The sequence below is a fragment of the Triturus cristatus genome, chromosome 7 (genome assembly GCF_964204655.1).
Source record: "Triturus cristatus chromosome 7, aTriCri1.1, whole genome shotgun sequence".
NCBI lineage: Eukaryota > Metazoa > Chordata > Amphibia > Caudata > Salamandridae > Triturus > Triturus cristatus.
In genome coordinates, this window is record NC_140590.1 from 1622575839 (window position 1) to 1622720017 (window position 144179).

Consider the following 144179-nt stretch of genomic DNA (forward strand, 5'->3'; position numbering starts at 1 on the left):
GCGTCGAAAATCACGCAATCGAAAACAATACCGTCGAGTTTTAGATAGTTTGCGCGTCGAAAAGGTTTGGAGAATATGGTGCCGAACCGGAGCGCAGAAGTTACATCCGAACCCGATGGCAGTAAAAAAAACAATCTGAGGATGGAGCCGATGCCCATGCGCACTATCGTCCAAGGGAGGAGTCACCAATCTCGTGACTACAAAAGACTCCTCCAAGACGAGAACAAAGTGCAAGCATCCAAGCCCAACACCAGATGGCGATCTATGCACAGTGTACAATCTGCAGCTTATAAGCCTCGAACATATGTCTTTTAAATAAGACTCAAGGGTCAATATGAAAGCTTAATGGTCTTGGCACTGGGCGCGTGGATGAAGTTGTTAAATGGCATGTTGGTCATCCAGACTCCAATCTGTTAAATTTTTCTGCCACTGATGAGGATCAACTCAGTTTTTGTGATGTTCTGTATTAGACTGTGACTACCCACTACTAAATTGTACCTCGGAAATATCTTGGTCCATAGAAGAACACATTGAGCTTTGCTTCTTATCCTATGCATATTGGTCATGAGAAATATTTTGCCTTGCCAGGAGTCCTCCAATGAGCTCCTATTTAAGGGTTAAATCAACTATGTGCACATGTGAAAAACTGCTTGGGAGTCTCTGTGAAAACATTTAAGTTAAGGACAGAGTTTGAGATATCCATGTTGGTTAAGAGGGTGTGTAAGAGAACATGGGGGCATATTAGCAAGAACCTCGTTAAAATTATCGCCTGTTTAGCGGCAGGAAAGTGCCACTAAAACTGCGATAATGGGCTTATATGCATTATAGAATTCCAATAGAAGCCCAGGTTAGATGTCCTGCACATCTAACCTGGGCTTCTATTGGAATTCTATAACGCATATTATCAAGCCCATTATCGCCGTTTTAGCGGCAGTTTCCTGCCGCTAAAACAGCGATAATTTTAACAAGGTTCTTGCTAATATGCCCCTTCGTGAGTTATGTGTCAAAAGTTGGCGAGATGGACTTGCATGGGTTTCTTTTTTTTCAGTTGATTGGAGACCGTCATATACATCTGGTAGGGACACAGTATCTCACTCTATCCAGAGTGAAAGCCAGATTGATAGGCCTGCCGTTGGTTATAGCAACCAGTATCACTTTGGAGTTGAAATGCTACTCATTAGACCACTGTGAGGGAAATGGAGCTCTTAAACATGCCAGAAGTTGACAAGGTTATTGAGGTCCATGTTTTCATTTTTTATTTGGGGAAGATTTGCCAAGTTTTCAGAGAAGAAGGGGGTTGTTTTTGAGGGAGTTGTTGATGTCTAGGTAAGGTATGTAGAATTAATTGGGGGAGGAGAAGAGAGAAGAATTGATCACTGTCAAAGGAATTAGCTTAGAGGAAAAGGAGAATGATGGACAGCTGTTTGTTGGTGATGTATTGAAAGGAGTGCCCTGTATGGATGTTACTTGGAAAATTCGAGCGATGAGGGAAACTGTCTCCTATGTAGGTTTCATACCACGCCCGGCTGTAATGATGAAACATTTGTTCCACAGATACTGGGGGGGTACATTTACAAGGAGAGGTCAGAGCGCGGAGCTGTACTAAATTTGGCAGCGCCAAGCTCCGACATTTCCGAAACTCAGGGATGCGCCGTATTTACAACAATACGGCGCACCCCAGTGTTTTTCCCAGGCGCTGACAATAAAATTAGCTGCGTAGCGCAAGGGGGCCTGCGTTTGTTTCGAGAAGTAGCAAATTGTCATTATTTAATGATTGTTTATGTGCAGGAAGGGACACCTTCCTGCACATAAACAGTCATTAATGGCATTTTGCGCTTTCTATGTGTGCTACATAGTGCAGCACACATAGACCAAGCAAAAACGAGGAGAAATAAAGGTATTTCTCCCCATTTTGCCATTCTAACGCCTGCTTTGGCATGGCGTTCGTTTTTTTGCGCTCCCTCAGATTTACAGATCCTTGTAAATCTGGGGCAGCGTCAAAAAGCGATGGTTGTTGAGGTGAAACACCCACAGCAACACCTATTGCATGCTCCTTTCACGCTAAGTGATGCGTGTAAAGGGGCCGTATTTACAAGGTGGCTTAATGCTGCTTTGTAAATATGGAGATGGGCATAGCGCCACCAGAACGTCGCTAAAGTGAAGTTTTGTTGGCGCTATCCTCTTCTAAATATACCCCTGGATCTCTCTCTCTCTCCTGTAGAGCCGTCAAATACCTCTAGGCTAGGTCACTGATTTGAAAAACATTAGCTGGTTTTGTAAATCTTCTTTTTATCTTCACACACACCTTTTCTACACTTAACGAGATATGTTACATTTCCATTGTCAGTGTACTCGGAGAGCTACTTCCTGATTAATGACAAACCTTGGGTGGGCTATTGTTTTGGAAGAAGCATGCTGAATGATCACATGAACGACAATATTTCCTCCCTTGTTTATTTTAACCTTACCTATAGGGAGACAGTAATTAAGCAAATTTGTCTACAGTGAAGGAATGTTAACATTAAGTCCGTTCTATAAATGACATTGAGACTCCAAGATAGTGTTTAATTTCTTTTGAATAAAAAATAGTGGCTAGTGACCATCAGACACTGGTAAAACTCAAGACAACAGGTCTTAAAGAGGCTTGAGTATGCGTCTGGGCTTCTCAAGCTTTGAGTTTGGAGCATTGGGGTTTGATCTGGACCTTTTGATACAAAGAGATGGAGGGGTTGGGTCTGAGAGTGGTGCTGTGCATCAAGGAAGGTGTCTACATCCTTTTGTGTGATGTGGTGGAGCCACAGTGCTTAATTTGTAAAATAATAAGCGCCAGGGCCCTGACCAGGATGCCACTGCAGCTTGCACCACCCATTGCCCCTGACATCACTTCTAATTGTGGTACTAAAACAACTACTAACCATCCCTCTAACCGGCAAGTGCGACGGTTAAGATTATTCCAGGTCTCCCAAGCTAAAGGAATGGCTGGGGAGGCAGGTATTAGTAATTTTGTATGTATATTGTATTTATAAACAATAGTTGTTATGCTTCTTTCTAAATTAGATGAGCAGCGCCACCATGTGGCAGCTTCATAAGTGCAGTGTTGACAATTAAGTGCTGAGACAGAACACCTGAAACCACGGGCTCAAATTAAGCACGGAGTCTGGCTCAACCAAATAACCACAGTTTGTGCTTTGTGTTTCTAGGCACAATTATTACCTAAATCTTTAAAATTGCCTATCTCAAGTTTTACTGATTTGATTATAATTGTTTTGGTCTCAAATAATTTATTAAATGTCACTCTATTCTTCTGAATTGGTGTTGGATTTTTTTGGGTTGTGTTTTCACTTTATTACTGGTTGAATTGCTGCATAAATACTTTTCACATTGCCTCTAAGCTAAGCCTATCTGCTTTGTGTCAAGCTACCAGAGGGTTGAGCACACATTAATTTGGGTTTGCTTGTTTCACTCTGACAAGAATTGTGGTTGCTGCTCGAGTATGGTTTCACCTCTCTGAAGCAGTAACCCAATTTCTTACATTCTTACAGCACTTCTCATCCCACTAACAGAGACACAAAGACAACGATACAATGAAGCACTGATCCTCCTACTCCACACATGCCGCCTACAATATTGCTCCAAAAATTGAAAAATCCACCTTTCTGTCAAATGCTAGTCACTTCCTCAACCCACAAACGATACGCCAACATCATGGATTTGCTCACTCACCACAACCTTGATGAGATTTAGTTCCTCCCTGAGAGCTGACACACTCCAACTGCCTTAATTTATTTGGGGAAAAAGAAAATCGCAGATTTAATCAACATCAGCCACCAACTGTGAAGCTTAAAAACGCACTGGGCTCATCATTTACGCAAACTCACTCGATATCAACACTGTGCCCAAACAAATATCTGAATATCCTTCAGCTATTCACTCCCCTATTTGATAAGCTAATTCTGGCTCTTTTCATCTCAGCTCAAACATAGTCACCCATACTTTCATCCTTGGCATCATCTTTATTTATTCCCCTCCCCGGCTTGTCTACTCTGCATGGATGACAACGCATTAGCGTTCCATGTCGCCCTACAATATCCCTCTCTATGGACATCCCCAACTTCCATTAATCTTTCCTAGGGGCTTCAATAACCTCCTCTCCAAACGTATCCAGACATACAGTCTGCCCTCCACCCAGTGCTTAATATGAGCCAGTGGTTTCTGGTGCTCAGCATTGACACTTAATTGGGTTCCGGTGTTCTGCACCGGCACTTAATTGTTAACACCATACTTATGACAGTCTGCCACATTGTTACGCTGCTCATCTAATTTAGAGAGGATCAGAATAGTTGTTTATGAATAGAATATACATAAAAGAATTACCAACACCTGCCTATCCAGCCATTCCTTTAGCTTTGGAGAACAGGAATAATCTTGACTGTCGCACTTGCAGGTGAGAGAGATTGTTATTATTTATTTTGGTACCGCCATTGGCAGTGATGTCAGGGGCAATGGGTGGGGCAAGCTGCAGTGGCCTCCTGGTCAGTGCCCTGGCACTTACTATTTTACAAATGAAGTATTGGCCAGACCAGGACGAAGTCACAAGTTCAGGCCGACTGCGATGGAGTGTGGGCCATACACAGGGGCCGAGTTAGGCCAGCTGAACATAGGACCTTAAATCTTGGATGAGGAGCATTGTGAGAACCTGTGTTGAGGATGCGTCATGCAGCTGTGGTTACAAAGAAGCTGCGGGCTTCGATACGAGGTCCAGCATCGTCTTCGAGGATGATGTCTGAGGCTTGTGATGCAAAGTTCTGTGGCAGAGATACATCGCGTAGCAGCGGTTCCAATGAAGCCTTCAATGGGGGTTTAAAATTAAAGTCCTGGTTTGTCATCGAAGATGCCATCCACAGAGGCTTGCGATGCAAAGTCCGGCATTGGGGATGCGTCACACAGCAGCAGTTCCATGGAACTGCAATGCAAGGTGTTGTGTTGGGGATGAATCATGCAGCAGCAGTTCCGATGAGGAGCTGCAAGGAGATGCATTACACTGGATTGGTTCTGTCCAAAACATCACAACGGGGCTAGCAGAGCATCTTCAGGCACATTTCTATGGGTCCAGGACTGGGGTCACACCATTTGGGGGCCAGACTCGCAGCAGACAGAGTCCAAGTGCTGGGTTCAAAGTGTTTGGAACCTTTTCTGTCCCTGAGGATCTGATCAGGAGGCCAGTCAACTAGCCCTTAGGGTCACTTTAGCGGTCCTGGGTTCAAGATGAAGGTCCACTCCTTTGCACTCAGTCAGCAGAGTAGCAGTCCTTCTGAGCCTTCCACAGGTCCAGAGATGTATTAAGAGTTGGGTCTGAGGGGCCAATATTTATATTTGGGGCCAGCTTTGAAGTAGAAGATTTTGGAGGTGTCCATCCCCAGAGGTGTTTGGTATTTTCTTCCTTCCTCCCTGCTCTGGTTGTCAGAGGGCACAAAAGACTAGTGTAAACCCCTTTGTGTGAGTGTGCTAAGACAGAGTCTTTGTGATGTATACGTGTGGTAGGTGACAGCTGCTCCCCCTATCAAGTCAGAGATGGCCCATCCTGCCAAAAGTCTAGTCCCCCCTTTGTCTCACTGTCTGGGAGCAATACAAAAAGGCTTACTGCTCGCTACACCTAGTCATGTGATCTGGGATTCAGGCTGCAGGCACCAAATGGGTGGTACATAAAAATACCAACTTTCTAAAAGTAGGATTTTCAGAATTGTGACTTTAAATCTGACTTTACTATTAAAGAGGGTTTTAAATTACAATTCTTTAGACGCCAAACTCAACAGTCCTAACTGCTCTCAATTGAAACTTAGCAAATGTAATAAGTTAATCCAATGGTATCCTATGGAAGAGGTAGCCCTTGCAGTAGTGAACATTTTTTAGGAGTTTTTCACAACCAGGACATGTAAAACTTAAAAGTACATGTGCAACTTTTTAAATATGCAGCACCTTGCCATTTAGGGCATACCCTATGGGTGACTTATACATAGTAACAAGCATTTGCAATGCAATAGGTTTAACATCTACGAGAGTTTAAGCTATCGTCATTTACAATGACAATAGCTCACACTCTTGTAAATGCGAGACCTATTTCACTTTAAAGAAGCGGCCGCCATTGTCCGGGGCTGCTTGAAAGTGAAAGCGCGCATGGCACGCTGAATGTAAGGAAAGCACGTGGTGCCTGCAGTAGGAGAAACTCATTAAAGAAAATAGTGCTTACAGACTAAATAAGACATACCATGTTGCAAGAGAAGTAAAAGGGCCAGTCGCCATGGGCGGTCACAAATGCAGACATGGCGGTACCAAGGAGGGACTAACAAGCCTAATAACGACTCAGAAGCCAGCGTTTAGAAAGGACAATGACACAAGCTAATTAAAAATGTGGACAGGGCTTCGAAACCATACTCCAATACTGCATGCCTAACAGCAGTCCATGCGCTGCCCAGGCTTGACCTAAAAAGGGAGGTTTGGGCCTAGAAAATTATTTATTTTGTCAGGTCGCAATAGCAGTTTAAAACTGCACACACAGGCTGCAATGGCAGGACTGAAACATGTTTGCCAGGCTACTTAAGTGCGTGGCACAATTAGGGTTGCAGGCCCACTAGTAGCATTTAATATGGTATCACTTTACCAGGGACTTAAAGTAAACTAAATGTGCCAGTTGGGTCTCGACCAATGTTAAGTTCTAGGGAGTGAGAACATGCACTTTAGTAGTGGTAAGCAGTGATAATGTGTGCAGAGTCCGAAAGGCTAACAAAAACAAGATCAGCGAAAATGGAAAAGGAGAGGATGTGGCCTAACGGCTACAGCGGTGGACCTTGAGGGTTTGAGTCTTGGCAGCCACACTCAACATCCTGCGATTCTGGCAAATCACTTAATCTCCCCATGCCTAACAAAATTAATGTGTCCGTCTATATTGCAATTGATGCTCATGTAAAGCGCTCTGATACCTTCGAGTCATGTTTGCGCTATACAAAACTCCTCCCCAAAAAAGGGCACAAATTTGGGAGGGGAAGACCACCCTAAGGCTGATAGGCCGAACAAAATAGAAACAGGATTAAGACATTTGGGGGAATATTCGCAAGAACGTGTGATAACCATCGCAAAAGTTACTTAATGCAACCCATACCATCGCAGTCCATCGCGGGAAATTTACGCCTTGTTAACCAGGCATTCACAACACGGCGGTACCATGCTATGGTCACGAGACAACGCATCAAATGGCTGCGTTAAAATCAACGTTACGCCGCAAAAATGCAAAACACTAACGCAAAAAAAGCTGCGATGAGGCCAAGCGCGATACAAAAATCTGCGAAAACCAGCCACAGGCCTACAATTCACACGCGTCAGGCGGGAAAAATCACCATAACAGTAGAAAAAAAAAGACAAACAAATGCCAAACTACAGCGAAGAACCATGGAGGAGGAGAACCAGAACCCCACAAGCCCCCGGAGGACCTGCCTGGGACCTCGGGGTCAGGGAAGGCCAAGGAGAAGAAGAGTAGGAAGAAGCGCTTCAGTCCGCAGGAGAACAGGATCCTGATAACGGAGGTGGTCGAACACCATCAACAACTTTTCGTCACCTCTACTGTGTCATTGGCGACAAAAAATGGACTATGGCAGGCCATCTTGGACAAGGTGAACGCAGTCGGAGTGCTAAAGAGGAGAATGGACGAGGTCAAGAGGCGCTGGAATGACGTCAAGCGAAAAACCACGCTGAAACTCGCCAACAACCGGAAGGCAGCAATGCAGTCTGGAGGTGGCAGTCCTGCGCCACAGGAGGAGCTGAACGACATGGAGGAAATGGCGTCCACAGTCATCAGTGGGGAGACGGTGGCTGAAGTTGGGGGACTGGACACTGCTCAACAGGACCTGACACAACAGCAAGAGGGCGAGTAACGACCAGGGACTAGTAGGACGGGGGAGATGGGCACAATCGCACACAAGCACAATTGAGTAGAGCACAGCTGCGGACAAATCATGCCCCGGACCCCAACTCCCACCAAGAGAACTATGTACCCAAGTATGTAACATTTCAGCACTGTATGAGCACAGAAGTCAGAGGCTCTATGGTCTTTCAAGTGTGGTAGCATGGATGAATGTGGGGTCAGTGATTTCCTCTTACGTCCATGTGGCTCATGTCGTTGGATTTTTGTCACAGGGTGACACATTGTCGATTGTCGTCTTGGTGGAGCCGACGCAACAACAGCGACACACACCTTTGTTACTTCCTTGTCCAGCCCCATACGGAACCACGCTCAGAGTCCCGGGGTCATTGTTCAAACCCTTACGCTGGAGTGGCATACGCCAGGCCAGCTCACTATGCTTACGCTCCGGGGGGGACAACGCCACATGTGCCAGGACTCCCCTGTAGTGAGCTGCTGCTCACAGGTCTAGTTGTCAGCATGCCACAGCCACTCCCTCATGGCTGGTTTACAACCACACCACACCACACCCATCCAGCACACGCGTCACAGCACATGTGACCCTGCCAATAAAAAGGGCCAGGTGCACGTGTACAACGCCATTTCCAACCTCTCTCGGGGTGTATCCGTGTGGTGTGCATGTAGGCATGGAGGCCCAGGGGCCTGCAACATCACATCCCGCAGGCCCGGAGGGGAAATGATGGCGTCCACACCATGATACCCAATCATAGAGGGTCCATGACTGTGGGGGCACAGACTTGGTGGCACCGGATACACTGTGGCCGGCACAGGCACACCTTAAGTGCTGAGCGGGTGTGTAGCCAGCGATGATGCCCCGTCCCGGCGGCCTGGACGGTCCAGGTTTTGTGTGCCCTGCTGAACCGCAGTGTAGGCCTGAGCCAGGGGGCAGCGAGGGCCTACCACCACGTGGCGTCGCCTCCTGGATCACAGAGTTAGTGGCACCTATAAGACTGAGCGGGTGTGCAGCCTGCGATGAGGCCGGGTGCACTGGTATGTCCTCTGCCATGGAGTACTCAAGACCCAGCACCAAACGTGAGACTTGGTGGCCTGCGGAGCATGGCTGCATGATGTGGTGGGTGCCATGTCCGCAGGCCCCGGGCTTGTGGCTTGCAGCAGCACGTGGTGGGCCTGCTTTTCTACACGACGGTGGCAGAAGGTGAGCAGTGAAGCCTGGGTGCGCAGGAGTGGGCAAGCACCGCTGGGCGACGGGAGGGGCTGGGGTGCATCTGCCTGGGTGCGCATGGGCGGTCAGGCGATGATGTCTTGTGCAATTGTATGTACTGTGCCATTCATGTATCTGGCCTCTGTTTCAGATGACAGGTCTGTCTCAGATGTGGGACCTGCTGAGCTGCACTATATACCGGCACGTGGTTGGAGACACACCGATGGCAGAAGGTGGGCAATGTGGCCTGGGTGCGCAGTGTCGGCACTCTCTCTCCCTGTCACTCTCTTCTTTTCTCTAGCTCTCTCTACTCCTATCTGTTCAATGTCCCTCTATGTCCGTCTTTCTCTCTCTCCCCCTCTCGGTCTTTCTTTCGCTCTCTCTCTCCTTCGCTCTCTCTCTGTCCCTTGATGTGCGCAGGACAGACCTTCTCATCATACGGATTGTTCCGAGGGGAGCCGACATGTGTCTTCATTTCTGTTGTGTTCATTTTAATAAATGTTCATTTGTTGCTCCGAAGGTGAATGTGTGATGCTCATTTTGCATGTCACCAGATGTGATTGTGCGACATCATGCTGGTTATTTGGTATATGATTCTGTGTGGTTGATGTGACATATCTTTGTCTGGGGGTGGGTGGGGGGTGCCTGGAGTAGGGCCCCGGGGGGGGGGGGGGTCCTGGGGGTGATGGCATAGGTGTTGTTGCCCTCTTGGGGCTCCGGGATGCATGTTCAGTGGCTCCATGGCATCTGTTGTTCTTCAGGTATGGCTCTGGGCTGGGCTCTCTTTTGTGGTGCCGGTTGTAGTCCGACTTTGCACCAGGTCGGAGCAGGTGTTAGTTTCCTGGTGCTAACGCGCCTTATTGCTTGTTTTGTGATCGTGTCGCAGATCAGGCTGGTCATTGAGAATGTTGTGGTGTGGTGTTGTCGCGGCTTTTTGCTCGGGAACGCCTACTCTGCATCTCATTAGCAATAGTTGCCGGGGTCATCCTTGGCGATTTTTTTTTGCGGCTGCTATCCCCGGAAAACTGGTGATATGGGCTGTTTGCACCTGGTTGTGAATGGGGTGGTAAGTTTATCGCATATTTGGCTGCGTTAAGGTGCCGATAACGCAGCAATAGCTCCTTGAGAATATGGCCCTTGGAGTGCTAGAGTAGATGATGCGAATGTGTGAGTGGGATAGCCGTGGGTGGCAGATACATGCTTGGATGCCAGATAAGCAGTAGATGCAGTTGTGTGCCAAGGCCTGGGAACAGAGGGGCTGCACAAATATTCATAATCTTTGTCAGAAAGCAGGTAATGCACATTTTGTGCATATGAAATACTTTTTGCCAAGGAGCAGTTTCTCAATGGTTGCATTAATGCATATTTTTTTTGTCATGCATTTTACTGTATGCCTATATGGCACAAATGCAAAACTTTGTTATCAAGAGGCAATTTTGTGCCGATCACAAAGATGCAAAACTTGTGTCATGTGCACATTTTTACACAGCCATATCAATGCAAAATTTGTCAATGTGGGGTTTACTGCCAAAAATGGATGTTTTTTTCACATGGGCAGTGTTTTATCTTTCTTTCTATTGCATGTTACTTATTTTCAGACTACATTTTCTGTAGTTAATGTACATAGAAATACGTTTTATTTATCTAGAACATTTAAATACAAGATTTTTTTTTATAAGAGGTTGTATAGTTTCTGATCTTCTATTGTGATGACTTATTGGAGACCCAAACAGTCACATGGTTACTTGAGGGAGGGTGAGTTGAAGCATTATGGGGCATTGACGATCACATAAGGCATGAGTTCTAGTTTGACAGACAGGGTACTCCATCACAAACAAGACCGAGTAGCCAGTCCGCCAAGCCTTCGGCCAGCTTCTCTATTTTGAGATTGGCAGACTGTCTGTTTCCAACAGCAGTGCCCCTGCTTGTTCCACCTTAGGAAAAAAGACTCAGATGGCCTGGCAAAGTGGGGACAGTCTGAGTAAGGGTACCAGACAGCCCGCCCTATTTAGAGTGGATGGTCTGATGTCCTTTTTTTCTGTCCGTAACCGTAAAATAAATCCTGGTGCTTAATAACAAAATTAAAATAATAATGATCCGCACTCTAGGAGCATTCTCCCTGGCCATTAGTTTTTCCTCCCAGAAACAAACACCAGCATTGGGAGTTTGTTTCTGGAGAAGAAACAGACTGTCATGGTGACTCCTGTAAACATATTGATATCACTGCTAGGCTGCTGGTGAACTCAAAATATGGCAGTTTTCTGGCAATCAAAGCGATGGAAATAGTGTACTCTGCCACCCAGACGGAAAGAGTACAGACCACCAAGGGCTAAATCAGTCCCATAGTTCTGAAACTTTAATATGTTCCTATGTCGGTCTCTTAAAGACCTATAGCACAGGCATAACACAGTGATGGATCAATTAATATTTTACAACTCTGGTGAAGGCAGGAGATCGCTGTGTGCAAGGGACCATGTCCTCTACGTGTAAGGGATGTTTCCTCTGACACAAGACGACTCTTCCGCAGGGCTTTTCTTAGGTCTTGAAGCCACTAGTAAACCCATGTCTACCTTGTCTTAATGCACCAAGAGGTCAAGCATGGCTCACCCAGAGCAACCTTAACAGGGTGTTTTACCAAACACGTGGGAAAGAATTTTCAGATCAGGGGTCTGTACGTTTTCACTTGTATTTCTAAGGTTGTTCGAATGTGTTTCATCCCCATAACTGGCCACGTTCTTGTGAACCAGTTTGTTGTCAAGTGTGGAATGATGATATTAAAAACTAGAGAGGGTATAGTCAGTGGAGAGTAGGCATGGTCATTACAGTTATTAAAGTTATCCATGGCAGCTGGAACACTGTGCTCCAAGGACTGCGGTGTTACTGTGGCTTGGGTCTGCCCAACAGCCAGTCTCCCATGGATGAGGACACATCACCTAAAGCCCGCACTTTCTGCTGGAGAAGTTTTCGGCCTAGAACTCTGCATGCCTCTTTAGAAAGTGAAGGAGACTGCCTGGCCCTGCAGTAGGAGAGACTGTCTAGGAGGATAAGCCAGAAAAAGTGGACTGTATGGAAAAGCAAAGCCGGAAGCGGCCTGTGCTTCCAGTTTTTCTCCAAATATGTACAGCTCCTAAAATTGAGAACTGCACCCAAAGTCTCCTCAAATTCCACAATTGGTGTGTCTACCCGGTGGCTGACATAGACTGCCATTTGGTACTAATCAGAGAGAGCTGATGTCTCTAAGAAAGCCGGAACATGCACCCACTGTGCCATCGACCTAGTGGGGGCAGCACCTGCTTTGCTGGAGGGCTCTTCTGCAAACGGGTAGTGGAGGGCCACAACAGCTGAAGAGTTCTTAATCGTTGTGACAAGATCCGGCGATTGACATTCACTCAATAACCCTGTTTAGAAGGGAGGCTGCAGAAGCATGCTGTGCCCAACCATTTCCATAACCACTACAGAACCAACACACAAGCACTTTCGGCTTCCGCCTGCAATCGGAACAGAGAATCTGCAACACGCTAACTCAAGCACCATGACTAGACTGTTTCTGCCCACATCAACAATGTGGGTTAGAACAAGCAAACAGACTGACTGTTCATCTGAAACGTTGTGGAATGTAATCTGCACTTGTGCCTAATCCATGCCACTGCCAAAGAACACTGTGGACTTTACCTATTGAGGTTGTCCAAGCTAAAGAAAGCACTGGAGAGGGGTAGTGCCAACACGGGGAAACCATAATCATGGATTTCAACTTGTATGCGCAATTTGGATTGTGTAGGATTTATTTCTGCTGTGTGATTAAAGCTCCTTTCGGTGATGAAATGACACGCTCTAGGTTGGATAGCACGCGTCTGATTTAGAGTTTGGCGGATGAGTACACTCCATTACAGACATGAAGGATATCCCATCTGCTGTATTAAAAGTGCCATTGGATATAATGAACTTGTAATACGGAGGACGGGACATCGGACACGTTTGTGACAGAGTAACCCATCTGCCGAACTCTAAATGAGGCCCCACGTTGTGTCTGTTGGTTGATTGTTGAATTCTGATCTGTTGCCGATCACGCTACCTCCATGAGAAGCCTGTGACTGATCCCTCTCGCTACACTGAGATCCAAGTGCAGAAAGGGTTCTACTTGTCCTGGTTTACTGAGCCATGGTAGGACAGGCCCCAGGACACTAGTGAGAAACAACCTCAACACCACAGTTGGGGATAAGTGACACCTGTGAGCCCTGTGGCCCCGAAATGGGTTCCAACAATATCCTAGCTGTACAGATTATGGCTAGTTGTGTGTAAAGAAAAATCCAATTATACTACTACTACATTTAAATTCCCTTTTAATATGTTGCTCCTCCAAAGCAAAGAATTTTGAAGACTGTTATTTTAGGTTTCATTGCAGAATAAACTGAGAGAGGGCTGCACAGTATGGACAGAAGGCACGGATTCCACTTATGTCCCTTCGTAAATCTGTCTCTAGTAGGGTTGGGTTCAGGGACTGAAACAAAAGCACAACGCGGCCCAGACCACTGGTCCCCCCTTCGAAGCCAGCAGCTCATGGGAACTCGTGCTCCATTATGATCGAACTGTGAATGTCATTAGGATGTGCACAGACCAAAATGTATCATAAAAGGCTATAAAGATGTTTTCGTTCAAAGAGCCCTAAGCGCCAGGAGATTCAGGGGAGTGCTGAAAGCTGCAAAATCAATGACTGTACAAAGCTCTTAATGCCTCCCTAGAGTATTCAGCACAGAGGCAATTAGACATCTAAGTCATAAGGGACCAGTTTCCAGGTACTTCTCCAAGAGTTTCTAAGGCACTGCCCTAAGTGACTGTTTACACTGGTGCCCTGTTGTCTCATCCAGATATGAGGAGGTAGAGTGGTCTTTACTAATGGAGGAACGTGCCCCGGGGGCGCACAGAGAAGCATTCGCCCAAACCATGGTTATGTCCTGTAGAATTTTGTTGCCCAGAGTAATAGGGTACCTGGGTCGGAACGGAGGTCCCCGTGGGAACATCTGAACTACAGAAAGAGTGGAAGGACAAAACAACAAACGAAGAGGGAATAGATTACTTTATTTGTATCGCGATAGCAGCAACGTAGGACGGTTGCTTCAAGGCACAAGGAGTACAATAGATATAATAATTTGTGCACAGGACCTTAAAGGGGCCTGTGCACGACAGCACAAAACTTCAACAGATAACGGCAAATGTAACGGACAGTGTGAGGGGAAGCGTAGCTACCCCATCCAGGAACAGAATAAACTGTAATGCAAAAAGGCTGCGACAGTTCCGAGGTAGAGAGCCAGTGAAAGGTGCTAGACTTCTGTCCACCGGAGCACCTTGGAGAAGACAAGCGTCCAGCCATAGATGTGAAACAGGTCCACAGAGCTTTGGATAGAAGGAAAAGGTTTGATGACAACAAGATTTGGGTATTGAGTTAAAAAGGTAAAACAACATTCATATCTACACTCACACAGACATCAAAACAACAAGAAAGTGTTAATGCAAAATACAGCAAGTGCATAATGACATAAAAATATAGATATCATGACAGCAAACATAACCCTCCAAGACAAGGGAAAGCAAACCGGAGGGCCTTTACTCTGTGGTGGAATGTGATGGATTTTACCCTGGAGGGACTTTCCTCTGGACAAATGAAAGTCATTCAGCTAGAAGGGTATATGCCTTAAGAGGCACCATGCTAAGAAGAAAGCGTTAACTCTGTGGAGGAGATGGTCTTTTACTGCTGTCATTATTTAAGGCATGCGCTTAGCACGACAAGGAAACCGATGGTCTGCGACCAATGAGATGCTATTAAGCCTTGATCCAGGATCCACAGCTTGGTTTCAGTCCATGGGCCATGCACACAGACTATAGGAAGCTCCTTCTCTAGCAGCTGGCACAGTGCTCTTTCAGAGAGGCTGGGTCCAGCTCTTCTTCAAACACAGCGACTGCATGTGCTATGACTATTGCAGTCCTGTCTCTTGCATTTATTTCCAGTTGGATTCAGCTGTATGCGTTCGGCTGTGGGCAGTGCTTCCAGGCAGTTATCCATAGGTGGTGGAGTGTATTTATTTCATGCGACTTGTACAAGTAGTGGTTTCACGTTCAGAGGGGGAAGAGGGCGACGCGGGTAATTCTTTTTCAGAGTAGACCAGTCAGGCAGGGCAGTCCTCCACTGCCACCCATTTCTCTGAATTTGGAGGACGTTCTTCCAGATAATGTTCTGCAGCAGGTTGAGTCGGGCGTTTGTGCTTCTGAGGTGGACACAATTGATTCACAAAGTCACCCATTAGACTGGGGGTTGTAGAAATAGAAAGAGGCTTTGAGAAATACACTTGGAGTGGTGAAGCAATCATGTCTATGGGGGGCATTTAACTCAGTTGTGTTTTCAAAGCCAGGAGGCACATGCAGTAGCCCCACCCCCGCAGGTAAAACAATTTTTACATTCAGTCCAGCGCGGGAAGGCTCATGTGCAACGGAAACCTCCAGGAAGCGGAAGTTACACCTCTGGGATGGAGTGATCCATTGAGGATTTCAGCAGGCTTGATGACATCCTAAAAAAATAAAAATGAAGAGATTTAAATTGAATTGTGATAAAATGATCAGTAAGCAAATGGTGGACAGGGCACTTTGTGTAAAAGGCATAGGCTAGCCCCTGACCACTATGCAATAAAGTATTCTTGAAGCATTTTGGGACCCCACGAGGAGCCTACACTGGTTATCTTATATTAGAACATTGGAATGTTGGGAGCCCCATTGAACACAATGGAGTGCTCCATGCATCTACAGGCCGGTAAAGGCCCGCAAAGCAACATTCCAATGTTGTTTTCAAAGGCCTCTCGGAGCCCGAGGGAATTTAAACCCCGCGAACTCCGAGAACCCTTCGGTGGCAGAATGTTCTAATAGCCTTATAGCACTTCGTAGCTGGGCTATACCGGCTATTAAATTCCCGCTCCCTTGTTAAAGTCCCTCACGTTCGGCTCTGGCCTTTAACACTGGAGCGGGCCTTTTTTAATAGCCGGTATAGCCCGCTACGGAGGGCTATAAGGCCATATTAGTAAACAGCAAGAAGTGGTGGGAGCTGGCACCACAACTGCAGCCTCAAACCTTCCAAGATGGTGATCTCAATTTTCAGTTCAGTGCCCTACAAACAGCATCTTGAGAAGAAGTGGTTTCCCTCCATCTGCTTTTGAAGTTCCATCTCAATCCCTGTGCATCGACCAGTGTTTATCTCCTCTGCTTCTCCCTCCTCAAACTCCCTGAACCTCCTGTCTGTCCTAACGGAGCCTTCTCCATGTGTTGCTTTCCTCTCCTTCCTTTCAGAATCTGCTACCCTTTCTGCATTTCATAATCCATATGCATCCCACTCCCTTTGGCACCTCTTTTTGTACTGTCCTTGGCATCTGCACTCCCTCCTGCTTGGGCATATCCCTAAACCCAGTATCTCGTCTAAGTTTCTCTACTTTGCTAGCCCCCCCACCTCTGTTCTCCAGCCACCTACTCACTTTTTCACCATGTGCTCATAGATCACGCAGGGAATGATGGTGACTGTGATGACGTCTCCGCCGGTGGTCAGAATATCTCCCACCTGACTGTCCTGCAAAGAAATAATCAGAGGCCATTAGGTCATCAAACATGCAGAAATCTCCTAGCGAAATACAAAGATAAACGTTCATTTTTTGTATTAAATAATGAGATCCTACACTTTAAATATTAAATTAGGATGGGAAGAGCTCACGAATACTAAAAAACACAATTTGTTACACCACCCAGGAGCACAAGAAAACAGCGGAAGCATACACTATACTAAAAACTGAGATATTAGCCATGTCATCGCTTTAAGGGAAGTGCTGTTTGGATTATTACTAAAATGGGGATATTACGCTCCTTTAATATGTGGTACATGGTGTCAAGATTTAGAGTTTGTGTGCCTACAGTAAAAGATTGATGCATAATCTGTACACGACAACATCAAAATGAGTCTGTCAGACATACTCTAGTAGGTAATTCTCTGTGGTGCCTTTTTTGCCTTTTTCAGTACATTCTGGGTACTGTTTACTACCAGTATCCTACTGCCGGGGGTACAGTTGCATTCCAAGTGGATAACAAAGTTCCTTCCTTCGTACTTTTGATACTCTATTGGTGGAAAGTGTGCCCCCCTCAAAGATTATGCCAAGAGCTGGCAGGATCAACCAAAGCCAATGCATTCCTTAAAATGTGAACTTTCCTCCAAATACTGGTAAGTAAATCTTCCAAGGATTTCTTAACATTTCTGGAGTGAAGAAGAGTTAACAGGTGTAGATGAAGATCCCCAAACCTTTCCCCACAGGATAAGACACCTCCTGATGTTAAGTCCCTGTGTATTTTTTGTAGAAATTCATTTGACTTTTTTGCCATTCAAGACACAGGGCCGGATTTAGGGTTTGTTGGACAGAGCGGGGGACATTACCTCCGCCTCCCTGATAGACTACCATCTGCCAGATTTATATAAGACTGCTGGGCCAGCGGTCATCTCTACAATAAAAGGAGCAGACACACCAGTGGTTCCTTTCAAGGTACAAAGATTTTAGTGGACAGCAGACGTCTGTTTAGACAGTCACTCGCCAAACTTTTCCAAGGTTTTTGTTTTTCCGAAATAAACTTGCAAAGCAGGAGTTTGTGATAAAAAACACAAAAGGCTCCCACATCTGGAGAGTTTTCTCCAAGGGTGTAGAGGTCACTATTCTTTTTCTGTCCCTCAGCGCAATACCTGGCAGTGAGGGACAGACAAAAAGACATTATACTGCCCATACTAAATAGGCTGGGCGGTGTAATGCCCGGAATCAGATGGCTCCTACTCCATCAGATGAAGCTTTCTGCATGGAGCCTCCGAACTCTTAGGGTCTGTCAGTCTCTAAATGAGGACGGTGGACTGAGGGTTTGGTGGACAGAAGTACCTGGTCCATCAAACTCTAAATTGTTGTTAAAGCCTCACTTGGACAGTAGTATTCAGCATCAATAAGCTGAGATTTTACTGTTCCAACGCCTCAAGCGGACAAACATTTTTATTCATTATATGGTGCCTCTAAAATGACGCAGCGACTGCAGACCAAAAGTGTTGTGTCATATGGGTCATGGTAGCAGTGAATCAGGCACTCACACCCTAGTGTTTTCATACTTCTCTCCCTATAGTCCTACGCTGGCCTTACAAGACCAACACCCTCACCCGGTTTCGCTAACTTGCTATCTTCCATAATTATCTTTATTTCCCTTGAATGATGCTTCCATGTTGGTGCTCTCAAGGTGGCCGTGTTTATGGACCATCCACTAAATGCTGAATCATCATCACCCCGTGTGCTAAACCTTCAGTGTGAAGACACTCTGGGGCTGCTTGTGGTGGGCGGTGGGTACTTCGTCAAGATGGCGGAGGACATTGCGCTTGCCATCCCGCTGGACCTCTGCCTGCCAAATCTAGAGTTGTACGCCAGTCCCACGTAAAACTTATCATTGAGAGGAACCGCCGCCACAGCAGGAACTGTCCATGTTATAAAAGGTTCACGGTCAATACGCCGAACAAGATGGTCCTCTGTCAAACGTTTATGTTTTTCAAAAAGACTCTCCCAAAGCAGGAGTTTGTTACTGAAAAATATATTCACTGATTACCCCCACACCAATGGTATGTGGGGGGTGGTCATTATTTTTATGCTGTCTCTGACTTTGGACAGCAAATAACTTAATACAAATTTTTACTAGTGTCAAGTTAGTTATATTTTTAAAAATCAAAGTGACATCCGGTTACATTCATATTTTTGCATTCATGTTATTACTTATCTTTTTAGTTAACATATTTTGGATATGTATCTATACATCTCTAATTTTATGGCAAGACAGGAGGCTGTCATTATGCATTAGTACTTTTATTCGCCACCCCTGTAGCACTTTAAAGAACTTAGAACAGAGTCAAACAACAAACTCTAAAATAGAACACCAGAGTCCCATATGATCTTAATGTCCGCCATCTTCTTCCTCTTTTGTTTGCTGCTTCTGGAGCAGATAAGTATTGTTTATTGGGGTTAAGAAAAAATTACTTAAGGTTTGATATTATTGTGAATTCTTAAATGTTTAAAATGTCCAATTTATGGACATTAAGTCTGTTTTAATGTGTTTTATTTATAGAAAATAAATTTATAGAAATCAATTATTAATAATATTTAATTTAAGTATATTTGTATAATGAGGATATGTTGGATCGCTTTATTAGCGTTTTTAGCGCGAGTGAATTTACATAGGTTAGGTAGAAAAATATTTATTTTAAAAGCCTACCGTTGCGGACGCGAGGATGAGAATCCTCAGCTTATGCGGCGCGAGTGAGCGAATGCGGACATCTTATTTTGTAAGTTCCAGGTTTATGTTGGTAGCGCGAGCGTGAAATGCTTTCCGTATGACGCCCATTTTGTTTTTGAGAATTCCGAGCTTGTGCGCATGCGTGGGGGTGTAGCACAGTGCATTTATTGCGTGATTATTAAAAATGAAAGAGAGTTTATTTTAAGCTCTGGCATAAGTAGAGGTTGCGTTGACCATTTAAATATAACTTCATGAAAAGGATATATGAAAACGAAAGAAATCGTTTTAAAAGGAAAACGTGAGAAAGTGAATGACAAGGATTTAGATTGTTAGGTTCTTTTGTGGCGATTGGGATATTTTTTATAGCCGATGGGGGTAGTTGTACAAGATTGACAAGTGACTGGGGAGAGTTGCCTAGCAACGCATAACTGTAAAGTTAACGGAGGAAAAGGATTCAGTCAGCTGCTGTAGTACTACTTTATAAACTTATTTTAAGTGGAAAAATATAAGGAAAATGTCAGGGGAAGATACTACAAGTGATTCTGGGAGTCTTTTGACAGATGAAATTAGGAAGTTGGTGAAGGAAGCGGTAGGAGCAGCCTTAACTGGTGTAAAGAGGCCTCCTTTGAATGATGAGGAATTTTTTTCTATGGATGAGGAAGGTAATGTACAAGATGTAAGAGGAAAATGTAAGGAAAAGAGGAGGCACCTTGAAGGCGGTGCAGGAGGAAGTGGAGTCCTAAGCGGCTCAAAAAGTAAGAATGTTCAGAGCAACTTAAGAGATGAGCAGGATTTTACTGCAGACAAGAGTGACATTGATGATTATGTTTTGGATTTGGATTACAACGATGATGTTAATGATGAATTAGGGAGTGAATCATCAAGTAAAAGAAGTGGTAAAAAGGTTATTGATCCTTTTGGAAAAAAGTTGTTTGATCCAAAGGATGTTAGACATCCAAGGGGGTCAGAATGGTGGTCGATGAAACATGTTTCAGAGTATATACAATATTGGATAAGAAGGCCTTTAGAAAGAAGTGAGAGGAACAATATGAGGGCAGAATGTTCTCGCCCGGCGATTGGTGAAAAAGATGCCTTAACGCCAAATTTAGACCCGGAAATAATAACATATATGTTCAAGATGGGGAGAGATCCTAGAAAGGGTCTGGAAAAGGCCTTGAAACAGTGTGAAGATAAAATATTGGATACTTTAGGTTCTCTCTCTAGGATGTTTGATTTGGTGGAAGAAGCATATCTTAAAGCAGAGCTTTCCAAACTATGTGTCCCGACACAGTACTGTGTCGCCTGCCATGAGTGGGTGTGTCGCGCTAGTCTGCGGGCCGATTAATGCTCTAGTATTGTAATCTGCAAGTACGTCGTAAATCCTAAATGTGTAATTACATAAAAAACCGTATGCTCTAGTGATGTGTCTAAATTACACACTATTTTCCGTGGTGTGGTTTTATTTGCATCTCGCACACAATAGCGTTCAATAAAAGCACTGGTGAATTCATTTTATTATGTTAATAAGCAGGATGGTCTGCGCATGTCCGTGACGCACTACTCTAAGGCAGGAGAGGAGCTTGTGCGTGCGGCCTAGTTCCCTTTGCCGCGCGCGTTTAACATTGAATGCGCAGTAAGTCCACGGAGCTGCCTCTGCATCCCATGCGCTCGGTACGGCGCACTTTTAATAGGTGAGGCAGCCCGGAGACGAGGAGCACTGCCCGGAGTTAAAGTCTGTTCAGAAGTGTTTAAATGACATGCGGGAAGGTAGTTTCACCAACTTCAGACTGCCGAGTGTGTGGTGCCAAAAGCTTGAAGCAACACCCGTGAAACTTTGAGCTAATGCCAACTGGCATCCTTTAAAAATGCCCGTAGTTATGCATACCTGGGCATTCATCACACTGCAGCATTTTCATTTTAAATGCATGTATATGAAGACGAACAGAGGAGAAAATACTGTTTATTTTATTCAGTCCGTGACACACCAGATGGCAACACTGAACCATGACACATGTTATTATACATTTTATATATCACGTTTCATTTAAAGATAGCTTGAAAATTTGCTTTTTAAATAGGGAAAAGTTTACTGAAAATCTCATGTGAAATACTGCACTACGTATGCCCTTTGGTTGCCTACACCAAAAAGAAGAGAACAAGATTTAAGTTTTTAAGTTAAAGGTGTAGATTAGAATTAAAAAAGTATATAGCTTTGCGTTATGGGAGCTATTGTTTATGATGCTGTCTTCAAGGTGCAGATAATCATTTTGAGGTTGCGTTTTAAACTTTCATGAATAGATTGTTAATTTTGAAAAAGTACAAAGGTTAGGTAGGGCCAGTAGAAATATACAAGTATGTGGCTGCAGTGTAGAGCAATGAGGTACGGTCCTACCTTCATTATGTCCTTGTGTCCTAATACGCCTGTACAAAGCCAACCCTTAACTCCCATTCCAGTTACTACTAGAAAAACTTGAAAGTAGATGCGTTTGACAGATTTATAGATTTTTTGGGGGGGTTCTAATCACAAAAGTTCCATAAACATGCATTTTCAGCCTAAAACTCAAGCAATGGTTAGCCTTTTAAACGCCCAAAGCTTGTACATTTTTGGGCACTCTTAAACTCCAATCAAAAACTCTCTCACCCTGGAAATGATCAGAAACTTACATCAGCCAAGAAATGAGGTAATTTGATAGGGGTACACGACAGGCCTTTCTCCTCAGGAGATGAAATATAACTCAGCACCCATACACCGACCTACTTTTACAGATGCTCATTTACTACTCTTTTTTAATTGATTCATATATTTATAATTGTGTACTGTAAAAGGTTGAATGATGGTGTGACTGAGTTCTTGGAGTGACACTGCATACAGGTAAATGCTTTGTTTGTCCGTGCATGAGGGCCAATGTGTAGTGATATGATGGTGGATGTCAGATGTTGTTTATGAACATGTACCATTGCAGGTGTCTGATGCAGGATGATAAGTGTGTTGGTGTATAATGGTGCATGTGTGGCCATTTGATGCTGGGGTAGGGATGTATGTTGGTGGGTGTGGGCACATGAAATTAGCCATGTGTTTGTCCGATAAGTAGTGTGTAGGCATATACCGGTGACTATGCCGATGTGTAATGGTGGTTGGGCAGTCCTATATGATGATGTGTGGATGGTCGTTTTATGGGGGATGTGTTATCTTTTAATGGTGGGCTTGTCAACATATATGGCTGACTGTGAGGACATTTAAGAGATGTTGGAGGTGTTGGCATATAAAGTAGTTAATGTTTTACACTGTGTCAAATGTTACATTACTCTGATGGTGAGAAGACTGGGTGCCAGGCATGACAGTTAAGGATCAATTAGTATGGTGGGGTTGGGCCCATGAGGTAAAGGTAGCACAATTCCTCATTAATGTTACGCCTTGTTAATTTTTATGGCAAAGGCACTGTTAATATATTAGTCAGCCTTAACACCCATTCAACTTTAGTGTTTTTGAGGAATTTACAGGAGTTTTGTTGCGATGTGGTATGTGTGGAAGTATGGTGGTGTGTGGAGTATGAGCGTTGGTTGTGTTGATACATGGTGTTCTTTGTGTGGCTGTATGAAGGGGTGTTGGCGTAACCTTACACCCAGTTTTGCCAGTCACTGTCTTTGTTAGAACAGATTCACAATTGCTTGATTAATTCCTGCTTTCTCAAATTTGCTTGAAAATGCACCATTTGCCCACTATTTTTTCTAAATTTTCTCGGGGTGAGAACCCCCGAACCCCTCTTAGGTAGTTCGGGCTCACTCGCTACGCTCGCGTTACCGTGTCGCAAGATGAAGATTGTCTAAAAGGTGTGTCACCAACATGAAAAGTTTGGAAAGCTCTGTCTTAAAGGAAAGGATTTAGATATTGTTTTATTAAGGAGGTTGGTGCCAAAGGGCGATTTGTTTCCTTGGAAACGCAAATGCGGGTCTAATTGAAGAAAGAAAGAAGGCTGTGCTGTTCAAAGTCAGTCCTAAATTAGGTGTTTTTGCAAAGAAAGATACATGTGAAAATCCAAATGGTTTATTATTTGGAGATGGTGCTGTGAAAGATTTAGGCAAATATGTAAATACGTTTACGTCTCTGGACAGGGTCCAGACAAATATGAGAAAAGTTTTTAGTGGAGGTGCTTCAAATAGTTTTTTCGGCAGGGCTGGAAGGAGAGGGCAACCTTCCGGCCGGAGACTATTATAGGTCCAAATACAGTTATTCAAGAGGAGGAAGAGGATCGCATAGTCAGTACAGCTTCTATCCTCAAAGAGGAAGAGGTTATCATACAAGAGGTTCTAGAGGAAGAGGTTAGTCCTCAAATCAAGGAGCATGTAAGTTTAAATACCAAGATTTGTACTGGTTCTATCCTGGAAAAGGTGGGAGGAAGATTGAAAGATTTTGTAGGAAAATGGAAGGAGATAACGAAGGATCCTTGCAAGGGTTTTGAGAACAGTGACAAGGTTCGAGATAGAATTCATAAATTTACCTGATCAGTCAAAAGAGCCAAGAAAATTGGTTTTCAACGAAAAACAGGAGAAAATAGTATTAGAGGAAATAGAAATTATGTTGAGGAAAGGAGCGATTGTTGACATCTGAGAAGACAAAATAGGTTTTATAAGTACTTTGTTTCTGGTGGAAAAAAGGAGAAAGGTTGGAAGCCAGTAATCAATTTGAGGGATCTTTTAAGGGATTTGTTACAAGATCTACATTGGATGGTGAATCTAGATCTCAAAGATGCGTATTTCTCAATTCCGATGGGCATCAAGAGTCAGAAATACCTCCAGTTCAGATGGAAAGGACGGATTTACCAGTTTGTATGTTTGCTTTTCGGTCTCTCGTCCGCACCATGGTGTTTTACGAAAGTGATGAGAGCAGTGGTTGGTTTTTTGCGAGAAAGAGGGGTGCGGATGATTGTATATTTGGACGATCTTTTGATCATGAATCAGGATGTGACAGAGCTGAGAAATCATTTGAAGATGGTTAAGAACTCTTGCAATCGTTGGGTTTCATAATAAATGTAGAGAAATCAGTGATGATTCCTTCTCAGTCAATAGAATTTCTGGGGTTTTTTTTGCGGATACGGTCAAATGTATGTTATTACTACCGGAGAAAAAGATAAAGAAAACTAACAGGAAGTGAAATCTTTATTGAAAAGAAATTTGGTGAGTTTGAGAGAGATTGCAAGAGTCATAGGACTTTTATCATCGTCAATTCAGGCTGTGTTTCCAGGTCCTTTACATTACAGGGCTTTACAACGTTTGAAGACCTCAGGTTTGGCAAAAGGTCTATGGTATAGAGATCGTGTACAAATGTCAGAGGAGGCGAAGATAGAATTGAATTGGTGGTTGGAAAATTTGACTGCATGGAATGGTCAGGCGATCTTTGGTAGGAGGCCAGATTTTGTAACGGAAACAGATGCAAGCAATCTTGGTTGGGGAGCTACTCGTATGAGTCAAGAAACAGGTGGTGTTTAGAATTCAATGGAAAAGAAGGAACATATAAATTATTTAGAAATGAGGGCAGGTCTATTTGCTTTACAAAGTTTCAGGAGTTTGTTCCGTGGCAACTCTGTTCTTTTGAAGATGGACAATATCACCGTGGTAACTTTATATAAACAAGCTAGGAGGGAGCAGATCAAAGAAGTTGACAGAGGTTACTCAAGAAATTTGGGAATTTTGTATGGAACACAAGATTTCCCTTCAGGCGCAGTATCTTCCAGGTCAGGAAAATTTAGTAGCGGATTGGTATTCAAGGAATTTGATAAGACTTCAGCGATTGGATGTTGAACAGGGACATTTTACAGGAGATTCAGTTACAGTTTGGCCCTCAGGAGATAGATCTGTTTGCCTCCAGACTAACATATCAGCTGAAGGAGTATTTCAGTTGGAGGCCGGATCCAGGGGCGTTTGCTGTGGATGCATTCAAATAGAGTTGGAAAGAGAAGAAGGGATATGCTTTTCTGCCTTTTTCAATGATTCAAAGGGTGTTGTTGGAAGTGAGGAAGCAGGTTGTTCAGATAGTTTTGGTAACTCCTTTTCGGACAACTCAGGTTTGGTTTCCTTCATTTCTGGAAATGGCTGTGGAGGAGCCTTATTTAATTCAAGCTCACTATGGAATGAATGTTAATAGGTCGAGAAGGAGAGGAACATCCTTTGGTTCAGGAGGGTTTGCTCAACCTTCTAGTCTGGAAGATATCAGGGGGTCTGTTAGATTCGCAGATCTTTCGGGAACAGCTTCAGACTTACTCAAAGAATCTTGGGCACCAGGCACAAGGATGAGATATAGAGGAGCGTGGACAGTTTGGTCACGTTGGTGCTTGAAAAGGGATTTGGATCCCTTGTAGGCCAATGAGATGAAGGTAGCAAATTTTTTAGCAGAATTGTTCGAGAAGGGTTTATCTTACAGATCTATTAATTGTTATCGTTTGGCGATTTCAGCTGGACATGTTTTGATTCAAGGTTCATCGATTGGAAGGAGTCCTGTTGTCTGCAGGATTATGAAGGGAATAAGACTGAAGAGGCCTCCAAAAGCGAAATATGATTCGGTCTGGGATGTGAATTTAATTTTCAAACTATTTGAAAAATGGTCGGGAAATAGGTTTTTGGGTTTGAGAGAATTGTCATGGAACATGGCATGTTACTTTGTCTGGTTTCTATTAAAAGAGTTTCAGATGTTAAGGCTTTGGATGTAAGTAGAACGTTTTATCAACCTCAAGGTGTTATGTTTGAAATTTGGAGGAGAACAAAGACTGTCTAGTTCAGTTTTTATATCCTATGTTGGATGAGTATCCAAAGATTTGTATAGTCAGGTGTCTTAAGGAGTATGAGAGTAGAGTAGCAGAGTTTAGAGCAGTTGTTGATTTCTTATGTAAAGCCTTTCAAGGCAGTATCTACTGCTACTATAGCTAGATGGGTTAAAGCGGTTATGAAAGAAACTGGAGTTGATCCAAGTTGTTTTTCAGCACATTCTGTTAGGGGTGCTATGGCTACTAAGGCATTTGTGAGTGGTGGAAATCTGAATGACATATTGAAGGCAGCAGATTGGTCAAATGCAGAAGTTTTTAGGAAATGTTATTTTAGACCAATTGAGCATGTTGCAAATAAAGGTTTGGTAAGCTTTGAACATGCATAATGATAGCCTCCTGGCTTGCCATAAAATGCCGATTCTCATAGATTAATTGCATAGAGAATTGTGATTTTATTAAAGACAAGGGGGCTAGCATTATCCCTCCCTCCCTCCCTATGTTTATGGATAACTTTTGAGTTTTTCTTTACAGGATGAAGTAGTCTTAGGAAATGAGTATTTAAAATTTCTTTTACTATTCTTGTTTCTTTACAGAAAACTGAATTTATTTGTGGAATTTATGTTTTGGTTTGGAGTTTTACAGAGAAGAAGAATGTTATTATAATTTAAAGAAGAAGAAACAAAAGAGGAAGAAGATGGCGGACATTAAGATCATATGGGACTCTGGTGTGCTATTTTAGACTTTGTTGTTTGACTCTGTTGTAAGTCCTTTAAAGTGCTGCAGAGGTGGCGAATACAAGTACTAATGCATAATGCTAGCCTCCTTGTCTTTAATAAAATCACGATTCTCTATGCAATTAAACTATGAGAATCGGCATTCCTGCATGAGATACAATTAAAGTCTGCTTGATACACAGCTGGCGATTCTATGCACCATGAAATGGAATATGAAGTGGATAATCCACTGAGGCATCTCTTGCTCACGAACCATCCCCATCTTTAATTTTATATCCCCCCTTTATATTTAGTTGGCTTTAATGTTACTTATGTTGGAAGTAGTGACGACAGTAGTCTCAGTCAGTGGCGTAACAATAGCCCCTCCAGCCCCTGTTGTGCGAGGGGGGCCCGAGCTCCAGGGGGGCACCTCTGGCACTGTGCATGGGCGGGCATGAGAGCTCCTGACTGGGGCTGGAGCGTGAGGGGCCCCCCTCAAGTTTCATTATGCCACTGGTCGAAGTGGTTCTGTGGTCAATTGAGTAGTGCCTCTAACCGATAACATGCGAGGCGATGCGGAGACACTTGTGACATTCTATCATGCTCTCCGGACATCAAATGAATGTTGGGATACAGGAAGAGAGCCAAGAAAAGAAAGGATGATTCGACAACACGCGAGGCGATACGGAGACACTTGTGACATTCTATCATGCTCTCCAGACATCAAATGTATGTTGGGATACAGGAAGAGAGCCAAGAGAAGAAAGGATGATTTGTACCATTATCTTTGCCTTACTGACGTTTGCTGAAGAGACATTGTATCAAATCTCATTGGATGAAGGCTTGTACTTATTTTGTCTGTACTGCTGTGCTGTCAGACTTTTATCAGTAACAATACATAGATGAAGAGGAATCCTACATACACACAAACACACATGTATGCACGTACGTACACATGTACACACACACGTGAAAACTAACAAATATGCCCACATAGGCAAACACGTGCAGACAAATCCATGCAGATAACCTTGTGAACATAAATGCACATAGTTGCACCCACTTTTGCAGGCGTGCAAATTAAAGGATGCTAGGTTTACCTTGAGCCCGATGACATTCTGTCCATTCACCTCACATAGGTAATGGTTGGTCAGCAGCCCGTTCCTCGCTGCAGAGCTGTCTTTAACGATGGAAGTGATCTTGCCTTTCTTATAGATGAAGCCAACATGTCCCGTGCTGTCCTTGTGCATGGTGATCGTTCGCTGGAAAGGTCTGTGTGGGAGAGGGGGGTGTTAGTTCAATATGAACAACTGGAATCTGAAACATGCAAGGCGTAGTCTGAGGTAAGAGATGCACTGCAACGTTATCTCTGCCCAGTTGTGACTGTGTCTAGTCAAAACTGGGAATGATGGACATCATTCTTGGTAACAGTTACCACATGGCACACCACTGCCAATGTCAAGACCAAAGTTCAGTATTAGCAGTGTAAGATAGCATATAGGATAGGCAGTGTTTGAAAATGATATTTATGATTATATTGTCCACAAGTCATACCCAGGCAGAGAATAAGAGCGGATGAGCCTGGTGGACTAGTGAAGGCAAGGCTCTAGAATAGGCCAAAGTATCTGTTTGTACCAGGGCACAACACTTAAAGTGTGGCCTTATAGTGCTAGCAATGCACGGAGCCAACAGTGCCTGGCACTAAAGTTCACTGTGAAGTGCATAATCAAGTAGGTGTGGTCTCCACACCCAGACAAAACCAGTGCTAAATTTGAGCCAGTGCTTGGTACAGGCACTTAATTGTCAACACCGGCACCTATGACAGCTGCAACATGGTGCGGCTGTTTGTGCAATTAAAAGATGAGCAGAACAGCGGTTTATAAACTCAATAATTATTAAAAACTACTAATACCAGCCGCCCAAGCCATTCTTATGGTTCTGGGGGCTCGAACAGCCTGAAATATCACACTTGTGGCAGTGGACGGTTAGTAGTTTTGTCATTGGCAGCGCTGACAGTGGCAATAGGTGGTAGAAGCTGTGGCTGTCTCCTGACGAGGGCCCTGGAACTTATTTTTTTGACAAAACGACAATTCTAACTGGTGATATGGCCCAGTCACCCATAAAACCTACATGTATGCTGATTCAGTCTTTCAGGTTGATCATCCTGAAGCAGTCGTGCACACACGTGTAATTATTATATTACTGAAGTCTGATTCGGACTCAAGTTCCACGGTGAGGTTTATAAAGCATCCTGCTAATCAGTTTAGAAATCTCATTGAGATTAAAGCTTACCATCAACACCTAATGTAGAAGATGGTTAATGATGAAAAAAGACTGTTGCATTAGAACAGCCCCATTTACCCACAGCACTCCATCTGAACTGCTGTCACCTTGAGTAATGGATATGCCCTGTTGAAGATTTGCACCGTTTGAATGTTAGAATTGGCCATTGGTCATTCTACTGTGTCTCCGGCTCACCTGTCTCGTACAATCATGCTGATCCGGTCCTGCGATGCCTTCTTCAAAGCCTTATGGGCCTTGTCTGAGCTCCAGCCGGCACAGTCCTGCCCATCAATCTGCAGAACCTGGTCTCCAAAGCGCAGGCCAACGAGGGATGCAGGAGAATTGGCTTGGACCAGCTGGACAAAAATTCCCTGTGAAAACATAAGCAGCACAAGACCATGAGACCTCCTCCATAATCAGGGATGAAAATAAATGATGGATATTTACACCTTTTGGTATTATTGCTCTAACAGTTTTGGCTGTCACATGGCATCATCTACTTCCTTACAGTACAGCTGTTCACTGTCTTATGGTAGTAGTACTTCATGCCAAAATATGCAGCCCACAGCTGATTCATCTTGAGTTCATAGGTGTTCTATTTACAGAGGACTGATCTAGCTAGAGAAGTTCTGTACAACATGTTGCGGAAGAATACAAGATTATGTGCAAAAAGGATCCATGGCAGACAGAGGCAGAACATCAACTGAGTGTTGCCCAGGTGGGCAGAAGAAGCTGAGAAGGCTTTATTAATGATCAGTAAAACATAATTCAAAGCAATTTGTCTGTTCTCGCAATTATAGAGCGAAGGTGGGATCCTGGTGTCCGAAGCAAAATGGCTTCGTATTCTATGGAACTGGTGAAGGCATACATCAATGTTTTTCCTTTTTAGCTCTTCTTCATTACTTGTATTTCATTGGCTTGTGGATATTTCCGGTTACGAAGCCAAGCTGAGAGGAGTGCCCCTTGTCACTGCTTTCTGTGTGATACAAAATATCTTAAGGATACTGCCAGCTTCGAGTAGCAAACAGTGTAGATTTATCAAGATGATCTACATACGTATTTGATTTCCTGCAATTCTTTACTGAGAGGTGCAGCTGCAAAGAGGAGACTGTTTAGGTAGTCAGGGTGGGATCAGGGACACTAGTGACTAGGGTACTGTCGGAAGCCAAGTTCGAGAAGACCTGAGCTTGAAAGGCGGTTCTGAGGTCTGCTTTGGGAGATAAGAATTTGCATTCCCATAATACGAGTGGAGTTGATCATCTGTGTCTCAGCTTTCTTGGAAAAGAGGGTTTTAAAGGAGAGGGTGGAGTCAATTCTAAAGCTAAATAATTTTGCGTGTGTATTAATGAGCCACTTTGGATTTTGCGCTTGTTGGCTGTGATTGGCAATGAGCAAGAACTCCATCTAGGGTAGGCTCTTGATGTCCAGGCTTGGATCAAAGATTGGATAATAGAGAGCCATTCTTTGAGCCAGTCAATGTTTTTGATTGTGGTGATTGTGTGTCATCGCCATATTGGGAAATCTTAATTTCGTGGTTGGCAAGAGGAATTCCAAGTGGCTCCATATTCAGACTGAAAACCACAAGAGAGAGGGTGAATCCTATAGAGGTACTGCAGGAAACTGGTAACTGTTTAGATCTTGAGGAGTACAAATGGAATAGCTGGTTAGTAGCGACCAGAGTGATGAGACACAAACCCACGAGAGCAATGCCGTGAAGCCCATGTGTAACGAAAGAGCTTGTTGAAGGCTGCTGAGAATTCAAGGAGGTCGAGGCGGCAGGGTCATCTTGGCTGCAAAGAGAACTGCACTGTCCACAACTTGGATGTTGATTGTCTCTGTGCAGCAACCTGGTCTGAAGCCTGGTTATTGTGTAGAGAGAGGTGAGCAGTGTCTATATGCTCTTGACATTGGATGGCAACAGCTTTTTAGTTCAATTATTTTACTGATGAATAAATAGTGAGCGATGTGTAGATTGTTGAATAGTTTATCTGGGTTCGCTTTCTTCACAAATGGGAGGTTTTGCTATGTCTAGAGAGTGCCTATGAAGATACAAGTCAGACACTGATCATATGAGTAGTGATGGGAGCGGTTTGCCGGTGAGGTGTTTTGGCAGGGTTGATGGCAAGGCCTTGAGAGTAGTAAGGATGGCTGTGAACACTGCACATTATGAAATTGAACTAGTGGAGCATACTGCATGGTGGGGTGACATCAGGATGATTTATTTGCGATACTGCGGGTGGTCTGGATTTATCTATTATATAAATAACTTGTTGATGCCGTTTGCATTTATCTGTTGAGTATTTTGAAATGGTGGATCTGGAAGTGGGAAGAGGCCTTGTTTGAAGGCTCTGAACCGGGCATTATTTATTTTAAAAGTTTTATATAGCGCTAGCTTGACCCGTAGGTATCAGAGCGCTTTACATACATACTGTAAAGAAAAACAGATGGAAATTGCATTACGTAGTAGGCAGGCAGTAAGGAAGCAGAACCAGGGCTAAAAAAAATACAGCATGGAAGATAAGGTGGTTAACACAGTCCGGTCCCCCACTATCCTTGAATGTCAAGAGAGGAGTAAACTCGGATAGTGAAGTCTAGGTTAGTTGACGTTGGTCAGGAAAGTATTTGTTAAGGAGATGGATTTTCAGGTCCCTTTTGAAACAGGAGAAGGAGGGGTTGCATCGGAGGACTCTAGGGAGAGAGTTCCACATCCTGGGAGCGTTGCCAGAGAACGATCGGTATTGTGTGGTTTTCTTTTACAGTTTCGGAGGAATAAGAAGGAGTGAGTTGGAGCTTCTCAGCGTTCTGGATTGACCTGCTCTTACCAGTTTGTTGTTCAGGTAGCTAGGGGCCGGAGAGTGGAGGATTTTGTGCGTGATGCAGGCCAGTTTGTAAATACACCTCCCTTCCATGGGAAGCCAGTTGAGGGAGTTGAGAGCTGGAGTGATGTGTTCAAATCTTTTTACTCCAGATACGAGTCGAGCGGCCATGTTCAACACTGCCCTTAGAGAGGCTAGGTGAGCTTTTGGAGTCCCTGTTAGGGTGGCGTTCTCGTAGTCGATTTTAGAGAGAACTAGGGATTGGACTACTGTCTTGAGGTCATCATGGGGAAGAAAAGGTTTCAATTTCTTGAGGTGTATTAGAGAGAAAAGAGCACTTTTTGCAGAGTTTTTGATGTGGGCCTCCATAGATAAGTTCTTGTCAAGGGTGATGCCTAGAGACTTAATTGAGTCGGATAGGACAGTTTAGGGCGACCAGATTCTTGAGCCACTCTTGGATTGGACGATGGTTGCTTTTTGGAGATAATAGGATTAGTTCTGTTTTATCTGGGTTGAGCTTTAAGTGGTTAGCGTTGAACCAAGTTTGGATCTCGGTTAGAGTGGCATTGAGGTGTTAGATGTCGCTGGGAGACTTGATTTTGAAATAGATTTGGGTGTCATCAGCGTAAAGGAGGTTGAACTCATCAATGTGTTTGTTGAGTTGGTGGAGAACGCATTTCTCCAATGTTTTTGCAAGGAATGGGAGGTTGGAGATAGGTCTGAGGTTGTTGAGCTCATTAGGGTCGGCCCCTGGTTTTTTGCGAATGGGGGTGATTTGTCCAAGTTGAAGGGAATCTGGGACACAGACCGAGGTGAGAGAGGCGTTGATGATTTTTGTTCCAGAAAGGGGAAATGGTATGGTTAAGTTCTTTTATGATTGTGGATGGGATGGGGTCCATAGTGTGGGAGGAAGGTTTTAGGTTAGAAATTATACTGAAAACCTCATTTTCCGACATTAGCTCAAAGTCTGACCAATGTGCATTGTTTTTTTGTTGGAGGCAGACCTGATTGTCCTTGGTAAGAACTCTTTCTGAATGATCAGGGGTGGTTAGAGTGGGGCAGGTTAAGAGGGAAGGAGGGTTAGAGGTTTGGATGAAGGATTGATCAATTTGAGACTTTATTAGTGAAGAAGGTGGCAATTTCTTCACAACGCTCATTGGTGGCTTCGATTTCTTGAGAGGGAGTGCAGTTAGTTTGGCTTTTGACAATGTTGAAGAGTTCTCTCGGTCTGCTTTTTGCCAGATCTAGTTGGCTGCGGAAGAAAGACGCCTTTTCATTGAAAATGTGTTTTTTGTATACTTGCCGAGCAGATCTAAGTTGCGCTAGGTGTAAGGTCGAGGGGTTTAGTCTCCAAGACCTTTCCGTTTGTCTGAGTTGACGCCTTTCCTCATTCAGATCCACGTTAAACCAGAGTTTAGATTTAGTTCACCTCAATTGTTTGAGTTTGAGAGGAGCTACTTGGTCTAGAACCTCTGTCATTTTTTAGTTAAAGTGTGTAGTGAGGTCATCGGCCGTCGATTATGTGGGTTGGAGTTGAAGATAGGCATGAATCCTGGATTCAAGTTCGGATAAAGGGATTGCTTTGATATTTCTGGTCCAGTGTTTAGGTTTGTCATCACGAATAGGTTGGTGGAAGACAAGTGCATCAATCTTGAACAGAATAAGGTGGTGGTCGGACCAGTCAATGGGAGAAATCACTCTCAGAGAGACCAGATCATTGTTGGTAATGATCGCATCCAGTGTTGCACCTTTGATGTGAGTTGGTTTATTGCAGAGTTGTTTGAGGTTATATATTTCAAGTAGGTTGGTTAGGTTCTGGGCAGTGGAGTCTTCTGGGTCGTTCCAGTGGATATTGAGGTCACCCAGGAACATGTCTTTAGTGTTTGTCATGGAGAACCGTGATATTAGGTCTGTTAGTTCTTCGGGGAAAAGGGTACGCTCTCCAGGAGGATGGTAGTTGGTGTGGAATTTGATGGGTGATGTGCCCTTGGCAGTGAGTTCGACACCCAGGTATTCAAACGATAGGTATTCTGCAGGTTTAAGTTTGGTAATCTGTATTCCTGCCTTGTGGATGATGGCTAGTCCTCCCCCTGTTTTGATTAGTCTGATGATGGTGTACCCTGGAGGGGTGAGAATGTCAAGAATGGGGGTGGAGTGGACATTGAGCCAGCATTCAGTGAGGAAAGCGATGTCAATTTCTTCAGCGAGTAGAGTTTCAGCAATGTCTGTGCCGTGTTGTACTGCTGATCTGCAGTTGAGGAGAGAGAGAGGACGGGGAGCCTCGATGATGGGGGGAGTACGGTGGATAGAGGAGTATTGAGCAGGAGGTCTAGGCGAGTGGACATTTTTAGGGATTCTGTTAGTGCCGATAATAACAGGGATGGGGAAAGGGGCTGACTTCTGGCTCAAAGCGAGGTAAGAGTCGTTGATCTCATCAGGTTTCGGTATCGAAAAGGGTTGGCGATCCTGGTTGGGTCGAAGTGCCTCACTCGCTGACGGACTGGAGAGACGAGGGGTGCACTATGGGGCCAAAGGAGCGGTATTGAGTGGGGTGGGAGGAAATCTACCCGGGGAGAGGGAGCACGGCGGCTTGGTCCTGTTGAGAAGATATTGTTGTAAGTATAGGAAATCAGCAGCAAGGGAGTTAATTTTCAGCTCCATTCTGTTCAGTTGCTGTGCTATTGAGCTGAAAAAGTTTAAGGTTTTAGGCAGAGGCCGAGAATGACTTGGGTCTTTGGAGGGAGAGTGAACAGGGGTCGGGGATTGGACGGAATCAGTGGGATTAGGAGAGGGGAGAGGTTGGACGCGGGGAGCCGGATTAGTAATGCTCCCATTCAAGGAGTTCAAAGGAGGAGTAGAGGGTCTACTGTCCAAGTGAGGAGGGAGAGAAATTCTAGGTAAGAAGTCAGAAGAAGTTCCGGGGAATGTCAATGAGATTAGCGGTGGAGGCAGGTTGTGTATGTGGGTGTGCGACGGCAGAGGGGGAGCGTGTAGTGATAATAGGGGGGGAACGAGTTTATAGGATTGGTGACGATGTTGGCCATGGGGATGACACAGGGGTAGTCAGTGAGGTAATCGGTGGAGACTGGTTGTGTCTGTGGATGTGGTACATCGGAGGCGGAGTGTGCAGTGGTAGTAGGGGGGAGAGTGACCACTGGATTGGAGATGACGTTGGACATGGGGGAAGTAAGGATTGGGGAAAAAGGGTCTGTGTTGGAGGAAGAGGTAGTTTGTGAGGGAGGGTTCAGATTATCAGGGGTCGAGCGGAGAGTGCCTGTGGTGATTTCGGTCGCGGGAGGGCAGAGGTTAGAGTCTGAGCTGTCAAGATGTAGATCGGTCTTGTGGCGTTTGTTAATTGTGAGTTTGTTGTTCCTGGTGTGCTCAGTGGATGTAATAGTTGTGGGTGTTTGGCGGCGGAGAGTAATGATAGGGGTAGTGTGATTATAGTGAGTGATGGTGGATGTCCATGAGTTGAAGAGAGGTTCTTCAGGGCAGGGAGTTTGGATCAGTTCCACGTTATTAGTAAGGGTGATGGTGGTTTGGGGAGATATGGTTTGACGGCTCAGTTGAGTTAACAAGGAAAAAAGTGTGGGGAAGTGGCGGTCGAAAGTGGTGAGGTGCAGGTCGGTGCCTGTATGAGAATGGTTCCAGTTCTGTAGATGGAGAAGATGAGTTCCCCTTTGAAGGTCGGGGAGATGGTAGTGCAGATTTTTTCACCATAGGGGATGATTACTGACTTGAAGGTGAAGAGAGAAGGTGGTTTTCCATTTAGCCGAGCGATTTGTGTAGAAAATGAAGTTAGTTTTCGTGTTGCCGTTGGTCGCTGTGTGGTAGTTATCTACAATGAGTGTTTCCGGGTGTTGTTTTCGGGTGCATAATCTTAGAAGGCGCGTTTGTGGTGGAAGAAAGGCCATTCTTCCTTTGAGAAAACCCAATGTGGAGAACACCATCCTGACGACCGTAAGCTGCTCAATGGCCATTTTGTAGAGTTATTAAAATAAGGAAACCGGGAGAGGTGCCGCTGATGTCTGTATGGGGGCGCGACATGGATAGGGCTATGATAGCCGAGCGCTCAGTATACATCGGGAGGGGGTGTCCCCAAAAATGGTCTAAAATATGGGCGGCATGGAACACATATCGGGGAGATATATGCGAGCGACCGCCAACGCTTGATGATGAAACCCTTGATGCGGATTGGAGGTGCAGACCTCTATGGTGCACATATGGAGTGTGACTGCTGGGGATGGGCGCATGTATGGGGGTATTGTTGGGAGGTGGGGGCTGAGCCGCTTCAGATTTTGTCATATGCTGGAAACCGACTAAATGATCGCCAATTGCTGTATTGTACTGTGTTGAAAGAAAATAATAAAAATGGTTTTAAAAAAAAAAAAAAAGGAAACCGCGTTCTCATGAAATTCTGAACTCATTTAGTTGGAATAAAACAACAACACAGGCATCGAGTTCCAGAACGGAGTTACAATTATTCTTAATTCCTAACTATTATGAATCGTAGGGAAATTACATTTTATTTTCAAAATAAAGTGGAAACCGTGAAAGGAATAAGGAAAACTTTTTATGATAAAAAAGGAATGTGGTAGCCTGCTTTCCAGTAGTACCTCTAGCAGAGCTGCATAGGACCCACGTGCCTGAAAAAGGAGGAGGTGGGAGGCCGTGCATGCTGAGAAGGATAACATGAAAAGGTAAGCAGAACAGGAAAAGAGGTCTAAGGATGGGGTGAGGAAACAGAAAAGAGACGGGTATGAGTTCAGCAGTGGCAGGAAATATGCCAAAGACATAAAGGACTGACATGGGGTAGAGTGGTGAGGCAGAGGGAAGCAAAAAGACATAGGGGAGGAAAGGCGGTGCACAATGACCGGCACCAAGGCAGTGCCCTTGGACGTGTGGGGTGCTGGATTAGACGAAAGAGGAAAAATGATAGATTTCGTAGGGTAGGGTATCCCTTAGACAAAGCAATGAAAAACAAAAATACATTGCACCCAGCTTTGCGAAAGAAGCCTGGCAGAGTAACATTTTTTACCATGAAGGGTATTCGCCATGCTGCCTTCGTCAGCCTGGTAAATATAATTCATTTTGAAACATTAGGACTCTTTCACTAGGTTTGTTTCTCAGATTGCACATCAACTCAGCAGAAGTGAAATGGACAATGTTGGCTGTGAGGTGACATCAATGCATCCCTATCTGAGACTTGACTTCTTTGTTCTGTTACATCATCCTCGGACTGTGTTTTGCGTCGGTTTTCCTCTTGCTTGCAGGTGAGGCATTTACAGTATGGGTGTTCTTGGATGTGCCAGGAAGCAAATAGTTTCGTTTTGTTGTTTGCAGTTTCTCTGGAGGTTAAGATTTTAAGCCATTCTTACTCTCAGCTAATAGTTCCACTTTGTGAACGTACGATCTGCAAACCTCTAGTTTATGGTGCCCGTATGCACCTAATTAATTTTGGTATATTAGGGGTGTCGTCTCATAATGCTTATATGTAATTCCTTAGAATCTACATTACCATCAGGCATCAAAAACAACAGCAAAAGATACGCACTTAAGCTATCTAACTTCTTAATACGTAAAAACATATTTTTAATTATTGATTTCCTTATAAAGATTGTTTTGTGTGAAAATGGGCATACATTCGGACATTGCGCAGTAACAGATATGAAGACAATTTTATAATATAATCAGAAAACATAAGGACACAAAGCTGATAATTGTACCGCAGTCTCTTCCGCTGAACAGTCTTCTTCACACTACACAGTTATATTTATATAATTTTTTGGAAGACAACATATGGGCATACCACTGTAATTAGTCAGCTTTTTGGGGAACTTATTTTGCATATCTCACTGCAGGCATTACTGTAGGCAGAAATTAATACCAATAAGAAGTTCATTACATCTTGTGATTTCCATAAGATTACTTTTGATGCTCACTGTGTGCACTCTATCCACATAATTACTCTCATTCAAGAGAGCGACCCACGAATAAAGTGTTTTCACATAAGCAGGCAAGTCTTTGACTGCAAGCGTTACAGTACACCACAAATCTTTATGAGCTCATCTGTATGCACAGCATAACGGGTAATTTGAGTGAGGTTTACATAAGCCAAAGAGAGGTTAGTCTGTTCGCATTTTTTGCACCTGAGGACTTGTTACTGCCGAATCTTAAAATAATTGATTACCAGATCATCTTAATACACCGCGCCTTACACAAAAGTCCATGACCTGACGCTCATCACCTCATCACCCCATCTTGAATACCACTGCACCAACATTATTGCCCCCTCCAAAGCTAATGTTCTGGCCATATACAGGCTTCTGGGTGCAATGGGAGCCTTCTTTGAAGAACACAACACTGTCCTTGAATCGCGAGGGCACATCACTCCACTTATCATTCTCACAACTGTCTCACCCTCAATAATCAACGTCACAATACTTTATTCATTCAGCCTGTCATTGATCACAGACTGCCAGTGCCCTAGTCTATAGTGTGCATGTTCCTCTGGCCGGCCATCATACATCATACAACGGCCAGCCAGACATTCTTTTAAAAAACCTAGGCCTTTCAGCCTCTGCCTTCAAATGTTGTTCCTCCTACCTTTTTAACTGGACCTCCTCTGTTGCCATCCAAACAGTGCCCTCCTGCTGGACAACCACCAATGTTTCTTCTTAGGCCCCTTCCCCCGTCTTGCTCTACACCACCTCCCTTGGTATATGCACATGTAGACAATATCCGGATCATCGTCTCATTGCCAGAATTCTCACTGCGCCTCTAGGCATGCATAGCCGACTGTCCAACTTAATTTCGCTGTTCTTGTCTAAAACCGAGGTCTTAAACCTCTATTTTGTTCTTCCACATATACATCTACTTCTAGGTCAAATTATTTTCCCTCTTGACACTCCGATGTTTGCCCCATCAGCGAGTAACCTGGCCATACTTTTTCAGTCCCACTCTGAGAGCGGAATCCTAAAGGCCACTGCATTGAGGTACCAGGATGAAAATATACTTAAGATAGGTCTATACATCTACCTTGCAACAAAGTCAATGCATTTACCAATTTACTAGTACTCGACAAATTGGACTACCGCAATAGTAGATTACTTCTCTTTGGACAAAGTTTTAAACTTTTTACAAGAACCCTGTATAACCTCCCTAGTTGCATCAAACCTCCTGTTACTGTCACTAGGCAGATTCACTCTCTTCCAACTTCAGGGCCCTCTACAAAGGCCTAACACTTTCATATGCATTCATGGAACTTCATCAAACTACCTCTTTGATTTCACACACTGGAACTGCACCTCCACTCGTAACCGGTGATCTATTCTACACTTCCTAACTTCACCACCTTTCAGTACAGGAGTTCAAAGCAACCCTAAGAAATGATCTCTTCCTTCTCAAAGGCAATCAAGGCGAACTGTAGCACAGAAACTTCCTCCAAAACATTTACGGGAGGCAACCACCCTCTGCACTACCACATTGTGTGTAGCATCCTGTGTCCATATTGCACTTACAATGCTGTTTGCCTTTGCTGTTTTCTTTAAAACAACAGCATTCCTAACTCAACCCACATTCAACAATGCTGGGAGAAGAAATCTACTCATTTGATTGATGAACTGTCTTTTGTGTAACATTTCAGACCGAAATGTTATTTGCTGTTCTAAATTTATAAATGAGTGCTGTAGCTATTACTATCTACCGCCCCCCACCCGATGCCATTACTCACTGCATAACATAAGCCCTTCCAGATTTATTACAAATTCATGCAGTCTCTCCCAATCTGACTGGCATCTGGACTGTGTCCCAAAATAGCATTCGCACCACTCAAAACACCCCCTCATTTAATTCTCTTTCAGCTCTCCTGTAGTAGGCAGGGAATGTATCAATATGTTGGAAACAATTATACAGTCCAGAGGTTTACCCTGGGTGTGCCTTGCTTAGTGCGTCTTTAAGTAGTGAGTAAAAGTACAAATTACAGGCTGTACCAAAATGCTAGTCCCGGTTTACATTCTGCTTATGGCTCACTTCAGCTCCACTTTTTGCCCAGGAAATCTATTCCACTCACCTTGTCGATGCCAATAAGGCGAAGGCCCATCTTGCTGTTCTCGTCCTTGCACAGAATCACCTCCCTGAGGCCCTGCTTAATCTCTGCTCTGCACAAGCCAATGTTGTTTCCAGCCACAGGAGCCACCATCATGCCATGCGCTGTTGGCCTTGTGGCCACCGTCTGCCAAAACAAAAAGAACAAAGGATGAACATGGACTCAGAATGACAGATACCTGGAGAACAGATGTATCCACTGTGTATCAAGATGCCTTCCCAAATCCCTACACAGTTGGGTGGTGTCACCCATTCAATAATGCATGCCTGGATTTCAGTCTTGTTTTGAGAACGTGACCTGCTAGACCTAAAATGATTTTGAATATTTATGTTTCAGGGGAAATTAACAAAAAATAATCTTGTATGCTTTGAATATTCAATTTACTGTGTGTACTAAAAAAAAAGTGACTTTTACCTCAGACAAGGGAGGGCATTATTACTTTACCATATGGACGCGGCGCCAGCTGTGCAGGGAGGGAGTTAGGGATCGGATGTGGAAGAAGTTGTTTATTAAATGTCCCACCAGTTCTCATCACAGTGGCCAATTCACAGTAGGGCCTCTCAATAAACATGTCTAAGTAAATGGAAAGACCTCAAATATGCTACCTTGAGCAGCAAACCACCTCAATAATAACTGCACAAAGGGAGGACCTCAGTACACAGCCACCAGAAAGAGATCATCCAATCACAACCATAACAAAGAGAGGTCTCTGAGCACACAGCAGGAAGAAACCCCACTAAATACAGAGCATGAAGAGAGGTGCAGAGTGACGTATGCAAACCTGTCCATCCTAAATCACCCACGGTCCAAACACCATCATGAGATTCGAAGTTCTGTGACCAATCACCATAGTGCAAGAGCGTAGACACAAACTAAAAGGGCAGCTCCAGACACCGACGTCATAAGAAGGCCTTCCAAAGAAGACTACCAGCCTAATAAAACGGAGGTTTAGCTCTTTCTTACCAAAGTAAAGTATATGTCCACTAAAGACATCGCACTAAAAAATATAGGTGCTCACACCAGGCGCATGTCAACCTGGAAGAAAGGTCAACCACAAGTGTGAAGACAGCCCGTCCAAGCAAAACTATTATGAAGAAAGTACTCTAAAAACAAGGCATGGTGCAAGGTCACAAAGCACAACCCATGGAGAGATGTACTCCAAGGACACCCAGTAAAACATTGTTTTTCAAAACATGCCAAGCAAACATCGGGAGTTCCAAACTCAATGACCATGAGAAAGTCCTCAATGCACAACAGCAGTTTTCTTAACACAACCAGCAGGAAGAAACCTTTCAAACATAACCACAATATAAATACATCTATATTCAGAAAGTGATTCCGGCCAAGCCTATGAACACACCATGCATACACAGAGAGGCTCAATATGCAGTCATATTGAAGAGAAGCCAATGGATACAGCCAGCACGTAGTGAGGCGTCTTCATTAGAACAACCATGACAAGTAGTATGAAGGAAAGCTTCCAAACGCACCCCGTAGAGTGAGTGGTGCGTAAGACTAGACAATCAAGGACAGAGCTCGCTCTCTCGCTACTCATACACATGAAGCATCCCTCCAAATGCTCATTGTGGAGTGGAGCTCAAATCTCCCAGTAGGAGGCCAATTATTTTGTTTCTTTATTAAGTGCAGATGTACCCAAACTTACCAGAAAATACAATAAAAGTTAAAGGAGTATTAACTAGGTTTTAGAATTTATAAGACTTGATTGTGAACTGACAGGTATGCAACAGGGCGGAAGCAAGAGCAAGATGTTTAATCCTACAGCAACTTCTGTTTGAACTGCTGATTAAACGTCCTACAGAAGGAAAGTTGCAAGTACGGAGTCCTCAGCAGTAAATTCTGCAATCTGGGGAGGTTTGAGGGGTTCACGAAGGAGGTGAGCTCTATGTTGCTCCTCCAGCAACAAAGTTGGTTGTGGAGCTCTGATGGCTGGTGGAGATGGATGGATTAAAGAAAGCTGACTTAGATTTCATGTTTTGACCATATGCAGCTGGAATACATCGATTTGGTGGCATGGTGTAAAATGTACAATATCATGGAATTATAAAACTGGGTAGTATCTGCTTACAAAATGTCAGTCATTTGCAACACACAAAATGCATTTAAAGGTCCAGAAATAAGCAATTTGAAACAGAAACACACTTCTTGCAGCACAAACTGTTTGTGCTGCAAGAACAGAGTAGGTGTTGAGAATACCCGGCTTAAAGGGGGCATGGAGCTTCACAGGTAAACAGTGGACTGGAAGATACGTACACTGTCTCCCGCTGGTAGCAGGGCCAAGTTCATCTGGACCTCCTCGCTGGAGAGGGAGAGACCCATGTAATTGCACAGTTCACCCAAATTTGGGTACAAGCCTGAGAGGAAGGAAGAAAAGAAGAGTTATTGAACTCAAGATGATGAACTTAAAACAGGAAAACGTTCTGTTTTCCAGGGTCTTCAATTCGCCGTCCAACCCTCTCCTGCAGCTCTCCACTACAGCCATCTCCACTCGCAGTCTACCTGGACTATCTCATTCCTTTAAAAAGCCTTTTCAAACTCCATCCATTCATCTCCACTCCCCTTGCTCACGCGCTCTTCCCCCCCACCACGTATTCAACTATATTCTGCTGCCCTTCCAATCCCAGCTATCCTACTCCTACCACTCAACCCCTCACTCCCTGTGCATTCTACTCACACACCCTCATAACCCCTCAATCTCCTCCAATAACCTTTCAGCCTTCATCCGTCTCTTATCCCACTCTTTACTACCATTTTTAACCCCTTCTCTATGCCCACATCTCTTTAGCTTTCCTCCTATATCCTGCCTTGGACATCCACTCCTCTTTTCTGCTTCCTATTCTGCTCATCTCGAATGTAACTGTGGGTTTCCTTCATTTTCTCTGCATCCCTCCTTTTCTCTCCCGCGTGTGTGCTCTGGGTTTGGCATTTGTCACCCTTCAGAGGGTGGTACTCACCAGGACCGTCCACAGCCTGTGGAGCCTGTGAGGCCTGTGGGGCTTCCATAAGAGCAGGCATCTGACTCCTCTGAGCGGCATTGGCTTGAGCCTACGCGAAAGACAAAGAGAGAAAAATAATTGACCAAGGGTTGCCTGGGGCCCGCGTATCAGGAGTAGTGTTCTGATTCCATTTCTTCCAAAGTTAGAAACACTTTGGGTACAACTTGGGTTAAAACACTAACTTCAGATAAAGCAGAGGAATTTGTGTCACCTGGGACATAAAACTGACCCCGGCCTGCAAATGCTGGTAAATTTAGGCACCACGGACTCAGTCAGTGAAAATCTTCAGCAAGTGCAGTTGAATTAAAAAGTAAATTGAGTGTGTCTCAACTCCCTTATTCAACTTACGCAACACATCAGTTTAATCAGAAGCCACAGTTATTGTTTTTGTACTTCGTACACATTTGGCTCTTTCCAATCTAAATATTAGTTTGCAACTATTATTAAGATAGAGCCTTTTTGTCTCCTTACAACCCAAGAACATATCTCTCGACAATATGGTATAATAAGGGTGGAGACGACACACAAGAACTCGTCTGTGGAAGTTTAATGCAAACATCGATGACAAGCAGCATATCCGCTAAGACTTATTGCGTGTTGAAGCACAGTAACTCACACATTGTTAGGAAAATACCTTCTCATGCGGTAACACATTTAGAAATATACGGACAGTTTAACCTTGGGATTTTAACTACTTTCAATCCGTTTTTGTTGTTGCATTTTTTTTTTAAGCGGCTAGTTTACATAGCTGATGTGAACACGTAGCTCTTATTGCAGTTAGGTGGGCTTTCCTAAGCCTTACTGATGGCTTATTTCGAATTGTCTCTACTTTCAGAACAAATACATTGCTGTGATCTCGCTTTACTCCATATTAAGAACACAGAGGGCAGAAGTAGCTCTGCAGCACATTTTGGGGCGCCCTCGAACATTAATAGGAGCCCGTTTCAGCATGCTCTCGAGGAAAATTCAGCACACCCAAAACGACTATTATTATTCACAATATTCTTGTTATTGGAATGAGTACACACACTTGAACTGAAACCAATCAGTCCTAAAGTGCAAATGTAAAATGTACAGCAAAGCCAAAGATGGAAGAACCACCGACGAAGACAGTTGTTCAAGGACCAAAAGGAAAGAGCTTTGTAGCTCAAAATATTTTGTTATACCACTTTTTCTTATTCATGAATATCTACGTTTGTTTCTTCATTGGATGGTTTGTATTGGATAATTATTTATATATTTCTACTCTTCTATGCTGTGGTACATTATATAGCGTATGTGGTTGCACTTTAATGAGAGTAATTGTATGTATTTTATTTATATGATTTTACACTTCTAAAAATAAACAATAAAAATTACTTGACTTGTAAAACAGTATCCCTAAGGGTGCAGTCGGAGTGTTGGTGCTCAGGCCCCAGGCATAGACAGTGAGGGGCAGGGTTGAAGAACTGGCAAACGCCACATTGCCTGAAGCCAGACATCACGTCAGAGGCGTACTCAAAGGAGGAAGGTGAAGAGACCAGCCACAGTGAGGCCACATCAGGTGCAGAGACAGGGAAAAATACATCTGATCACCTCAAGTGGCAGGAAGCTCACAAGGGGGTGAGTTATCTAACTCTGCAAAAGATGTTCTGATACACTGGCTGCTGCCAGGACATCCCAATGGGACTGGAGGAAGGGGGAATGGGATGTACCAATATTGCAGGTGACACAGAGAAAAGACTGCTGTAAGGGACTCGTTCAGTAGTTGACGTGTTGAGCTATAACAATATTTGAATTCACATTTCTCCCTGTTTGTACAATACAGACCTTAAACTTCGAAAATGTGTGAGACTGACTTATCTCTGCTATCTTTATCAAGGGGTTTGATGCAGACTAGCGGGTGAGTAGTACAATAGGTCACCTTGTTATATCTTTTTACTCTCTAGCTTAGACACCTTGATGCAGTCCAATGTAAAGAGTGTCCCCTGCACACACTTCCCCACGCAGCATAAATTTAGCAGAAACGTCTTAAAGAGCACATTTTGCACTTTTTCTGCCCTTTGAATGTCACATGGTTCAATCCTGGAAGCTGACCTCGCCCACATCCTTCCACTGCTTGGTATAGGAGTATTAGTGGCGTGTTACCCTGAGGGCACCATGGGCCCTTACCCAATACTATTACTGGCCCTCAGACCACCAGCGGCACTTGACGTGGGAATAGTGAATCCTTGTTCCATTGAGCACTAGTCACCTTTTCTCAGAGCCTGCCACATGATGGGGGTCGGAAACCACTAAGCGACTGTGCCTGCCCCCCCCCCCCCCCCAGCTCTAGAAGCCTTTGCAGTGGCAGTGCTTAGGTCCTTGTCCTCACAGTAGTATATGTTCAGCGTACCACACTACTCGATCCTCTGCTTGCTTCAAAGTTAACCCTTCAGAAGAAAAAAAACATGCTCTGATGGGAGCAGGAGAAAAAAGCTTTACTCTTACCTGGATGACGCGGTCAACCTTCAGGTCTTCTAGGGATGGATACAAAGACATGTTGGGTACTGTCCTAAAATCTGTGAAAGCAAAGAAACATAAACATCAAGCCACGCTTTCCTAGGTCGTGAAAGGTGGGTCAGAAAAAGAAAGAAGTTAAAGTGCTTAGCAAGCAGAAAACGGAACAGAGCACGGACGTGCATTGAAAAACAGAGGAGCATGAGAGATCGGACGGGTGTAGATGCAAAGAGGAAAGAAACATATTGGTGAGGATAGAACAGCAGAAGGAAGAAGGGAAGAGAATATCTAGTAGAAAATAAAGAATAGGAAAATGAAGATATCGGATAAAAGAAGAGTGTAGGTGGAATATGAGTGGGATGTAAAGAGGATATATAGGGTGAGAAATGAAACAAAGGTAAGAAGAGGTGGTATAAGAATACAGAAGAGAGAAAAAAGAAGCGATCAAGAAGAGAAGTGTAAGGAAGACGACTAGTGAGGCAGGAAGAGAGGCTATTTATATACAAGAGAACAGAAAATTATGACTAAGGGTACAGGAGAAAAGGAAGAGTGAGAAAGACAGCAATAATATAACTGAAGGTAGGTAACGAGGAGGGAGCGCGGATAAAGGAAAAGGAAGAAAGAGGTTACAAACGTCAAGAATACACAGAGTGAGAGAACAGACTGAAAGACGAGTTGAGGCAAGGAGAGCAGGGGAGGAAGTTGTGAAATGGGAGAATGGTCAGTTTAGAGAGTCACCAAAGGGCACCAAGTATATAAAATGGAAGAAAAAAAAATAATCAGGCGAGGCTATTGTCTTGCCACATCATGCAAACATTTACTAGAGATAAGTGAACACAGGCTGGACCGCTCTCGCTCGACGCCTATTTTCCTAGGATGTTAAACTTGCAACCTTTCAAAATCGATTCCAAGGAACCTTTCAGGAAGTGCGCCAATGTTCAGGGTGAGGCTTCGACCACTATTGACATTACAGGCCCTGGACGACGGCCATGTTTTCCACAGCAGCACAGGAAATATTTTTCAGTTCTGACTGAAATAAGGAGTGCCCCTGGACCCAGGCTCGTGCAACTAGAAGTCAATGTGGTTACCCACTTCCTTGGTGCCGCAACGCGAGTCGAGAGGGCCTGTCACGAAAGAGACGCCACTCAAAGCGAAACATCACTGTGGGTTTTTGTTTTTTGAAACATCATCACATTTAGTCAGGCTGAGTCTCTTGTTATGCGTGAGACGGGCGCGTGATTTCACTGTAAACCCCGAAAGGGGGAAATGTGGCGGTAAAAGGGACCGGTAGGAAAGAGCGAGAAGACAAAAGTGAGGGACCAAGAAAATAGGAGGGCGGGGACTGGGAGCAATATAAGGGAGAATATCGCGAGAGGAGGGCAGCTGGGCGGAAGGAGCCGTGCCCCCTCCCCCCATGACCATCACACCACATGAATGAACAGGCTCCTATTGACGCTAATCAGGGCTGGTTGGTAAGTCATGCTTCAGCTTCTGTCCCATGACCGCAGGTCTCCTGACATAGCAGAGGGGCTTACATGACACGTGAAAGGGATAAAAACAAGCATTGTTATAGCCAATAGGTCTCGCCTTTGAGACCTTATAAGTGTTTAGCCATGCAACATTTGATGTTGTTGCACCAAGGATATTGTACTGCATAACTAAATACTTATAAGGTCCCAAAGGCGAGACCTATTGGCTATGCCAATGCTTGTTAATACAGTGGGCGGGCCTTCCTAATGGTAGTGCAGAGGCAGGCCAGGATTGAGTTATAAATCGGGACAGTTGTACTGAGGAGCCTCTATCGTTGCCTCAGCACTGACATACGAGTTCATAATGCAAATGTATCAACTAAGAACGCTGTCAAATACAGCCTGTCTATAGATCAATAATCAATTTCATGATTTGCAGTGAACGCAAGCTTTGCGTAAAAAATTAACTAGAACATATATTGCATGACTGAAAAATGCCCTTGGTGGGGAATCATTTCTAAAGATAAATGTCCGTTTTGAAACTAGAAATCAGGACATGGGTAGGAGAAAACACTTTCTGTCCAGTAGGACAAGTGGTGCAGCAAACTTCATCCCAGTTGCACGACCTACTTTACCTTCATTGTTCGAAAGTTGACAGGAGACAGTCAATTCACAAAGCAAAAAATGGACGTACCACGCAAATAAATTATTTTGTGTCATGTGATAGTTTACTGCTGCTGCTCTACATATTTGTTTGCTTACATTTTTAATTTTTTGAATTTGCTTTGAGAATAGCGGCATTCTCAAAGCAACATTGCCATCAGTAATTTTCACTGAGTTGCACTGGGAAGGGAAATACAATATTCTAACTCCTACAGTATACGGACGAGGGGCACCTTTCCCCAAAATAGGAGATAGAGGATAATTTACTACCCTAACTTCATCTCAAGAATATTTTTGGCAAAGTTAACATTCTCCAAATAATTGTAAATCAACAATGAAATGTTGTAAATGAATGTTCCAGAACTCAGTTCAATGCAAAAACATGATGATCGCCACTCCACTTAGACTGGAGCGAGCTGCCGCTGATGACATCATGGCTGAGACCAGATTTTGGTGCCACTTTGTGGCCTTTCGGTACTTATTCTGAATGGTTAAATTTGGTCCAAGCATTGTGAAAAGCAGTACTATGTCCTGCTTTTGTGCTTGAAACCTCACGCAACACCACTTTCCAACATCACTCATGGCCCGCATTTTATTCTCAAGCAAAAGATAACCTACAGCCAGCATCCTGAGGCGCGTAGGGCACCTAGTAGCCGGATATATCTGAATGCTTATGACCTCATCAGGGCTACGGAATGACAAGTAAACTTTACTTCTGAATTAGTTACTTAAGCAACAATTGCAAAAATATTTCAGGCCTAGCAAAGGATATGAGAAAGCTACATCAGCATCAGTGTCATATATATTGAGGACGCCTTCTTTCCAGTCTCATGCTTTCATCTACCACAATAGTGCATTTTGGCCCCCCTCCAAAAAAAAAAAAATGGAAACACACACACAGGACTGGAAAAGTTGTGTACTTATGTATTCAAGTGATATAAGGCAGGGTTCTCCAAAGTCGATCCTGGAGGGCCGGTTCCATGCCAGATTTTTTGTTAATCTCCATTTAGATAAATGTAGTTATTTTAATAATCTGGCATGGATCCGGCCCTCTAGGGCAGACTTTGGAGAACCCCGATATAAGGGATATGCATGTTATGTTTATCTGTGAGTGTTTGTGCGTATACTGTTTTCTGTTCATCTCGGTTAATGCATCCAACTCGGACTGCATAGCTGCCAACTGGCCCATGAGTGAAACACCTACGAAAAACTTACATTTGAAGCCCACAACACTTTAACTTATTCAGGGGCTTTCGTGTGGTGGCGTGAAAGCCATGTTTCGGCCAGTCCTGGCTCATTAATCAATAATTAATGAGCCAGGACTGGCCGAAAAATGGGTTTCACGCCGCTGCATTTAATATATGACCATAAACCTGTCCTGGGTTCTTAACTGGCACCACGTTGCATACTGGGGCTTGTAGTTTTACTGTAAACATTACAAACGTGCTAAAAAATCCCACATTTCAAAGTGGTGTTAGATTTTTTTTTAAAAAAGGTTAGAATGACATGAGGTCACTTGGCATGCTGAATGTGTAATAATGTGACCTGAGACGACATGCAGCAGTTTTACCAGGTGTGCATCATTGATGCTAGTGTGCCTGTGCTATATCTGCGTCTTTGTGAATGCATCGTAGTTTATGGTGCCTATAGTTATAGAAGCCTGTGCATGTGTTCAGAGCTTGACGTTCCCATTCCATGCATGATCTACTCATCAGCAGACCCCAAGGTTTTTAGGTCTCGGCTAGCGTTGCTGCGCACATGAGCAGCTCGCTCGGCGAGATTTAATGATTTTAGAAAAGGGCTTTAAGCCCCGCCCCTCTTTTCCACTGGCTGGTGTCACTGTTTATGCTAAACAGTAGCCAGCCATTGGAAAAGAGCTCTGTATGTCGCCTCCCTTTGACATTTTTGTACAGCCCACTTAGATGGGCTCTCCTGCTTTCCTTCTGGCGTAAAAGGTTTCTTATCTTTATGAGGCCATGTGTTAAAACACATGGCCCCATAAAGAAGAGAGATCCAGCGCTCCTGGCCAGCCGGCCGCAGGAGCTCTACGAGTCCTCGCACACCGAGGCAGCGCTCAGCATGGCCCGGCCAGGCCTCATGCTACGGCGCCTGAGAGGTGGGAAGCTGCCGCTGCAGGATCTCTTTCCCCTCGCCAAGGACAGCGACTGCTTCGGCCGGTGCTGCCACACCAACACCGAGCTGCTTTACAATGAGTACTTCATCAAGTTTTTCAAGAGGAAAGGTGAGTACCACCCACCCCGCTGCCTCACCGTCACTACTCGGGAGCTTCGGGCAGCAGCCTTCGGCTACTGCAAGCCTCCTGATTTCACCAACAAGCAGGGCTCCTCATTTTCTTCAGGCACCTGTTCCTTCTTTAAAACTCGCCCGCATGTACAGCTCCTTGCTCAGTTGTTGCAGAGGTATCCGGGGTCAAAACTAAAAGCTGCGTTAACCACGAGCACTTAAAAAGCCCAGCGGGACCCTGTGTCGTATGCAGGAGTGGCTGGCGAGAGTTTGACATGCAGGAAACGTGTTCTTTTGTGCATGTTTTTTTTAAGGAAGGGTTATTGTATTTGAGGGTATTTGGAATATTAATGTTTGATCTATATTAAATTATGCTCGATTCATAGAATTGCACGCGCTTAATCTGTATTTGGTGTTTGCATGTACACAATGTATTTATTCTGTAATGCTTAGAAGACAGCTGAGGTGCTTGCATTGTGTGCGCAGTTCTCACGATGCCAGTAACAGGCTGCTGGTGTGGCCGCTCGCCGGCCTTGTTCCACAAGTGTCTGTAGAGGACTTTCTCCTTTTGTATTCTCACTCAGACCTTTTATTCGCACACTGAGAGAAACCCTGGAAAGGGAGCGGAGGGTGGGGTGGGGGGGGGGGGGGACTGGGGCTCCACCGACATCCAGACTTGGAGGAGTGGGGGTGGGGGTGGGGCAGCATACAGGTCCCTCCACCGGTGTCAGGCAGGAGGGGGAGTGTCGTGGTCCTCCTGGGTCCCCTCCCACATGCACCCAGTGTCAACCCCACCAACGGACAGTGGGAAATCGTAATGCCCTTTTCCGCATTTTAAGGTTTAAACAATTCACTTAAAGGGGTATTTACGTCAACTTTTAAGGAATTCGGATAGGATTTTATTGGAGTTCTTCCTCTTACGGAATGTTAGTGTGTGCTGATTATGAGGAAAGAAAGGCACCTGTGGATGCCCACGTTACGCAGATTCGTAGTGTTGTGTGATTGGTGGGAAGAGGGATGCGGCTCGGAGGGTGCTCAGAGACCTGCAATCTGCGGCTCCCCCACGGAAGCGCCCGGGGAGACAAGACACCGCTTCAGAGCACCACCCCACAGCTGACGCCCAGCAACATCCTCCGCACCACCACCTCTGCCTTTGAAGGCAGATTTCCTTTCTTTTGTTTCCCTGGCAACTGTCTAAGCTCCGGTAACTCTAGCAGCCAATAACAGCGCTGGATACAGGGCGTGGAAGCTATCCTTGGCACAAAGAGCCTCGAAGACCACCCCACGTGCTGTAGGGGGTGTGGTGGGGTCCTCGGTGCCCACACTGGTTTATCTGCGGTCCGCCGCGTGCTCATGGCTCCCGGATGTGGAATATCCCATTCCTTGGTGCGATGATGAGCAACAGTTCCGCTGATGCACGCGAAGAGTTTGATAAAAGAAGCGTTGGTGCAGTTTGTTAGAACCTCCGCTTCGGTCTTACTTTTTTACCACACAAGACCCCGGAAATCTGACTCCACAAATGCAGTTATGCACTCAGCGGGGGTGGGGAGGGAGTTGTTGGAGCAAGGCATCACTCACTTGATTAGTCTGAGGCGCTTCCGGCATGAAGCCCACTCCTTGGAAGGGACCTCCGGTCACTGCTCAGAGTCTTGGGAAGTCCCGTTTAGATAGTCTGAGTCTTTCCCTGTTTTGTCCTTTCCTTCGCCTCAGCCTCCCCCCTCTCCCGACTCTGGCCTCACCTGTCCCTTCACCAGTGCCTCACTCCACCGACAGCATCCTTTATTTAAACTTTTACGGTCACCTGCCTGTCCCAACTCATTCTCTTGTCTTTTGCCGTTTGTCCTTGCATGCACTCTTCAACCCACCGTCTCTGCTCCTCATAGCCAGACATTCTCCATTACAGCACCCTTCCTCTTTTATGCACAACCAGCTTTCACTTTCGAATCTCCACCAGCTTCAGGCCCAACTCCAGCATGTCTCGCCTACTCATGTGTTGCTCCGGTTGGTCCATGCCGCCTCCCTGCTGATGGCCCACTCTTTGTGCCCTGTAAGTCCCTGCTTGCTTGGTGGTCCAGTTTAACGGTGTATGTGTACACTGCAAGGCCCTTTGTGGACTCTGTTGGGGTCACCACCTTATGGTTTAATGTCATAATATTTCGGATACAGATAGTTACATCTATTAATTTGCTTGCAAATACCCAGGCCTCTAATGCTTGCGGTTCAGAGATTAAGCCGACTTAGTGATTTTAAGATGCCACCCAAAGATAAATATTCCTACTTTGACTCGCCTTTCAACATGTCTGGCCTGACCATGGTGCATCCTTTGGCACCAGCTCCTATCTACATCTGAAACAGAATTCCACAAGTATGCCTCCCACCTCCCTGTGATCTGCGACTGCCCGCTCTCTGGCAGTCCAACCAGCAAAACCTGCTGACGGGTCTCCCTCCCAGGAGTTTACCACTAAAAAGTTTTTCCATGGGAAGACTTCATCTCTCCTTCTACAGAGCATTAGCAACTTTCCTCCTCCAGTAATAACAACCTACGGTATGGTCTAGGCCAGGGGTTTAATTGGGATGAAAAAACTGGTGGGTCTCATAAAGAGGTGTGGCCAATGTAATTAAGCGCATGGCTTAAACATGTAAGCTAAAAATCTGTGTGCCGCCGAACTTGTATTTTGCTGTTTCTGTCATTGCATCAAGATATGATACAACAAGTAACATCACACCTACAAGTCAGGGCTATTGCCTTTGTCAATGGTTGTTAGTTGCATAAGATAAATACGGAGCAACTATGGCTTGTATATAATATTGGAAAAGCTTCCACTTACAGCCTTGTTGACACCACGACAATGTTGCTGCTCCTGAGTTTCAAAAGGAGAAGGGAAATCCAGAGAGAAAATGACTCTTTAAAGGATTTCCCATCCCCTACAAGGCTCACCTGGCATGACGTCATGCCGTAACTTCTCCACTAGTGAGAAGTGAGCAGTGTGAGCACGCGCACATCGATGTATCTTCTGTCACTGCAGTCCGGAAAAAAACAAACCGCCTGTGGCAGGGCACAAAACAGAGCCCGATAGAGACCTGTTTCGGGTCCCCCTTTAAACAAGCATTAAAAATGCAATAGGTCTCGCCTACTATGGCATTGTATGCTTCTTTAAGACCAAAAACATTTTATTAATTTTAGCGATAGACTCCACAACTATATTGTTGTGGAAGTTCCATGACAAAACAAGCATTGACATAGCTAAAAGACTGGGGGCGGCTAGTGCCGGACCGATTGGATGTGCCCATGCTTACTTTTCTTGATTCTGGTCCTTGTAGGGCTGAATGAATTAAATGTCAAACAGGACTACAAACCCAGGGAGAAAAAAGAAAATCACTTGAACTGGATGACCCATGGAATAGAAAACTTGGAAGGTCTGGCATTTGTGTGTCTCATGCAGGCTGTTGTATGATTGTGCATGATGGCTTGTGTACCTGTGTGCCGCTTTATGTGGGTGGCGTACATGTGTTGATAGCAGTAGTGTTGGGAGTTGTGTGTGAATTAGACGCCCTCTGGTCACATTACCAGCCATTCTAAGGAGATCGCCTGGTCCTAGGCATTATTTTACCTACTCGCCTACAATCTGCAATCTTTATATTAGTGTTTTTTTAGAAAAAAATATGTTCATATATACACTTACAGGTGCATTGAACTTGTTTGCAAAAATGGGGGGGGGCTGGTTTAAATGAGCTGGGGACATATTTTAAACATAATCAAATGTCCTTATGTTACGATGATACTGCACAGTCTTGTCGTCAATGTTGTTTTTACCCGCCTCTGGGACAAGGCATTTACTAACTAGTTTATGATTAGTGTTAATGGCACAAAAAAACTCATTTTTCGGTGGCAGACTGGTAGATTTTATTAATCCAATGTACGTGGAACAGTAATGACGTGAGCCAGTGTGTAAGGGCTGTCTGTATATGAATAGGAGTACAACAACGAGAGAGAGGGTAAAAAACACACTCTTAATCCCCCTGAAATAATACTATTTAAACAACAAAAGAGTATGGGCGAACTATAGAAGAGAGTAAAGGCAGTACACAAAATCAATCAGATTGGTTAAAAGAGCCCTCACTCACCAACCTGGTTGGTGACATGCTTCATCATTGGGCTCCCACCAGGGAGGTCGAATACCTCCCCGGTGTGCTACTACTCCTGTTTATAGCGGAGCTGGTGATTGAATGTAATGTACAAGTGCAAAAAAAGGTGAGTACAAAAACATTTCGTGGATAAAAAATGCCTGGGTTTTAGACCAAAACTATCTCTTGTGGTAAATCCGGGATTTGTTGAAAAAAAAAAAAAAGGGCGTTAAATAGCTATTACCAGATCTGGTCAGTTATCCCTTAAAGTGCAAATAATAGTGGTCAACATGTTTCTGCCTTTATAGTATGTTCACCAGGCATTCGTCAGGACCTCGCTACCCCGGTGGTATGCACACGCTAAGGCGCACCCAACCGTTGGTAGTAACAAGAAAACCATAAAAGACTCACGGTTTTACCAAGATCTTCAGGATTTCTGAAGAACACATGTGGCTGTAGAAATCAACAGAAACACAAATCAAAAATTATATAGTACACAAGGGACGCAATGCATGAATTAGGAGCATACTATTGTGTAGTAAAGGAAGAACTGGCATAGAAAACTCCCTTCACCAAGTGGATAACGTAGTTCAGTAACAAGGTGCTTTATAAAAGCTGTTCAATTAAACAGCAGACATTGCTTCAAGACATCTTAGAATGAGCATGCTGCACAACGGGCAGGTGCAGCGCTCTGATGAAGTAAGTGGGGCTGTGCGATGTTACCTTTAGCGTTTTGCTCTCCCTTTTGTTGGACGTGTTCTGAGAGGGCAACTCACTAGACTCGCTTTTATTCATCTTTTAGAGTGTGACAATAAGTGCCCACCCCCCTCCTGGATTTATGATGCGAGGCTAATTTTAGCTCCATGTAAGTTCATTCTTTGTTTTTATGAGAGAATTATCTGCAAATGGTCTCACTAAATCTATGACATCTTTGGGGCCCCATAGTTTGAGCTACGTGACTTATAAGTTGAGTTGGTTTCCTAAAATTGATTACTACAGAGCACACTTTCAGTGAATTTGTGACATGTAGTTGGCTCATTCTAATAAGTCTGACATAATACCTGCTGTCTATATCTCTATTTTTTCTTAAGGCACCTTGGGTTTAGTAGATCCTATAATCCATATAGTTGTGCAGCATGCTCATTCTAAGATGTCTTGAAGCAATATCTGCTGTTTAATTGAACAGCTTTTATAAAGCACCTTGTTACTGAACTATGTTATCCACTTGGTGAAGGGAGTTTTCTATGCCAGTTCTTCCTTTACTACACAATAGTCTGCTCCTAATTCATGCATTGCGTCCCTTGTGGTTGTGTTTCTGTTCATTTCTACAGCCACATGTGTTCTTAAGAAATTCTGAAGATCTAGGTAAAACCGTGAGTCTTTTATGGTTTTCTTGTTACTACCAACGGTTGGGTGCGCTTTAGCGTGTGCATACCACCGGGGTAGCGAGGTCCTGAAGAATGCCTGGTGAACATACTATAAAGGCAGAAACATGTTGACCACTATTATTTGCACTTTAAGGGATAACTGACCAGATCTGGTAATAGCTATTTAACCCCCTTTTTTTAACCAATGCTGGATTTACCACAAGAAATAGTTTTGGTCTAAAACACAGGCATTTTTAATCCCCTAAATTTTTTTGCACTCACCTTTTTTTGCACTTTTACATTACATTCAATCACCAGCTCCGCTGTAAACAGGTGTAGTAGCACACCGGGGAGGTATTCGACCTCCCTGGTGGGAGCCCAATGATGAAGCATGTCACCAACCAGGTTGGTGAGTGAGGGCTCTTTTAACAAATCTGATTGGTTTTGTGTACTGGCTTTACTCTCTTCTATAGTTCGCCCATACTCTTTTGTTGTATATGAATATGCCTACAAGTCCTCATTTAGCAGCAAGAGAACGGCATGTTCCACTTTCACTGCATGGGAATGGCGATTCATCATAACGCAGCGGGTACCTGAATTAAGAGATTTCAAACGCTTGTTTCTTCAGGTTTATTCAGTCCTTTGGATTCTGGTTGAAGCTGGAGCGGAAGGATGCGGTGGCTAAAGGGGAACATCCACCCTTGGTTATCTGTCCTTCTGTGTCCACATTCACTCTTGTTGCCCCTGGGCTGTAGGATCATTCCAAAAGCCAACATCTTTTGGCATTGATGCATTGGAGTAGAGGTCTTTTGATGAGGGTCTTCACCACTCCAGGAACTGCACTGGAGGGTCTTTGGTAGGACCTGGAAAGCTGAATGTTTACAGCGCGGCAACTGTTTGGTGAATTCCACTGCCAGCGAGGGGGTGCATGAACCAGGAAGTAATGCATGAGTTTGCAAGTGATGTTTGTGCCAGGTAATTATTTGTTAAATAATGAAAGATTATGGACTGGGAGAAACCCTGCAGCATGGCCCATACTTTTATACTGAAAAGCTTCTTGGCCGGGGCCACCAGGGTTCATCTGGCAGATGTTCAAAGATCTCAAGGCCCAAAAGTTCTGCCAGGAGGATATGAATACCTCACTAAAAGATGGCAGGGAATGAATTCCAAAAGATGTTATCCAATTTTTTTAGGTGGGTTATGGTGTTCTCTAGAGGGGCTTCTGTCTTTCCTTTGCTCCTGCTGGAGGTGACTGTGGACCATAGATTTTCAGTGGTCTCCCTGAATCAGGCTCCGGGCAGACAGTCTGTGCCTTGATGTAGACCGATGGGGACGTGAACCCTTGCCATCTTGAGAACTCCCATAGACCTGCTGCAGGACTGATGGAGGTTTGGTGGCTTTTGCTGGGGCCTTCTTTGCATGCCGCTGCTTGCACTGCGGGACTAGCGATGCTGGCCGCTGGTCAAGTGATTTCCCCCAAGCCAATTGGATAATGCAAGCGGTTATCTGCCTTATCCACCTCTCTCCCAAACGAGTAAATGGTACCATGCTCAGGAGCTGGGAGAGTTTCTGCCTCAGCATGTATCGACGCCAAGCCTCCTGAATAATGCTAGCAGCATGTATCTTCTTACGAAAGAGCTCCTTCCTGGCTCGTTCTCTTTCGATGATTGCAAGCCTGACTGAGGTCGGGATGGCCTCTATAGTCTCACTCTGCCAAGAGATAGGTAGGCAGAGCTTGGGGTTGATAATATCCTGCTGAGTACATTTTAAGTCAATGATCTGTTCTGGCAAAGTCACAATGGCTGTGGTTCCTAAGGCATGGTTTGCAGTTCTGTCTTGATAGCGCATGTGAGCGTGTGCAGAGCTTTTCCATCCATTGCACACTTTTGCACTATCATTGTTTTTCACAGGTCCCCCCTTGGCACTACCAGGCCTGCTGGAGCCAGCTGGTGAAAACCTCCCATCCACAAGTCCTCGAATCACTGCATCATTCCCAGGCTTTGGGCCTAGAGCAGCATTCCCAGTGGTGCCTGGTCTTATGGTCTTCAATGTTCTTCTGAAGAAACCTGTACATTCATGCGGACATCTACTCATAGATGAAGCTGGCCTAGGGCCTTCCAAGGAAAGTCTGGTGCAAGGGGCATGCTTTTTTTTGCACAGTGTTCCATCAATGATTGTGTCTGCCAGTGGGTTGTTATGAGTCCTGCCTTTCAATTCTGGTTGCATCACGTGATCAATAGATATTCTCTGTGTATATTCTTCGGACTTTCTATAAGAATGGTAGTTGATGCTCGATGCCCTGCTCTTAGAAGATCGCTGGGACACTTCTTTCTTTCTATTTCCTGCTTCACTCAGTGGTGTTGACTCTTCCTCTAACTTGTGCTTATTTTTGGCTATCTGTGGTGATTGGGTGTAGACTTCCTCCAAGAAGGAATACTCTTTGGTTGCCTTGAAGAACCTCTTGCTTGCTGTAAGAAGAAAGGGCTTTTCTTTGGCTGCACTCGGTGCCCCTTCGTTGGCTTTCTGGTGTGGCTGTCTGTCTTTACTTGCCTTGGGCTGACCTCTGTTTACTTCATTGGATGAAGGCTTGCCCTTGCCTTCCTTCTTTGATTCCCCATTGATTTTCTTGTGTAGGGACTTGTCTATGGCTACTTGGGTGGAACCATCAATGACATTCTCAGGTGGAGCGTTTTCTTCGGCTGCCCTGGGTGACCTTTTGCTGGCTTCCCTTGGCGAACTGGTCTTGTCTTTATCTGACTTAGGTGATATTTCCACTTCTTCCAATCGATTATTATCTTTGGCTGTCGCTAGTGACATTGTGTTAAGTTCTTCTGGTGGGGACGTTTCTGGGGTTTCTTTGGATGACACTCCCTTAGCATCCTCTGTTTCGCCACTCACATTAGAGGTAATAGCTTCTTCCCTTTCTCTGCTGTCCACTGGCTGCAAACAAACGCCCCTCTCCTTCCTTTTCTCAGAAGACAGGGATACCTCTGTCACCAGACCCTGGTTGTCCCCCACATCCTCCCGCTTCCTGTGGCCTTCTACCCTCTTCTTCGCAGCAGCACCCCTCCTCAAGAGCTCGTGCTTCATGAGCAGGATTCTGCGCTCCTGGAAGGCCCGGCGTACTTTGTATCCCTTATAAACTGCCTGTATCCTGGTGGTGGCAATATTCTGTATAGCAGCTATTGACAGCGCGCCACGCTCCAGCATGAATTGGACCACCTGATGGTGCTCACCCATCAGGGCGTAATCTAGCGGCGTGTACCTCTCTTCACTACTTTCCATCTGGTTGGGGAAGGCTTCAAAGGCCAACAGGAGCTTAACAGCATCAAGGTACCCATTGTTGCAGGACCAGTGCAGAGCTGTCCTGCCCTCTCGGTCCTGGACATTAGCATCAGCTTTGCTCTCCAGCAGCGCAGCCATACAGGTGATGTAGCCCCCGTGGGCAGCGCACTGTAGTGGTGTGCGCCCCCCTAAGTCCTGCACGTTGGGGTCAATGGCATTTTCCATCAGGATCCGGCAGACACTCGCATTCCCACCTAGGGCGGCCCAATGCAAAGGAGACCGTCCATCTTGGTCTACAAGATCCACCCTGGCTCCACCCTCAATGAGTGCATGTACCACAGCCTGATGCCCCATTTCGCAGGCCCGGAAGAGTGGTGTCTGCTTGGCCAGGTCAGAGGCATCAGCCCGAGCACCCCGCTCCAGCAATAACCGCACTGTTGTCACATGGCCTGCAAGTGAGGCAGCGTGGAGAGCTGTTCCACCATAGCGATCTGCCAGATTGATGTCCAACTCAGGCTTCAGAGCCAGCATGGTCCTCACTACATCGTCACTGCCTTTGCCAGCTGCCCACATGAAAGCAGTGCGACCTTCTAGGTCAGCATCGTCGCTGCCAGATGGGTGTCCCAGGAACACCTCCACGGTTTCTGGGTAGTTGCTCTGCGCAGCATAATGCAATGGAGTGGCCCCCTGGGCATCAGAGGGCACAGCCCCCTGGCGGTGACGCTCTAGGAGCCGGCGGGCGATAGGTGCATATCCGAGCAGCGCTGCCCAGTGCAAAGGGGTACGGAAAAGGTTATCATAGGCCGTTACGCGGCAACCCTGGTAGGATGTCAGGGCCTCCACCACTGCCTCATTACCAGCAGCCACAGCAAAATGCAGAGGTGTGCGCCCCTCATAGTCTTGCCAGTTCAGCAGGGATTCAGTAGGGGCAGCATCGAGGATGCAACGCACCATGTGGACTGCAGCGGGGTCTGAACTGTGGGCTGCCCAGTGCAGCGGAATCCTGCCGTCTACATCAGGGATGCCGATGTTTGAGTTATGTCGTATAAGTAGCCTACCATGCCCTGGGTTATTGTGGTAAGCGCTCCAGTGCAGGGCTGTCTGCTTGTTGCGGTCCTGTGCGTCTACTTCGCCTGGTGCCATGTGTTTGAGCAACAGCGCCAGGCACTTTGCACTCTTTGGTCTTGTGGCCAGGTGGAGAGGTGTAGTTTCTTCAGCGTCCTTCTGCATCCAGTTGGCCCGCCGGGCCAGAAGAAGCCTGACGAAGCGATAGTTACCAGTCTGTGCAGCCAGGTGCAGGGCAGAGCGTCTGCTGCGGTCGGCCCAATTGACATCAGCACCAGCTTTAAGAAGCAAGGCAGCGCAGTCCATTCGGTCAGCCAGCACACAGTACATAAGTGGTGTCCGGCCAAGTTGGTCCTCTTTGTCTTTGAGCTCAGGATGGATAGCCAGAAGCTTCTCTAGTGTCCGCTTGTCGCCAGTTACTGCTGCAGCATGGACCGCTGAGACAGGCGTTGGGTCTCCAAGGAGACCCTCAGATGAGACGTCAGCCATAATGATGACAGCGGGTCACTCGATCCTTCCTCCAGGAATGGAAACTCTCAGGAAGCTGCTACAGCATTCTCTGGACCAGCCACGTTGCCTGAGGCTGGTCACAGGACTTGTCCCAACCAAGACCCCAGGCCCGGGCGTTTCTGAGGTGGCCATAGTGGGTGCGATTGGTCAGCGAACACTCCTGCCGTAGTCGTTACTCTCTGCCTCGCAAAAGAACGGAAAGTTAAGGAAGCTGTTGAGGTTTTCTCTAGGTTTGCCATGATGGTTACTTATTGGTCTCAGGGTTTTGTATGGTTAGGTCCGAAACATCAGGAAGCTGCTGAGAAGTGTCCTAGTTGGCTGTGGAGGCTGATGCAGCCTCTTTAAACTTGCTCTAAGGGGTCTAGAAGCTCAGGGGGCTGGTGGGGTCCTGCCTGGGTGGGCTAGGCAGACTAAGTTGGGATGGCAGACCTCTTCCGGTCACTCTTTTCCTCACAGGGTCAGGAAAGTTCAGCAAGCTGTTTTATCTTCTCCGTTTCGGGTTCTGTGTCTGAAGCCTGCAACATGCAGTAGGCTGGGCTGGGTCTGAAAGTGGAGGCCGATCTTCCAGTTCAGGAAGCCGGCAGGGGTCTCCTAGTCAGCAGTAACTTGTGAGGCCAGTTTCTGCATCCTTTTCACATGTCCGAGGTCGAAAGTGCAGGGAGCTGCTGAGAAGTGTCTGGGTTTGTTTTGAAAGTTGAGGCGGGTCACCCTCTCTTCCTCACGGGGCCTGGAAAGTTTAGGAAGGGCTGGGACGTCTCTGGGTCGCAGTAAGCGCTGAGGCCGGTGACCGGGTCCTACCTCAGGGTCCGAGGCCTCGGGGGTTACTGTATCCGCGGCCTTCCCCGGGTGCGGCCTGAGGCCAGCTGTCCGTCCGTCCCTCCAGGAAGCAGCCGAGGCCTGCGCAGAACCGCCCGGCAGATGGGAGTGTTGTGTCCAGGCCGCCTCCTAGGCTCCAGGGAGGGAGGGAGGGAGGGATGAAGAGAGGGTGGACCCAGGAGCAGAGGAGGGGGCCGCGGGGGAGCCCGGGCAAGCAGCTTGAGCAAGGAGGCGGCCAGCCAGGGAGGGGGTTATGGAGGGCTGGACTGGGGGAGCGAGGGGAAGAGAGAGACGGAAAAAGCAGCGGTGGAGGCGCGAGGTTACGGGGGTGTGAGTCAGACCGTAGCATACACAGACATGCCAAACTCCCGATTCCGGCGGGAGACTACCGATTTCAAGGTTAGTCTCCCGCCTCCCGATTCCTGCCAGCAAAAACCCGATTCCTCGGGGGTTTCAGCTGACAGGGCTTGGTATTGTCTAACGTGCTAATTCTTCCAGCAATAGCCAGAATGGCGATGCAGGAGGTCTAGAAGAGGTGAAAAACAAACAAAGCCTCATTAACAAGCGAATGGTCTGTGAAGGGGGAGGGGGGGGGGCGGCGGCTGTGTGTGTGCCCGGAAGCTGTTTCAGCCCGGGCTGAGGTGTGGGGGGGGGGGATGTATGCACTGACCGCAAAACGGGGGGGGGGGGGGTATGCACTGACCGCAACCTGCCAGGCCAGTGCACAACTCTCGCATTCCCCTCTTTCTCTGCCTGCCATTGCGCTCCATGCTTCTGAAAGTGATGAAAAAAAAACGCGTGAATTTGCTTTCAAATGTCCGATCCTGCAGCAGCACACTTCCAAAGTCCATACATGACAGAAACCCGATTTAAGGCCCCATTCTCCCGATTTTTTTTGTAAAAAAATTCTTCATCTCCCACTCTGCTCTTCTGAAATGTTGGCATGTACGGCGTAGGGCTCCTACATTTACCAGGGGGGGGGGGGGGGGGGGGGGGGGGGGATAGGAGTCAGGTAAGGGAGTCAGCGGCTCCCCCCCCCCCCCCCTGCAACTATCCTCACACTAAGGTTCGCAGAAATCGCCCCCGCCCACCGTGGGAGGGAACGGACAGGGTACAGAAGAAATGCCGCCTCCAGTGGGAGACAGCCATGTCTGTGACGACACCTGGCACAGGGAAGCAGCAGGAAACAGCACACAGAGGAGAAAATTGCAGCAAACAACACCACGCACAGCAGGGAGATGAAAAGTGTGTTAGTGGCAGGACGGGCGTGTCCCATCAACTACGAAGCAGCAATACTAACCAGGGAGGGAACAGCAGAGGGAAGAAAGCTTTATGCATGGGCGCAGAGACATGCTGCAGTCGAACCAGGAGATAGCAGGCAGCAGAAAAGTGTTTTAGTAAAAGCAGAGGCATGACAAAAAAAGAGCTTTGAAAATGCAATAGGTCTCGCCTTTGATTAAATTAAAGCCATCTGCTTTGCTAATGGTATTGTATAGCAAAGCAAATGGCTTTAACTTAATGAAAGGCAAAACCTATTGCATTTTCAATGCTTGTTTGTTTTGTTTTTTTCCCTGCCCCCAAACATTACGATTTTGAAAGGTATCCTGAATTCTAGGAGGTGACACCATGACATCTAGATAGTCTCCATTCAAAAGCTTCTAGTTAGGTACCTCCTTCCCCCACCCATCTTCCTACAGAAACAAAAGTTGCGCTAGTGTAGCCAGATAATACGCGGTTAAGCTATTGGCATTGTAAATGACAATGGCTTTTATTTATGTTTTAAAAAGGAACACATAAATAAAAGCCATTGGCATTTACAATGCCAATAGCTCAAACTCGCGTAAATGCAAGACCTATTGCATAGCAAGTGCTTGTATCTTCAGTGTTCAAACATATATTTTTTAATGGATTCCAGCAATAAATAGCCTTTTAGGTGTTGACCAACCATGTAATTAGTGTAGATGTCTAATCTCTATGATTGCGCAAGAGGTAGACGTGTTTTAACAACCTAGTAACACTAACTATGTACATATATGAATGTATGCATACACATGATTAATTAAAGATGAAACGTAGCCAAGAAGCAGCACGGCACTGCATAGGGCCCAAGGCAAAGACACAGTCAGCATGTGTTTGGAGGGGTAGCTGGTTACTAAGAGCGAAAGTGGAGAGTTACTGCATCATAATGCAGTATTTTTTTTTTAAGTGGTGAGTTTTCCAATTGGAGCATTGGTGAGGCAGTCCTATTGGATACGGATGACATTCTAACCTGGGTGCATACTTTAAGAAAGCTGCTGCCTTTTGTTGTTTTTTATATAGCGCTAACTCGACCAGAAGGTGTTGGGGCGCTTTACATGGGCACCAGTTACATAACACAAGGACACATTCATTTTTGGTAGCTAAGGGGAGATAAAGTGATTGACTCCGATAGTAAAATCTTCAAATACCCAAGAGGGAATACTAAGGGACAGCGATGACAAATAAACTGTTTTTACAGAGACTCGTGTGGAGTGCCATCCATGGGCACTGACCCGTGCTCACTACGCCACTGGAGTCAAGCTATCCTGGCTGATGACGGCTGATAGCCAGAAACCGGTCCTAGAATGCTTGATTCCGGTCCAGGGAAGACATGGCTTGGCAGTTCGGGCTGGACTGTTCCCATGAGGCACAGGGTCAAGACTGATTTGCATATGGCCATGTCTAAACTGGGGTGGTGTAGTGGGCAAAAGAACGATGGATTTAACCCAGATCTCTTGACTGGGGGAGAATGTATGCATTGTCAGCATTCCGTCCATCATTTGTTTGTTGTAACGCTTTTCGCCCTAAGTGGGATGGGTATTCCCAGACGTGGGACCCGTGCTCACTACGCCACTGTAGTCAAGCTATCCTGGCTGATGACGGCTGATAGCCAGAAACCGGTCCTAGGATGCTTGATTCCGGTCCAGGGAAGACATGGCTTGGCAGTTCGGGCTGGACTGTTCCCATGAGGCACAGGGTCAAGACTGATTTGCATATGGCCATGTCTAAACTGGGGTGGTGTAGTGGGCAAAAGAACGATGGATTTAACCCAGATCTCTTGACTGGGGGAGAATGTATGCATTGTCAGCATTCCGTCCATCATTTGTTTGTTGTAAGACGTGTTTTAACAACCTAGTAACACTAACTATGTACATATATGAATGTATGCATACACATGATTAATTAAAGATGAAACGTAGCCAAGAAGCAGCACGGCACTGCATAGGGCCCAAGGCAAAGACACAGTCAGCATGTGTTTGGAGGGGTAGCTGGTTACTAAGAGCGAAAGTGGAGAGTTACTGCATCGTAATGCAGTATTTTTTTTTTAAGTGGTGAGTTTTCCAATTGGAGCATTGGTGAGGCAGTCCTGTTGGATACGGATGACATTCTAACCTGGGTGCATACTTTTAGAAAGCTGCTGCCTTTTGTTGTTTATATAGCGCTAACTCGACCAGAAGGTGTTGGGGCGCTTTACATGGGCACCAGTTACATAACACAAGGACACATTCATTTTTGGTAGCTAAGGGGAGATAAAGTGATTGACTCCGATAGTAAAATCTTCAAATACCCAAGAGGGAATACTAAGGGACAGCGATGACAAATAAACTGTTTTTACAGAGACTCGTGTGGAGTGCCATCCATGGGCACTGCCCCCTCCCACAAACATACACATTCCGGCCAGTAAGGGAGCTTGTTTTAGACCCAGTCCTTTGATCCCTAGCCTACCTCTTCCTGCCAGGTCCATCCTGTGACCTCCACACGCAGTCAGGCAGTCTGCTTGTGCGTCCACCTAACACACGGGAGGACAGAAGTGGCCCGCACGCCCACTGTCTCAAAGAGCCAGGGCCCCAAGCACAGATTTGATGCTTTCCTGGGTAGCTGACACGGTATGACTAAGGTGCTCACAGGTCACCGATGCTCTGAGTGTCACGCTGGGCCCCGGGTAAGGTTCAGGGCACGGCGCAGCGCGTCTCTCTGAAAGGGCTGGCGGGGCGGGCTGAATGGCGGGGGCGATGTGGCCCCGGACACCTCCTGCAGCCGGTCGAAGCCACAGATGCTGAGGGTGCCGTAGAGCACCTTCATCATGCCGTGCATGCCCGGTTGGTCGTGCAGCGGGATACACAGCTACCCCCGCTCTGCAGCGGGAAGACGCCCATGCTGACTCTCTCCTCGCAGATGTGCATGTAGGTGACAGGCGGGCTGGGTGGAGCGGCTGGCGGTGCACTGCCCTTGCAGCTCCGCTGCGTGATCTGCAGGTACTCGTCCCGCAACTTGTTCACCAGGTTCTTGAGCTGGTTCAGGTTGTCCCTACTCCCCATCGGGGCCGCGGCTGTGGCGCCAGGGAAGGTGAGCCAGGCTTGATGTGCGATCTGCTGGATGAGGGAGTCCATGTTATCCCGTGGCATCTTCCTTGTCTCCCTACGAATCGGCGCTGACCTGAACTTCTGTGGCCTCGCGAGCTGGTCGCCGCGGTCAAGCTAACACATTGCAGGCACAGCCTGAACCCCGCAACCTTCAATCCTTACCGGATCCATTCATGTTAATGGCAAACTCCTTCAACCGGAACTCTGTGAGCTTTGTAGTACAGGGGCGTGAAGTTGAGCCTGCAACAGCCGCATTGCCCCGCTGCACTTTCAAAGTGAAAGTGGGCATGCACGCCCAATAAAAGCATTTTGCCAATCACGAGCCAGCCTTTGAGTATAAACACAACCCTCCTATGTCACACCTGCAACACGCATTCCAGGAAACACAATAAAACAACCTCCTCGACCCTCCTCCCGAAAAGCATTACGCGCGTGTGTTGGTACCTGATGAGTCTTTAAGATGGTACGTTGACATACAAGACTGCCCACCTCCTGTACTTAGACTACCAGAAGAACACAACCACTGTCCAAAGGCAAGAGGGCGTGGTGTGATAAGGAGGATCTCCACATTGAGATTCCGAGCTTCAAGAAAGAGCAAACCATAAAACAATGCTTCCAGGGATGTACCTTAGTCTGTTTCGCAAGCACACACCAGAGCTGTGCCTAGCAACATCCCTCATCACCGCCAGGAAAAAGATTCAATACTTTTTGTTCTCCAAATGGTACCTGAGCTAAAGATCGTAGTACCTCATCTGTCAAGATTAGTCCTGCCAAAAGGTCTTCCAGTGCTCATACCAAGCACTCTTTATCCAAATATCGCCACTTGGGCTGACAAATGATGAGAACGTCAGGACCAAAGTTCACATTTCCTTGAGCACCTCAGTGGTACCTGAAAATCTGCCTTTGGTTTCTATGCCTACAGCTCATAGTGCTCGGATCAGGTGCTTCTTATCAATTCACAGCCATCCGGGCTGCCAACTGAGTAGTACATGAGCCTCATGACCATGTGCAACCGTTGATGTCTATCCACGCGTAAATTCAGTGATCACCCCAGGCCACATGTGAGACCAACCCTCGTCTTCTAATGAACAAATGCGCACAGTTGATCAGGGCACAGTTCTGATGGAGTTCACATAAACACAGCCCTCTTCCTTCTTTGGAAGATTACACTTGACATGCTTTCATGAGTCTGAATACATAAATAGCATCTCACTGTGCCTCCAAAAATTAGATTCTGGCCCTAAGTGAGAACCAAACGCTCACTGCTATGGCGAGCCTCCAAGGACAACTCATAACCCCATTAACTTTCAGCCCATTCAAAGTCAATCCACTTAAACGTGTATATCCATACTGCAGTACTGAGCACTCCATCCTGCAGGTGTCGAGCATAGGCCCACAAGAGCCTGATCTATTCCAGGCTTTCTCGATATCCACACAAGATATATTTGCAAACAATCTGATAGAAACACGTTTCAAACTCTATGGTTATCATGAGAATATTGCATGGTTCCAGCCCCCCTAGATCTACTCTGGCCACCTCTCCAATTCCATTATGTATTAGGTATTATATGCCATGAAATGCCAATTATGGGCAACATATGCAACCTAACCCACTTCACCAGTGGCGCTCAGCACACGCACAACCTGGACACCATCAGACTAGAGACAAGTGAAAGAAGGCAAAACAACTATGCAACAGACCTTCTCCATCTATGTGCCCTGGGTCTGGTAGGCAGTATCCTTAAATTCATGAAGAAGCTGAAGGCACACCTCTTTAAAGGACACTACATCTTGATGCATGAAATAGTCCACTTCCTTCCCAGAACCCTCACTGCCTGCCTTGAATCATTCTTGGATTGCATCTCAGCCTTCGACCCTGTACAATGCTAGGGCGCCTTTCAGCCAGGCTTGCACTATACAAATACAGAATACATACATACATGCCAACAAGGTCCGCTTGCAATACCGGTTTAATGTGTGTATTAGATTATGCTTGCCATGCACCACTGCCCTTGTAGCAAATGCAACCTACGAGCACAGATTTGGATGTCCATTGTATTCATACATGCAATAATGTTTATAAATACTGTTCAAAACTACAAAGCAACTACTGCTTACATTGGGAGGGCACTTTTCCACCATATAACACTATAACATTAATAAATATGTACAAATATCTTTATCTCCTTCAAGCAGCAATGCAATGGTGCAGGACTCGCATGTAATCAAGATCTTAAGACCTGGTCAGTTAAATCTGCAATGAAAGCCACAGCTATTTTGCTAAAGCTGTGGAAGTCCAAATTTGAAATTAGATCTTGGTGACCTCTGATCACCAGCATGTTACCCATTATAAAGTAACAGCCTTACAGAGAAAGTTCCTGCTCCTATGGACTGGCCATTGTGTGGAGCTTGCAAGAGCCTTGGTCTGGACCATTGCAATACTGTTTACGCGAGGCTTCCAAAGAAGTTCAGCAAATGTCTGAAACGACTAAACCGTCTGAAACGACTAAACCAGGCGGCCACAATATACTCGGTCCTACAGGCCCATCTACACATAAAACCAACTGTTCAATCACTTCATTGGCTCCCAACAAATGTGAGGATTGACTAGGTTCTCTGCAATGTCCAAAAGGTTCACTAATGGGGGACTATGCAGATGGGTACAATAATAAATCATTCTTTTCATGGATTAGTAGAGTAAGTTGTAGCTAAGGTGTGCAGTAGCCGCTTTGTGTGTGGTAACTCACGCATTCCAGCTTGCGGTGATCTGATGGCATGTTGGATAATAAAGGTGTTTCCCAAGGTGGACTGGCTAGTAGATAAACCAAAGAGAACTCAACATACTGTCCAATAGAGATTACAGAGAGAACTCAGATTGGCCATTTACAGAAGCCAGAGCAAATTCAACGAAGTGGCCATATTGGAAACCAGAGAGAACTCAACAACACACTTACCACTTAGGAAAACCAGAAGAGAACTCAAAAGACTGACCAATAGGGGAAACCGGAGCGAACTCAACAGACTGTCCATTTAGTAAAACCAAACAACTTAAAATGCCCACCCAATGCCAATGAAATGACTGGGTGGCACACGACTTTCCCTGCCAGAGGCACTCTGCCACCACACACCCGGAGAGAAAGAGATGCAACTAGTTTTGGCCCAGCCATGCTGGCCTTTCAGAAGCACAGGCTTCTTGAATACTTGCCTAATTCAGCAAAAGAGAATCCTAGTGTCAGAATTTGCAGACATAGTTGGTAGAAAGGAAATGTAAGTGTCCGTCTAGAGTCCTCAGAGTATGTCCATCTAGTTTGCCAGAAATAATAGGACAGCCCGTGCCTGGTTTGGGAGGGCGGCTATTCTCTAGTACAACCCCATACACTCCAGCCATCCTCATGTGGGTTAAATTCAGATGCATAGTTTACTTATAACAATAATTTGATGATTTATAGAGTAGATACTGATAATACTACAAAGTACACGAACACAATTAGTCAAATGTCCCTGTTTAATGTGCACCATAGCGGGCAGTAGTAATGCCTGCAATACAACTCCCTCTCCTATCGCCAGACCCACCAGAGAACCAGGACACGGAGCAACATGGAGTCATAGCTCCCCTCTGATGCTCATGCACAGATGTGATGGACCCTAGTGAGAGCGTGAGGAGCTTGCACTAGTGAGCAGAGGGAGAAAGAGGAGCTCATGGTGGCACAGCGAGGAGCTCGCATTAGTGGCGTTGAGGAGCTTGCACTAGTGCACACAGTAAGGAACTCACACCGGTAACATAGTGAGGACCATTCGCGATTGTGAAGTCGCAGGAGATTACATCCATGGTACAATGAGGATCTCACACGCACACAGTGTGAGGCGCTTACACTGATGGCATGAAAGAGCTGTTGCTGGTAGGTGGTGTGGGGAACTCTTGCTAGTGCATAGTGAAGAGCTCCCGCTGATGAGCTATGTCAGCAGCTGGATCTGGTGGACAGAGTGAGAGGCCGGCACTGGTGGGTAGTGTGTGCAGCTACCAGTGAAGAGCAGCAGTGTGAGGAGGGGCTGGCACCGGTGGCCTGTGTGAAAAGCCAGCACTGGTGGCAGTGTTAGAGACCCTCACGGGCAAGAAAGTTACAGGCAAACAATGGCACTGGCAAGCACTTTTAACAATTGCACATCTTGATATTTCCCACACGTACCATCATTTCAGAGTGTGACTGCACATATTTTGTGAAAAACAGGAAACGTAGAAGTTACTTCTATTTTTCAAGGTCCACCTCCCCTCTTGTGCCCAGGATGTAACAATAATAATCGTTAAATGTGACAATGCAGAACAGAAAACACTGTCAAGCTCTGCCAGTAATAGCACTTCACGATTAAGAAAAAGAACAAACATTGGCCTCGTTTCACATCTCCAGGCTGGATTCTGTGGGCTGCGAGGGTCACACTGCCGGCCTGAGATTCGTCTACAGTGAGCCCTCTGTTTGGATGAGGGAGGCGCTCGCTGGGTGGACAGGTACTCTGTTATTTTCGGATGCCAGGCGTTTCTTTGGGCTTCTGCTGTGCCTATGACTTCTGCTGGAAAAATGCGGATTTCACCACCATTTAGGAGATGTTTCTAAAAATGTACAAGAAGTTTCCAGTGGCTACCTTGGGCGAGGCGGCACAGCCAACCAGAAAGCTGCTTTAATGTGGCAAGTCTGTGCATGCAAACAATGCTTCACTTGTGTCACTTTACAGACCTACCAGAAATACAGACTAAATATGTATATTCTCCTAACTCTCCCTAGTTCCCCTAAAATCCCATACATTTCAACATACCCTTCTCCACCCACTTCCAACTAATTGCTGGTCCTCTTGTACCTCCCATTCATATCACCACACCGACCTACTTACCCTTTCAAGCCAAACCGGACATTTTAATCCATCCTTTCCTATTGCGGACCTACAAATCTTTCATTCCTTTCCTACATCTACGGGTTCTCCTAAACCCTGCAGACCTACTGGTCCTCCTTCATTTCTTGGACCTTCAGATCGCCCCTTAATACTCAGCCTACACCTCATGCCACTGACCTTCTCTTCCTGGTAAGCAATCCGAGACCTACTGGATAATCTTTTCCAACCTTGGACCTACTGGTTCTATCTACATCCTCTGCAAGACCTACTTGCTTCCTTACAAGAACTACTGTTCCCACTTCCTCTCCCAGACCTACTGAGCCCCTTACACTTATGGGACTCCCTGATCCCCTTTCCTCTCTTGGACCTTCTAGTTCAGCTTTGATTTTGTATGTCTACTGTCTCTCATAAATCTCCCCAGCTCCTATAAATCCCTAACACTTAGATCTATCAGCCCCTGCTTCCTTTCAACGTATCGGTCGTCCCTCATTAACTAGCCTACCGGTCACTCTCAAGCGTAACACTCATGACACTAATGTTTTAGCCCACCAACTGATCAATAATTTCCAGTCTTGGACCTACTAGCCCTCCATCCTCTGCTAAAAATAACCTACCCTCTTCAACTTAAGAGACCTACCTGCTTCCTCCTTTAGACCCAACAACCCTCTTCCACTTTTAGGACCAACTGCTCATATTTTCACTTCCGGACCTTAAAGTCCTCTTTTGAATTTCTATTATCTACTCTCCTCCGAATCCCTCCAGACTCAACAATGCTCTTTCACTTTCAGGACCTACATAGCCACTTCTGTCTTCCTAATTCTATTGTTCATCCTAACCCCTGTGGTCCTTTCAGTTCTCCAGAGCATACAAGCTCTGCATCCTCCTAACACCCTTGGCCTAGTTGGTCCTCTTTGAAACAAGGCCAGTCTCCCTGTACAGCCTTACTATTACCAAAAAAACCATTGCTAAGTGTTGTTCATCGCAATGTTAACTGGAAGCGTATGAAGTCAAGAACAAGTAAGGTTTGGTTTTATTGTTGACATTTTAGAGACGGCTAAAAAGTTATACAATTCTTGAGCCTGAACTGTTGTATGATTGGCTCAAGAAAGACTGCTCCACCAGCTCACTCATAAATGCCCTACCTTTCTCCTACCAGAGTGGAAGCTTTTCCTTTAATCTGCCTTGATAAATACCCACATTTCTCAATCTAGGGTGTACAGTCCTACATGGGCAATCTTGATTTGTGTTTTTAAGTTATAGGGGCCCTTGGAGAAACAACTCAAACTAACAATAAAGGTCCTTAAACTCTACTTCTTCAACTGAAATGGCTGACCGACTACTCTAGAGCCAAAATAATTTATAATTGAGAAAAAAAGCAACAAGACTTATATTGACACAAGAAAAAAAGCCAGAGAAATAATGGTGGAGAATTTGTCTTTGCCACATTGGAGTAGGAAAAACAACAAAATTGCGGTGTTGTGCAGGTGGGATGATGCTGCAGGTGAGAAATGTAAAATAGGACAAGTCCCACCAACGCAAGGGCTGGGCCATGATCAGCCGCCATGGGCAATGGTACCAATCAGGGTACATGTAGTTTATATACTACACCAAGTCACCCCGCTTCTCTGTGTGGGGGAAGAGGTTTACCATTTCACCCCACTGAACCTCCAAATAGCTGTTCTCTGTTCATAGCAGTTACTAAATTGCCCCAAATTCTTTCAACAAATATGGTGCCACAGAGCAAGCTACACTAATTCCCAAGAAAATGAACAAGCTTTGAGAAAGTCCATAGGTCTGGCTTACATTTTGGACCTTGGGAAAACATTTTAAAAAGCCTGCTGCAATATAAAAAAAAACCAATTGTTTTCTTCATGCCATGCATCTATAAGATAATTATTTTAATGTGATAATTTAAAGTACTTTGGGGAGGGTAAAACAGTTCTTCATACATTGCAATGCAAGCACTAAATAGAAGGTGAAATTATATACCAAACAGCATGATGTGAGAGAAATATTTGTATCTGGGCGGAGACAACCCCCATACTAAATATTGGTAATATTAGGTTCATACTAAGGATTGGTAACAATAGATCAAGCTGCACTATCAAGCCAGACCCACAAAAATGGAACACTCTCCCTGCAGGAGGCTGATTAGTTGACTGCATCCAAGGAACATGTCACTGGCCGAGCACCACTTTCACCAGAAAAAGCATAAGAGACACAGAGGAGAGAGTGCTGGTCACTAGTTGAGCAAAACAAAAAAACACCGGGCGCAGTGTATGTGATCTATGAACCACATCTCAACTCTAGACTATAAATCATTACAATTCACAACAGGAAATACACTCATTATTGCGAAAATCATGTGAATTAATTTAAAATTTATTTTTTAATATTCTTATTTATTTTTTTTTATACAAAAATAGATTTTTTATATATATATATATATATATATATATATATAAATAAAACTGATGTAAGCACTATCTAAATAGTGTTTCTAAACACATTAATTCTATTCCTATAGACCCAAGGCATAAATGTACACATCTGATAATGTCATAATCTTCAATTCATGTTGATATACATAATATTTGTTGGAATACATCACATTTTCTTAATTATACATTCTCTGTATTAGAGCAGGGGCAGTGGATACTAGACAATCAAGTATTGACAACTTATTAACAAACAAATACTAGACATTCAGAAATGGCGGTTTGTTGACACAACGTGTTTCGGCTAGGCCTTCGTCAGGAACCTGCTCATAGTGGTATACTCTTGAGCTTCTAGATGTAACTGTCCTCAAGTGGATATGGTTGCAGAGGACCTCTATCTGGGCTCTGAATTAACTTATCAAAAAGTCTTCTTTTCTGTATAGTTGTAGTCACAGATGGGTAGATGCTGCTGGCTATGCTTCTCTATACAATGCTGTTCAAGGGGATGGGACCGGCTGAGAGTACTTACTGTGCTATTTCTGACTTCTCAGTTTTCAATATGTAGTATTTCTTCTCTGTAGGATCCATTAATTCAAAAATAGATATACCGTTTAGAATGATAAGAAGACAGTGGGCCAGCTGGCACTTGGTCTAGACACTGATTCTAAATTGGCGCTCCTTGGTAGTATGTCCACATGCGTATGTACATTTGGACTGGGAAGCGGCTCCGTGATCCACGTGGCCGCTGAGACTCAGGCAGTCCTGGGGCGCTGAGAGGTTCACTTGAACGGATCACTTTCGCCGCCAGAGCCTCTGCTGAACTCCTGGTTTTGCTCACGGTACGACCCGGGTGGCTCTCGGCGCGGAGGAGGGCCAAAACATAGTGGTAGTCAAACTATAGCAATGACTCTGTTCTCAGAAAAGATGGCCACTGGACTGCTGGCAAGATATTCAGCAACGTCCTTTAATAATGATGCATGATCTGGAACACTTTCGTATAGTGTCCCATAGGTAGAGAACTCATGTTTGAAGAGAAAATGTCCCAAAGAGACTCAGATTTCTAATTTGGTAAAGCAAAACGCTTATGCTGATGTTTTTAGTTCCAATATCATGTGACTGTAATTTGCTCCGAGTCAAACAACTCTTAACTTGTAGGGTTCAAACGACATTCTCCTACAGACGATGCTGAAATGACTCCGATCAATATTGTGTGCGAAGATACGTGGACCACCAATTCCCCAGCTGGGTAGATCCACCAGCTCACTCACTTTGCATCCTTGTTTGAAGGCTTTAGTCAGGGGAATATTACAAGGTAAAAGTCCTTGAACAGTATACGTTCAATGTAGACCCATAGCTTACGAACCGTGACCCCAGTGAGACGATCCTCTCTATTCGCCCAGCACCATCAAGTGCTGGGCGAATCATTCTTGATGGTGCCGGGCGAATAGAGAGGATCGTCTCACTGGGGTCACGGTTCGTAAGCTATGGGTCTACACTGACTGTATACTGTTCAAGGACTTTTACCTTGTAATGTTCCCCTGACTAAAGCCTTCAAACAAGGATGCAAAGCGCCTACGGCCGTTACTGTATCAACGGACCCTTTTAAGAGTACGAAAAAACCATACAAAAAAAAGAGAACAGTGTTCCCCCATCTGTAGGTCCCAATACCGTAGGGATACAGAATAAAGATTAAATGATCGGTTGAGAGGAAGAAACACTAACCCGACTAAGCGGATAACTGATGAGCCATGAAGAAGTCCTTCCACAGGACAAAACGTGTTGGCTACTTTGAAGAAAAGAAAATAAAGTTTAAAGAATAAAACAACTGTATCAGATATTTTATTTGGTGGAATTGACCTCTTGTCCTTAATGAGTGCGGATCAAATTATTAATGTAAATGTCTGTTGTGGAAAGCTTTTTTCTACATCATAGGAAACTAAAAGGGTCTTGTTTCCTTTGATCAGCGCACCATATGTAACAATATTCCCACAGTATAAATAACTGCGGCATTATACCTTAGATCCTTTTTTGTAAATCAGTAACTCTAACTTACGTTTGGCATCTTGCTTGCATAACATTTGCTTTTACGTGGCTGCTGACATCACCATTGCGTGAAGTGTTGTAAACATATTGCTTCAAGATATTTGCCCATTTACGCAACACAGCTGAATTTTGCGTTGCACAGTGTGCATTTTACAAATTCTACCCGTAAGGGCCCGATCACAAAGGTAAACTTACACTTTATATAAATGTACTATCTTTTTGATATTCACAAACCACAAGTTTAATTTTACTAACAGCAAATTTTAAGATCGGCTTATCTTTATTACACGGTTCAACTGGTTATCAATCATACAAAAGGATAAAAGAGTATTAAGGTTATAAAACAGAGATAGCCTTACAATGAGGAGAGAGAGAATGGGGATATATTATGCCACCTTAAAATTAGGACAATATCAACTGAAAATCCTTCACCGGGTTCACTTTGACGCCAAACTGCTCTTCCGACTGGGTAGACGTCCTGACCTCCTTTGCTTACGACATTGCAATCAGACTGGCACCTTCTTTCATATCTTAACAAAAACCACCAGAGCACATCATGTGTGAGTTACTCTCATCCTTTGTGCAATCTGCACTCTTCAATAAATGTTCTTGTATTATAGAGTTCCTCAATCAATAAGGATCATGTAGTGTAGGTCAGTCAGATTTTATTCCTTTATATGACATAGTGTTCCACAGCCAACGCACGTTTCGCCCTATCAGGGCTTCCTCATATCTTATGGGACTGCCCACAAACAAAGCATTACTGGAAGAACGTCACAAATCAAATGGAAAGGACCTGCGGCAAATCCTTAACGTCTTCGCCCCAGCTCTGTCATCTCAATATATGGGATGCTACAGACCTTTCCTAGGCGGAGCAGACGTGGGCGTCAATGGGCTGGGCCATAGCGAAACGCAATATCACACAAAAGTGGGGAGTGGGCACGGTCCCGAACCTGCGTGATTGGGCTAGGGACATATCTAGGGCAATGATTGCTGAGAAGGCCGTGTTCAAAAATAGAGCGTGCCCCAGGAAATGGGACCACAAATGGGGAAAATTGAATAAATACAGAGGAGATATCTGTATCTCTCCTTCTATAGCGCTAAAACGTGAGACACTCTTATATTAGCTCAACTGGCGGACAATGATGAGCTTCCACCCACACATTCCTAAAGTTGGTGTATCTGTGTGACCTACATTGCTTTGTATTCTATTGATGTCTATAGATCTCCTGCTTAATGATTAGTCGCCAGGAAGATTGGACAACACCCTGATTCAACGAATGTGACAAACCTTGGGATCACTGTCATTCTATTCTAATGTATGTGGATACAAGTATAATGGGCCCGGTTATTGCTCTGACACAGCTATATACCGAATTTGCTTTGTTGCTAAATAAAAACTGTTTATTAAAAAAAAAGTGAGGACAATATTGGGGCTACAGCAAGTAAAAATAGGCAAGAACATCATGGCACAACTGGCCACCTTAAAAGGTGGACCCAGAATGAGACAGGGTTGATTCCCGCCCAGTGCAATAATAGGCACCCGTCTAAAACGCTGTTAAAAAAGGAGGCGTTTCTGAACACAGCCTACCTCATAAGGAGAGGGCAGTATCAGCGACACAGGTCAGAACAAAATCAAGGATACACCAGGTGTCCGACACGGGAGCATCGGTCTCCCTCGCTCGAACCCCGCTGTGAGTGACGTAGAAACCCCGGGCTCCTTCCTTGATGTCATCTGGGTGGCAGTCACTAAGCCACACACACGGTATAGCTCCAGGTCTCCTTGGTTACTGCCCCCCCCCCCTCCGGTGACGTAGAAGCCCCGAGTTCCATCGGTGACGTCAGTGCGTCACACGCCGACTTGGGCTTGGAGAGGGCAGGAATTTCCCCGCCACCGCTTGTGCAAGGGAAGCACAACATTGCCTCACACCTCCAAAGTATCACCTAAGTAAGAGGTGCGCGTCACTTGGCGGCTGCTTCCTGTTACTCCATCTCACTCCGAGATGCCCCTCGTAAAACGGTGTTATGTTGTCCCTGGACTCGGCTTTCGTTACAAGGTTGTTTGTAAAGACTGTAACGCTCCCCTGTTATGTTTGTATCTGAAACATTAAAGACAATAAACCTTTAAAGTGATCTCCGTATCAGAAACATTACAGACCACCCTATATAAAGGGCAGGACATCAAAAGCGTTACAAACCACTGTACAAACGTTTCAGGATATCCGAAGCACTCCAGACTACCCATTATTACAACGGACAGGATATACGAGGCATTACAGATTACTCTATAAAACGGGCAGACTGTTGGAGGTGTTACAGCCCCCCAATCAAAGTGGTACAGAGAAACAAGCCTGGCAAAGAATCAGAGGCGACACAGACACCCCCCCCCCCCCAGCCCTTCCCATAACATGGCAGATAATTCGAGGTATTACAGGACACCCTAGGCACAGAAGAGAGTATCTTGGCAATCGCAGAACATCCTATTAACGGGAAGACTTTACAGGCGAGCCTAAAATGAAGTCCGAGACTCGATATGCAACACATCCCGAACAGCCCTGCTGATGCCAGAGAGAGGAAGGCAGTGCAGGAGACGGAGGGGGTGGGGGTGCGCACAGCATGAGGGCGGGCTGGAACAGGCAGGAAGGGCAGACTTCCCAAGGTCTCTTGACACGACGTAAAAGAGGGGTTTTGGGGACAGGGCTCCTCTTACCTGTCCAGTTATTCACGGGTTCCTGCTCCTGTCCGTCGGTCGCTCCTGCTTCTCCACCAGGAAGTGCTCAGCCTTTTATCAGAGCACAGGAGTTCTCGTTTCTTAGTCCGAGGGCGGTGTCAGCTGGTCACAGTCACAAGGGGAGGATGAGGTCACAGCTCAGGGAAGTCGGGGCGGGGATAGAGAGAGAGTGCGGGAGGGGAGAGAGTGATGTGTGTAGCAATGTAGGGGGAAAACCGAAAAGTGCGAAGAGAGAGTGAGCGTATCAAGGGGAGGAGAATAAAAGTCGAGGAGGTGAGGGTTGCAAGGGGAGAGGGGGTGTCATCTCGAGATAAAGCTCAAGACTTCTGCCCGCCTCCTTTGCTCTTCGCTGTTCACCGCTCCACCTTGCATGGGTTACATTGGACTCTATTAGAAACCAGCATTGTTGGTGTGGTTTCACCTGAATAAATGTGGTGAAAACGGATTTCAACACAGTCAATTAAGAGAAACAAAATAAAATAATGAGGAGGACAAATAACAACTTCAGTCTGTGAGACTCAAGGTTCAAGGGTAGGGGATGTGGCTTAACGAACAGAGCGGCCGACTATGAATCTGGGGAAACAAGTTCGAGTCTGGCGGGAGGCTCGTCCTGTGAATCTGTGCAAATCACTTAATCTCAAATCACTTAATCTCCATGTGCCTAAAAATTAACGTGTCCACCTATAATGCAACTGCTGCTCACGTAAAGCGCTCTGATACCCCCAGGTCGAGTTCGCCGCATATAAAACTACAAAAACAAAAAACAAGGCTATGACATCACCACTATTGACTTCGACATCGCCAGCCAGGGGTATGACATCACGAACCAGAACTATCATCACATCACCGGCATGGACTATCGCATCACCAGACAGGACCATCAGCAGGTACTATGATATCACCAGCCACAACTAACACTACTGCAGTCAGGACTATGACATCATCGGCCACGATTATCAGTCTTGAGCCAGAACTAACACATTTGCAGTGTGGAATATGATAACTCAAAGAGAACTAACACATCGCCAGCCAAGACCATCATATCACCAACCAGAACTAACATCACAATCCGTAGCTACCACATCCTTAGTCCGGACTACACCATCACCAAACAGAACTATTGCAAACCAGCTGAGACCATAACATCACCAACCAGAACTATAGCATCACCACATGCGGGCTTTGAGATCACCAGCTAGAGTTATCACATCATCAGCTATCTCATCATACACCACAAGGCCAATCATAAGAAAGTGCTTCTTTGTATGATCACCCTCCAAATTTGGGTGCTGATGGTGCTGTTTCTTACTCTGAAGTGCATCGAGCCCAGCTGACCAGGCCCCAGTGCATGTGCTCTAACTCTCAAAGTGTATGTACAATTAACAAATCCCTGATTTGCATAGTTTACATACCTATACGCTCCTAGTATATGGTACAACGTGCACCCAGGGCTAGTAAGTTTAATGTCAATAGTGGCCTGTACCACTTATTGAGCCACAACTGCAGTGGCAAAGTGAAAAATAGCTCTAGGTATGCCACCGCAGGCTAGTCGAGCAGCTTTTAAATTGCCAATCCGACTTGGTAAAATAAACCCCCTTTTGCTAAATCAAGTCCTTCCTTTTTAATATTTATAAGTCACCTCTAGGGAAGGCCTTAGTGACCCGTGGAGCAGGGAGGCAAGTATTGAGAAGAAAGGCATATATCTTTCGTAATTTACATGCCTTCACAGTGAAAACTCAAAATTGTCATTTACTCTGTAGTAATGCTGGTAATCCCATTGGCTAACATGGAATTACACTTGCCAACACCCTTAGGCCTAACTTCCACTTGGGACCACCAAACATAGTACTGAAAACTATCAAATTAATTGTTACATTAAACCCAACTTATTGCTGAAGCCAAATTAAAAGTAACTTTCAATATAAAGGTGACTTAAGAAAGTCACAGTTTCGGTGCCCAAACTTCTGGTATCCTTTTCTAGCCCACTAAAATAGGTGAAGCCAGAGACAGCTTGCTGTTCTCCTGCTGGGAGATGTGAAGGGCACCCAGGAATGGGGAACAAAACAGGCTATTGGTGGGATGAGGTGTGACCTCACCCAGCAGGATGGCCATAAGGCGGTGGCTACAGATGGCCCAGTATTAAAGGGGACCAAAGAAGAAGGGTCCTAACATTTTGGATTTGGGCAGCGAGATGCACTGGGAGATTGTTTAGTGCTAACCCCACAGGAAATGGTATTATGTTGGGTAAGGTTGCCCCCCCTTGGAAATTGTGACGCCATTTGCTAGTGCATCCTCACCACCCACAAACTTGAAATTGGCATAAAAGTGATACCCCTGGCTACCAACCTCAGAATACACCTTGAATCTAAAAAGACAGAAGGAGGCCTGCATCTGCGGAACCTGTGGAACTCAAACAGAGAGGACGCACCAATGAAAACAGCACTTGCTGCTCCTGCAGAACCAAGACAGGACATCAGAAATAGAGAGGGCTGCTCCTACTGTCAACTTTGTGGCAATAGACCTCAAGGCCTGGACCTGTGCCCACCCCTGCCAAGGATTAGTGAGTGTACTCAAAGGCCTAGTTGGCTAGCCTTCTATTAAGCATTAGTGACATAAAAAGCTAAAGAAGCCTGTACCTGCAAAGTGGCCAGATGACCAGTAGCCACTGGACTTACCCAGGACCCCACTGGTGTGGCCCATGAGATTGAGACCTAGCTCCCACGTGGTACTTCCCAGGTCCTGAACCCTTGGCTGGTCCTAAAATGAACTCTCGCCCCACAGAACTGCAACTTGCAACCCAAAGCAAAAGATAATGTTTTTTGGGCAGTGTCCAAGGCTCATAGACTATCGCTACTTGCCAGTTCGTAGATAGCATAGAACGCAAACAAGATCCAAGGCTCTCCACGAGTGTGCTGGAGTTTACCTAGCCATCGACGCTAAGCCAATGCTGGCCTCAAGATGCAGAGTAACCTGTTGACCTTATGGTAGATGAGAAAAAGAACCAGAAAAGTTTCTAGGTGTCAAGTTAAAATCTTGAACGGGACCAACTGACTCCAGACTTCCAACACGTTCAGCTTGAAACTTTGAGTTTGCCCCTGAACTCCCCATTCAAAGCTCATAATCTACTGCTAAGAGTGAAAAGCAGTAATTTGCCAAACATTTTGGCACTTTTGAAACTTTTTTGAGTGAAAAGCTGTGATATATGAAAATAATAACTCCGGTTCCCTTCATCAGATTTTTTTCATTTCGGTAAATATTTAAAGATAAAAATCTATACTATTTTTATAAATTAGAGTGGGATTTTTATTGTGTCATGTCTTTTACTTATTAACTGTTTTGGTACTGATAAATGCTTTACACCTACCTTTGAGTACAGCCTGACTGATCAGTGCCACAGCCACTCAGGACTGAGCTGGTGTTTGATGTTAAGAAACCTAACTGGACCTGATATGGAATAGTGACATTCGTACTTAGGGACACACAACCACCCCAACCAATAATCCCCTTTCTCACACCACTCACATCCCCATCTAAGACTATAATACTGTCAGCCAAGTTTGTAATCAGAAATGACTAAGACAGACCTCTCCTGACATTGCATTAAGGAAAAGACACAGAAAGACCTCGACTTGCAGTCAGTGTAAGGAGCAAAGGAAGGCTGGACTTTGTGCTCATATATAGATTGGTGAAGCCAGACTGCAGCCTGCTTGAGATTAGAGGTGCAGGCTGTCTGGCTTTGCAGCCAGTGTAATAAGAAGTATATAGTTGAAAATCCCTAGCACACAAGAACAAGCATTTGCAATGCAATAGGTCTCGCATTTGTCAGAGTTGGAGCTATTGGCATTGTAAAAGGCAATGTTTTTTATTTGCAGTGGAGTGATTATTTAAAAAAACAAGTTGGACCATTTGGTAGTGCCAGACTGCTTGACAAGCCAGTCCAACTCTTCTCAATCCAAGTAAGCAAACTGCGGAACTACAGCCACATGCACATAAGAAAACCAGAAAACCACCTGGCTGTGTGGAAGGCTGTTAAAAACGTGTCTTTTCTTTATTTTTGGAATTAAGTGATGTCCGAGCATCCACCAGGGAACCACCAGACAACCTAAAAACGAATGAACCACAACACGAAAAATGATTATACATCTTCCAGGAGAGAGCTCAACAACATCAGGCAAAATAAACTGCATGCCACATATTCTATCATGCGTCAAACATGCCTTTTAACCATGAGCCACCAACCAGCAGGGCACTTCTATCGCAACTCGGTCAGATCACTTCAGAATGTCTTGATTCTCACCCAGTCTTTTCCCACAACATAATTCATCCCAAAATCACACACTTCTCCAACCAAATAAGTTGGTCCACCTGCAATTCTAGAGGCAGAGTGCCACACTAGTGGCAGCTGGTAGTACAATGCAAGTACCAGATAACCTGACATAACTTCATACATCTCGCTACATCTTCTAGCCATGTGGACTTCTTAGAATGTGTCCTATAAAAACAACTTCAAAGAAGAGTGATACACACACACCATCTAATAACTGTCTGACTCCTTCACAAAGTCTCCTTTAGCCACATTTTATAGCCACCAAACTATCCACGCCTATGATGCATTTGTTGAGACCATGAGTGGTACATTTTTGCACAGGCTTCAGAAAGGCCAGAACGGCTGGCTTTCCAGTGCTAATCACATTATTTTAATATACTAAAGAGTTAAAAAAAAAAGCTGACAGTTCCAAAATTGTTCCTCTTACTCAAACTATTTCACTCAAGTAAAAGAGCTTGTGTTGCAGAACCATAGTATCAGAGAACTCAGTAAGAAGCGCTATCAGAGCGAAGGAGCACAGCACACGATAACATACAACATAACACACATTAAGCAACATCATATGTGCAGTCCCACATTTATAGCAGAGATTCCAGAGAACTACTTTACAGCTATCAAAATGCAAAGCGAAAACCAAACCTGGGTAAACTACTCACAGTTGATATGTGGCTGCATTAGATTTATTTACTTTTAAATATTGCAGGGCAATAAGAGACAATCGTTGTAAGCTGTGTAACACAGGAAAAAAAAACGTAAATGAGTCCAAGTCGTCTCTGAACTGCCCAAAATCTATACTGAACAAGCCGTTCCACTATTCTTAGACTGTGACATCAAATGGTGGTAGGTAGGTATCAGGCGCATAGCTATAAATGGTGCAGCAGGTGCAGTGGCACCAGGGCCCTTTACGCTGAGGGGCCCCTTACAGCCATGGTATTGCTGTCCTCACCAGCATTACGGCTTGCTAAGCCACTGGCAGGTAGCGCGCATGAGGGCTTGCATAGTTGCATGACGCACTTCTTAAACTTCAGTATGCTATCTCTCACTCCTGCATAGGTGTCGCGAGCCACAACAAGACTAGAGCAGAACTTTTGTCCACGTGGACAATATCGACACTACCCTTGCGGGCCATTTGACAGATATAGTTTTACAACTAAGTCAGTGAGTAGCGTGCTACCCAGTACCCATCCTGAAAACGGTCCAGCGCCTCGTCAGGGCTAAGAGGCACTATATAAATGCAGTTACAATACAATATTAGTCTACGTCAACCAAACATGGGCAGCTTCGATGAATTTGGTTGTTCTGTCACACCTTTCTTACCTCAATAAGAAGCTCCAAATCTTTCAGCTGCAGACAGGTAAAATTGCGCAGGAAGGCGTGTTTGTGGTGGCTGGTCCTGTATTTAACCTCCGTCTCTGCTCCCTGCTCCAGCCACTGAAACACCCCGGCTCCCGCCAGCAGGTAGCACAGGTAGCCAGTGGACAGGAGGACACTCTTTTGCAACTTGGCAGTGCACATGGTGCGGGGCTGCTACGCTATATAATCTCCTAAGTGAAGAACGACGGCGTATACGTCCCTCCTGGTCGGATGCCCGAGCTAATAATGAAAGGCAGGAAAGAGAGAGGCCACTTCTGACGAGACGTGCGTGGGAACACGAGGGCTGCTTCGGACTTTGGGGCAGTACGGCGACATACTGGATGATGCGCCCTTCCGACAGCGGCTGTCCCTGGGAGGCTGGGCGAAAGTGTAAAGTTGTAAACAGGGAGGGACGTGGATTGGCCAGCACTGCTTCTTTGCTCAAGCCGGTTTCGCTTTGAAGTACTGTATTTACAGAAATATGCTGCAGTGTTTATTTAGCATAATCAGCATGTCAATTAAAAATTCTGGCACATTTGTTTTGCCTCCTTGATTGTACCATACTGTTTTAGTCTCTTTTGTGCTGTATTCGGGTTTCGTCCTCAGCAGTGTGCAGCTGAGCATTTTGTTGTTTACTCAATATATAGCAAACCTGCCAGGTAGCTGAACAGGTCAAGTGTACGCCTTTGCTACAGACACATGTGGAGAAAAAAATCTTTTATGTGCACCATGGTTTACACTTACCAACATTTTTGAATAACAAGAGGTTTGGTTGTAAAGGTTTCAAAACCGCTAATTAGGATAATGGTGACATCACCGGAAATGGCACCACAGAATCGCAGTTCCGACCATGATATCATATCACAACTCATGATACAACTAGAAGAAGAAGAAACAAGCTATGGTCGAGGTGCACACCTTTCTTCCTTAAGAAACATGAACGTTATGCGTTGTGCTGGAATAGTAAGCAAACACTGCTTCACCAAGCGGCAGTGAAAGCAATCGCCATTGCTATTGCAAAACAAAGAAGCCCGCGAGTGGTGCGCGCGCCACAGCGAGCCATGTGGTTTCAATTATCGCGCCCGTGTCTGGGCACAATAATTGAAACCACATGGCAGCGGTGCGCGTAATAGACACCAATAGGCCATGGGCGGAGCAATGCGCCCGCCTTTGGCCAATTGCGTGCTGTCTTTGATAAAAAGACGCACGCAAAAGCCAATAGCGTGGGCCAAAAGGAAAAGCACGAGCGTGTGAGATTCCTAGGTCCGTTTTCAAACCCCCTACATGAGGTCTCTCGCTGCGCGAGCAGTGCTACGCACTGCAACGCTAGGCGCGAGACCTAAAAAGCACCAACCTGTTCGTGCTTTAAGAGTTTCTAATGTGCCCAGTTTGTTTCCTGCAGAGGAGACTCACTTTATGCAATACGTTGATTTTTGTGAGTTGCTCTAGACATGGGCCTCCACTTGAAGTGGAACTCCTTTTAACATTGATGTCTGCTACGTCTATGCTCAGTCAATGACACTGTTTAAGGTAATGTAAGTCTTTTATTGTAGTAGTTTACTTAAAACCCTTTACAATAAAACATGAATTAGGCACAATTAACAAATGCAATCAGCATATTAATATTTCCTAAAACACTTGTTAGACAGTGAATTCATCTCAATAGTTATACTTCTGTAATTTGTTTGATTCTTTAAGATGCACACATCACACACAAAGAGCTAAAAATGTCACTGTACAGCGAATGACCTTTTAAATATGACCTTCAAAAACACGGGACAGTTGCTTCTATTATTGTATTATTGCCACTAAGACGAAAAATAGCTCTTAAATGTTTCTTTTGAAGTTCAAGTAATTTGGGGCAGAGACAAATTATGTATTGTACAGTTTCTGCATGGCAAAGAAGCATTTTATCCTTATCAGTACAATTCCAATATCCCACAGATTGTAGAAGAGGTATATAAAGAAGCCAAAGATAGAATGGTCTTTTCTTGGATACAGGTTAGTTGTATATAATTGATGCTTTTGTATTTTGACAATTGTTCTAAGTCCAGCCAGAGATTTTTGGTTTTGACAGATTATTTTATTAACAGATTTAACTCCATCCTGCTCATCACCAAAAGAACATAAATTGTTGATAGCTTGTATTCTGTCAGTGATGGTGTTAACTATGAATTGACCAAAAATGTATTCCCCCAATAGGTTGGTGCAGTTCCATTTTTATCAGATCTTATAATGTGTTATCTTCTGAAGTGGAACAGTCCCAATATTAGTTAATAAGACTATTGTTATTAGCAACAATTATTGATGAAAAACCTACTTCTAATCTTATTTCACAATGTGGTGTTGATGCTCTAAATTTTAAATCCTCTGAATGCAGCTTATAAATTGTTGTGGCAGTTATTGTTGGGTCAATAGTTCACCACCGCATTTCAAAGAAAACCATTTAATAGCCCACGTAATATTGGATATTTTCATTAAAAACCACATGACATGATTGTTCCAATTGATTTTACTATGTAGGTTGATTCCAAAGTAGGAGTAGTTAGATACCAAGGTGATTCTTGATTGGTCGATAACCTTAAACTGTGGAGTAGTGCATCCAGAGTCCAATATTTTCGTTATCCCATGATTTATTTTCAGCATATTCAAATAATTATAATCCTGTAGATGGTTTTGATGATGCTGTAGTTTTTTGTGTGTGGTCAATTTTAATACCAAATGGTCAGCGTATGCTTAATGCGTTACCAATTTTTAAGCAAGCTTAGAGGCGTCACCGTCATTATGAGTCAGTGTATCAGGGAGATTTGCAATGTACAATGAAAAGAGAAGGGGTGCCTTGTTTAAGGCCGTCACCTGTCCTGAGTTTAGAAGTAAGATCTCTACCGTCAGACTGTTTTCTTTGAATCTAGGTTTCAATGTGTAATTTGACTATTAGTTGGAGCAGGGTGTAGTTGATACCCCATTACAAGAGTTTGGCCAAAAAGCTTGATACAGTCAACATTATCAAAGGTTGTTGAATAATCTATGTAAGTTAAGAACAGTCTCCTGTCCTTGTTGTTCAGTGCCTTGTTTACTTGAGTAGTTAGTGCCAAGCTGTTATCGACTCTTGAGCATCGGGATCTAAAACCGGTTTGGTAGAAATGTACTGTTCCATTCTAAAGGGTCCATTTTGACAAGAATGTTAAAAGGTTTAGCAAAGACTTTCCCTTCCACGTGAAGTATGGTGGTCAGAAGATTACTACTGGGGTCAGATCTTGTGCCTGCTTGCTGCTGAAAGGCGGTATTGTGCTACAAAGCTGAGTGATTCATTGATTGTAATAGCGCCATAGCGTTTCAGCGTTTCAGAGTTGCGGTACTTTATATTTGCATAGCGAAAAGATTTTAGAGCGTGTGAGCATTTAATTATTTATTTAAACAGCGCCAGGAATCATTATCATTTCCCACCGCCTGGTCACTGCTTCACCGGATGCTTGCTTGGTCGCTCCATTACTTTCCTACATTGTGTAATTGACATCGTGTGCTATCGGCGCCCTGCTCTGCCCTCCCCTCCATTTTGGCTCTGTTACTGTTGTTGTTGTTCCCTTGAGCCCGCCACGCCTCCCAGCTGAGCCGCCCTCCCACTAACAATATAGAGCGCCCTCTGACCTTTGTGCTCCGTGATCCACTCCTTGCTCCTGCCTCGAGTGGTCGCTCCCCTGCCTGCTTGCTGCTGAAAGGCGGTATTGTGCTACAAAGCTGAGTGATTCATTGATTGTAATAGCGCCATAGCGTTTCAGCGTTTCAGAGTTGCGGTACTTTATATTTGCATAGCGAAAAGATTTTAGAGCGTGTGAGCATTTAATTATTTATTTAAACAGCGCCAGGAATCATTATCATTTCCCACCGCCTGGTCACTGCTTCACCGGATGCTTGCTTGGTCGCTCCATTACTTTCCTACATTGTGTAATTGACATCGTGTGCTATCGGCGCCCTGCTCTGCCCTCCCCTCCATTTTGGCTCTGTTACTGTTGTTGTTGTTCCCTTGAGCCCGCCACGCCTCCCAGCTGAGCCGCCCTCGCCCCTCCCCCTCCACTATCCATATATGACAGTTGTTCCCGCGCGCAGCGTTCACGCGCAGCGACCGCGCCCAACCCGCGCCGAAGGTGCGCCAAAGGTAAGCCCGTCTACGCCCGTCCGCGCCTGGACCGCGCCCAGCGCCAGACCCCCTGCCCCTCGCGCTGCCCAGCCCCCCCGCATTACCTACGATGCCGCCTCCCTCCTAGCCCTTAACCCCGGTCGCGCCCCCAACTGCATCCAAGCCGCCCCTGGACAAACTCACGGTCCTTTCTCCTGCTTCTCCTGCAAATTCAGCGGCACCAACAACATCTCCACTACGACCACACCACAGATACCCGACCCCAACCACCTACAATGCATCTTGCTCAACACCCGATCGGTCCACAGGCACGCCATCGACCTATGGAATCTACTAGACACCACTTCTCCGGACATCGCCTTCCTTACGGAAACATGGATGAACGCTTCTTCCGCACCAGACATCACCATTGCCATCCCTGAAGACTATAAGATCACTCGCAAAGACCGTACCAGCCACACAGGAGGAGGAATCGCCATCGTCCATAAGAAATCCATCCGCATCTCAACCAGCTCCGACGCCAACCTCGCCAACTCCGAACACCTTCACTTCCAGATCCACACCGACCCCAAGACCACACTCAGAGGCACACTCCTCTACAGGCCACCAGGACCCCGCGCAAAATTCAGTGAAGACATCACGGACTTCATCACCCCACACGCGCTCCCCTCCAAAGAATACATCCTTCTGGGAGACCTAAACTTTCACCTCGAAAAGATCAACGACCGCAACACCACCACCCTCGTGGACAACCTCGCCAACCTCGGACTTAAACAACTGGTCACTTCCCCCACCCACATCGCAGGTCACACACTCGACCCCATCTTCACCTCCAGCAATCATGTCTCCTTCAGCCACACTACGGATCTCATCTGGACTGACCACAGCTGCGTCCACTTCACCTACAACAAGCCCAAACCCACCAACCACCTCCAACCAACTCTGCAAAGAAACTGGAACAAAATCACCACGGACCAAATCTCCGCATTACTCCTTCAAAACACCCCAGCCCTCTCTTCTAACGTTAACGAAGCTGCCGCCAACCTCACCCTATGGCTATCCAACACCGCTGATACCTTAGCTCCACTGAAAAAACGTCAAAACAAACCCGGCAACAAGAAGGCCTCATGGTTCAACGATGAGCTTAAGAAATCCAAGAAACTCTGCCGCTCCCTCGAAAAGGCCTGGAAAAAAGACCCTACCACCAGCACCAAGGACGCCTTCAAAAACGCCACCCGTACTCACCACCAACTAATCCGAAAAGCCAAGAAAACAGCATTCAAGGATCGACTTGACAACAACGCCCACAACAGCAAGGAACTTTTCAACATCGTCAAGGAATTCTCCAATCCCTCGGCCAACTCCAACGACATCACCCCCTCTCAAACCCTCTGCGACTCCCTAGCCTCATTTTTCCACAACAAGATTGCAGACATCCACAACAGCTTTGACAACCAACCCGGAAACCAACCCACCCCACCATCTGCTGTACACCTTCCCCCCGTAAACACCCTTAACGCCTGGAACCCAATCTCCACTGAGGACACCATCCGCCTGATGAATTCCATCCACTCAGGATCCCCCACAGACCCATGCCCTCACCACGTCTTCAACAAAGCAGACTCCGTCATAGCACCGCACCTCCGAGACGTCATCAACTGCTCCTTCAACTCCGCTACCTTCCCAGAAGACTGGAAACACGCTGAACTCACTGCCCTTCTGAAAAAACCCACAGCAGACCCCACCGAACTCAAAAATTACCGCCCCATCTCGCTTCTTCCATTTCCGGCCAAAGTCATCGAGAAAGCTGTCAACAACCAGCTCGCCGCCTTCCTCGAAGCCAACAAATCCCTCGACCCCTCACAATCTGGCTTCCGAGCAAAACACAGCACTGAGACCGCCCTCATCGCAGCAACAGACGACATTCGAACTCTACTGGACAATGGAGACACAGTCGCCCTCATCCTCCTTGACCTCTCTGCAGCATTCGACACAGTCTGCCACAGCACCCTTTTACAGCGCCTCAGAAACATCGGGATCCAAGGAAAAGCACTTGATTGGATCACCTCGTTCCTCACCGGAAGAACCCAGAGAGTCCGCCTTCCACCATTCAAGTCCGAGGCCTATGAAGTCATCTGCGGCGTACCACAAGGATCCTCACTCAGTCCCACCCTCTTCAACGTATACATGAGCCCCCTCGCGGCCATCGCACGCCATCACAACCTCAACATCATCTCTTACGCGGATGACACCCAACTTATCCTTTCTCTCACCAATGACCCCAGCACCGCCAAAACTAACCTACACGAAGGAATGAAAGAAGTTGCCGAATGGATGAAACACAGCCGTCTGAAACTGAACTCAGACAAAACTGAAGTACTCATCCTAGGTACGTCCCCCTCTTCATGGGACGACTCCTGGTGGCCGGAAGCCCTCGGAAAAGCACCCATCCCGACGGACCACGCACGGAACCTAGGCGTCATCCTGGATTCCTCACTCTCAATGAACAGACAAGTCAGCGCCGTATCCTCTTCCTGCTTCAACATTCTTCGCATGCTCAGAAAAACATTTCGCTGGATCCCCACCGAAACAAGGAAAACTGTCACCCACGCTCTGGTCACGAGCCGACTGGACTACGGAAACACCCTCTACGCAGGTACTACCGCAAAACTCCAGAAGAAACTCCAACGAATCCAAAACGCCTCAGCCAGAATCATATTAGACATCCCACGCAACGAACACATCTCTGGTCACCTCAAAGACCTCCACTGGCTACCCGTCAATAAGAGGATCACTTTCAGACTGCTTACCCACGCACACAAATCACTCTACGACATCGGACCAGAATGCCTCAACTCACGTCTGTCCTTTTACACCCCCTCCCGCCAACTACGCTCTTCCAGCCAAGCCCTCGCCACTATCCCTCGCATCAACAAGACCACCATGGGAGGCAGATCCTTTTCTTACCTGGCTGCTAAAACATGGAACTCTCTCCCCGCATACCTTCGCCTCACCCAGAACCACCTAGCATTCAGAAAGCAACTTAAAACCTGGATATTTGAAAGGTAATCCTCCTCCCCTTCCTAAGCGCCTTGAAACCCTATGGGTATGTAGTGCGCTATATAAGTTTTGTGACTTGACTTGACTTGACAGTGTTAAACAATTCTATCAAAGAGTGCCTCCAGTTAGCCACATCTAATTTTATTACAGCTGTTGGAATACAGCTGGATCCATGTGAGAGGGATGTTTTGCTATTGGTTATTAATTTAGTGTTTCCTCTTAGTAAATCAAATACAGGTCTAGGTTTGGTTTGTATTCCAATTTAGCTTTGGAATTATCTTCTGCTCCATATGAGTTTAAAAGTTTTCCAAATCCTGGAAGTGATATCATATTCACTGCTTTTCTTGCGTCCATGGACATCAAATCCAATTAGAGACCAACATTTGAAAGCATTTTTCTAGTTTATTTCTTCCTGCAATTATAACCAGGTTTCTTGTTCTTTAGATTTTTATACAAACATTTCTCTTATAAGATTACTTTTTATGTCTAATCAGTTTGTTCCTGGATGTTGAAAGTAAATGTTTCAGAATCCACCTTAGTATTTTCCTATCGTTTCGCTTCTGTTACTGAATAATCCATTCTGTTTTTGGATGGATACTGTGCGGTTTTGCTGTGGGTCTATTGGTTGATGTAAAAAAGTTGAAGATATTGGTAATCAAGTTCTCCCTCTTATGTATCCATATGTTAGACTTTATTTTCAAGTTTTTTAATATCACATTAGATCTGTTGTCAAATTTTGTCCCCATAGTGTGTTTTGGTTGTTAAAGGAACAGTTCTATGCAACTGTCTTCCTTCCAATCATAGTGATGTCTTCTGTTTCAAGAGTATAAGTGTGGTTTAGCCAATGAATGAATGAATGAAATATTATTTATAATGCGCAGCTATGCCCAGTGGGCGTCAAGGCGCCTAAACCAAAATATAGAGCTGATAGCAGACAGAAACAGAACCTACTGGTATGCCTTAATAAAGAGCCAAGTTTTCAAGGACTTCCTAAAGAGGTCAAGGGAAGGAAGTCGTTTGATTTCAAGGGGGAGTGAATTCCACATTAGAGGTGCCAATATGGAAAAAGCTTTGGACCCCCATCTAACCTTCTTGGCTCTGGGGATTACCAGTTGGTGTTGCTCGCTGGAACGTAAATATCTACTCGGAACATATCTGGTAAGTAATGAACCAAGAGCATCAGCCGAGCCTGCAGTTAGAGCCTTAAATGTAAGGCAAAGAAGTTTAAAAGTGATCCTTGACGGAATGGGGAGCCAATGGAGGTTCTTCCTCGCTAAGGTCATTGATGACAACCAGGGCAAAGCGAGGGCAAACCGCGCTGCAGCGTTCTGTATGACCTGTAGACGCTGGAGCAAGCCCTTGTTGGCCCCGGCGTACACAGAGTTACAGTAATCAAGCCTTGAGCCAACAAGGGCAATCACCACCTGTTTCCGCGCCTGTGGGGACAAATAATTCACAATCCTTTTTAGGGTCTTGATGACACCCCAACAGGTCGCCACCGTTCTATTCACCTGTAGCTCCATGGAGAGCTGAGTGTCAAAGATGACACCTAGGTTTCTAGCAGATTTGGTAGGTATAGGGCAGCTACCTAAAGAAGGGGGCCACCAGTCATCTGACCATATGTCCTGGTCCTTGCCAAAGACCAGGACCTCTGTCTTGTCCCCATTCAACTTTAGGGAGTTGGAGACCATCCAATCTGCAACAAGTTGCATGCAGGCCCTAAAGTTAGAGGCAGTTTTACTGACAGAGTGGGTCAGGGATACCATAATCTGCGTGTCGTCCGCATACGACACTACCTCCATCCCCTGAGATCTTACAAGTCTTGCAAGGGGGGCCACATAGATGTTAAACAGGGTCGGGCTCAATGCCGACCCCTGTGGCACCCCACATTGCAACGACTTGACAGGGGAGAGGTATTCACCTAGCATGACACGTTGCTCTCGATGTTGTAAGAAGGAGCTCATGAGACTGAGCGCTGGTCCGACTACCCCTGCCTCCCTTAACCTAGATGTTAAAGTCAGGGGAGACAGGGTGTCGAAAGCTGCTGAAAGATCAAGCAGCACCAGTACGGAGGTAAGACCCAAATCTACTTTTCTGCGGATGTTATCCATGACTTTTGTCAATGCAGACTCCGTGCTATGTAGCTTTCTAAAGCCGTGTTGGGACCCATCCAAGAAGCCAGAGGCGTCGAGGAAGTTCGAAAGATGGAGGTTCAAGTGGGTCTCCAACATCTTAGCAGGGGCTGGCAGCAGAGAGATGGGTCTAAAATTTTTCAGCACTCCAGGGTCCAAGGTGGTCTTTTTCAAAAGCGGCTTTACGATGGCTCTCTTCCAAAGTGATGGAAAAATGCCCTGTTCCAAGGCTCCATTCATTACCTCAAGCATCGGAGGAAGAATGATTTCTCTGCAGTTTTTAAGCACCCTGAGGGGCAGTGGGTCAAGGGGAGATGAAGATTTAGTTTTATCCAACAGGCTATTGAGATCTTCTAGCGTAAGAGCCGGGAAGTGTTCAAGGGACTGAGGGGAATCTACATTCCAGGCCTCCAATCGTGTGATTTGCATGGAATCCTCCAAACTGAGTGAGTTCCTCTGCGTCTTTAGGGCTATGTAAATATCGTCTATCTTTGTATAAAAAAAATTCGATATATCATCACATAGCTCCTGGGAAGCAACTACTGGATCAGGAACCTGAAGGGAGCAAAGGGAGTCTACAATTTTAAAAAGCTCTCTGGAAGATGTTAACGAACAGGTTAAGTTAGAAAAATAGTCCTGTTTTTCCTTAATGATTCGCTTTCTATACTCCCGTAGTAGACTCTTATAACCTTCTCTATCTTTTAAATCCCAAGATTTACGCCAGCCACGTTCCTTCTGTCTACATTTTTGTCTGAGCAACCGCAGATCGGCAGAGAACCAAGGGGCGGATGGCTTCTGTCTAGCTGCAGATTTAAAGGAAGGGGGGGCTAGCTCATCAGCAGCTTTGATAATGGCATCAGTTAAATCTTGAGCCGAGTCATCAACCTTCTGTTTAGTTGAAATACTGATGTTGCGGATAAAAGGTGCAAGTGTCTCCTTAGTAAAATTTTTGAAGCTCCTTTTAGATTGTTTTTTACCGGTGTCAGCCGTGACATCAGGACAGGAAATGTCTAGGGACAGCGGGACTGCTAAATGGTCAGACCATGTAATTGGTACCGGCAAACCGACTTCTAGTCTGGAATCGTTGGTGAAGATCCCGTCAAGGGTGTGCCCCGCCTGGTGGGTCGGATGAAGAACGAGTTGGACAAAATCACATGCCTCCAAGGAATTAATCAGAGAGTAATAGTAACTCCACTTTAAGCTTATGTACTGTTTGGTGATTGATTTCTCCCCTTGACACTAGTTTAAAATTAATGCATTTAAAGAAATCAGAAACATGTAAGAATGTGTGATCAATAGCCGTTCCCCTTCCCATACCATACCATCAAACCTCGCAATTCGATAATGGAAGGCTAGATCATGGAATAAAGAGTTATCTTGTGTAGAAACTCGGGTTATGGGTTGAGGGGTGGGGGTGTAACCCTTCTCAAGCAACATTTGTGGCCCAAAACCTCAACATTCGCAGTATTTTTGCAGTGGGCACAAAATTTGCCCAGCAAAAAAATACAGAAGGCTTGTACTATGTCACAGTCTGTAACGTTGCAGAGTCTCCATCAGCACAGCGATTGGAACCAGAGGGTGTCTGATGCCAAAGAAATGAGATAAGATTACAATATGAAACCTACTCTTTTTGGCATCCGACAACCTGTGGGTGTAGGGCAGAGGGAGAGAAAGTTGAGGGTATGTAAAAAAAAAAAAAGAGGAGACATGGGGGAGGTTAGTGGTTGAAAAATCATGAATGAACTGGTGGTCAAGAGAGAGAAGCTAAAATAGGAGGACAAGAACTGATGCCACGCAACAAACAGAGAGTTTGCTAATTCTGAAACCTACAGACAGAAGTAAGCGTGTAGATAGTGAGAACAGAGACAGTTCAGTTGGATTTCCATCAACTGCCAAGAGAGGCCAGTGTCATCACTTGGTCATCCTTAGGTCTTGCTACTACTCCTCTAAGCCTAGAGGCAGACGTAATAGCCAAGATCAGAAGAAGGCGATAGATATAAAGCCAGAAAGAGAGATCGACCAAGGTCGGCCATACGTATCTCATGTGATGGAAATAGTGTTGCAGTGCATGTGAATATTAAAAAGGGAGTTGGTAGAGAGAAATTAAAATTTTAATATACATCTCTCTGCCAATCCAATTAAAAACGTGTAGCGGCAACTTTGAACAAATAGGTTGCGTCTCAAATAGGTCGACTAGTTTCAGCCTGAAGGGATTGCGTTCCCGGCTTTCTTCAGGACCAGAGGTTGTAATAGCTACTGCAAAATAGTGAAAAGGAAAAGCATAAAACAAGTTGTCCAACAATACAACCTGATGTGGTAAGATCTCTGGACAAGTAGGATGTATTTCACTCCTGTCAGAAAAAAAGAGAGAAAATACAGACATGTATGATCTAAATATATAGGCTGCACTCAGTTCAAGTCTTCCTCAAAGGTTTAGATGTCTCTCAGTATCAACGTTAGCAGTATCACAATGTATACCCTCAACGTAGAGAGCAGAAAACTCACCTTACTTGTGTGAGAATCTGACCTCACCTCACCCGGTAGCCAACTCAGGTAAAGGAGACCCCACCCTATAAGAGTTAATCATACACGGCGTATCAGTGAAAGATATACAAATCACTTAATATATCGTACATCTTAAATTGAGTGGTCTTTTTTAAAAGGATTCTAGCCATGAATTCAGATAGAGGTAACAAACAACAGGATATCGGGTAGACAACAATAATTGGTGATCATGGTTCAGAAAAATACGATCAAGAATGACCCAAGCTACCTGTTGTTGCATTTGTCAGCAGTGAGAGTTGTAACTTGACTAAGATGAACCCCAAATGAGGTTAACACTCAGTGTAAGAGTAAAAACAGGTGGTTATATACCTCAACATCAAACCCCGGTCAATAACGTGTGTGTAATCAGATAGACAGGTTGATACAAGTACAGGGGGCTCGAGCATCAAAGATATAGATATAAGCGCATAGTCCCCAATCTTATAGAGAAATGCGCATATGCCAAGCGGTTTGTAATACTAAGGTCGTTAGTCATTAAGTATGGCTAAGGCAGGCAATCGCTCTATTTATAGAGATAGCCGCTACCTGTTGAGAGTTCCATCTACGGCACGCTTAAGCATCGCAGAGAGTTTGACTGAGAAAACTATACGCAAAGACGCAGGAGTCGGTCACTAGAACCGCTTACCTCTCCGTCGGTGTCTCGGTCCCTCCTAAGTTTGTGGGAGGTACCGAGATTCCGACCGAAGTGTATTTGAAGCGCCAGCGTGTCACGGGACTCGGCGTGCTGCATGCCTCGTACGCGCAGGGTGATGACATATACAAACTACAGAATGACGTCACCAGAGGGGGAAGTGGTAGTTCTAAAGCAATCTCGTATACGTGCTACGGAGTATGTCAGCTCTGTGTGAGGTAAAAAAGTCTTCCACATAATAAATGGCCGAGATAGCCATGAGGGCACACCAGACCATATGACTAAAATGAATTTGGGTCATACTCTCAATAGGTATGTCAGACATGTATAATCTTTCCGAACAATGAGGAGGAAAAAAGAGGAGGAAAAAAGGGGGTGGAAAAGCATAAGAGCTTACCATGCTCTTTGCCTTCTCTCAGGTAGAGGCAGATTTATCGAAACATATAAATGAGTGTTAATGCTTCTCCTTTCCCTGTCTCTTAACTCATATAGTAGTAAGATGCTTACAAGCCTAGTTACAAAAGAGTCCAAGGGATCGAATCATTCAGACCTTTAGTGTCACTTTGCAGTTTGAAAACCCAACGTTGTTCTTTAATGAATAGGAACCTCGCTTTATCACTATTGTGGGAAGGTATAAAGGGCTTCTCCAGCACAGTCCAAGAAAAGTCATCTGCTTGGTGGTTGAGCTCCACAAAATGTCTTGTGAGTCTCGTGTTTGTCTTTCTACACCTAAAGGTGCTCTTATGTTCAAGCATCCTAATTTTAACCTTGCGAGTCGTCATGCCAACGTAATACAGGTGGCATGGGCATTGTAGCAAGTAGATTAGATTCTCGCTATTACAATTTGAAAATGTCTTTTGGATCCAAGGTCTAGTCATGCCCAAGTCAATGGTTTTAGATTGTTTAGTTTGTGGGCATATGGCACAGCTACCACATGGGAAATGTCCTTGGACTGATGGAAGGTCCCATAGGGTGCCTACTCTCCTGGGTTCTTGTTCTCTAGTACGTGTGTGTACTAACTTATCTCTCAAATTAGGTCCTCGTTTAAAGGCAAAGAGAGGCATTGGGATCTTGAGTTTGCATGTATTCAGAAAGCGCCAGTTCTTACGAATGCATTTCTGAATCCCATTAGTGAGAGTGCTGAAGGTATTAACAAAGGTTAGACGGCCCGATGGTGGTTTGTCTACTCTTTTTTCTAACAAAGCATCTCTATGATTGTTAGAGGCACGTTTACAAGCATTCTTGATAAGCTTTTTGGGATAAAGCCTGGCCGAGAGTTGGTCAGATAGATCGCTAGCATGGTGTTTGTACAGATCAGTGTTGGAGCAGTTACGTCTCAGACGCAAAAATTGGCCATATGGCAGATTGTCACGTAATGCCTTCGGATGCTGACTATCGTACCTGAGCAAGGAGTTACGGGACATGGGCTTGCGGTACAGTTTGCTTGCCAACCCTGTATCTGCTGCAAAGATGGATAAGGCCAAGAAGGCTATCCTTGTTTTGTGTGCCTCCAAAGTGAACTTAAGATAGGTGTTACGTGTATTAAGCCACACTTGAAATCGCTTGACCGATTCTAGGTCACCACGCCACACCACTAGAATGTCGTCAATGTATCTCTTCCAGAGTCTAATAGACTCATGGAAGGGGTTCTGTTCATTGAGGACATGATCTTGTTCGAACTTATGAACATAGAGGTTCGCTAGGGACGGTGCGAAAACGCTTCCCATGCTGGTACCTGAGACTTGCAAAAAGATCTGGTCTTCAAACCTGAAGAAATTCTCTTTCATGGCCACGTGTGCCAAAGCCATGATGAAATTCACAGGAGTGATGGACTTAAGTTCTGTCTCTCTCAGGATACAGGCAATGGTATCTAGTGTCTCGTCCTGCGGAATGGAGGTATACAGTGATTCGACATCAAATGAAACCAAAAGATCTAAGTCTGGGTCAAAATCAACTGTAGGAAGAAGACGTAGTACGTCTTTCGTGTCTTGAAGATAGGTAGGCATCTTGCTTACCAGTGGTCTGAGGAAGAAATCCACAAACATAGATAGAGGCTCTAGCAGAGATCCGATCCCTGAGATAATAGGTCTGCCGGGGGGGTGGTCTTTGTGTCTTGTGTATTTTGGGAAGCGTATAAAAGTACGGCATAACCGGATGGGTAGTTTGCAAAAAGGCCCTCTCCTGAGATGTTATCCACCCTTCTTTTAGTGCTTCCTCGGCTATTTCAGTGATAGTTCTACCAATCCTTTCCGTGGGATCTTCTTTCAATAGACGATAAAACCTTTTGTCATCCAATTGTCTCAGACACTCTGTACGGTAGGCTTGAGTGTCAAGTATCACTGTGGCCCCGCCCTTGTCTGCAGGTTTAATAGTGATTTCTCTGTCCTCCATTAGGGTTCGGAGTGCAGTTTGTTCGTTCTTAGGAAGATTGCTGTAGCTCATTCTGTTCTTGTTACACAAGATGCTGATCTCATCTTGGACTGCTCTCTCAAAGGCAAGTACTTGAGGCGGAATAGTGTGTGTGGGAGGATTGAAAGTAGAGCGTTTTTTTAAACCTGTATGCCCGTAACGGATAGAACCAATACAGGTTTAAAAAAACGCTCTACTTTCAATCCTCCCACACACTGAGAGACATCTAAACCTTTGAGGAAGACTTGAACTGAGTGCAGCCTATATATTTAGATCATACATGTCTGTATTTTCTCTCTTTTTTTCTGACAGGAGTGAAATACACCCTACTTGTCCAGAGATCTTACCACATCAGGTTGTATTGTTGGACATGCTTTTCCTTTTCACTATTTTGCAGTAGCTATTACAACCTCTGGTTCTGAAGAAAGCCGGGAACGCAATCCCTTCAGGCTGAAACTAGTCGACCTATTTGAGACGCAACCTATTTGTTCAAAGTTGCCGCTACACGTTTTTAATTGGATTGGCAGAGAGATGTATATTAAAATTTTCATTTCTCCCTACCAACTCCCATTTTTAATATTCACATGCACTGCAACACTATTTCCATCACATGAGATACGTATGGCCGACCTTGGTCGATCTCTCTTTCTGGCTTTATATCTATCGCCTTCTTCTGATCTTGGCTATTACGTCTGCCTCTAGGCTTAGAGGAGTAGTAGCAAGACCTAAGGATGACCAAGTGATGACACTGGCCTCTCTTGGCAGTTGATGGAAATCCAACTGAACTGTCTCTGTTCTCACTATCTACACGCTTACTTCTGTCTGTAGGTTTCAGAATTAGCAAACTCTCTGTTTGTTGCGTGGCATCAGTTCTTGTCCTCCTATTTTATCTTCTCTCTCTTGACCACCAGTTCATTCATGATTTTTCATTTCAACTGTACAGGGGATTTGAACTGCATGTTGGTCGGTAAACTGTTCCCTTAGACCCTCCTTCCTCCTGGAAGATATGTTTGGAGGTTAGTGGTTAACAGGAGACAATGGGGGGCCAAGGGAGAGGAGTGCAGTGGAGGGTGGGGGGAAGGAGAGCCTTTCAATGGCCTGCAGGGTCCTCAGGAGGTACAAAATGTGTGAGGAGGGGTGCAGGCTAATTGCTCAGGAGAGGGTAGGTGCATTTCAAAGGCAGGTGACAGAGGAATTTAACACCTCTGCAGCCTGCTGGCTTGTTTCTCATCCTCCCTTTACAGGTTCAGTGGCAGCACAGAGCCAGTAAAGAGAGGGTGAATGCCAGTTTGTGTTACATATTTTGTGGGCACTTTTGTAAAAGTTTTTTTTTTTTTTTTTTTTACAAAAGTTCAGATTTTGCAATTTTTTTAGCACATTGCTAAATCCTTAGGGGTCTGACTTGGGGAGCAAGAATCACAGCAGGCAGAGTCATGGTGCTAGGTTCAGAATGGTTGAAGCCTTTTCTGTCCCTGAAGCTCTGCTCAGGAGGCCAGCCAACAAGCCCTTGGAGTCCTGTGTTCAAGATGCAGACCCAGTCCTTCTCACTCAGAAAACAGAGCAGCAGAATAGCAGTACTTCTTGCACAGCTGTCCTTCTGAGTCTTCCAAAGGTCCAGAGGTATATTGAAGAGTTTGAGGGTTCAATATTTATACCTGGTGCCAGCTTTGAAATAGGAGAAGGTTCTGGAGGCTTCCACGCCCAGAGGTGTTTGGAATTTCCTGCCTCCCTGCCATGGTCCCAGCTTGACTGAGGGCACACTTGACTGGTGTGAATCCCTTTGTGAGTGTGCCGAGACAGAGCCTTTGCGATGTGGAAGTGTGGTAGATGACAGCTCCGCCCCCTATCAAGTCAGAGATAGCCTATCCTACCAATACCTATTCCCCCTTTGTCTCACTGTCTGGGAGCAATGCACAAAGACCAAATGCCAGCTACACCTAGTCATGTGACCCAGGCTACAGGCTGCAGGCACCAAATGGTTATGCCAAGAAAATGGCAACTTTCTAAAAGTGGCATTTTCATAAGTGTGACTTAAAATCCGATTTTACTATGAAAGAGGGTTTTAAATGACAATTCTTTAGACACCAAACTCGACATTCCAACTTGCTCCCAAATTAAAGTTAGCACTTATTAAATGTAATAAGGTAACTCAATGATATCCTATGGGAGAAGTAGTCCTTGCACTAGTGAAAAACGAATTTAAGAGTTTTTCACCTCCAGGACATGTAAAAACGTAAATGTAACATTTTCAACATTTTCAATACACTGTACCCTGTCCTAAGGGGGTGTGTCAGGCCTACCCTAAGGATGACGTATATATATTGAAAAGGAAGGTTTAGGCCTGGCAAAAGTTGTACTTTGACTGGTCGATATGTCCGTTTGAAACCGCACATAAATGGCAAGCCTGAGACATGTTTAAAAAGGAACTTAAGTGGGTGGCACAATTAGTGCTGCAGGTCCACTAGTAGCATTTAATTTACTAGCCCTGGGTACATGTGGTGCCAAATTACTAGGGATTTATAAGTAAATCAGAAGTGCCAATTGGGTGTAAGCCAATTTTACCATGTTTAGAGGAGAGAGCACAAGCACTTTAGCACTGGTTAGCAGTGGTAAAGTACGAAGAGTCCTAAAAGCCAGCAAAAACGGGTTCAAACAGGTGGGTCGAAGCAAAACATTTGGGGTTGACGCTGCTGAGAGGGCAAAGTCCAACATCTTGTTAGTTGTGTTCCATCCATATACCTTGTGGAGGGAAGTTGTGCTAGGCCAGGACTGGATATCTGGAGGTTTCATTATAACCCAACTTCATTTGTTTTACTGTATACGGGTTCATTCTTTTGGTGACAGGTTTTGTGTCATTCTCCAGCTAGCCAGCATATATTTCCTGGACCAGATTTTAGTAGGCCGATTATCTGTTGTCCAGCTAGTAAGAGTCATTTTCTTGCCTTCATCGTGATCAGGAATAAATTCAATGCCTGTTAAATTTTGCGAGGTTATTCGTCCCAGTTCCTCAAAAGAGTGCAATAATTTCTAGATATTACGCCTGTTTAGTATAGCTGAACGATATGTAGGAAAGAAGTCCAGTCATGATTGAATTGTTCCCCTGATGTAAATTTTTTTATTGTTTCGTGATATGATGAAGAAGTAGAGTTATTGCTTGGTTAGTTGAGTCCTTGGTGAATGTGGAGTTTTCTTCTCCATTATTTCCGTTCTTTTGCTTATTAACAACTGTATCATGAGACGTGTGCTTGAGTGATTTTACAGTAACTGAAATTATTTCAGCGATTCCTTGAAGTAATTTGTTACTATTAATATTGGTTTCAAGTGATTATATAATTGCTTTGTTGCCACTTTGAAATGATCGCAATCTATTTTTGGACACTGGTTTTGTTGAGCTAATTTTAGTAGCCGTTTCTTTTGTGTTAGTGATCTTCATAGAAGGTGAGTTATTTTTACACTTTATGGAACATTGTTTAATGTTTGAAGCTTTTGTGCTGTTGTTTTCTTTAGTTGTTGTGTATTTTTCTTACATTATGTTGAAAGCCTCTTTCTTAAATCTGTAGCAGTTGGAGATTTTGAGTATGACCTATGTATGGCTTCAGTTACATCGGTTTAGGTAATATAAGACTTGAAGTTGATTAATGCCTCAATGTCCTTGTCGTGTGAAAAGATGACGGCCAAAGGTTTTGAACAGGAATTTGCCATTCCAGTCGGCTCATTTTGTTGGTGGGGCGGCCTATCAATTTCTGGTTTTTGATGATGAGTTTCCACCTTCTGTGTACTGAAGTGCCCTGTTGCTTTTTTGTGAATCACATCCATTGTGTCAATTGAACCATGATTACTTGTTTTTTTACTTCAACAAGTTTTGTTTACACTTTTTAGAACAAAATACAATGAAAGAAAAATAAGAACAAAAGAAAATAGGTTCCAGAGAAGATTATTACACAGCTGTATGTCAATCAAAATGTTCACTAATCGCTGAGAAGTTATGATAAAAATTAGCATATGCTGCAATATAGTCAAATGTCTCAAATACTTCACTGGGGATACAGTAACAACAAAAAAGGAGCGATAGAGAGGTTAAGGGATATAGAAATATAGAAGGCCTGGCAAGAACTTGATTATCAAGCATTAGTGTCTGGAATTCATTACATAAGGTCGCGGAATGTAAGGAGACGGAATATGGGATAAGGGGTAATGGTGCCTAAAATTAACTTTTAAGGGGGTTTCAATTTTTGTAAGTATAGTTCGAGGGTGGACCAGAGCGTCTGGAAGAGTCCTGATTGAAGTCTTTGTTATACATAATATTATCTGCAACCCATGCCCACCTCATGATTTACTTGTTTTGAGTTGTGATCTTCACTCTATTTAGGCTCACGTAACTGTGCTGCTCTCTTATGTGGTACAAATGTATCTGATCTATAAAGTTGTCGGCATTAGGTTTTGAAGTTTAATTACAAACGATTCAGAAAAATTGCCTCGTTCTATGTTTTGCTTGTAATCATCCCACATTGCCCAAATGGTGGAAGAGATGTCTTTTAATAGTGTTAGTAAAAGTGAATGATCAATAAGTGTATCTCATACCCTGGTTAATGTGGGACCTATTGCTGCTAAGAGAGGATAAGTTGATGGAACATCATCACCTTCATTGCCTCAGCAACTGTTTTTAATAAACGTCTCATCTTACCTCACCCCCATAGCCTTAGCTGCTTCATTTAGTAGTCCAGATTCATCTAGAGTACCATCTAAATCCAGAAGAGTTCTATTATGGTCTCCTTCAGGTGTTTCATCTCTGCCATAACTTTATTCGGATCCAAAATTGGGGGCAGGATTCAGATCTGTTATAGGTTGGGGAGAAAATAAATTGTTAATTTGTGTAATAAATTATGATTAGGTTACAAGATTTGTGCTTGAATCAAGTTTAGTTATTGTGCTTCTTTTCAGTACTTGCTGTTCAAAGCAATCTGAAATGGTTTGTTTCATCAATTTTTCATTCAATACTTTGGTATTTGAGTGTTATCAGCCTCTTCTAGACTGGTAGCTCCCATGAATCTCTTACATTGTTAATTTTAGGCCTGGTTTGGTTTATTTGAGATTGCCGTAGCATTTTAGAAGTGAATTAATGTGTGCAGTTCTATTTCACAAAAAATCAACACAAGGTGAGGCGTTGATGGTAGATAATTAATACGGTCCTTTATTGCAAATGGAATCCGTTCATTGAGCGAGGTAATGACAACTCGCTCACCTTTCCTGGCTGCTGCAGCAGTTGTGTACAGTACAACTGTACTTGACCATTTGCTACCTTTCGCCAACTCATCCTCTCGTTCTCAGTAGATTGGCCGTAGATACTTGTATTTTTGTTCATCATTCTGTTTATTAACTGTAGCTTAGTGTTCTACCCCAGGCCCACCTTTCAAGAGTATGCCTCCATGAAGAGTGACATCCAAAACATTAGGTTCTTGGTATTCAGTGAGCTTGCAGTAGTATTTGGTTCCTGGGGTTCAGTGGACATGGGACAATGACTGGTGCAATACCTGCTGCCCATGAGTTATATAGGTCCAGAAAACTGGGCTGTCAGGAAGAGACCCAGAGACACCAAGCTGTGGGAAGAAGATAAAGAGACAGATTTTCTTATACCCTGTCCAAGATGTAGAGACATAAAAAGAAAACATGCCCTCAAAATCTCAGAAAAAGTAAAGATTTCCCCCTGAAAGTGCATAATATATCTTAGGAGAAGGAGAGGCATTTCCATGTCTCTCTTGTTCAGTCTGCTCCTGCCTATTTTTCTGCATCATATGCTCTGCTGGACTTACGCTTCGGTGCACGCCATGACTGCTTGGCGCTCCCTCTCACTGACATGTACTTGGGAGGGCTACAGGGAGCCTGGAGAGCTGATGCAATGGCTGACCACAGAGTCAGCCTTTGCTGCTAGGCATGCTGAACGAGACAGAACCACTTTGCGCCCAGCTCTGAATGTCTTAACCTTGTCTACACATTCAGGACACCATTGCTCTGAGGCCAAAGAGGCAGGATTGGTTGGTATTTTACATCATTGGCACTTCTGTGGTCCAGCAAGCTCTCACTCTAACACTCTGGGCACATGTCAGCCCCGCAGTGGACGAAGGAGGGAGTTTATTCACATGGGACCTGGTGCACTGTTGGTCCACAGCGGGGGGGCGGGTGAAGATTAGTTAAGCTCCTCTTTATGTTCGTGCTCTATCTTGTGGTCCCTTCAGACCTAGACATACTTTATCTCTACAGAAAGAGGAATTTTGACTTCTAGATCTAATGCTTTCACTTGCCCACAGTACCATTTTGTCCACCTGAAGTCTCTGCGTAAAACCTCTAGCACTACGTGGGGGGAATGGCAACAATACATCAGGGCTGCACATTACTCTTGGATCTCAGCTAACAAGTCACTTTGGATTAACTTAGACCTTTACTTAGAGTTGGTTGAACCTCCATAGAACCCCTTCTGTGGCTCTGCATGATATTAATAACCTCTGTCTACAGCTGTATTATATTGTAGTTATTACACTTGATATTAGAGTATGTGGTTGTGATTCTGACTTGTTTGTGCTCAGACTTACTGCAAATGTTTGTACATTATCTGGACGTGTTTCTGTAGCATATTCACTTTTTTCTTTATTATCCCTTTTTAGTTCCCCCCATTAGTGGTGAGCTTGAGTACAATGTTTCATATATAATGTTGTGTTATCTAATAAATGCTCAGTATGTAACTACTTTGAAGCACACCTATTGATACTGTCATTGATGACGATATGTATATGCTTATAATCTGCCTACTATTCCTTTCTGTTGAAAATTCAATAAAAACATTTTAAATGAAAAAAAAAAAATCCTCTTTTAGTGCCTGTGTGGTTATAGAGTTTTGGTTGGCATGTCTCGCTGACGTAAGAAGTCACAGCGACCATAGTAAGAGCAACAGGTGATTGTTTGTGAATAGGAAGCAACATGTGAAACAATTAAAACAGCAATACTGAGGCTACAACAGTGGTGTCCAAGCCACACTTGGATTGTGTGGGGGGGGTGCTGAGAAGGTCCTGGGGGTATCCCCATCCACATGGTAGGCATTGCTCCAGTACAATGGTGTCTTACTGGGACACGTCATCAAGGATTAGTATGTACACATTGTGTCACTGGCACTTTAGAGCATCGCATTGGAAAAGTTAGACACAGCAACAAGGGAATGTGTACACAGGAATGACACAATGTGTACATACTAATCCTTGACTTTTGTATTTTTAACTTTCTGCGAATCTTCTCTCCCTAAAGTTATAGGCTCAACACAAGCCTGCATAACATCTCGTTATACAACCATAACGAAGACACATAAGTAAATTAGGCTTACGGACGTATAATGAACAATTGTAAAACCGATATGACTATTACAAAGGTCCTGATGAAGACCTGGAGTGGTTAGGGCAACAAAGGCTGAAACATGTTGACCACTCACATGTGACGCTAAAGACAGTTAGCACATCCGAACAACATCACCACTTCACTTTTAAATCTTACCCCATACTCTTCATTCACATTAAACTTCACATTCAAGGTATAGGAGGTAATTTTATATTTCACCACACAGATCCCACCAGTACCCTCCCTCTGATGGAGGGGGTACTCACCTGGGAAAGCAAGTACCCAGGTGCGAAACCCAATGAGACACCATAGAGGTGAAAACGTACACCACCGGTGGCAATTACTGGTTGAGGGTTTTGGGTCAATACTCAAGGGAACCAGGCTTCATATACCTGTGTGGTTCACTCTCCTTTTGATTGATAAGGATACACTTATGGAAGCTGAGTGAGCTCCCCCTAAGGGATGTATGTCGTTACAACGCACACTTTTACAACGCATGCCCTTACAACGCATTTTTTACAACGCAAAATCCATTACAACGCACTACACTTACAACGCATGACACTACAACGCATTTTTAAAAACTACCTTTACAACGCATTCCATTACAACGCATACTACCTTTACAACCCATACCATTACAACGCATAATATTAAATTGCATTTAAGGTAAGTATTAGATAGTATAGGGGTAAAAATTACTTTTCTAACTCCAGGGGGTGCAACAGTAGGGTAAGTGTTGGATAGTATAGGGGTAAAAATTACTATTCTAACTCCAGGGGGTGCAACAGTAGGGTAAGTGTTGGATAGTATAGGGGTAAAAATTACTATTCTAACTCCAGGGGGTGCAACAGTAGGGTAAGTGTTGGATAGTATAGGGGTAAAAATTACTATTCTAACTCCAGGGGGTGCAACAGTAGGGTAAGTGTTGGATAGTATAGGGGTAAAAATTACTATTCTAACTCCAGGGGGTGCAACAGTAGGGTAAGTGTTGGATAGTATAGGGGTAAAAATTGCTATTCTAACTCCAGGGGGTGCAACAGTAGGGTAAGTGTTGGATAGTATAGGGGTAAAAATTGCTATTCTAACTCCAGGGGGTGCAACAGTAGGGTAAGTGTTGGATAGTATAGGGGTAAAAATTACTATTCTAACTCCAGGGGGTGCAACAGTAGGGTGAGTGTTGGATAGTATAGGGGTAAAAATTACTATTCTAACTCCAGGGGGTGCAACAGTAGGGTAAGTGTTGGATAGTATAGGGGTAAAAATTACTATTCTAACTCCAGGGGGTGCAACAGTAGGGTAAGTGTTGGATAGTATAGGGGTAAAAATTACTATTCTAACTCCAGGGGGTGCAACAGTAGGGTAAGTGTTGGATAGTATAGGGGTAAAAATTACTATTCTAACTCCAGGGGGTGCAACAGTAGGGTAAGTGTTGGATAGTATAGGGGTAAAAATTACTATTCTAACTCCAGGGGGTGCAACAGTAGGGTAAGTGTTGGATAGTGTAGTGTAATATTATGCATTGTAATGGTATGCGTTGTAAAGGTAGTATGCGTTGTAATGGAATGCGTTGTAAAGGTAGTTTTTAAAAATGCGTTGTAGTGTCATGCGTTGTAAGTGTAGTGCGTTTTAATTGATTTTGCGTTGTAAAAAATGCGTTGTAAGTGTAGTGCGTTGTAAAAGTTGCGTTGTAAAGGTTGTTCCCCCCCCTAAGATTCTATCTCCCCCTGTTTGTTTGTTTTTAGGCATTGCTCCAGCACCAAATGTTTCCATTACTGCCTTTTTGTATACAGTGACATTTATCCCAAATATTTCTACACTGTGCCTCTGTGTGATGTTATGGCCCGCTTTCCGCTGTTTATAAAATAAGTTCAGCAAAAGTGAGTGTAGACTGGCAGGATACAAATATCAAAAGCAGAAAATGCATAGTCCGTACCGCTCTTTTTGAAATGGTAGTTCTTTCGTGACTTCTCTATACACTGCAGAACTTCCCCATCCCCCTACTCATGCATTTTTTTCCACAAGTAGACTCTTCGCTGCTTAGGTTCATGTTGGGGGCGACTCATATCACCATCAAAAAATTTACATTGTTCCAATATGACAGAGGACTGGGGACTCCAGACATCCAGGCTTATTATTAGGCCATGCACATGGCGCTGATTAATGATTGGATCTTTGAGGAAAAGGAGGAGTCATTGGTCAGACAGGAATTGCAATTGCTCCAACCACATGGCACAGATCCCCGATTCCGCATTCCCTTCCCGCTGTAACTAAATTACCTCTACAATGCTGGCTGCTAGTGCTGCGCCTCATCAGTTGGTAGCAAGCCCTAATGAATGAAACCCATCTGTAGCAAGGCACGTGACTAAACCAGATGATCGAGTGGCACGGACTCAAGGGGTGAGACCTTATCAAAATCTCAACACTATGGGACATATGGAATGGGTCCCATATAAAACCCTCTGACCAACTCTCTCAGGAATTTGACTTAGCGAAATCCCAGTTTTTTCGTTACCTGTAGATTCAACACTCTGTAGGCCCATATGACAAGTGACTGACTCGGCTCCCTGAGCATAATCCCCATGAGGCAAACTGGTCACTGAACCACTGGGTAGGAGAGGCTTCTCTGGGTGGGAAGAGGGTCTCATGTTCATGGAGGAAGATGACTGGACACTGGTACTTATGGCCCCTAGGACTCGGGCAATTTGGGCAAAGCTCATACTGATCTTGTTCAAATTCCTCAACAGAGTGTGTTATCACCCAACGCAGTTGTGGTGGATGGAGACAGTGCCCATTGGGTGCTTGCATGAGTTGCAGACACCTTGAGGGTACATATCTCCACATGATATGGATGTGTCCCGTCATCACAAGGTATTGGATAGGGATTCATAACTCCTTGGGGAGGAATGTCGGTCGGGCTCTACCAATGGACTCCAAACTTGCTCTGTTTGGTATTAGGGACACTGTGGGGTGAACAAGATCGGCCCTAACCCTGCCTGGCATAGGCCTTTTAATTTCCAAGCGAGATATTGCCCATAAGTGGAGGGAGTCAAGTCTCCCCACGTTGGCAGAGTAATTCAGAGGAACGGACCACTGCTCTTTGATGGAAGAAGCAGTCTACAGGGCACAAGGCTGCAGTAAAAACACCACAAATCTGGAGACAATGGTGCGTGCTCTCTGAGGGATTGGAGGAGGAAGCTTTGGTACGATAACGTGTCTCACCTTGGGGGGGGTGGAGTGGAGCGGAGTGGCACAGGGCTACATGTGACTGTGTCTCCTATATCCCTCATTTATTATTCTTTTTACACAAGTTGCATAAATGGCTGCTTTGACAAACTGTAATGAAATATTCGTGGTTGTTCTATGCTTTGAGAAACTCAATAAAAAGATCTATAAAAAAAGAAAATGTAATGTCTTTACATCACAATGGGTGGCTACAACATTAAAAAAATAGCTTGTATAATACCTTCAGCTGCATCATTTAAAAATCCTTCATAACCAACACCTCGACCTCTTTGGGTGAAATATCTGAATGGAGGCAACGAAGTTTAAAAAACCAGAAAACAAGGCAACAGTCCTTCACCATTTATGAACCCAGGATCTGGAACAATATCCCAGTTTCCATCAAGACCTGATATAATTTAGGAAAGAGTTGAAGATACATTTCTTTAAAGAGCACCACACAATGTAGTAACCATCCACTTCTGATGCCAGAATCCAGCTACCGTTCAATCATGTATTGCATCTTAATCTTTGATGCTGCACAGCTCTCCGCTGCTTTTTGGCTAGGTTCACGATATTAGAAATACCACATACATACCGGTATTGTGGAAAGGCTTTGTATACGTACCACTTGACCTACAATTACATTCCAAGCTGGAACGCGCTATGTAGCATGACATGATCTCGGCTCGATTCTGATCAAGACAAACTTTACGTTGTCACATATGGAAACAGAAATAGAACTGCCCTACATGCTGATTGCTTCCCATTGTCAGAATAACCATGTGAGATTGTAGGGATTCTATACCGAGCTGGACACAAGCTCCTTGTTGTATCTTGCTATCCTTTAGACTAAGCAGCCTTTATAATCCTGGCAGTCATCCTGGGAATAAGAAGGTATTCAAGTTCTAAGATGGGAACCCTCATGCTTTTTGAGTGACCCAACAGAGGGGAAAGCTGTGTATCCACGTTGTCTTTCTATGGGTCTAGGGCAGGGGTCTCCATCCTTTTCTGCAAAAAGAGCTACTTTTGTTCACTTAAGCTCATCGAGAGCTACTAATATTATTAGTGTTGTAATAGTGCACACATCAGACAAGATTACATTAATCGCCACCATATGCAAGATTACTGTAGGAAGGTGGATATCTGGCTATGGTTACCCCAAACTTTTTGCCTAGTGTCTAGCTGGTTTTTCGACTTAGTTGGCCTAAGATCCTGCCATTCAGGGTCTCAGGCTGTCTGCTCTCTCTTTAAAATGGACTCCATGTACCCTAGGTACATACCCAATTGGTAAGGATCACCTTATTGGACCCTGTACAGTGTACCCTAGGTACCCAGGGCATAGGTGTACCCTAGGCCTACCAGGAGCTGCAGCACGTATTATGCCACCCTGGCCTGGCCTTCCAATCAGACACAACTGGCTGATCACTCAGCCGGGGCAAGGTCGTGTAATCACCCCTTGCTTAGATATAGTATACCTATATCTACCCTTAAAATAGACACATGTGTACCTATCAGCCACTCCTATGGCAGGCCTTAACAATCCTGGAGGCAGAGTGCTTGGTAACATGTGAGATGGTGCTCTAGCATGAGCTGAGCCTGTCTGCAGCTTTCGGAACCATGTCCTTATAGCTGTTCTATGATATAGCCTACCATATACTCTTAAAGTACTTTATAATCTTAAACGGTTATGGTAACTATGGTTTGGCTTTATCAAAACATGTCGTGTAAGGTGTCTAACACTTTGGAATAATACCCCCATACCATTTCTGGTGATGAGGATATTATTTCTCCCTTCTAGAGGGAGAGACATGTTAAAATCCTACTTTGCTGTTTAACTCTCACCAAAGCCTCAGCATCACAAAATGGATGCTGCTGCCACAGACCCGAGTCTGACCTCCTGCTGCTGGGAGCCCTCCCAGCCAGGGAGGCCTGGACAATAGGTTTCCTGCTTGGGGAGGTGCTAGCACCTCCCCAGACAGACTTTAGTGTATTGGGGCAGGGAGGGCTGAAAGGAATGAGACATGCCTGGGGCACACAAGGTGCTCCATGCATAGTCCAGTTCAAACCGGTACTGGGGCACTCCAGCCCCAGCTCTGGCGCGAAACTGGACAAAGGAAAGGGGGTGTAGCCACTCCCCTTCCTGGTCCCACCCATAGGAGGGACCTTGCAGGTAGCCCAGCCCACTAGCCCAGTATATTAGTAGCTAGTTGGGCCCTGCTAAATTAGATTAACCTGAATCTGCAACTTGAACAGAAACTCTGGACCTTCGACATTCGACCTCAGGAAGAAGACTGAAGAAATCTCCCTTGTGGCCAAGGAGTGACCACCCTGGGCAACCAGGCACCATCCAGCGACCGCTGCTTGCTTTGCGACTGAATCCTACGAGGGACGACTGCAGAGACTGACCAGCGCCGAGACTTCCAGACACCTCTGAACCAGATCCACATCTCCAGCGAAGCTGAGACCCGTGGAGGCGACGAGGGACCGGCGACTTGGGAAAAGTGGCTAGTAACTGACTAGCGCGACTTCTGAGGCTTCCTCGAGGCTGTGCTTGGGGAATAGAGAAGCCCCACTCCCGAGCACCATCTGCAAAGAAGATCAGCTCCCCACACTTCACGTGTTCTGCGTGGGGCCCTTCTGCACCTGTGTTGCTCGACGTGTTGTCCGGTTGCTGGCCCGTTGGCTAGTAGCCTCTGTGACGACGAACCTTTACTTCCAACTTGCTGGTCCGGCTCCTCCTTGGGATCCACCGGACACTCTTCACTGACTGCCTGTCAGCAACTTCCCTTCAGGCATCCATAGAAGTCCACGACGAAACCCGACGCACGTTCACACCTATGCACCCGCAGCCCGTGGGCTAGGTAACTTGGGTACTTCGGTGCTCTCAAGGGTATTGACTATCCTAGGGTCTAGTTTCCGAGTCTCGACTTTCTAGCTATACCAGAAGTGTCCTAAAACTGCTTATTTCTAACTGCTAGTGATTCTATCGACTTTTACGCATTACGCGTGAGTGTTTCCACTCTGCACCTGAATCCCGTGGGCCTCCCACTTCCTAACTGTTGGTAGTATAGTATAGTGTAGCCCCAGCGATTCCCTAGGCCTAGGCCTATCCTGTGTTCGTGACAGTGGTCCTTATACCACTTACTTAGTATATGGTTTGCGTGGCCCCTAGGGCCTAACTGTATTACTTACCTGTGTGACTTAATGTATGCTTAAATAAGACTGTGTTGTACTTACCTCGAATCTCATAAAGAGTGCTGAGGGTTTGCCTAGAATAAATACATTCTATTTTTATATATATCTTTTGTGGTGTCCTTTCATTTGGTATTCAAGGGATTACATATGGTATAACAGCTGGCTTCACATGCCATTCAGAGTTTAGCCTAAGACTGCTCTTGTCCATGCTACCACTAGGATAGCTGGTCTATAAGGTTGACTTTACAACCAATCACCATAAGGGTTGTTTGGACTGATACAAGGTGTACACTAGAATTAGTGACATCATATATCAGGCCAACTTCTCACAATTACTAGCAGTGATCATCTCAATACATCAGCAAGGGTTGCCAGCGGAAATATAAAAAAGCCTTTATCATTATGTTATGCCTCTGCATGGGTATTATATAACAACCGTAGGTGCATAGTGTCGGACACCAAGATAATAATATTTGTAAAAAGTCTTCCCAATGGCTTGATTTAGCACGCAATTATCAGCTTTAAATATAATTAGGAAATTAAGTCATTCTTCAAATTTTGTCTAGAATATGGTATACGTATATTAATTCAATCAAACAAAAGCTTCTAATTTAGTAGGCTGGGCTGCCAAAAGGAGAGCTATGTACAGGTAGCTGAGAGCTACCAGTAGCTCACGAGCTACGAGTTGGAGAAGCCTGGTTCGGGACCTACCCCCATGCTGCAGCCAAGCAGCTACAGAGTACTTGAAGAGGATAGAACCTCTGCTTTAGCCTGGGAGGCAGGAGGCTACCTCCTATAAGTGCAGTACAACAAGGTGTAGGAAGGTGGATATCTGACTATGGTTACCCCCAACTTTTTGCCTAGTGTCTAGCTGGTTTTTCGACTTAGTTGGCCTGAGATCCTGCCATTCAGGGTCTCAGGCTGTCTGCTCTCTCTGTAAAATGGACTCCATGTACCCTAGGTACATAACCAATTGGTAAGGATCACCTTATTGGACCCTGTACAGTGTACCCTAGGTACCCAGGGCATAGGTGTACCCTAGGCCTCCCAGGGGCTGCAGCATGTATTATGCCACCCCTGGTCTGGCCTTCCATTTTGACACAACTGGCTGATCACTCAGCTGGGGCAAGGTCGTGTAATCACCCCTTGCTTAGGTGTAGTATTCCTATGCCTAACTTACATATAGACACATGTGTACCTATCAGTCACTCCTATGGCAGGCCTTGACAATCCTGGAGGCAGAGTGCTTGGTAACATGTGAGAGGGTGCTCTAGCATGAGCTGAGCCTGTCTGCAGCTTTCGGAACCATGTCCTTATAGCTGTTCTATGATATAGCCTACCATATACTCTTAAAGTGCCTTATAATCTTAAACGGTTATGGTAACTATGGTTGGGCTGTATCAAAACATGTCGTGTAAGGTGTCTAACACTTTGGAATAATACCCCCATACCATTTCTGGTGATGAGGATATTATTCCTCCCTTCTAGAGGGAGAGACATGTTAAAATCCTACTTTGCTGTGTAACCTCTGACCAAAGCCTCAGCATCACAAAATGGATGCTGCTGCCACAGACACAAGTCTGACCTCCTGCAGCTGGGAGTGATCCCAGCCAGGGAGGCCTGGACAATAGGTTTCCTGCTTGGGGAGGTGCTAGCACCTCCCCAGACAGCCTTTAGTGTATTGGGGCAGGGTGGGCTGAAAGGAATGAGACATGCCTGGGGCACACAAGGTGTTCCTTGCATAGTCCAGTTCAAACCGGCGCTGGGGCACTCCAGCCCCAGCTCTGGCGCGAAACTGGACAAAGGGAAGTGGGTGTAACCACCCCCTCCCAGGTCCCACCCATAAGGCGTGACCTAGCAGGTATCCCAGCCCCCCAGATTAGTATAAGAGTGGGAGTTGGGCCTCAAGACTTTAGATTATCCTGAACCTGCAAAACTGAACAGAAACTCTGGACCTTCGACATTCGACGAAAGAAGAAGACTGAAGAATCTCCCTTGTAGCCAAGGAGTGGCTACCCTGTGCAAACAGGCACCATCAAGAGACTACCCTTTGCTTTGTGAAACGTTCAACGAGGAACCGACTGCAGAGCCCGACCAGAGCCTTGATTTCCAGACTTCTCCGACCCTCATCCACATCTGCAGCAGAGCTGAGATCCGTGGAGGCGACGAGCGACGTGGGACCGGCTACCTGGGAAAAGTGGCTAGTAACTTACAGCGCAGCTTCTGAGGTACCCTCGAAGTTGTGCACCGGGGATTGAGAAGCCCCAACCCCAAGCACCATCTGCACCGAAGACCAGCCCCCCACACTCCACGAGTCCTGCGTGGGGCCCTTCAGCATTTTCCTGCTTGCCGCGTCTGTCCGGTTGCTTGCCCGCTGGCTAGTGGCCTTTGTGACGACGCTCCCTGAAATCTTCTGCGCTGGTTTGGCTCCTCCAGACTGGCTCCCGCTTCTCTGCAAAGAAGAAGCACCCCAGACCTTCCTGGTCTGCACCAGAAGCAAGTCCTTTGTTCTTCGTGGGTTCCGCTTGCCAAGGCTTGGTGAGTCCTAGTCCAACTTCGACGCCGCCGACAGCAAGAGCCTTCGTGGGACAGCTCGCCTCCTGGTCCTGGTCGTCCTCGACGCTTCCTGGTCCTCCTGGCTGCAGCGACAAGCTTCACCTTCACCTGCAACTCTTCACGACATCGCCTGGTTCCTTCCTGGTTCCACGTGGTCACTGGCTAGTGACCTTGACTCTGTCCCTTCTGCTTGCAGGTTTCTTCTCTTCTTGATCCCAGCCTTGGGATCCACCGGACACTCTCCCCTGACTGCCTGTCAGCATCTTTCTTCAGGCATCCATAGGAGTCGACGACGAAAACGACGCATCTTCACCCCTATGCACCCGCAGCCTGTGGGCTAGGTAACTTGGGTACTCCGGTGCTCATCAGGATAGTGACTATCCTAGTGTCTAGTTTTCAAGTCTCAACTTCCTAGCTACTCCGGAAGTGTCCTAAATCTATCTATTTCTAAACTGTAACATTGCTATTGACTTTTACGCATTACGCGTGAGTGTTTCCACTCTGCACACGAATCCCGTGGGCCTCCCACTTCCTAACTAACGCTAGTGTAGTGTAGCCCCAGCGATTCCCTAGGCCTAGGCCTATTCTATTTCCGTGACAGTGGTTCTTATACCACTTATTTAGTATATGGTTTGCGTGGCCCCTAGGGCCTAACTGTATTACTTACCTGTGTGACTTACTGTATGCATTAATAAGACTGTGTTGTACTTACCTCTAAACTCATAAAGAGTGCTGAGGGTTTGCTTAGAATAAATACACTTTATTTTATATATATATCTGTTGTGGTGTCCTTTCATTTGGTATTCAAGGGATTATATATGGTATCACAGCTGGCTTCACATGCCATTCAGAGTTTAGCCTAAGACTGCTCTTGTCCATGCTACCACTAGGATAGCTGGTCTATAAGGTTGACTTTACAACCAATCACCATAAGGGTATTTGGACTGATATAAGGTGTACACTATAACTAGTGACATCATACATCAGGCCAACTTCTCACATTGGTGAGCAGCGGTTGGGATCTGAGCTTGCTGTTGTAATACCATTGTAATCTTGAGATACTAAATTGAAAGATCACACAGATATTGTCTAGGTACATATAACATAGATTATTATACTTAAGTCCTACTGGACTTTGTAGTTGTAGGTTGAAGGGAATAACACACCCTGACTACAACTACTAGAAAGGTTTAGTAGATACAACTAGTGTAGGTAGGTGCACACACCACACCCTCACTAGATCATGCCTCTGGGAGGAGATCAAGTAGATGCTCTCTCAGGAGGGGCAGGTCTGCAGAAGACCCCCTCTAGGTATGATACCTTAACATTCCAGGAGATGAGACAATTGTGTACCTCCAGAGGAATAAAACAGGGTGCAAACCCTACCCTCCTTCAGTTAAGACAACTCCTAGAGGAGTATGATGCTCAGAGGGCATCACAGGAAGGTGCCCTAGGCACAGAGGAGGGTCTACCCACCACAGAGGAGTCAGATGGGCCTTCAGATGGGGAGGTAGACAGCCAGAGCCAAGTAAGGAGACTTAGCCAGGCTAACTTAAGTTTACATGGGAGTTTGCATGGGGTCCCCCCATACAGACCCACAAGTAGACATTCACAGAGAAGCAGGAGGGACAGATCCCCTTCAAGGGAATCCATCCACTCCCATGTCTCTAACACCTCTAATGCTTCCTCTCACAGGGGAATGACTTCACCTGAGAGAAAGGAGCATGCAGCCAGAATGAGGGAGGCTAATCTGAGGATTCAGAGGGAAGAACTTGCCCTTGCCAAAGAGAAGCTTGCTCTGGCTAGAGAACAAAAGTTAAGTGGGTTAGAACCCACTGGTGGCAGCAACATTCCTAGAGATAGGGATAGGTCTTATGACCATAGAAACCTAAGCAAGATAGTCCCCCCATATCAGAATGGGGATGACATCCACAAATGGATGACTGCTTTGGAGAGGGCCTGCAAAGTACAGCAGGTACCCCAAAGTCAGTGGGCAGCTATCTTGTGGCTCTCCTTTTCTGATAAAGGTAGAGACAAGCTCCTCACAGTCAGTGATGAGGATGCAAATAATTACAAAGTCCTGAAGAGTGCTCTGATAGATGGGTTTGGCTTAACCACTGAGCAATATAGGTTGTTGTTCAGAGACACCCAGAAGACACAGACACAGGACTGGTCTGATTTTGTGGATTGTGCCACTAAGGCTTTGGAAGGTTGGTTAACTGGCAGCAAGGTGCAGGACTATACAGGATTGTACAACTTGATTATGAGGGAGCAGATCCTTGGTAATTGTCAGAACCAGCTCCTCCATCAACACCTGGTAGACTCAGATTTGACCTCTCCCCAAGAATTGGGAAAGAGGGCAGATAAATGGGTCAGGACCAGGATTAGGCCTAAAAATCAGGGTGGTGACCAAAAGAAAGATACCACCAAGCCTCAAGAGAAGGGTGGGGATAAAGCAAAAGAGAAATCTTCCTCAGGGCCCCAAAACTCCACACAGGGTGGTGGGTCCCAAGCTCCCTCCTCTACCACAGTTAAAAAGCCTTACTGCCATGTGTGTAAAACACCTGGGCATTGGAAAACTGACAGCAGTTGTCCACAGGCTAAAAACAAAACTGTTCCTCCAACTACTCCTGTCACACCACCTATTACTGTCAGCAGTAATCCCCCAGGTGGTGGGAGTGCCCCCAAAAATTTTGTTGGGTTTTCTTGGGGAACACAGGGGGATCCTGGCTTAGCCAATTCCCCTGCAGCAGCTACTCTTGTCTGTGATGGTGGCATGGGGTTTGCCAACTTCACTGCCTGTCCCAACACTTTGGGTAGGTACAGACAGGAACCCTACATCAATGGTAGAAAAGCTGAGGCCTACAGAGACACTGGAGCTAGCATCACTATGGTGGCCCATAGGCTAGTTCCCTCTGAGCAGCTTTTGCCTGGTTTCTCATACCAGGTAACTAACATTGATGGCAAACAGACCAGTCATCCCATGGCAGAGGTATGTCTCAGCTGGGGAGGTGTCACTGGCCCTAAAAGGGTGGCAGTGTCTCCAACCTTGCCTGTGGACTGCTTACTGGGGAATGACTTAGAACTCTCAGCTTGGGCTGGAGTTGAACAAGACACCCATTCTAAAATGGTAGGCCTTTCCAAAAAGGGTAGTGGGGTTGTGCCAGTCACAACCCCTGTCCAAGTAGCTTTCCTCCCTGAAAAGGTTGGAAGGGCAGTGGTAGCCACAGCCCAGGCACAGACAGACTTCCCTGTAGAAATTGGCAGAGCTGTGACAGTCACAGCTCAAACACAAACTGAGTGCCTTCCTGAAAAGGTTGGCAAGGCTGTAATGGTCTCAGCCCACACTCAGACTGATATAGGTGTAGTGAAGCCTGAAACTATGGATCACTCCACACAAACAGAGAGTAGTGGGGAGGAAGAAAAGTCTCCCTCTCCCCAGACATTAGGAAAAGGTCAGCCTCCTCAGGGATCTGACCTCACCCCTTGTGAAGGAACTGCCCCAGAGGTAGCCAGGCCTGGCCTGGCAGAGCCTCTGATGTCAGTGGCCCCTTCCAAGGTGGGACCCAGTCTGGTGCAGGTAGCCTGCCTCTCTCTACCCTGCCTCAGTCAGCCCAGGGCTGCAGAGGTCAGGGAGGCCAGTGGACCCCAAGAGGGCCCCTGTCCACAAGAACCCCCCCTTCAAAAGAATGAGGATTGCCTGGTTAGTTGCCCTAGCCAGGTGATGGGTAAAAACATTCCTGAGGGATCCCCTTCACAGGTAGTTAGGGACCTCCCCCAGAGGGATTCTGTTGGGCACAGGCAAACATGGGACCTTAGGGCCCCAAACCTGACCTGTCCCTCCAGTAAGCCCACAAAAGGGACCCAGCCTCCAGCTTTAGGTAGCCAGAGGCTGACCCTGAGAGCACAGTGCAACTCAGTTAGAGAAAGAAAGGCATCCAGGGTGGAGGATGATTGGAGGAAGCTGAGGCCTCACTTTGAGGACACTCACTTCAGTACTCCATCTCAACACCAGCCTTTTACTTTGCAAAGACACACCAAAGGTAGAGATTCCCTATGGTGGAGACCCTATGATATCTTTAGGATGAGGGATTGCTTAGTGGACCATGAGACAGGGGGTAACCATGCCAGTGCTGGTTCTTCCTTATATGGCCACTCAGGCAATAGAGGCTTACCTTGTAAAGGCCAGCCTTATCTCCTTTCGTTTGGGGGGGGGGTTGTGTAGGAAGGTGGATATCTGACTATGGTTACCCCCAACTTTTTGCCTAGTGTCTAGCTGGTTTTTCGACTTAGTTGGCCTGAGATCCTGCCATTCAGGGTCTCAGGCTGTCTGCTCTCTCTGTAAAATGGACTCCATGTACCCTAGGTACATAACCAATTGGTAAGGATCACCTTATTGGACCCTGTACAGTGTACCCTAGGTACCCAGGGCATAGGTGTACCCTAGGCCTCCCAGGGGCTGCAGCATGTATTATGCCACCCCTGGTCTGGCCTTCCATTTTGACACAACTGGCTGATCACTCAGCTGGGGCAAGGTCGTGTAATCACCCCTTGCTTAGGTGTAGTATTCCTATGCCTAACTTACATATAGACACATGTGTACCTATCAGTCACTCCTATGGCAGGCCTTGACAATCCTGGAGGCAGAGTGCTTGGTAACATGTGAGAGGGTGCTCTAGCATGAGCTGAGCCTGTCTGCAGCTTTCGGAACCATGTCCTTATAGCTGTTCTATGATATAGCCTACCATATACTCTTAAAGTGCCTTATAATCTTAAACGGTTATGGTAACTATGGTTGGGCTGTATCAAAACATGTCGTGTAAGGTGTCTAACACTTTGGAATAATACCCCCATACCATTTCTGGTGATGAGGATATTATTCCTCCCTTCTAGAGGGAGAGACATGTTAAAATCCTACTTTGCTGTGTAACCTCTGACCAAAGCCTCAGCATCACAAAATGGATGCTGCTGCCACAGACACAAGTCTGACCTCCTGCAGCTGGGAGTGATCCCAGCCAGGGAGGCCTGGACAATAGGTTTCCTGCTTGGGGAGGTGCTAGCACCTCCCCAGACAGCCTTTAGTGTATTGGGGCAGGGTGGGCTGAAAGGAATGAGACATGCCTGGGGCACACAAGGTGTTCCTTGCATAGTCCAGTTCAAACCGGCGCTGGGGCACTCCAGCCCCAGCTCTGGCGCGAAACTGGACAAAGGGAAGTGGGTGTAACCACCCCCTCCCAGGTCCCACCCATAAGGCGTGACCTAGCAGGTATCCCAGCCCCCCAGATTAGTATAAGAGTGGGAGTTGGGCCTCAAGACTTTAGATTATCCTGAACCTGCAAAACTGAACAGAAACTCTGGACCTTCGACATTCGACGAAAGAAGAAGACTGAAGAATCTCCCTTGTAGCCAAGGAGTGGCTACCCTGTGCAAACAGGCACCATCAAGAGACTACCCTTTGCTTTGTGAAACGTTCAACGAGGAACCGACTGCAGAGCCCGACCAGAGCCTTGATTTCCAGACTTCTCCGACCCTCATCCACATCTGCAGCAGAGCTGAGATCCGTGGAGGCGACGAGCGACGTGGGACCGGCTACCTGGGAAAAGTGGCTAGTAACTTACAGCGCAGCTTCTGAGGTACCCTCGAAGTTGTGCACCGGGGATTGAGAAGCCCCAACCCCAAGCACCATCTGCACCGAAGACCAGCCCCCCACACTCCACGAGTCCTGCGTGGGGCCCTTCAGCATTTTCCTGCTTGCCGCGTCTGTCCGGTTGCTTGCCCGCTGGCTAGTGGCCTTTGTGACGACGCTCCCTGAAATCTTCTGCGCTGGTTTGGCTCCTCCAGACTGGCTCCCGCTTCTCTGCAAAGAAGAAGCACCCCAGACCTTCCTGGTCTGCACCAGAAGCAAGTCCTTTGTTCTTCGTGGGTTCCGCTTGCCAAGGCTTGGTGAGTCCTAGTCCAACTTCGACGCCGCCGACAGCAAGAGCCTTCGTGGGACAGCTCGCCTCCTGGTCCTGGTCGTCCTCGACGCTTCCTGGTCCTCCTGGCTGCAGCGACAAGCTTCACCTTCACCTGCAACTCTTCACGACATCGCCTGGTTCCTTCCTGGTTCCACGTGGTCACTGGCTAGTGACCTTGACTCTGTCCCTTCTGCTTGCAGGTTTCTTCTCTTCTTGATCCCAGCCTTGGGATCCACCGGACACTCTCCCCTGACTGCCTGTCAGCATCTTTCTTCAGGCATCCATAGGAGTCGACGACGAAAACGACGCATCTTCACCCCTATGCACCCGCAGCCTGTGGGCTAGGTAACTTGGGTACTCCGGTGCTCATCAGGATAGTGACTATCCTAGTGTCTAGTTTTCAAGTCTCAACTTCCTAGCTACTCCGGAAGTGTCCTAAATCTATCTATTTCTAAACTGTAACATTGCTATTGACTTTTACGCATTACGCGTGAGTGTTTCCACTCTGCACACGAATCCCGTGGGCCTCCCACTTCCTAACTAACGCTAGTGTAGTGTAGCCCCAGCGATTCCCTAGGCCTAGGCCTATTCTATTTCCGTGACAGTGGTTCTTATACCACTTATTTAGTATATGGTTTGCGTGGCCCCTAGGGCCTAACTGTATTACTTACCTGTGTGACTTACTGTATGCATTAATAAGACTGTGTTGTACTTACCTCTAAACTCATAAAGAGTGCTGAGGGTTTGCTTAGAATAAATACACTTTATTTTATATATATATCTGTTGTGGTGTCCTTTCATTTGGTATTCAAGGGATTATATATGGTATCACAGCTGGCTTCACATGCCATTCAGAGTTTAGCCTAAGACTGCTCTTGTCCATGCTACCACTAGGATAGCTGGTCTATAAGGTTGACTTTACAACCAATCACCATAAGGGTATTTGGACTGATATAAGGTGTACACTATAACTAGTGACATCATACATCAGGCCAACTTCTCACACAAGGTCCTCCAGTTTCTACCCTGGTATTGATGTAAAAGAGGCTCTAAGTACACACCTTTTAATTTTTCAGTGCCAGGGAGAACCCTAAGGAGTGCCATCCTATCTGCTCAAGAACAGGTCCCAGTTCTTGGAGACCAGATTCTTTTTTTTTATATTTATGCATTTTTCTATAGGGCAAAAGTGGCCCAAGAGGGTTAGAGCATTTTACAAAGGAACAAAAATAAGTTACAAATAATAGTACGCAGAATAAATGAATGGGAAAACCAATGGCAACCAGTGATCTTAGACCTAAAAGTTTACCTACAAAATGGAGATGGACAGTATGAGAAATAGGCTAATGTGGATAACGACTTTATACATTTAGGTCTGGTTTTCCCCACAACATTAGATCCCCAGCCATTAAAGATTCCATACGGAAGCTGCAGCAGGCACTTGTTTCCAAGTTAGTTTGGCGGCTCCTGGTCAGGTGTTTGCATAGTGCTAAGATATTTCTATGTGCCATAAAGAGCAGTCCATTTTCCGATAAATGACGTTCAGAGCGAAGTAACTGACCCTCTTTGTTTCAAGTCTGAAGAGGTCAGGCTAGAAAATGTTTTTCTTTGATTCCATCCCTACTTTAATTTGTGAAATTGTGTAGGCACTGCTTCAACAGGCCTATGAATTGATTTGCACTACGGTTAGTTGTGTCCGGTTGTCTGCTTTTGACAGGAGGTGACGGAGGACCTTCAGGAGATGCTAGATAGATGCAACTTTTGTACGGCTAAAATCTGCCTGCCCGGCCACTCTCCTAGACGACCGGAGAAGAAGGATAGAAATAGATTTGTGGAGTTGGCTCTCAGTACTTCCAGCAGGGATATTGCGGGGCACTGGAAGTCCCCAGATAACTGGTGGAGGTATCCAGCTTGGCAACAGCCGAGGGGGCGATACTTAGACTGAAAGAGACGAGGGGCATAGGTATGGCCCCTTTTGCTGAGCAATGGCAGGAGGTGCTGACGTCTTTCTTCAGCTAAAGGATAGGGATGGTGTGCCTGAATACCCCCATTGTAGAAGCATAATTAAATAGAGCGACTGTCATGATGTTGAGACTCGAGGGCTTGCGCGGAGCTGCCGCCATCTGAGAACACCACGACACCCCCTTGTGTTATGATTGCACACCATTATGAGAAGGCATTGACGCTAGCGTCACATAGGGGCATATTTACAAAGAAATTATGCAGTGCTGCAAGCAATTTAGCAGTGCCACATGCGTCATTTTAGAAATGCAGAGATGTGCCTTATTCAGAAGAATATGGTGCAGCCCTGTGTTTGCCCTTGAGCCAGCTCTAAAAAAGGTGCCTAGTGCCAATGCAGACACCCTTGTACCACGGTGAAAGGGTGCCTGCATTGTAGGGATGATTGTTCCTGCACACAAACAATTATTAAAGGTGATTTGCTCCTTCTATGTGTGCTGCAGAATGCAGCACACATAGAAAGAGCAACAAGCATTGGCATAGCCAATAGGTCTCGCTTTTGGGACCTTATAAGTGTTTAGGCATGCAACAGTTGATGTTGTTGCACCAAGGATACTGTGCTGTATAACTAAATACTTATAAGGTCCCAAAAGTGAGACCTATTGGCTATGCCAATACTTGTTCTTTTTTCAGTGCTGGCATCAAGCTGTTCAATAATTCAATTTACTAAAGCAATAAACTGTAGCCAACACATATTTCAAGATTCTAACAATCTTAATGTCGCGTCAAGATTGTTTAAGTTGCAAAACACATGTTGGCTCCAGTTCACTTCAAGCAATGCAAGCTCTAAGCAATCACCTCACATCCTCTTTTCATGACTTCCCTGACAATCCATCTTCTAAAGGAGAGCCAAAGCGGAAAATGATCACCCTTCTTGCACAGACCTAGCACCCTCGACATGAAACTATACACAAATCAAAGCTGTGCCACTTGTATTACACTTATATGTACTTGCGCGGTAATAGCAAAAAAAAGTGCTTAGCAGCTAATTACGAGACACTGTCTCCCGCCGCAAGTAAAAGATCCAATCCCGGGGGTGGGCCAAAAGCGGACAGGGTGGCAACCAGGAGGGATTAAAATACCTCCGATGCAATCATTACACTGTGTTTTGCAAAATCCATGACGCAAAACGACGTGCACAAATGAAAATTTCAGGCGGAGCAGAGACACGACTTCTGGAACCGTATTGATTCCAACAAGCCCTCGTATGACGAGAGCAGCGCATGCGCGTGTTATGCAGGCGTGTTAAAAAGGGACATAGAAAGGGGGAAGAGCGTGTGTGTGTGAGAGCGCGCAGGGTGGGGCTGTTGAGAGTGTAGACCATGATCAAAGTCTGTATGCAATACATGTGTTCAGTCTAGAACCACAGTTCCTGTTTTATGCTAGTAATGTGCTGTGATTTGGACAGACATGCTAAGTTTCGATGCCCGGTCTCCCCCCCCGAAGGTACCTATACATACTTGGTCCAGGCAGTGAAGTATGAGAGAGGAGGGTGTTTGTGTGCCTTTGTGTTGTGTGTGTGAGAGAGAGAGTGAGAGGGAGGAGAGTAGGTTTCAAATTAGGTTTGTGAAAGGCATATTGAGTACAGAATATTTAGATGACAACTTTTGTCTACTGTGGGATCATGTGACGGTTAGAACTGTTCACGTGACAGCGCTGTGATAACGATTCGTATAGCCAGACAACGTGCACGTGCGTATACATGCCCATGTGTGCGTGCTTCTAAGGCATGTTATACAAAATTACTTGAGATGGTAAAAATTGTGTATCACAATATTCAAAAACAAATGATGGGCTAAAGTTCGTATGTTTACGAATATCTGTAGTTATTTGTAAATTACGTCATATCTGAGTGCATGTAAATAAGTCTGTATTTGTGTGTATTAGCCATATATTTATATAGCAGTGCACTCACAGATCGATACATCTATAATTCGGTACATTGAACCGCACAGGGAACAGAGACACCCGCGCTTTCATTTACCAGTGGCGCAAAGTGGACGTTGGAGAAATATATACTGCCGAAAGTAACAAGCATTTGCAATGCAATAGGTCTCGCATTACGCGAGTATCCGCTATTGACATTGCAAATAACAATGCCTTTTATTTTTGTTTTCGTTTTCGTTTCTAAAACAAATAAAAGGCATTGTCATCTACAATGCCAATAGCTTAAACTCGCGTAAATGCGAGACCTATTGCATTGCAAATGCTTGTTTGTTATTCAGAGCAAGAGGAAGTTCGGTCAGCTTGCCACTGTGTCACAACTCGCCTTTACACCTCGAGAAAAAGCAAGGCAGGACGCGGCCTGTGTTGCACCCTGGGAGACGCCAGGTTCACTGACCATTATGTCTGTTGTGACATCTTACTTTGTTCTTGTGTCCAAGAGAAAACTAGATGCAGACATTTAGGGAACAAAGGTAAATTTACTAGGCCTACGAGCCTGAAATGTTTGAACTGGAGACATGTAAAGTTGTGTAGCCTGGAGTTGTTTTGTCAAGTTGTGTTGCTGAGTGAGAAATGTCGGGATGCACACGGCCATTCGAGATGACCAATAAAAAAGCTGTTCTCCATGACACGAGGAGACTTAATTACTGAATCAGTGGAGCTTTTGTTGCGCCACATGCAAGCAAGCAGGCGCCTTGTGGCCTGGTGATGACGCAATCATGCTTGTATCTGGATAATCGCGCAACCTGTACAGAAGGTCTGGTCTTCAAAATACGTGGACCAGACTCCAAATCGCAGTGCACTTTACATCTCATTGTTAACAAGCCCGGACAGACGGACATCAAGCGCCTGACCTGGGGCTGGCGCCGGTTGTACACCGTGACCTCTATTGGCCCTTGGGATGGGAGGAGGGGGGAAGAGTCCTTTCTCTTTCCGGATGTATGACAAGGAATATCCCGGATATGGCAGGGTAAATAACCATGGCTTAGTAAACTGTGAAGGCCCTCTAAGGTGTGCACACGCTTATGTGCCAGTGACGCGCCAGCAAATGCACGGGGGCAGACACGCAAACTTCATCTCCTGAGTGTGTGTGTGGGGGGTGGGGGGGAATGCAGCTGGCTGATAAAAGCACAATGCGGGGGGAGTGTGTGCACGCTCCCGCCCCTCTCACGCTGATAGCAAGTAGTATAATTGTGCGTGACAATGCTCTGGGCCACTTGTTAATTAAGGAGCCCTCCCTCTGCATGGGAAGGGCGCGCCTGCTTTGGGGGAGGTGCGCGAGTCCCGACAAAAGACGCACGAACTCTTGAATTGTTTTTCAGGGGAAGAAGGAGCCACAAGCATTGGCATAGCCAATAGGTTTCGCTTTTGGGACCTTATAAGTATTTAGTTATGCAACTGTTGCATAGTTCAACACTTATAAGGTCCCAAAAGCGAGACCTATTGGCTATGCCAATGCTTGTTTTAATCAGGACCTGTGAGATCGATGTTGAACAGGGTACTAGATGTTATTATGCTTGCCAACAAGCAGGCGTCGGTTTCTATCTCGCTTCTCGAGTGCCTTAACCATGTGATCTGGCTAGTGATGAAACAAAACTGAAACTTTGATACCCATTCAAATACGGCTGCAGGGAAAGCATTTGTTGGAGATCGGTCTCGAGGCGGATGGCTTGAAGAGGACTGTAAAGTACGTGTTCTTTATATTATATGTGTTGTTTTTTTTTTTTACGAAATGCTTCAATACTGCACTTAATGCGCCGACAACCGGGAAACGCCGGTTCACCCACATTCCCATTCTAAGGATGAGGGAAATGCCTCTCATAATGTTTCCCAGCGTCCAACTCACTTTCATTCCAACACGGATGTGGCATAACAGCTTTAGTTGCCGGTTTTGGAGCTGGGGAACCCGGTTCGAATCTCCGTGTCAACTATTTTGTGATTCTGCGTAAATCCTTAATCTCCCCGTGCCTACAAAAACATGAATCCGTCCTCGTGTAATGTAACTGGTGGTCATGTAAAGCGCTCGAATACCTTCGGGTCGAGTTGGCGCTGTAGAAAACTGAATTGCTGTAATTGCTGGTGAGGAAATAGAAAGTTCTCAAAATGGTTATGCAATTGAGAGGAGCGTGAAAAGGCGACGTTTGATAACATTAGAACACAATTAAAGAACGGAGTTTGTCATGCAGAGTTGAAACCCGGTTCGAATCTCCGTGTCAACTATTTTGTGATTCTGCGTAAATCTCTTAATCTCCCCGTGCCTACAAAAACATGAATCCGTCCTCGTGTAATGTAACTGGTGGTCATGTAAAGCGCTCAAATGCCTTCGGGTCGAGTTGACACTGTAGAAAACTGAATTGCTGTAATTGCTGGTGAAGAAATAGAAGGTTCTCAAAATGGTTATGCAATTGAGAGGAGCGTGAAAGGGCGACGTTTGATAACATTAGAACACAATTAAAGAACGGAGTTTGTCATGCAGAGTTGAAACCCGGTTCGAATCTCCGTGTCAACTATTTTGTGATTCTGCGTAAATCTCTTAATCTCCCCGTGCCTACAAAAACATGAATCCGTCCTCGTGTAATGTAACTGGTGGTCATGTAAAGCGCTCGAATACCTTCGGGTCGAGTTGGCGCTGTAGAAAACTGAATTGCTGTAATTGCTGGTGAGGGAATAGAAAGTTCTCAAAATGGTTATGCAATTGAGAGGAGCGTGAAAAGGCGACGTTTGATAACATTAGAACGCAATTAAAGAACGGAGTTTGTCATGCTGAGTTGAAACCCGGTTCGAATCTCCGTGTCAACTATTTTGTGATTCTGCGTAAATCTCTTAATCTCCCCGTGCCTACAAAAACATGAATCCGTCCTCGTGTAATGTAACTGGTGGTCATGTAAAGCGCTCGAATACCTTCGGGTCGAGTTGGCGCTGTAGAAAACTGAATTGCTGTAATTGCTGGTGAGGAAATAGAAGGTTCTCAAAATGGTTATGCAATTGAGAGGAGCGTGAAAAGGCGACGTTTGATAACATTAGAACGCAATTAAAGAACGGAGTTTGTCATGCAGAGTTGAAACCCGGTTCGAATCTCCGTGTCAACTATTTTGCGATTCTGCGTAAATCTCTTAATCTCCCCGTGCCTACAAAAACATGAATCCGTCCTCGTGTAATGTAACTGGTGGTCATGTAAAGCGCTCGAATACCTTCGGGTCGAGTTGGCGCTGTAGAAAACTGAATTGCTGTAATTGCTGGTGAGGAAATAGAAGGTTCTCAAAATGGTTATGCAATTGAGAGGAGCGTGAAAAGGCGAAGTTTGATAACATTAGAACGCAATTAAAGAACGGAGTTTGTCATGCAGAGTTGAAAGTACATGTAGTATAGATAAGGCAAGAGTGATAAAAATAGAAACCCCTCTGTTGGAAATACCCCACTCCCACACCGGAAAGGGTGGTGGTAACGGGGTCTCTCCAGACATACACAGTGGTAGCTTGGCTCGAGTGGTCAGGAATCAGGCACCGTGCTAAGCATACGACATACCCATACAATAACCATGCGTGCATCCGTTCCAAAAACGACTCTACACCGTAAAAATTATGAAAATATCTTTCTTTATCTTCTTTTTCTCTTAGTTGCTGATTAAATAAATAATAATAATACAATCACCATATACAAGGCTTTTTCTAAATAGTGCAGGTCAAATAAATACTGTCTTAATGATTCAATAAATAGGGGTGATCATAAATAATTAAGGCATAAATATAAGTGCAATACATACAGGCAATTAAATATTATGAGGCAATAAATACTGCAAGCCAATAAATATTGTGCGACAATAAATACTGTGGAACAATAAATACAGTGAAGCAATAAATAGGTTAAATACAATAAATACAGTGCTCTCAATAAATAATTAAAAGCTGACAGTGACATTTATAGAATCAGATCACATTTAGATTTCTATGGGCTGATTTGGCCCAGTCACAGCTTGTGGTTAGGTGGATGGCTTGAGGGTGTCTATTCCCTGGCTTGGACAAGGCTGAGGCCTAAACTGAGGTAGATCAAGGGGGGAATACTAGAGTCCTGGCTCTCTCACTCTACACAACCCCTCTGAATTAGTCTCAGCTCACCCCTGGCACAATCAAGCTGGTTCCAGCACCTCTCTAGCCCCTAGGGTAGTCTCTCAGGATTCCACAGGGCCTTAGGCGCCCTCTATTCCACTTACTGCCCTTTTTCTGAAGCTCCGACGCCGCTGGAGTCGTGTCGACGCCGTGAGGCGGTTCCGGTTCGATGTCGGCGGCCTCGGCGCAATGTCAGTTCTTGACGACGCCGGTAGGCGGTTCCGGTTCGATGTCGGCGGCCTCGGCTCGATCTCGACCTCCGGTTCGATGACGTCGGGCAGTCTTGGCTCGATGTCGACTTCGGGCGGCTCCGGTCCGATGGCGACCTCAGGTTCGATGACGTCGGCCGGCCTTGGCTCGATGGCCACTTCCGGCGGCTCCGGAGTGCGATCCCCACTCCCGACCTCCGGTGCTCCTCTCCTCAGGTTCCGGCGACTCCGGAGTGCGACCTCACTCCCGACCTCCGGTGCTCCTCTCCTCAGGTTCCGGCGACTCCGGAGTGCGACCTCCACTCCCGACCTCCGGCACGCTTCACCTCGGTCTCCGGCGACTCCGGAGGGCGGACTTCACTCCCCCGTCGACGCCGCTCACTCGACCTCGGGTGACTTCCTCCTCGACCTCTGGTACTCTCTACGACCTCCGTCGGCGCCCTCTCTCGACCTCTGGCGGCTCCGGGTACGACGTCTGCTTTTCCAGTCAGCGCCGCTTCTCCACCTCGGGCTCCGGGTCTCAGGCTTCTCGACGTCGGACTCCAGGGAAACCAGTATCCAGGTCAGGATCTTGCTGTTCTTGGATTCTAAGGCCTGTTCCTGCTGTCCAGGTCCTTAAGATGTTTTTTCTTGCTTCTTCCCACACAGGGCTCCAGGCTGGGCTCAGTCAGTAGGGACTAGTATCAAGGGTGGGTTTATGGACCCCACTCCAGGCACAAGTTTCCACCCCTGCTGCTGCACTCCTTCCTCCTTCAAGTTTCTGCTGCTCTCCCTTCACCAGTCAGGTGCCAACTGCCAGCTCCAACTGCCAACTCTCTGTCTTAGCTTCCCAACATTCTAAACCGCCTCCAACTGTCACAGGGCTCCAGAATGTTGCAGAAGGTTCTAGTAGGTTCCAGTGGGTGCTGGTGATGTCACAGGTGGCCACCATTTTGTGCTCCAGGCCCTCAGACAGAAGTTCCAGGGGTAGCTAAAATGGCTCCCTGAATCTGCATCAATACTAAAAAGTCTGGTGGTTCCCAAAAAGGAAAAAAAATACTAACAGGGCTTGAGGCAAAAGTGGGACAAAATAAATAATGATGAGGAGGGACCACCCAAAGGGCTGACAGGTCTAACACGCGTCCCCCCCAGCTGAAAGTGGGGAGAGCTACCCAACCCCTTGGGAGTTCTCATCACTAAGGCGGAAATACCTTGAGAGACCGTCTGCATTGGCGTGGTCCACTCCAGGCCGATGTTCCACCTGAAAGTCCATTCCCTGTAGGGAAATAGACCACCTCAACAACTTGGGTTCTCCCCCTTCATCTGCATCAGCCAACGAAGGGGTCTGTGGTCGGTCTGAACCAGGAAGTGCGAGCCAAACAGGTATGGCCGCAACTTCTTCAGAGCCCATACCACTGCAAAGGCTTCACGCTCTATTGCACTCCACTTCTGTTCCCTGGGAAGTAGTCTCCGGGATAGGAAGACCACGGGTTGATCCAGACCCTCTTCATTGAGTTGCGATAACACTGCCCCAATGCCATGTTCTGATGCATCCGTCTGGACAATGAACTCCTTGGAAAAGTCTGGGGCCCTTAAGACCGGGGCCTCGCACATGGCTTTCTTCAGTTTCACAAAGGCCTGCTGACAAGCCTCCGTCCAGACTACCCGTCGAGGTTGTTTCTTGGACGTGAGCTCCGTGAGGGGGGCTACGATGGTACCGTACCCCTTCACGAAGCGGCGGTAATATCCCGTGAGGCCCAGAAAAGCTCGGACCTCAGTTTGTGTCTTGGGGGGTTCCCAGGCCATGATGGCCTCGATCTTCGCCTGGAGGGGTTGCACCGCTCCCCTACCCACCAAGTGTCCAAGGTACACTACCGACCCCTGCCCGATCTGGCACTTGCTGGCCTTGATCGTCAATCCAGCTTGTCTCAGGGCCTGGAGAACAGCTTGCAGGTGACGCAAGTGATCCTCCCAGCTGTTACTGAAGACGGCTATGTCATCCAGATAAGCAGCAGAGAAACTCTCCATTCCGGTGAGGATCTGGTTTACCAGGCGCTGAAACGTGGCAGGTGCGTTCTTGAGCCCAAAGGGCATCACACAGAACTGGTAGTGGCCATTGGGCGTGGAGAAGGCTGACCTTTCCCTTGCTCCATCAGTCAAAGAGATCTGCCAGTACCCAGAAGTAAGGTCAAAGGTACTTAGATATTGGGCAGCTCCCAGCCGGTCAATCAATTCATCCGCCCTAGGGATCGGATGAGCATCAGTTTTGGTTACTGAATTCAGTCCCCGGTAGTCCACACAGAACCTCAGTTCCGGTTGGGCACCCGGTGGTGCAGCTTTTGGTACTAACACCACCGGACTGGACCAGGGGCTTCTAGAAGGTTCGATCACTCCTAGCTCCAGCATCTTAGTGACTTCACTGTGAATGCTGGCCTTCACCTTGTCTGACATCCGGTAGATCTTGGACTTCACAGGTGGGCTGTCTCCTGTGTCCACGTCATGGACGCACAGGTGAGTCCTACCCGGGACAAGGGAGAACAACGAAGAGTACTGTCCCAGGACCTGGCGGCAGTCCTCCCGCTGTTCAGGAGTTAGAGATGGGGACAGAATCACTCCCTCCACCGACCCATCCTTCTCTTGAGACGCAAACAAATCAGGGAGAGGCTCGCTTTCCACGTCCTCTCCTCCGTCAGTCACCATCATCAAGATGACTTCGGGCCTCTCGTGGTGGGGTTTGAGGCGGTTGGCATGCAGCACCCGCAGGGGCTGACGAGGGGTCTTCAGGTCCACCAAGTAGGTAGCCTTACCCTTCTTCTCCAACACCTCAAAGGGTCCTGACCAGCGATCCTGGAGGGCGCTAAGCTCTCCCGGTTCGATCACCCACACCTTCTGGCCAGGCTCCAACTCCACCGGGTGAGCGTTGTGGTCATACCACGCCTTCATCACTGCTTGGCTGGCTTCCAAGTTGTCAGAAGCTTGCTTCCACAACTTAGCCATTTGGCTCCGGAAGGCCAGCATGTAGCTCACCACATCCTGGGGAAGCTTTCTGGGAGTTCTTTCCCATCCGTCTCTCACCAGGTTGAGAGGTCCACGTACAGGGTGCCCATACAGAAGCTCGAAGGGGCTGAAGCCCACTCCCTTCTGTGGCACTTCCCTGTAAGAAAAGAGTAGACAGGGTAGGAGGACGTCCCATTTCCTCCGCAGGCTTTCAGGCAGACTTCTGATCATGCCCTTCAAGGTTTTGTTAAACCTCTCCACCAGACCATTGGTCTGGGGGTGGTAAGGAGTGGTGAACCGGTATGTCACTCCACACTCCTTCCACATCGCCCGCATGTACGCTGACATGAAGTTGGTCCCCCTGTCGGACACAACTTCCTTGGGAAAACCCACTCGGGTAAAGATTCCCATTAGGGCCCTAGCCACAACAGGTGCTGTTATGGTCCTCAGAGGTATTGCCTCTGGGTACCGTGTGGCATGATCCACCAGGACCAGGATAAACCTGTGACCAGCTGACGTTGGCGGATCTAACGGACCCACAATGTCGATGCCCACCCTTTCAAAGGGGGTGCTAACAACAGGAAGTGGTTCCAGGGGAGCTTTCAGCTTCACCCCTGTTTTCCCACTGGCTTGGCAAGACACACATGTCCGGCAGTAGGTATCGGACGACACTTTCATCTGAGGCCAATAAAAGTGTGGGACAAGACGGGCGAAGGTCTTGTCTTGCCCCAGGTGTCCTGCCAATGGGATCTCGTGAGCCAACTCCAGAAGGAAGGCTCGATAACGTTGAGGGACTACCAAGGCTCGTGACGATCCGTGTAGGGGTGCCTTGGGTTCACTGTAGAGGAGGCCATCCTCCCAGTAAACACTGTAGTTCCCTTCAACGTTCCCTGCTGCCTGGGCTTGGGCCTGATGCCTTAGCCCCTCAAGGGTAGGGCACTCCCTCTGGCCCTGGCAGAATTCCTCCCTGGACGGGCCTCCCTCCACGTGCCACTCGGCCGGGATGGGTAGGTCCTCCAGTTTGGTAACATCCCCCACCGCAGACTCCTGGTCCACCACCTCCGGTGGCCTATCCGTCCTACGGGGTGCGGACGCCGAGGCAGGCTCCTCCTGTCCTCGGTTCTTCCCTTGACTGGCAGCTGGCTGGGCCTTTGTTCCAGGCTCCAGCCGAAACGAACTCCCTCTCCGGGTAATCGCGGACCTTGTGCTCACACAGGCCCAGTCAGGTGTACCCAGCATCTCGGCATGAGTCCGGTATTCCACCTCCTTCCAAGCATTGTGCTCCATGTCATTCCCCAGTAGACAATCGACTGGCACGGCAGGGCTTACGGCAACTCGAAGTGAACCTGCAACCCCCCCCATTCAAAGGGAACCTCGGCCACTGGATAGTGGCCTGTTCTGCCGTCAGCCATCGCGGCTGGGTGGAGTACATCGGGAATTACCTGCTCTGGAGACACCAGTTGACTACGTACCATAGTCATACTGGCTCCTGTGTCTCTCAGAGCCTCCCCTCTTTGGCCGTTGATGGTGACCCACTGCCCATACTTTACGGTATTTGCGGGCACCTGGATCTTAGGAACCATCTCCCGTTCTCCCAGGGACACTAAACTGACACCCGCCCACTCCCTTCCCTTAGTTAAGGGCATCTCCTCCCCGAAAACTACACTAGCTACTCCGGGGGTCTTTCCTCCAATGGGAGGGGGTGGTCGTTTCAGGCACTTCGGATCTCCTTTATAGTGTCCAACGCCACCGCACTTGTAGCAATGGACAACCCTTGGCTGCTGACTCTGGCCAGGATTAGGGTTTCTGGGTGGGTTAGCCCTAGGGGTGAATCCTGTTCCCTTTCCTTGGAAATTATTTTGGGGGCCTTTGGAGAACTCCTTTTTCTTTTCCCCTCCCTCTTTCTTCTGGGGGGCGCCCTGTCCGGCCTTTTGAGTATCCCCTCCAGTCCCCCTTGTGGACACCCGGGTACTAGCCCAAATGTCCGCCTCCTCAGCAAGCTTCCGAGGACTGGTCAGCTTGCTATCCACCAGTGTTGACGCAGTTCAGGGAAACCTTTCTCGAGCAGGTGTTCCTTCAGTACTAGATCAAACAACCCCTCGTAGTTCCTCACTTCACTGCCCTGAATCCAACCCTCTAGTGCCTTCTTTGCATAGTCCAGGAAGTCCACCCAATTCTGTGTGCCCAGTTTGTGACTACCCCTGAACTTCTGTCTGTACTTTTCGGGTGTTAGTCCAAACTTTCTTATGAGCGCCAGTTTCATGGTGGGGTAGTGGGTCTGCTCATCCTCCTCGAGGGCCAATAATGCATCCCTACCAGCTGGAGGCATGTACTTGTACAATCCCCCTCCCCAGTACTTCTCTGGAACCCCATGGGCCCTTAACGAGACCTCATAGGCCGCTAGCCACTTGGCGATATCGTCACCCACCCCATAGCTAGCTACTATGTCCTTTGGCAGGTAGGGTTTGAGTTCCCTGGTGTACTCTCGTTCTTCGCTGCCACCGTTAGGTACAGGGTGTGCCCCGATTCTCAGGATCTGAAGATCTATCTCTTTCAGCCTTATCTCATGAGCCATCCTCTGTTCCTCCTTCTCTTTCTCCAGCCTTGCTAAGTCCCATGTGAGCTGTCTTTTCTCCCTCCGGTCTGTTAACTCCACTTCAGACAAGCCACCGCTAGAGGCACTGCTGCCCTTCCTGGAAAGTGTCCTGGGCCCCGCTAACAGGTTCCCCACCTCAGGTTGGTACAAACCAGCTCCCTCACTGTCGGGCTCTCTATCCCTGTCCTCCTCCTCAGCCTTGCTTTCTCGGCGTGCCTCCCCCCAAGCCCTTAAGCTGGTTTGGAGTGCACCCTTCTTTGCTCCTGGGGGACAATACACCCCCTCCCGCTGGCAAAACTCCCTGAGTTGGGCCACAGTGTACGTTTCTAAATTCTCCAGTACAAACTCCATCTTGCCCACTCAGGTCAGAGGACAGTTATTTGCAGTAACTATGCGGGGGGGGTACCTTATATAATACCTCCTCCCACCACCAGAGTAAATTTGGAAAAACAAAAACTCACAATTAGGAAGGCCGCTTTGAGAAAACTCCCGGTGTAGGCCTATGGACTACCCACAGTTATTGTTGAGTATACGTAGGCACAACTCTATCCCACCACTGAACACCAATTATGTTGGAAATACCCCACTCCCACACCGGAAAGGGTGGTGGTAACGGGGTCTCTCCAGACATACACAGTGGTAGCTTGGCTCGAGTGGTCAGGAATCAGGCACCGTGCTAAGCATACGACATACCCATACAATAACCATGCGTGCATCCGTTCCAAAAACGACTCTACACCGTAAAAATTATGAAAATATCTTTCTTTATCTTCTTTTTCTCTTAGTTGCTGATTAAATAAATAATAATAATACAATCACCATATACAAGGCTTTTTCTAAATAGTGCAGGTCAAATAAATACTGTCTTAATGATTCAATAAATAGGGGTGATCATAAATAATTAAGGCATAAATATAAGTGCAATACATACAGGCAATTAAATATTATGAGGCAATAAATACTGCAAGCCAATAAATATTGTGCGACAATAAATACTGTGGAACAATAAATACAGTGAAGCAATAAATAGGTTAAATACAATAAATACAGTGCTCTCAATAAATAATTAAAAGCTGACAGTGACATTTATAGAATCAGATCACATTTAGATTTCTATGGGCTGATTTGGCCCAGTCACAGCTTGTGGTTAGGTGGATGGCTTGAGGGTGTCTATTCCCTGGCTTGGACAAGGCTGAGGCCTAAACTGAGGTAGATCAAGGGGGGAATACTAGAGTCCTGGCTCTCTCACTCTACACAACCCCTCTGAATTAGTCTCAGCTCACCCCTGGCACAATCAAGCTGGTTCCAGCACCTCTCTAGCCCCTAGGGTAGTCTCTCAGGATTCCACAGGGCCTTAGGCGCCCTCTATTCCACTTACTGCCCTTTTTCTGAAGCTCCGACGCCGCTGGAGTCGTGTCGACACCGTGAGGCGGTTCCGGTTCGATGTCGGCGGCCTCGGCGCAATGTCAGTTCTTGACGACGCCGGTAGGCGGTTCCGGTTCGATGTCGGCGGCCTCGGCTCGATCTCGACCTCCGGTTCGATGACGTCGGGCAGTCTTGGCTCGATGTCGACTTCGGGCGGCTCCGGTCCGATGGCGACCTCAGGTTCGATGACGTCGGCCGGCCTTGGCTCGATGTCGACTTCCGGCGGCTCCGGAGTGCGATCCCCACTCCCGACCTCCGGTGCTCCTCTCCTCAGGTTCCGGCGACTCCGGAGTGCGACCTCACTCCCGACCTCCGGTGCTCCTCTCCTCAGGTTCCGGCGACTCCGGAGTGCGACCTCCACTCCCGACCTCCGGCACGCTTCACCTCGGTCTCCGGCGACTCCGGAGGGCGGACTTCACTCCCCCGTCGACGCCGCTCACTCGACCTCGGGTGACTTCCTCCTCGACCTCTGGTACTCTCTACGACCTCCGTCGGCGCCCTCTCTCGACCTCTGGCGGCTCCGGGTACAACGTCTGCTTTTCCAGTCAGCGCCGCTTCTCCACCTCGGGCTCCGGGTCTCAGGCTTCTCGACGTCGGACTCCAGGGAAACCAGTATCCAGGTCAGGATCTTGCTGTTCTTGGATTCTAAGGCCTGTTCCTGCTGTCCAGGTCCTTAAGATGGTTTTTCTTGCTTCTTCCCACACAGGGCTCCAGGCTGGGCTCAGTCAGTAGGGACTAGTATCAAGGGTGGGTTTATGGACCCCACTCCAGGCACAAGTTTCCACCCCTGCTGCTTCACTCCTTCCTCCTTCAAGTTTCTGCTGCTCTCCCTTCACCAGTCAGGTGCCAACTGCCAGCTCCAACTGCCAACTCTCTGTCTTAGCTTCCCAACATTCTAAACCGCCTCCAACTGTCACAGGGCTCCAGAATGTTGCAGAAGGTTCTAGTAGGTTCCAGTGGGTGCTGGTGATGTCACAGGTGGCCACCATTTTGTGCTCCAGGCCCTCAGACAGAAGTTCCAGGGGTAGCTAAAATGGCTTCCTGAATCTGCATCAATACTAAAAAGTCTGGTGGTTCCCAAAAAGGAAAAAAAATACTAACAGGGCTTGAGGCAAAAGTGGGACAAAATAAATAATGATGAGGAGGGACCAACCAAAGGGCTGACAGGTCTAACACCCTCACTAAAGTACTCACATTGCTTCCAAAAGTAAAGGAGCGTCGCTTCAAGGTAATAACAAGCATTGGCCGCACGCGCGCCTCGCGCTTTAAGTTTTAAAAAAAAGACAAGCCCGGCGGAGCGTGGCGCGCGCGTGCTTGGGGGCGGGGGAGCGCATTCCAGGAGGGGGAGTGGACCCTTTGAAGTGCTCCTAAAAAGCAGATTGCATGGCGGCAGGGTAAGGCGGTGTCCTTTCTTGTTATTGACAAACATGCTGTCTCCGCCGTACCGCCTTCAGACCGATTGAAGTTCTCATGTACTTCACACTCAGGATGCATAACAGGCCCCACTGTACTTTTTCCCAACTAAGCAGAGGAAAAACGGTGCCACGGCAGACATATTAAAATACCTCCCGGTGCATAAATGCAGGCGAACAAGTGTAAAGCTTCAAGAAGATGTGCGACTCTTGCTAAAGGGTCAGGCAGGGACACACGCAAACTCAGGAAAAGCAAATTTTTCTTTTCACAGGCGCAGCTGTCAATAAGTGGCACTGCCTTCTTGAATGGCTGGCGGGCAGTTCGGTCGGAAGCAGTGTTTGATGTGCAGGGGGAGAGGAGATATCGCAAGGCGACTTCCTGGGGGCGATGCTGCGGGCTCAGTCCATGTACAGCGTTTACCTTGCGGGAGCGGGATAATTGCAAACAGATGGGGCCGCTGCTCGCTCCCGCAAGGTAAATGCCGTACATGCACGAGTGTCCATTGGAAACAGTGCAGAACATGCACGAGTTTCTACAAAAGCGCGGAGTGATTCCAAGAGGTCACTCCAAATCAGCGCTTGTGCGCTGAGTAGGCGAGACCTAAAAAACGAGCAGAAATAAAATATTTCTCCTCTTTGCGCCACTCTAACACCTGCTTTTCAATGGTGTTTGTTTTTAGTGCTGCCTCAGATTTACAGATACTTGTAAATCTGGGGCAGCATCGAAAAGCAATGGGTGTTGCGGTGGAACTCCCACAGCAACACCACTGCATGCCCCTTTCAAGCAAAGTGATGCATAAAAAGGGCCGTATTTACAAGGCCATGAAAAGCCACGCAGGGTGGCTTTGCTTGTCCTTGTAAATCTGGACCAGCACACCGCACCATAGGGGCGTAAAAAAAAAAGTGACACTCCGGTGGAGCTAGGGGCTTGTAAATATGCCCCCCAGTACTTATAAATATATGGGCTGGACCAGTTTAATGTTTACGACGAGTTGTATAGTTGGTAGATAGTATACAATAAACCCGGAGGGTTGGTGGGCTGCTTTCTAGGGATTGTCACAGCGCCAACCCCCGAAACGAGCGCTTATTTATAACTTTGCTTATATACTTGCAGTATTTTGACTATGTGTTTGCATACTTAAAAACTGAATAAAAATATTTCTAAAAAGAATAGTTGCGTCCTTCCTAAAAGGACTTTGCGCATCGTGAACATGGCTGGATTCTTGGAGTTGATGGCTTCTTTCCATGCTCTTTCTACCAGGTTGTTCAATGTACTGAACTGTCTCTATAAGAAGAGTTGTTGTCAGTCTTTCTTCTGTTTATAATGCAACAGCTGTTCCTGGTGGTAGACCAATCATGTTTTTCAACAGCTTCTCTCAGGCCTTCCAGTTAATTAAAAAAAATGTTTTTTTTAAAAACCAGGAAATATCTGCAAGATAGATCACTTTGAAACAATTGCTCAGTAAATTCAACACCACTTGCAGTGATGTGCAGAACATGCTCATATCAGTGAATTCAGTCCCCCTAAACTGGGTGATAATAACACTTGTTGCAACAGTTTCAATAAACAAGTTATTGTTAATATAAGTCATTATTTGCTTTTCATCAGCTAGACAAAGACATGCCTACCCATTGAACATTATATTTTTGATGTGCGTTTTGACAGATGCATGTGACCATGTGAATGTGTATACTCATATGTCTGCACCAAGAGGTGAACGGATTGTCAGACTTGGAACTTTACAGATACCACGTAACAAGTGCATGTCTGGATCTGAAAGAGAGAACTCATTTGACAATCGCCATGTTTAGTAGCAGATATATTGTCAAGGCAATAAAGTATATTTGAATTTGGGAACAAAAATAATGGAAATACAAATACCTCCATAATTCGAAGAGAAAGAGGATATTGGAGCGGGGTGGAGGATGGAGGCCGCTGGGTCAGTTTCTGCACTCACTCAAAATGATTTTCATTTCTTAATTCTGCTTCTGCCAAAATGCCCAGTAATTGCAATAAGAGAACTTCAAGTCAACAGAAGCACCTTGGAGTAAATACTAACGAGTAACTAGGAAGATCAGAGAGCAGCAATACATGTGTATACCATAGACATTAAAGAGCAGCAAAACAAGGGGGGCAAATAAGGGAGCAGCAACATGTGGCATGCTGTGGAGGTCAGAGAGCAGCAACACAAGGCAGCAAGAATAGAGAGCAGCAACACGTGGCAGGCTGTGGAGGTCAGCGAGCAGCAACACAAGGCAGCAAGATTTGAGAGCAGCAACATGTGGCATGCTGTGGGGGTCAGAGAGCAGCAACACAAGGCAGCAAGATTTGAGAGCAGCAACATGTGGCATGCTGTGGGGGTCAGAGAGCAGCAACACAAGGCAGCAAAAATAGAGAGCATCAACATGTGGCATGCTATGGAGGTCAGAGAGCCGCACCACAATCAGCAAGATTTGAGAGCAGCAACATGTGCCATGCTGTGGGGGTCAGGGAGAAGCAACGCAAGGCAGCAAGAATAAAGAGCAGCAACATGTGGCATGCTGTGGGGGTCAGAAAGCAGCAACACAAGGCAGCAAGATTTGAGAGCAGCAACATGCGGATTGCAGTGGGGGTCAGAGAGCAGCAATGCAAGGCAGCAAGAATAGAGAGCAGCAACATGTGGCATGCTGTGGAGGTCAGAGAGCAGCAACACAAGGCAGCAGATTAGAGAGCAGCGACATGTGCCATGTGACGGTCAGAGAGCAGCAACAGAAGGCGGCAAGATTAGAGAACGGCAACATGTGGCATGCTGTGGGGTCAGAGAGCAGCAACACAAGGCAACAAGAATAGAGAGCAGCAACATGTGGCATGCTGTGGATGTCAGAGAGCAGCAACACAAAGCAGCCAGAATAAAGAGCAGCAACGTGTGGCATGCTGTGGGGGTCAGAGAGCAGCAACACAAGGCAGCAAGAATAGAGAGCAGCAACATGTGGCATGCTGTGGGGGTCAGAGAGCAGCAACACAAGGCACCAGGAATAGAGAGCTGCGACATGTGGCATGCTGTGGAGGTCAGAGAGAAGCAAAAAAAGGCAGCAAGATTAGAGCAGCAACATGTAGCATGCTGGGGAGGTCAGAGAGCAGCAATGCAAGGCAGCAAGAATAGAGAGCAGCAACATGTGGCATGCTGTGGAGGTCAGAGAGCAGCAACACAAGGCAGCAGATTAGAGTGCAGCGACATGTGCCATGTGACGGTCAGAGAGCAGCAACACAAGGCGGCAAGATTAGAGAACGGCAACATGTGGCATGCTGTGGGGTCAGAGAGCAGCAACACAAGGCAACAAGAATAGAGAGCAGCAACATGTGGCATGCTGTGGATGTCAGAGAGCAGCAACACAAAGCAGCCAGAATAAAGAGCAGCAACATGTGGCATGCTGTGGATGTCAGAAGACAGCAACTGGTGGCAGGGGGGTAAGACAGCGTTAATGTAATGGAGATATCAAGAGAGCAGCAACACATGACAGCAAAAATAGAGAGCATCAACATGTGGCATGCTATGGAGGTCAGAGAGCCGCAACACAAGGCAGCAAGATTTGAGAGCAGCAACATGCAGATTGCAGTGGGGGTCAGAGAGCAGCAACGCAAGGCAGCAAGAATAGAGAGCAGCAACATGTGGCATGCTGTGGACGTCAGAGAGCAGCAACACAAGGCAGCAGATTAGAGAGCAGCGACATGTGCCATGTGAGGGTCAGAGAGCAGCAACACAAGGCGGCAAGATTAGAGAACGGCAACATGTGGCATGCTGTGGGGTCAGAGAGCAGCAACACAAGGCAGCAAGAATAGAGAGCAGCAACATGTGGCATGCTGTGGATGTCAGAGAGCAGCAACACAAAACAGCCAGAATAAAGAACAGCAACATGTGGCATGCTGTGGGGGTCAGAGAGCAGCAACACAAGGCAGCAAGAATAGAGAGCAGCAACATGTGGCATGCTGTGGGAGTCAGAGAGCAGCAACACAAGGCAGCAGGAATAGAGAGCAGCGACATGTGGCATGCTGTGGAGGTCAGAGAGAAGCAAAACAAGGCAGCAAGATTAGAGAGCAGCAACATGTGGCATGCCCTGGAGGTCAGAGAGCAGCTACACAAGGCAGCAAGAATAGAGAGCAGCAACATGTGGCATGCTGTGGAGGTCAGAGAGCAGCAACACAAGGCAGCAGATTAGAGAGCAGTGACACGTGCCATGTGGGGGTCAGAGAACAGCAACACAAGGCGGCAAGATTAGAGAACGGCAACATGTGGCATGCAGTGGGGGTCAGAGAGCAGCAACACAAGGCAGCAGGATTAGAGAGCAGCAACATGTGGCATGCAGTGGATGTCAGCAAGCAGCAACTGGTGGCAGGGAGGTAAGACAGCGTTAATGTAATGGAGATATCAAGAGAGCAGCAACACATGAGAGCAAAAATATAAAACATCAACATATGGTGAGGAGATGAGAGTGCAGCAACACAGGAGCGAGATCAGAGAACAGCAAAACAAATGTATATCACAGATATAAAAAAGCAACAACGCATGGAAGGTGGAACAGAAAACTGTGAACAAAGCAACCATGACACGAGGAGGGAGGACAGCAAAACCCCAAAACCGCAACAACAAAAAGATCAGAGAGCAGCATAAGCAACATGAGCAAGATGAGTCAACTGCAGCTTATAGAGCGCTCGAAAAACGGAATCACAGCTGTTCAGAGAAATCAAAGAATGTTTTTCAACGTATGGTTAGGAATATAGCAATCAATAATGCAGCTGGCGGTGTAAGGTGCACTCTGCAACTCAATTAGTTGATGTTATTTTTTTACTACCAAATCAGAGGATATGTGTTCGAATTTCCTTGCTGGCATCAGACTTCCTGGCACCATTGCTACGCCACTGTGTATGAGGTGTGCACGTGCTCTATTAGTGTCTCAGGGCCATGGCAAAATCTAGCACTGCATTGGATGAGACTCCTAAATGCATGTAGCGCACTGAATCGGCCATTTAGCCAAAAGACGCCTAATTAAAGAGGGCTCATTGGAAAAGATTCTAGACAGTAACACAAAAAATTATGAAAGCCTCTGAAAAAGATAAGAGAAATGGATGAGGCTAAAATAAATGAACTTCAGCCACAAGTACCAGCCCAATACAAAAATATTGCTAGTTGGATGGCTTCAAATACCTGGGGATCTTTGTCTCCCTAGACCCCTCGGTCCGTTACGCCCAAAACCTCATTCCCCCACTTCGTAGACTCAAAACTGACATTGCTAATTGGAAGACTCTCCCTATTTCTCTTGTGGGCAGAGCTATTCTGTCCAAGATGATGACACTGCCACGGTTCCTGTATGCCCTACAAAATACTCTAGATCCCGTTCCGGCACGATACTTCAGGGAGGTTGAGAGTCGACAGAGAGATCTATTATGGGACGGAAGGCCTCGAATTGCCTTGAATAAGCTCACGTTGCATTGGTATGATGGGGGCATTGGCATCCCAGACATTAAGAAATATTACTGGGCCGCTCATATGGCAGCTATCAACCATGGCACTTATGGAAGGGCGGACGACCCAGGCTATGCCATGGACAAGTGGCTCCTTCCGGGCGGCACGTATGGTAGAGAGCTATACTCCCGCCCGCGGCGGTTCCAGTTAACAGGCCCCACGAAGCACTCGGTTCAAGTCTGGCATGACGCTACTAATTCTCTCTGGTGGAAGAACAGACTAACGCTAGCCACCCCTCTTTGGGATTCAGAAAAGTTGGGTGACCTGTGGAGGACGAAGGGGTTCGATAAGTGGGACATCATTGGGATGTCAGCGATTAAAGATGTTTGGGGAAAAGGGGAAAACAAGTCCTTCAGTGCGCTTCAGAGTAAGTATGGTTTGGCGGATACTGAACGTTTTCGCTATATACAAGTATCACACTCGCTTCAGTCCTTATTGCCTAGAGGAGCCGATCCCCCGGAGGCCTCCCCCATGGAGGACAGAGTCCTGGATGGATACCTCCCAGATAAAACGATATCATTAATATACAAAAAGTGAATTAATCATATGGCAGACCCCCTCACACGATTGCGAGATAAGTGGGTACAGGATGGGGTAGAGCTTGACGATGAGGATTGGCAGGCGGCGGTTTCCTCCCCTAAGGTGGTGACCATCCCGGCATGTCTGCGACTGGTTCAATTAGAGATCCTCCACAGAACCTACATAACATGGCCTAGATTGGTACACATGGGGTGGTCAGATGCTGGGGATTGTAAACGGCGGTGTGGCCTAACCGGAACATTTATGCACATCATTTGGGAATGCTCACATGTCAGCCTCTTTTGACGTCAGGTGAATGACACAATTAACAAAGTATTGCATGTCTCCCTCCACCCCGAGGTAAGAAGGTGCCTCCTGAACATCTGGGAGACCACAGATTTAAACGTGTCGCAAACCCAGTGGGCCACTCTGGGGTACATGCTGGCTAAATGAAATATAGCTCAATTGTGGGTGGCAGCTCATGCACCCAAGTTGGAGGATTGGGAGAAAAATCTCGATTGGGGCATGTTTAGAGAAAAGACAGTGTATTTGGCAAGAGAGTGCCCTAGGAAGTGGTCACTTATTTGGAACCCGTGGAACACTTTTAGAGGAGAGATATGCACACCACCTCGAAATGTTGATCATGGTGACCCTATTTTGCCGTAATGTTCCACTCATATGTGCTGTCTGTATATCCTTCCATTCATGCACGATGTAAAGTATAAACTGCTTGGCTCCTCTGTAATGTACCAATCCCCGGTTACTGTTTAATAAAAAGAATGGTAAAAAAATATATATATATATTGCTAGTGATTTACGTCTGCACGGGAGTCCCTGTCTTGGTGGAGACACCCCCCTTAGACCATTCAGTTGAGGGTCAAACATGTCAATTG

At 45.9% G+C, this 144179-nt stretch overlaps 2 protein-coding genes across 5 annotated transcripts; both read right to left on the reverse strand.

The window, feature by feature from the left end:
- Positions 1-14191: 14191 nt before the first annotated feature.
- Positions 14192-77907, reverse strand: SDCBP2 (syndecan binding protein 2). Of its 4 annotated transcripts, XR_014966872.1 has the most exons (10): positions 77634-77771; positions 45624-45694; positions 43113-43203; positions 42412-42512; positions 40105-40266; positions 29413-29588; positions 28035-28206; positions 16646-16737; positions 15585-15694; positions 14192-14525 (listed from the first exon to the last, which is right to left on the reverse strand). XR_014966872.1 is itself a non-coding variant. In XM_085619575.1 (9 exons), the coding sequence occupies exons 2-9, from the start codon at positions 45672-45674 to the stop codon at positions 15640-15642; spliced, it is 900 nt and encodes a 299-aa protein (XP_085475701.1). In that variant the 5' UTR covers positions 45675-45694; positions 77634-77907; the 3' UTR covers positions 14192-15639. The 4 variants fall into 4 exon arrangements, 3 of the variants coding, with proteins under 3 accessions (XP_085475701.1, XP_085475703.1, XP_085475702.1); XM_085619575.1 differs by having other exon boundaries at positions 14192-15694; positions 77634-77907; XM_085619577.1 differs by lacking the exon at positions 77634-77771 and adding an exon at positions 76515-76674 and having other exon boundaries at positions 14192-15694.
- On the reverse strand, positions 56770-60339 carry INVS (inversin). Its single transcript, XM_085619574.1, has one exon. It carries the CDS (start codon positions 60337-60339, stop codon positions 56770-56772), a length of 3570 nt encoding a protein of 1189 aa, XP_085475700.1.
- Positions 77908-144179: the final 66272 nt, after the last annotated feature.

Coding starts and splice junctions, on each gene's coding strand:
- INVS (XM_085619574.1), bottom strand. CDS start 60,339: ATGGCTGACGTCTCATCTGAGGGTCTCCTTGGAGACCCAACGCCTGTC.
- SDCBP2 (XM_085619575.1), bottom strand. CDS start 45,674: ATGTCTTTGTATCCATCCCTAGAAGACCTGAAGGTTGACCGCGTCATC. Junction 16,738..28,034: donor AGAATGTCATCGGGCTCAAG/GTAAACCTAGCA, acceptor ATTTCTTTGCAG/GACAGTCAGGTGGGAGATAT. Junction 15,695..16,645: donor TATGAGCACATGGTGAAAAA/GTGAGTAGGTGG, acceptor TTATTTTTTTAG/GATGTCATCAAGCCTGCTGA.